This window comes from Zootoca vivipara, chromosome 10 (assembly GCF_965207765.1).
Source record: "Zootoca vivipara chromosome 10, rZooViv2.hap1.1, whole genome shotgun sequence".
NCBI lineage: Eukaryota > Metazoa > Chordata > Lepidosauria > Squamata > Lacertidae > Zootoca > Zootoca vivipara.
Window position 1 is genome coordinate 5,617,100 of NC_142593.1, and position 144,179 is coordinate 5,761,278.

The 144,179-nt window shown below is 43.3% G+C and overlaps 1 protein-coding gene across 2 annotated transcripts; it reads right to left on the reverse strand.

The window, feature by feature from the left end:
- Positions 1 to 10,620: 10,620 nt before the first annotated feature.
- Positions 10,621 to 93,401, reverse strand: LOC118076675 (transducin-like enhancer protein 1). Of its 2 annotated transcripts, none has more exons than XM_035099516.3 (20): positions 92,135 to 93,401; positions 91,034 to 91,134; positions 88,241 to 88,304; positions 87,807 to 87,851; positions 70,427 to 70,489; positions 68,580 to 68,684; positions 55,804 to 56,008; positions 55,005 to 55,021; positions 40,651 to 40,767; positions 35,781 to 35,834; positions 35,215 to 35,367; positions 34,129 to 34,273; positions 32,938 to 33,128; positions 29,743 to 29,819; positions 23,924 to 24,173; positions 21,535 to 21,782; positions 13,599 to 13,746; positions 12,792 to 12,942; positions 11,777 to 11,853; positions 10,621 to 11,257 (listed from the first exon to the last, which is right to left on the reverse strand). In XM_035099516.3, exons 1-20 carry the CDS (start codon positions 92,156 to 92,158, stop codon positions 11,150 to 11,152), a joined length of 2,343 nt encoding a protein of 780 aa, XP_034955407.1. In that variant the 5' UTR covers positions 92,159 to 93,401; the 3' UTR covers positions 10,621 to 11,149. The 2 variants fall into 2 exon arrangements, with proteins under 2 accessions (XP_034955407.1, XP_034955408.1); XM_035099517.3 differs by having other exon boundaries at positions 68,610 to 68,684; positions 92,135 to 93,389.
- Positions 93,402 to 144,179: the final 50,778 nt, after the last annotated feature.

The following is a 144,179-nucleotide window of genomic DNA, read 5'->3' on the forward strand; positions in this document are numbered from 1 at the left end:
AATAAAACCCACTGAAACTAAATGGGACTTACTGCCGAGTAGAAATGTATAAAATTCCCCTGTGAGATTTCCCCTGTGAGATTACCCCTGGTTCAATTGTTTGGAACTCATCGGTATTAAATGTAGGAACAATTGGGCTTCCAAGAATGTGTCCTGCTAGCCTCCTAGACACAGACACACATGCTGGCCAAGCCATGTATGATCATCAGTTGTCTGAAGGGAGCTTGTACATATATGTGCATGCATGTAGAGCTCCATCCACAGGAACACAAACCCAAGCCTTCAGACTCACACCAATCATATGTCAGCATCTAGAACAGGCATCCCCAAACTGCGGCCCTCCAGATGTTTTGGCCTACAACTCCCATGATCCCTAGCTAACAGGACCAGTGGCCAGGGATTATGGGAATTGTAGTCCAAAACATCTGGAGGGCCGAAGTTTGGGGATGCCTGATCTAGAAGGTAGGTGTGGGGCATTTTCGAAAGCCAAGTCATGTATTCAATACCCTTGGGTACCAAACCACTGAACAGGGAGGGCTTCTGTTAATCTTTGCTTTGGAATTTATGTTTTCAAGCAATTGATGCTTCTATGTGGATGTCGTCCTCTGCTCAGTAGCTCTACAAATATTATTGTATACCCATTTCAGCTATTCTCTTCCCTTCTCGCTGTCACATGTGCCATTAATCTGCATGATGTAGCATTGTTAATAGGACAAATAGAAGCTAGTGATTAGTTATGTCCCATGTGAAAGTGTGACAGCACACTGTTAACAGTTCTCTCTCTGAAAAGTAAGATTTCCAATAGTCTGAGGTGATTTTGGAATTGCTCAGTTCCATGGCGCACACTATTTTAAATGACTTGTTGTTGTTGTTGTTGTTGTTGTTGTTGTTGTTGTTGTTAGCACCTCAGCCCAGGACTAATTGCAGCCATCAGCAGCCATTAACACCCATCTACAGGTTTACCACTCCCATCAGCCCATCTCCCATTCCCACCCACCCCCACCACCCTCTGTATATATATAGGGTCTGACACTTCTGTTTCTAGTGTATCTGAAGAAGTGTGCATGCACATGAAAGCTCATACCAAAATATAAACTTAGTTGGTCTTTAAGGTGCTACTGAAGGATTTTTTTTATTTTGCTAACAAAATGTGGGTTACTTTTACTAATTTATTTTCACTTCTTTGTTAAGATGGTTTTGTGTTCACTATGAATGTCTGTCCGCCTGAATATGTTGACCTCTTATTCAGAGATGATGCACTCTACTTCATAACTCACCTGAGTTAAGATGGTTATAGACTAAATGCCGGAGACCAATATACATTTTAACCGCACTACTTGTGTGTCCAGTGGGGAGCTGCTGAGATAAGCATTCATTCTCCCCATCTTTACTTTCTATGTAAAAAAATAGAAAAGAAACCAACCCACAATTGCCTCTTTGAAATCAATTCTGGTTCTTCTCATTCTGTTGATCCGCCAACATCATCCTGATCATTCAGAAACAGATGCTTTCACTTCATCATGCAGCACAGATCACGACAGGAAAAGAGGAACAGAGAAGGGAGAGCAGTCTCTTGGCTATGAAGATGCCAAGCTGTTTACAAACTTTTTTAAAAATGTAATAAAAGCACAAGGGTACTTGCGACTATCCTTTCAAGAAGTTTTATGCTCAAGTCCCCAAACAACTGTTCTCTGCCATTTCCGAGATGTGAGGCAGTCTCTATCTCTAACACTTAAAAGCTTTCCAAAGGAGGGTGGCTACCAGCCTAGCTAATAATTTGTACCTTCCTGCAACCGCACATAATACAGCCTTTATTCAGTAAATAGCAAAGCCGTTTCACACCAAGCCAAAGGTCAGCTTTTGCTGTATTAATAGCTGCTCTGGGAGGGTCAGTGTTGTGCTATCCTACATTTTTTCCAGGGCCTGGAGATGCAATTTCCTACAATCTGCAGGCAATTTCCCACCAATTTTCTCGGGGAGCTAATAGGCTGTGACAGGAGATGGAGCTAGCAAGCAGCAGGCGGCTTCAGAAAAGACAAATTGCATCTCTGCCACCTAACTGGGCAATCTAGATCGACAGAGTTTATAGCTTTGTAGTGTTATTGGGCCCCATGCTAACACCAAATCATTCAAGCTGCTATCTGAATTTCATATTCTTCTTCCATCTGAATTTGCTATCACCACATATCACCCCCCGTTACAAAATAGATTGTATACGATTAGTGGTTTAACTGCCTTTCAAATAGCTTTCTAGATATCGTTCAGATTCAAAACAGAAAAATGCATAGACTTGAATCTGGATATCACAGTCATGTTTTCCTTTTGAATCTGTTTTTCAGAGGAGGCAGCCCATGTCATCCCAGAGGATTTGCAACCATAGGAGGAATTAATTTTCCTGAAGTTTAATGGGAAATGCCATCATTCCAAAAGACTCACTGCACAAACACATACCCATTAAATAGGTCTGGGTATGCATGATTGTGGGAGAGCACAGGACGCAGTTACAGTATATTCCTGCGTATAAGACTACTTTTTAACCCAGGAAAATCTTCTCAAAAGTCAGGGGTCGTCTTATACGCCGGGTCGTATTTCTTATACAGTGAGTATATCCCAAACTCTATATTTTAACTGGAAAAGTTGGGGGTCGTCTTATACGCCAGAATATACGGGTAACTTTCCGAGTACCTCATTTTATTTCATTTTTTTGTGGGAAATTCAAAAAACTATTTTGGAAAGCAACACAACATGGTTGCCATAGGGCTGTGGCTGGTCACAAAATGGCTGATGGGAGCAAGTTAGTCACAAGCAACAAGAACAGAGCAGTGTACGAAAAAGGGACACATTTGATTCCAAAGCTTTCTGCTGCAGAGTTCTGCGTACCCATTTCAAAGAAGGTAAAATATGCCCCAGAAAAGGTATAAATGAACCCTGGAAGACAAGAACATACATATACAGTCACTTTTCTTCACCAACAGAACACCCAGAAGGCAAGTCAATTAATTTCCCTAAACCAACTTTAAATGAACTTACTGCCCCCATCTCCCTCTCTTTTTCATGACTCTCTTGCATAAACTGCAACTGTGTATTCACCAGCAAGCACCATTCCCGCCCCCCGCCTCCCTCTCCCACAACCTTCTCCCTCTCGTTGTTCTATCTGCTCTGTCACCATGGTCCTGTCTTCCTCTTTTCTTGCTTTCCACTTTTTGTGCTCCCCCTGCCTGCCTGCCCACCCATCCACCCTGTTTTCTGCCTTTCCTCGTTTCACATTCCCTATTTCCCCCCCTTCAAACCAAACACACCCAAGCCACTGCCTGTGCTTCTCCCTGCCTCTTCCAACCAGCCCATAGGCCTGCTGCCATCCAGTTGGAAAGGAAGTGGCTGACTGTGCCAAGGGCCTAACAAGGAAATGATGCAAGTGTCGTGAAATGATGCATGTTTAGCAGTGTGTCACCAACGTGAAAAGTTTGGAAAGCTCTGGACTAAACTATGACTAAGGAATAGAGACCCTAAATTCAAGGTAGGAAACTGAAGTCAATTAGGAGGTCCTTCGTGTCCACGTATGCTAAGGAGACAGTGGGAAGCTGTGCTTGATTTCCTTCTCTCCCTGGGATGGGGGGGGGCACCTTGGCAATGCCAAAATAAAGGGAATGCATCAACAAACAGTTCTTATGTTGCGAATTACTGGGCAATTCATGATGGGAATTTAAAATAGCAACTCTATGCACCCTTAAATATGAGAAAACCTTTAACTCTAAAGTTAGCTTTCCTTCCCACCCCACCCCCCCAAAAGAAACAAGTATGGTAAAAGTTAATAGAACTATGAAGATCCCTCTCCATCATCTTCAAACAAGGGCAAAGAAGGTAAAATGAGAATTTCCAATGAAGTAAAATGTTTCCCAGTGGGGGAGACAATATAAAAACATGCCATAAATTCAATCTTAAAGAGCTTAATTGCTTCACTAATGAAAAATGTAAAGTTACCATGAAAGTGTCAAAACAGCCTTTCATTCCAATTCTTAGATTTAAAACCACACGGCACTTAATATACAGTTTCATATTTAGTATTTTTAATGAAGTGCTGCTCTTTCAAAGGATGGAAGAAAGTTAGTTACTTGCACTCAAACACCAATAAGCCGCAATATGTAATTACCATTCTCAATGTAACTGTTCACACACACATGGAGAGAGAGAGAGCAGCTGCAGCAGGAATACAGCTTCCAAAAATCTTGACTTGGAAAATGTTTTGAATTGAAATGATCATGGAGAATGGAAATGCACACCTGGGCCCATTTTCAATTAGACTCACCTGCAGTTTAAAATATTTAAATCAGCAGGTTCTGGCACTTGCCATCCAATAACTCTCTCTCTCTCTCTCTCTCTCTCTCTCTCTCTCTCTCTCTCTCTCTCTCTGTATATATATATATATATTGTTGTTAGCTTTCTATGTAGCTTTCTATGTTAGCTTTCTATGTAGATCAGGAGTCACTGAACTCCACCTTGCATGGTGGAGTTCTATGTGCCTGTATCCAAATGTGCCATGTAAAAGGATCTGCAGTAGACTCAGACACTGTTATGACCCAGAGCCTTGAGTGCTCTCCACTGTGTGTATCAGGAGATGGGCAACCAATGGCCCTCCAGATGTTGTCCTACATATCAGTTCATGATGGCGTGGCCAATGGTGCAGGAGTTGCAGTTGAACAACATTTGTGGGGCCACAGGTTAGCCACCTCTGGTATACATGGACCCCCTGTGTGGCAGGCTTCTCCATTTATCTCAATGGGAGAGGAACCATCATTATCTATTCCTTGCTATATATGCATGAAGCTGTCTGCAAGTGGAAGCCTTTTCAGTTCGGGAATCTAGGGGAAGTTTGGAATCAGGGCAACTGATTAACATCTCTTCTGATTACACAGACAGTGTATTGGCAGCGCCTAACTTTTCTTCAATTGAAGCAAGTGACATAGAGAAATATGCATTTGAAATGGACAAGTAAAATCTTAATGTGCAATTTCTTCAATAATACATGCAGTACATTTGCAAATACTAATTTGACATTAAGGTTACTGTCATATTAAGCAGAAATACATGGCTGATTCATTAGGAGCAAGTAATTGAATGACAGCACTAATATAGAATTCATAAATATTAAAATAGTACATTAATTTTAAACCTAGCTTTGCAGTGAATACTTGGGCCAATAGATAAATTGGATAATTCAGAAAAATTAAGGGGAAGCTTGGAAGTTATCCAAAATATCTTGATGCAGTTAACCAAAAAATAAGAGTTATTAGCTTATCATAATTGCAGCCAATTTTTAAAGTAACAGAGTACTCCGCTGTGGATTGCTGCAAGGAAGTGGAACAAAGCGTGTGAAATGAACAGATGGATTTGATTTTAAACAAATTAAGCCCACTCCCTGGGATGTAACAAGTGATTTTGTAGTTTTCCATGTTATGGGTTAACTTCCCACTGTGACCTTCTCAGACTGCTTGCAAATCCCCCCCCCCTTGTCATTAAGCACAATCCTTGAAGGAGTACAAAGGCTTACTACTTCCCGTTGCAAAGCTACCATCTTCAGCCTCTATGTCTAGAAGGCCTGCTTCCTACAAGATCAAGCTCACATACAGCAAAACGAATATGCCTGTGAACACATAGTTTTCTATACAAGACAGAGTTCAAAGTAGGCTATCCATCTTGTGTAAACTGGCCTTGGGAGCACATCGAAAGCCCAGACACAATCAATTCAGTAATTAAGTTGTGAAACAATCTATTATCTTCAGCCATAGTACATTCTCAAAGAGAGAGAGAGAGAGAGAGAGAAAGAGAGAGAGAGAGAGAGAGAGAGAGAGAGAGAGAGAGAGAGAGAGAGAGAGAGAAAGTTGATCATACCCCTTACTTAGGAAGGTTGATAACAGCTTACTATTTCTATCCCCCAGATAACTTTGGAATTGGGATGGGATACCTCTCCATGTTGGAATACGCATGTTGGGACGCAGGTGGCACTGTGGGTTAAATCACAGAGCCTAGGGCTTGCCGATCAGAAGGTCGGCGGTTCGAATCCCTGCAACGGGGTGAGCTCCCGTTGCTCGGTCCCAGCTCCTGCCAACCTAGCAGTTCAAAAGCACGTCAAAGTGCAAGTAGATAAATAGGTACCACTACAGCGGGAAGGTAAACGGCGTTTCCGTGTGCTGCTCTGGTTCACCAGAAGCGGCTTTGTCATGCTGGCCACATGACGTGGAAGCTGTACGCCGGCTCCCTCGGCCAATAATGCGAGATGAGCGCCGGAACCCTAGAGTCGGTCACGACTGGACCTAATGGTCAGGGGTCCCTTTACCTTTACCTTTACCTCTCCATGTTGGAATTGTAGGATTTTTTGAATAGTCAAGTTACTTTAGAGCCGGTCTAATGTAAATACTGTCTGTTTAAGAGAAACAGGTGCCGGTGTTTCTGTTAATTGCTCACAGGCGTGGGCTCTGCTTTTTGTATATAAGGCTCTGCCAGAAAGCCTTCTGTATCTCTTAGTTAGATCTTTTGGTTTGATTCATCTCTAAGTAGATCACTCTCTCAGTTGTTCTCAGTTTGAGAGATTCCTTAGTTGAATCTTAGTATGAGAGTTTCTTAGTTATAAAGCTAGTTTGCTGTTAATTCTCGGGTAGTTTAATGGGAGTTTTGTGGGAATTTTGTGGGAGGTTTGGAAAGTGGGTAGGTAACATTGCTAAGAGAGAAAGCATTTATCTTTAGTTTAAAGTCTCTTTAGAGTCAGTTTGTTTTTCAGTTAAAGAAACCCAACCGTTTGTATTTTCATCTGCATACTTTTACAAGTGTGCAGCTAGTAAGGGGTTTCATATAAGGGAGATAATTCCCTACGCTCTTGCTGGTGTTTTCTTAGCCAGGTCAACTTCTGACTGTGTATACTCTGCATGAAGCGTACTTTAAAGGGCCGCTGTAAAACTGGGATATATGATTTAGGTTAAGCATAGAAAGAGAGGACACATATTAAAAACAGTTGCCCTAATACAGAGGTAGGGAACATTTATCAGCCTAAAGGCTGCATTCACTCATGGGTAACCTTTCAGGGCCCACTTAGCAATGAGGGGGATGGTCAGGAATATACACCTCTCCATCCAGGCTAGTAAGAGGTATGATATCACAGTTCAAAGATGCATTCCTGCCTGGTAAAATGGCAAGAGGATGGTGATAAGCAGGCCCAGGCAGGGTATGGATGCTTTTAGCCCCAGGACTGGAGCACTATTGGAGATTCTGGTGCCAACATTTAACAAAACATGATTAAAGTAACAGGTCACTGTGCTATGTGTGCATCTCTGTTTCGTGGCCATTGTTTTATTTATTTACAGTATTTCTACCCTAGGTTTTTTATGACACCTCATCAAGGCAGCTAACAATCAATAAAAAGATGCAAATAAAGCAATAAAAACCAAAAGCTACTCAAGTCAGAAACAGCCACAGATTAAAAACAGCACCTATTAAAAGCTCACTGAAATCTAACAGCCTTCCCTGTCCTCTGAAAGGTGAGAATCCAGGCAGACCGCTCAGAGGAGACCGCTCTAAATTCCAATCTCTTGTGTCACCTGCCAAATATCAGACAGTGGAGAACTGTGCAAAGTGGATCATGGTGTCTGGGCATCTTTGTAGAGGTAAAGGAAATTCTTGGTATACTTTGGTCCCAAGCCACTGAGGGTTTTATAGGTCAAGACCAGTACTGTAAATTGTACCTGGAAACAGCTAGGTAACTAGTGTTTATCTACGTGATGCAAAAAAAGCTTGATGCTACCAGCAGTCTCTACACTACAAGGAAAATGGGGGAAGTTTTAGCCTTAAACTGAAAATTGCAGAGGAGAATCAGCCTCCTGGTGTCAACTATTACTGGTTGCTGTAAATCTACTTCAGGAGGGTCAAGCAGCATGTACACAAACTCATCTGAGAATGTGATAGACAGAATATTTTTTATTTTTTTAAAAAAAGATAGCCATATCATTGCATATTATGCTAAGCCTCATAACGGTATCTTTCTGGACCAAGCCATCAAAATAAAATGCTGCTGAAAGATCAGAGCAAGAACATATGGAATTCTGTGACAATTTGTAATGTCACAAGAAACTCCAATTCTGCAACAGAATTATGAATTATGCAAATTGGGCACGCTATATATTCACTTAATCTACCTAAGCACTCACTTACCAGCAGCCATATCCATTCCCAATTTCTGGGGGGGGAAATAGGGTTCTGTATATCTGCATATTCCTGTTTTTATTTATCCCGAGAGCCAGAGACATCACACTTAAAAAACACATGCCGTTGACTCTTTTCTAAGCCTTTAAGCACCTTGGTTTGCAAAACTTTCTGAAAAGCAAAGAAACCATGAAGTCCAAGAACAGTAGGGTGATGGGAGAAAGATTTGTTGTTGTTTAGTCGTGTCCGACTCTTCGTGACCCCATGGACCATAGCACGCCAGGCACTCCTGTCTTCCACTGCCTCCCACAGTTTGGTCAGACTCATGTTCGTAGCTTCGAGAACACTGTCCAACCATCTCATCCTCTGTCGTCCCCTTCTCCTAGTGCCCTCAATCTTTCCCAACATCAGGGTCTTGATACGATACATGACAGGACTTTGAATGGTTAAAAAGCATAATGTCGGAGCCTTATGCCCCAGAACCAAATGCTACAACCACACCTGCTCATTCACCCATGTTCATATAGCTGCGCATCTGATACGTGTTGATAGGTAGGAAACAATACTAAATTTAAAGGCCATCAAATGAGGCTATTGAGAATAGTTAACATTTTACATTCTGAAATCAGAGTTATATCTATTAGGCTACTACCATTCCATACTGCCATAAAATGCATTTGGTAGTATAAGCATATAAATTGAAAAGAAAACTAACGTCTCTTCAGGCACTAGATGCAAGAAAGGAAATGTGTTTCCAAATCAGGGCCGTTTTAAGGGTATCCAGCGCCGTGGTGCAAAAATCCCTCCAGCGCCCCGCCCCATTTCCCTCCCGGTGGGCAGGCTGGAAGGTGGCTCCTCCAGCAGAGAGGAGGCTCCTGGTGCGGCGCAGCATGGCGGAGGGCAGCAACCTGTTGCCGGGAGGCGCCGCGTCCAGCCTCACCTCTTCCTTGGCGCCCTCCAGAAGAACTTGGCGGTGTGGTGCCCTGTGCCACTAGCTCCTATGGGCAAGACGCCCATTCTTGAAAGTTGAGGGAGCCCCAGTGGACCTGTGCGTGGCTCTGTGTGTTATAACAGGAGGAACTGGAACGGGTTTCTCAGCTTACCTGAACGCCCCCCCCACCTCCGGTTTTGTTCCACCCACCTGCCCTGCTGCCAGTGGAGCAGGCTGCCGGGAAGGCTATTCCGCCACAGACTGCTGCTTCTGGCAGCAGGGCAGGAACTATTATTGGCCGTAGCTGATTTCTGAACCAGGAGATCTGAGGTCGTTTTGCTGAGGGACCTGCTGTGCTTGTGGTGGTGCTGGGGACACCTACATACCTACCAATGATGTGAAGGGTGTTGGAGGGGGGGGGGACAAAAGGGACATTGATAGAGTTAAGCGAGGGGATATGTGTGTGGTTGGGGGTAGAGGGGGGAGGAGGCTTGGGAAGGAAGCTGCACGCCCGCCAGCCATACGGTTGATGGGTGCAGCTGGCGGGCATGCAGGAGGGAAAGGGGAGGCCGCTGGCAAAGCTGCGCAGCTCCCCCACTTGGTGGGGTGCCCCTCAGCGCCCAACGCCCAGGCGCGCCAGTAAACCCAAAGGGAAAGATGGCTCTGTTCCAAATGGGAAACTGTGTCTGTAGTTAATCCAATGTTGTGTTGATTTGGTTTCCAGGTGACATTTTTGCATCAATGTTGAGAAGTTGGCCAACGCACCAGAAAGCAAACCAGCAGGCAAATGCCCATGAAAGCTAACCTTAAAAAGCATAAAGAATTCCTTCACTTTCTAAGACTGCTAACCTGTACCACTTTCATAAAAGCAGATAGCCTGCACTTGGAAAATACTGTAATTCTTCCCTAAGCCCTTGACTCTGCTTCTTTCCTTGAAAGCAATGGAATGGCCCAGAAGGAGCAACGTATAGGGCTGCTCTTGTTTTTGTTTTGTTTTTTTTTGCTGCATAGTAGCAAACTGCCATGGGATACGAACCACCAGCTTGTTTACCGTAGCATTTCAATCCTTAAACATTCACTTACAATCGTTTTGAATAAACAATTCCTCAAAATTTAAAATCAGATATTTTCTGAATGTAAAAGTAATTGCTTTTCTATTTTCTGCAGTACAAATGTGAATTCTGAATCCAATCTGTTTGAAGAAAACTACTGTACTTGTAGTAAAATAAGCCTCAGAGCTCAACACAGAGTGTTGTGTCCAACTAAGTTTTACTCAAAGGAGACACACTGAAATTACTGTAATGGACTCAAATTTGTCATGCCTCTGAATTTCAATGGATCTTCTCTTGTTGGGACTAGTATCTGATGCACCCTAGAAAGACCGTATCAAATATTGCAAAAATTCTACTCTAGTTTGTTACAAAATTTAAACCATAAAATGATTTTTTTAAAAAAAATTACTTAAGGGGCATTGGGGTGGAGAGAGAAAAAAGAGACCATTTATTGATACTAAAGCCTTTACTGTATTAAACCAAATATATTTACAATTTATACAAATGTTTGATCTTCAACAAATAATACAAAAACCCATATCCCAAAAGGCAAAACCAGGAAACAAGTTGATCCAATATCACTGCTCTACACAAGACAAGAATGCAGGTGGAATTGCAAGTGCTGAAACATAATCCCGCATATTCAAGCAATGAGCATGATTTTTATGAGGTCATAAAGAGAAAAAAAACCAATCCAAAGGCTTCAACAATCTTCAGCAGACTCTGCTTTTAAAATCCATCAAAACTATGCTACATTAATCCATTTTGCCTTCTTGCTTCACATCGATCCAGGAGCTGGATACTGAAATGCTGCCTTCTGTTTAATACACGTTGAATAGTTTTGTGTGACATTGTGGGAATCAAGTTCTTCCTCTTTTTTCTTTTTTCTTTAATTAAGAAAGGTAAAATCTTTCTATGTCTACACATTAAGAATGTTTTGGCCCAGTTCAACTCATCATGTCTCCAACACAATTTCTCAGTAGATAACTTCATAGACAGTAGCTTTCTTGTCTCCAGAGCCGGTAACTATGTATTTATCATCCACGGAGATATCACAACTAAGTACAGAAGATGACTCTTTGGACTAGAAGAAAAAGAACAGAGTTATAGTATAAATGTACGCAGTATGAGTGCCGGCGTGTCCCTCTTGTTTGTTCTTTTCTAGAACATACCAAGTTCTGGTTTAAAAAGTCACTTGTGTTAAGATACATCACAGAACAGCATAACCCCTTGTCCACTTCCCTCAGCTCTTTGGTGAAAGTGTGAGACACAACTGTGAGTAAGACTGGTAATAATATATAATAATAATAATTTATTATTTATACCCCGCCCATCTGGCTGGGTTTCCCCAGCCACGCTGGGCGGCTTCCAACCGAATATTAAAACAGTACAGCATTAAACATTTAAAACTTCCCTAAACAGGGCCGCCTTCAGTTGTCTTCTAAAAGTAAAATAGTTACTTATTGCCTTGACATCTGCTGGGAGGGCATTCCACAGGACGGGTGCCACTACCAAGAAGGCCCTCTGCCCTCTATCTTTGTTCCTACACCTCACCCACCACCATGAGGTTCAAATCCCTTTCACAATATGCTGTTCTTCTTACCTGGAATATGCTTGCACCATAGGGGGTTCGCCAGGCATTTAGGAGGTTGTCTTTTCCAGTACTTACAAACCATTTGCCTGTAATGTGACCATCAATGAAAACACAGTCAAATAATTGACACCAACAGGCAGACTTGCATATTTATTTATTTTCATATCCTTTTGTATCTAAAAGCACTTTTATCATATGCCTTAAATGTTCCCCATGTTAACAGCTTTGCAGGTGGCGGGAGGGGGTGGGCTGTGAGAGATTGCACAAAGTCACTTTGCAGAAAACCAGTATAGCAGCCTGCTAAATCCAGCGGCCTGTCATTTTGACAAGCATTTGATGCATGGTTAACCAACACAGAGTGCCTGAAATCAGCCGCAGGGCATCCCCGAGCTCTCCTCATCCAGGACAAATCCACCTTTGTGGATTTATATAAATGATTTAACTAAAAAGACATAACCAGCTCAGTAAAGCAATGGGCATCATTCAAAACTCTTGATATTCCAATATTCTATAGCCTCACAACCTAAGCAAACTATGAGCCACCAGCTGCCTATGAAAGCTGCTTTGATGATATTGCCACTTTATAGGCATGAGCCAGCTCTCACTAACCTCCTGGGGGAGCTGGTAATAGGGTGTTGCCTTTATTTTACAGCTGTTCAACAAAATAAATGAAAGCATTCGGGTGCCTTGCCCTAAGACAGGGGTGGCCAACTTCCAAGAGACTGCGATCTACTCGCAGAGTTAAAGACTGGCAGTGATCTACCCCCTTTTAGGGGGTTCAGATCAAAGTTGTTGAGCTTTTTTGAGGAAGGAGAAAGGCCTGTTTCTTGGGGGGGTGCAGGGCAAAGGTTTTGAGCTTTTTTTTAGGGGAGCCAAACTTGTTGGGCTTCTTTGGGGGGGGAGCCATCTACCACAGACGTCCAGTGATCTACCTGTTGGACATGCCTGCCCTAAGGCCCTCAGCTCAGGTGTGATAGGCTTGTAGAAATACTGGTGACTTTGAGCTGCTCTTCTTCCAACTTACCACAATAAGCAAACTTGAGTGACAGCACACAGCTCTCATGCAAATGAAGCTGATATTTGTCTGGCTTATTTACATGCAGCACTTCCACATTGCTGCTCTCCATTCCCACAGCCAGCCATTCACCAGTGGGGCAATAGCCAAGGGAAAAAATCTTTAAAAGAGAGAGAAAGGACCCTTTATTTTTCTTGCAAATATTAGCAAGGAAGGAAGGAAACAAGAGACAATAAACTAAGGCTACAATCATAAACAACTTACCTGGGAGTAAGCCCCATTAAATTCAATAGGACTTATTTCTGACTATGCCATCACAAGTCATTTTGCATCTCTTTTACAACAAGAAATCATTGTTTGAGTCCAAATGGCAGCATTGAAGTTTATTAAATAAAAAAGGTGCATGCTAATTTTGCATTATGTGAAGCAATTGCACACATGCTGTGTGTCACCCTCTCGGTGTTCTGGGGCATTTCCACCTCCTTTGCTTTCACCACTCCATCCCAGGCAAAAATGCCAAACTGCATTCTTAGCAGAGTTCAGTGTTTTAAGATACCGTTTTATTCCAACATTGTCGGATTACCGCAATGGATGCTTCATTAACAATAACAGCTCTGCTCCACAGTAAATGCTTTGGCTGAAAGCAGCCTGAGACTATACCAGAAGCCTATGTGAATAATAAAAGCAGATGTGGTGCTGATAATTTTGCTAGTATTAATACTCTGACTTCGCTCTAAAGTTAATAACCAAGATAAGATGGAAGTTGTTAAGTACACTAGTCAGTGTCTGAAATTTGCAGTAAGGACTACTAGGCACCTGGGATGTGAAGTCATGCTGCTGTAGCTGCCGCCCTTCTCTCAAGTCCCAGGATCTTACAGTGTTGTCCAGGCCTCCCGTCCAGAGCTTGGTACCATCATTAGAAATGTCAATACAGCTGGCTCCATCTGTGTGGCCCTGGAATTGCCTGTTAAAACAAACCGGATTGAATAATGATTTCCTGCCAGAACTCAAGGTAAACACTGTTGTGTTGTTAGTTTTGGACTCTGTATGTGTGTCATCTCCTCCACATCACCTGATGTGTGGCAACCAGCGAGGCTGCTCCCTCCCCAACCTGACATAAAATACCGCACTGTACACAAAACTCTTTTGCAGGTGCCAAAGCACATGGAATGTGCCACTAATCGTCTAAACAGGAACTAAGTGAACATTAGCAGAGATTTTGGAAAAGGTAAGTTGACAGTTTGAAAAACTGTAATGTACTGTAATTCACGATGACGACACCTGGAAATAATAATAATAATAAAAAACCTTAACAGGCTCCTAGGCTAAACTCAAAGCACAGAGGACAAATTGCCTAAACAGAGGCAGCCAGTTATTTATAGGCTTTGTTTAAGCTGTGACTCAAGAACATAAAAAAAAATACTTCAGCTACATAAACAACATGCAGGAAGAGATCCAACAAACCTAATCTTTTTACTTGTGTTGGCTGAGCCTGCAAAATGATGCCCTTGGTAGCAAGCAGGTCGTGAGCAGCCGTCATTATTCAACAATGTTTTACATTTTAAATCTCGGCATTTGGAAATCCCTACTCTTGGTAACAGAGAGTCAAGCTTGAGCCTTCCTTAACCCCTAAACGGGAATGTTCTAAGGCGCCTGCCTGCCTTTTACCACCAGCAATTAGCTTCAGCTTCATGCTTTAAAAGCAAAAGAGGAAGGCGTAGAATGACTACCATGGGACACCCTATGAATCAACATGGCATGTCTGGAGCCATTGGTCTGAAAATTCAAGGAGTTATCAGCTCGTGCTCTCCTTTTATTTTCTCTTGACTTTTACCAACACAGGCAAGGGCAAGAAGTGAACCACAACAAATTGGCAACCAATACTTATTGCTCAGGAAGCCTGGCGAAAACTAAGCTGCTCCAGTCACAAGGTATGCAACAAGAGAGTAAGCAGAAGCTCTTTATTCCAGAAGCCCACATTAGGAAATTACCGCATGCTGCCTCCTTTGCTCAGGGAAATGACAGGTGAGCCAGTCTACCCCAAGCTTTCTCCATGTCTAGTATAGACATGTGGTTGCTTAGAAAGCCCTGTGTGAGCCAGGACCTAAATATGCAGAGTGCTTGAACACTGTGATGTCTTCTGTGAGATGCCCTCCTTTGGAGCTGTAGTTGGGCACCCTCTCAAGAAAGGGGTTGGTTCCCTTTCTTGGCAGTGCCACTTCTAGCTCGGACTTGCTGTGTGGTAACACAAGAGACAGCCTTTTTTATGGTGATGCCCTAGCTTTGGAGCGCTCTACCCTCTTAAGATACAACTGGCACTGTCCTTACTGAGATTCTGATAACAATTGAAGCTATTTGCCCAGACCTTTGTTGCGGTTTAGTGCCAGGATGGGCCTGCCTTTCTTAAATCATAATTGTATTATAGGGATGTGGAATGAAGAAGAGGAGGAGGAGGAGGAGGAGGAGGAGGAGGAGGAGGAGGAGGAGGAGGAGGAGGAGGAGTATCGTAGTAGTACTAGTAGTAGTTTTGAATTGATATCCCGCTTTATCACTACCCAAAGGAGTCTCAAAGCAGCTAACAATCTCCTTTCCCCTCCTCCCCCACAACAAACACCCTGTGAGGTGGGTGGGGCTGAGAGACTTCAAATAAGTGTGACTAGCCCAAGGTCACCCAGCAGCTGCATGTGGAGGAGCGGAGACGCGAACCCGGTTCCCCAGATTACAAGTCTACCGCTCTTAACCACTACACCACACTGGCTCTCGTGTGTGGCCTTGCAGAGATTGGTGAACTATAACTCCCATTCTTCTCAACCAATGGCTATGCTGGACGGGGCTGATGGGTACTGGAGTCCAACAACCTATGGAGGGCAACAGGTTCACCATCTTTGTTATGTTGTGTTCATGAATTTGTGTTTTAAACTGCAACCCTCTCTCTAGAATTGCATTTACAATGAAGAGCAGGCAGAAAGTGTTTTAAAGATCTAAATGTCCCTTTATGTGCTCATGCTTTGGCAGGTTGCTAGGCTGTAGGTTCAGGCTGACAGTATCGGATCTGCTCTGCAGCTATAAGATGGGAATTTTAACTGTGGTGTTTTAGCTGCTCCCATTGATTTATGAATTAGATCTGATGGTTTAGGTTTAGTTTTTATGATACATAACTTACACATGTGGTCCAATGAAAGGCAGGGTAGAATTTTCAAAAGACATCCATTGATACATGCATTAAAGTGCCCAGTTATTCTCTATCTAGAGCTCACCATCCAGCAATTACCTTGGATTATTGTCCAAGAAAGCTCCATGACAGAATACATTCATTAATGCTCATCTATCTTCTCTTGCATGAACTCAGCCAACTAACACAATGTGATTGTGGTCCTATAGTGGCATTAGAGGCCAGTATGAAGGAAGTTAATCACGATCTACGTATGCCACTAACTTGGCCCAGCACTTTCATACCTCTTTCTAGAAAGTACAAGTACTCTATGCGTAAAACTGTTCAAACAACAGGGGATGTGAGCAGAAAGAACTACAAAGCCACTCCTGGAAGTCATTTCAGACATTACTTTTATCTCCATGCATCTTAAAAGTCAATTTTGCAAGGCTTGCATGCCTGACCATTCAAAAGTTAAATATATGGGAGTCTTGAACAGTGTGCTTTTCGCAGCTCTTTTCTCCGTTCTCAAAAGTAACATTTGAGATGGTCAAAGGCCTGGAAATGATGCCTTATGCCTTATGGGGAATGGCTTAGGGAGCTGGGTATGTTTAGCCTGGAGAAGAGAAAGTTAAGGGGTGATATGATAGCCATGTTCAAATATATAAAAGGATGTCATATAGAGGAGGGAGAAAGGTTGTTTTCTGCTGCTCCAGAGAAGCGGACACGGAGCAATGGATTCAAACTACAAGAAAGAAGATTCCACCTAAACATTAGAAAGAACTTCCTGACAGTAAGAGCTGTTCGGCAGTGGAATTTGCTGCCAAGGAGTCATATGTCAGGAATGCTTTGATGGTGTTTCCTGCTCGGCAGGGGGTTGGACTGGATGGCCCTTGTGGTCTCTTCCAACTCTATGATTCTATGATTTATAAAGTGATTGTGTAATGCTGTGGTTTATCCTTCCAGTGAACAAGCCTCACTGTCTGACAACAATGTGCACTTACTGAAAAGGTCCGGTCCACTATGCAATTAGCACAGTAAAGAAAGACTGAAAACCAGTTGGTGCCACAATTGCGGAGAGCAAAGCTAAGACAAACACAGATATCAAGGGAAATGTGCTGCTCTTTAGACACAAGGCAGAATTCCTCTCATGCCCCACTCCATGATACCTCGTGGATCACACACAAGCAGAAATTGCAATTAGGCATATAATCACCATCCAGATAATATAAGCATTTTTTAAATAAAGAAAATGAACTAACACTGAGCATACGACTTAGCAAGAGAGTGCTTCATTGTAGTTTTAGAAGCAAGATATTCAGCTGATCCAGTTTCCAGGAGTCAAGATTTCAGTACCCTGAAAAGCTCTTTGCCCTTTTCCATTACTAGCAAAAAGCAAGGGGGGGGGAATAAGCGGGGGCATGGAAAGCTGCTTGATTTGTATAAAGGCGACAGAGGTGGCAAGTTTTGGATTTACTTGAATTTTGAACTACCTTGCTGTAGAATTTTGACATTTTCTTTAAGTGCCATGTTCACACAGCCCAGTTCATAATTAAGATGACTCATTCATCCTGTAAGTGTCCAGAAATGCTAAGTAGCCAGACTCTGATGCTTTAAATAGCCACTCATTAGTATCAAGACAGGTGCAAATGTCGGCTGTGCTTGCTGAGATTTATTGTGGGCTGCTGCCAATTGAGTTGAGATGTATGAAAAGTCGGTCTTGTGGTCCACCAAACACTGTTGTATTATAAAGCTATTTTGAGCAGTTAAAAGTCACCGCCTTGCCAAGACATTCACATTGAGGTGTACGTACACATTCATTCTTTAATCCTGAAGGCCTGGAAGGAAATTACTTATGTGGACATTATGTTAATCACACTCCCTACCTTCCAAACCTGGAAGTGTTAGAGACTGCAAAAAGAAAAGTCACTTAGCCTCCGGGGGGGGGGGGGCTGGTGAGAGAAGGCTGCCAGAAATATACTAGGAAAAGAACACACAGGATTTGTGAGCTAATTTCTAATTTTTATTTAAGATTTAAGAGCTGCCTTGTGCATTTGTACCTATACTGCCAATAGCTTTGGGATAGCTCAACATTAGTATAAGCATTAAACGGGTGTTGTTGTTTTAAAAAATACTGGTTACTGGCGGCAAAAGGGACTAGATGCCAAGAGACTGAGGCTGCAAACCACAAAGTTTCGGTTAGCTGGCTTCTACCTACAGCAGAAATGCTGAGGCCTTTTTCAAAGATATCCAGCTGGACAATGTAAGACTTATATCCTTGAATTCACACCAGGGGAACTGGAATAGTTTCTGAAAGAGTTCTGAAGTAGAAATCGGGTCCTCCCTAACCAGACCCTGTGTTGTGGGTGGGAGCGATTGGATGGCCACAACACTCTATTGGAGGTCCCTCGATGCTGGTTGCAATCAGACCAATGGGATGCCAGCAAATTTGTATCGAGGGACCTCTATTTAAGCCCGTGCACGTGTCCCTGAGCTTCCTCTTTTGGGCCAGTGCATTGGAACACCCGCTCACCTCTCCCTATATTTAGGGCTTGCACGCATGACCTTGCTATGCCGTCATGTGTCGTCTGTCATTGGGGCATGGCAGGAATCTTCCCAACTTGGCTGATTGGCTGGTGCCATTTGGGTTTCGCCTGCCGCGTAGCAAATCGTCACAACTTGCAAGGTTGCAGATAGGCGATGGGGTGGCAGAACGGTCTGACCATCCCTGTTTGATGGGTATTCCATTAAAGGAATCCAGGGACTCAATGGTTTGGTCAACCAAAGATTTGCACACTGTCATAAAAACTAAACTACAGTTTAATGCTGCACCTGCCAGCAGCACACAGCCAACCAGCTACATGCATTCTTAAGTGATCTGAGCTCTCAAAATGCATCATTTTATTGACTAAAAAAGGGTTAATCTCCTATTGCCAGAGTCAGTACTTTAGTATGTGTTTCCTACCTTATTTAACTGGATTTTAAAAGGAGTCGTTTTAAATTCTCAAGATATTCCATGATTATTATTATTTAAAAAGCAAAACAGAACATCAGGAATGTCTCAGTGATGCAGAGCAGGAATATAGCTAGCTGGTAGGGCTGAAGCTGATGAGTGTTGTGTGTTGCCCTGAGGAATATGGAACATGAAGTGGCATTATGTTCAGGAGGGGAACTAATAATAATAATAATAATAATAATAATAATAATAATAATAATATTTATACCCCGTCCATATGGCTGGTTTTCCCCAGCCACTCTGGGCTTCTTCCAACAAAACATTAAAATACAATAATCTATTAAACATTAAAAGCTTCCCTAAACAGGGCTGCCTTCAGATGTCTCCTAAAAGTCTGGTAGTTGTTTTTCTTTTTGACATCTGGTGGGAGGACGTTCCACAGGGCGGGTGCCACCACCAAGAAGGTATATATTTAATATATACTGTATATTAAAAAGCAGATAACTTAAAAGAGGTCAGATGGGAACATGTCAGGCAGGAACCCAACCTGAAAGAGCCCATTAGAAGACAACAAAAGTGACAAAGGAGCAGCCCATAATTTGAATATAATAGAAATAGGGGAGAAGTAGGGGGGCAGGGAGTACCATAATTTCGCTATAACATTGTCAACTGTCCCTGGTGGAAGCAAATTCAATTGGAAATTATTCAGTCTCTCATTATTTGCAGACATACCAAAGAACATTTTTTGTTCTTCTTTTCCCCTGATGCATGCTATGCCAAAAGCAATTGAGGGCAACCAGATAACCTGAAAATGAGCTATTAATATTCTGGCCATTCAGCATTTTCAGAGGGGTCTGCAGAGCACACCTGCCGTGCTTTGGGGAAGCAAAGATGGCAAGCAGCCAGTTTGGGGTTTTTTGTCTGTTTTTTTTTTTTTGAAAGCTAGAGATGTTGATTTGTGACTACATGTAAATAAACAACATTATCTAAATCCGAGCTAAGTGAGTGACTGCTGGAAACATGGCAGATGTTTCCAAATCTCCCATGAGTTTGTATCCTGAATGTGACTGGTCATGATGCCACCACACACATAACTAGATGTCAGGGATTGTTCTAGCAGTGAGCATTCCCTGACAATCACAGAAGAGAGGCACCCTGGCTCAGGCAGCATCCTAGAGCCCTTACTGCAACCTCAGACAGGATATCAGGGGGAGGGATCAGGGGAAGTGTCCAGCGGAGAGATGCCTCGCCCTTTTAAGTTCATGCCTGACTTAAGACATTCCAAGGTGCGCAGGCGCAAAGGGAGGAGGGCAGGAATCCCACGCTTACTATGCTGGGGGAGGAGCAGACGCCAGGCATTGGGAGAATCTTCGTCAGACTGATCGGACATGTATTCTTGATACTGAATCACATTGTAAATATCAGGCAAAATAAAAGCCTCAAAGACAGAATGGCTGTGGTACTAGTTTCTCAGAAGTAGCCAAACAAGGACCGTGACACTAGGCTTCTTCCATGCTCCAGAAATCTGGAAGAGCGGTTTGTGGAATGTGGGTATAGTGGAGGGGGAAAGGTACTGCACTGCACACTTAGCACTAAAACATAGAAGAATCTAAATTTTGCACCAAGAAAATCTCAATTCTCAAAAATTATGCAATGAAGAAATACTGCATAATTTATTCTACCATTTTTGCTAGTTTGCATAATTATTTGGATAGGCACGTGGAGCATTGAGCCCATTCATCTGCTGTTGAGAATCTTGTTCAGGCATTTTCCAGGCTCCTGGGTTTCAGTGTGCATTATTCACAAACTTTTGAGTATACACCCACAACCACAAGCACTAGAATCTGGTTATGTAAACAAACAAAAGAAAACCAAGGTTCCCTGGAGGCTGAATTCTCCATCCATATCCAAATTGTGCAGCTTGAAGATCCATGCATTTTGTTTCAGACACGTTTACAGCTGAGACAGCAGATGAGCACATGAAGCGGTGAAGTGATTCAGCAAGGAAAATGGCTAAGCACGTGTACAAACTTCTGAGCTAGGTGCAAAGGAAACAAGAAAGGAGGGCAACAGGACCCTTCCTGGCTTGCTAGTTGCCGTACAAAGGGAGATTCAGAAGCACAGCCTCCTGATTGCTGGAAGTAATTAGAATTTTATGTCTGCTGACCTCTGGAGTCATTCAGAGGTCCATCTCTGCCGGCTGCCCTTTCCCCGAACCACTTCTCTGGCTATGTTAAGGCTTCTGTAGCCACAATGGGTGTATTTGGTAGAGTTCTTGGCATTTGATGGCATCGGGACACCTCTAATGCACTAGTTCCTCCCTGAAAGGCTACAACTGCCCTGCCTTCAACTGAAATGGAACAGAATACAAGTGGTTGGTGACAGTGGCGGTGGGATCCAACAGAAGGAATGGGTAGGACAACAGGAACAAAAACAAAACCCAATTTGTCTGCAAACCCAGACAAATTTCATAGATCTCCTAGGAAAATCTTGCTGATTTTCTGCAATGGCCAGCCCACTCTGAACTGCTAATTTAGGCAATTTAGCACTTTCAGTCATGATGGTATAATACTGCCGCATGGTAACTGCACATACAAAAGGGGGGGGGGGAATGGAAGGAAATTGGCTGAAAAGCAGCAACTAACCTGACCAGAGTTTGATTGTGCAGATCCCAGACTGCAATGTTCCCATCGCTACAGCAGGAGAAGCAGACCTTGGAATCAGGGCTGATTGCCAGAGCATAGCAGGCAGGAGCCGAGGACGTCAACTCTGCTTTTATACGCGGAGTTGGAGCTGCCAGGTCCCAAATGGATAGCGTGCTGGCTTCCCCGCCGACAATCAGGGTGCATCCATCGGGGAGCAATTTACATGATCGAATGTAGTTATCTCTGTTCTGTGGACAGACAATGACATTAATATACAGTCTCTGCAATAATGCCAATGACATGTTTTCATCCGATAGCCAGACTTTAAGCACTGCAAGTTCTGAAGCTGAACCTCACTGGCCTGGCATGGACAATCATTCAAAGTTGCATCAGCTTCAGGGCTGAGCACTCTTCCTTTCACCCTGCAAAGGCTTTGGCATGAAGGTCTTGCTTTGTATTAAGTCAGAGCTCCCTGTTATGTCCTAGCCAAGGAACTCTGATTTAATGTTGTCAGCTAACACAAACCAGGGTAATAAGCCAGGAACATATCATCCTTCAGCTCAGAAGGAGAACTCCAGCTTAATACAAAGCAGGATTTTCATGCTGAAGTCGGCATACAATGGGTAGAGGGAATGTCGAAGGAGGAGCACTCAGCACCTACTTCATAAACCATGGTTTATGTAGCTTTACACAAACAGGGCATATAATTTCCAACCCACACAAGTCACTGCCAGTCCTGTCTTCTACTGTTCACATCTAAGCAGAGACAGCAGTTAAGAAAATTCAGTGAATTTCTCTCTTGAAAGCATAACTCTTTATATTGTTTTCAATATGAGCGATGGCAATTCTAGCATCTTATTGCACATTAAGTATAGCAAAAAGAACCCGATCCAAGATAAATGTTTGTTTGTTTTCTAAGAGTGTGGTGCAGTACTAAAGAAATCACTTTGGACAAAATCAGTGCGCCCTCTGTGGTTACGGAGGCTCTCTTTGATAATTAATATCCCAAGTTCCTAAAAATACCTGTTGCTGAAAAGCTTGGGGTGGGGGAATCAAGGAATAGAAAACCCCCTGGCTCCAGCTATCTCAGGTTTTAGTCCATAAATGCAGCAGTTGTCAAGATTCTCATTTTTAGTAGCCACATTAGAGTGATAAAAATTCTGAAGCAGCCAAGAGGATAAAACTAGTAACAAATCATGCAGTGCTAGTAAGGAGAAATCAATTATTTTTGTGTTTCTTTGTGCTACACTTCCCTTAATTCAACAGAGCCAAATTCTGTCATGGCAAGAGACTCTTCTCTTCTGACATTGATATTTGGTGTCAGGTAACATTGTGGCAGCAGAAAAAGACACATCAAGGGGACAATGAGTATAGGACTTGGCTTGAACACCCCCATTAAAAACTACCATCAACATTACTGCTTTCATACAGCTTTATGGAGTCAGATTCAACTCTCTGGTTCTGTTAGCAGAAGCCCATGCAAAGACTCCCACTAGGGCTGTTTTCCCCTTCCCCTGTGCAAACCCCACCCCCCCCCCCATGTCAGGAGAAGCTCCAGAACAGCATGCAAAGAGGAAAAACAGTCTTCAACCATGGAGCCTCCAACACAATAGTGTTCCAAAATGCACCTTGGGAGTAAGGCCTTTTAATCATATATTTATCAACCTTATGAAAGGTTCCTAAAATATCAATGATTAGAGTTAGGTATTTGGTACAAATGCCACATTTGTTAAGCCACTTCATCACCATTTTACATCTGGCAAACAGTTCAGCTTAGATCAGCCTGAGCAATCCTTTAACACAATCAGAGTTAAACTCTGGATTTGCTGACCCATAAGGGTTTCACTTCTTCACTGCCAGCTTTCTGGGGGTACAAAATGGTAAAGGCTGCAAAATGGGTGCCAAAATCAACAAGGGAAAATGAAGCAGCTGTAGAAGGTGGGCACTGGTTCTTGCAAGGCTTGAGAGCAAGATCCCAGTTCTATCTGCCATTGCCATGTAGAAGCAAAGCAGGGACGGCGAACCTTTCTTTGCCTGAAACTGCTTGCTCATCGGGGCAAACTTCAGGGGGCTACCTGGGCAGGGCCAAAGGCCAGAGTGGGTGAAACAATGAATGTAAATTTTATGTTTGTTCAGTAGGCTTGTTTATCCACCCACCCCTACCTCTCTGAGCTCCATCTAAGAAAGCAAGGTTCAAGGTCCAACAGGTATTTGATCCTTGGCAAGGTCCATTGTTTAGCTTTTATTACTTACTGTCTAAAACGTTTAACTTTCATCTTTTACTTAGGGGTCCTTTGAGGGGGTTCAGATGTTAGCTAATGACCTAGTTAAAATTCACCAGGTCCCTATATTTCAACACTGGACTCCCGTTTCTATAGGATAAACTTACCAGACAGTCCAGCTGAGAAACAGGACTCTTGTTGCCAGGCTGGCTGATATCCCAGACTTTGACACATCCCTTCCCACCAGTGTACACGTGCCTTGTTGGGTTGCTGATGGTGACGGCACACACCACTTCCCCGTGATTCAAGGTGTTGATCTGGCGAGCGTGCCGCGGTATCCCTGGTCCAATGAGAGCATCTGGGGGGAAAGGAACTGGCTGCATCTGACCGTCTGCAGTAACGTGAAATGAGTATGCTCTGTTTGGGATGAAAAGAAGGGGGGAGGGGGGAGCCCCAGGTCACATAGCCGGCCTGTTTCAGTTACTAAATCATAACTGTGTATCAGTTCACACTTGCAAGCAGGGTTTATGTTGTGGAACAGCTGCTCTCGCTCAAAGAAAGCTCATCACTCGCCCAATGCCGGTGACGTGGCTTCTTTCCACACAACCGCCACCTGGTTTGGGAAATAACCACGTGGGCACAGTTTTGATGCAATGTTGTATTTGCAAAGTGGAAATGTATTTTTAGTTCCTTGCCTCCCCCAGCAATTCACACATATCAGTTCCTGAGTTGCAAAACGCAAATCAACATGAACAGATGCCTAGGTTTATCTGGAGAAATGCTGCCATGACCTTCCCAAGGTGCGGCATCCGCCTGGCATGCAGAAGATCCCTGGGCTCCACCTCTGGCATATCTAGGTAGGGCTGGGAATGCACCTTGCCTGGAAGCCCTGGAGAGGCTCAGTCAGTCAGTGTAAACAACACTAAGCTAGATAGACCACTGGTTTGAAGCAGTAGAAGGCAGCTTCCCATGCTCTTGTGATCAGATTGAATAATGGCTTCGGTGCTTAAAGATTACTTATCGTGGCCCTACAACATCTCCCCTGCCCCCTGAAAAAAAGGTCCTTGGCCATTCAGTGATTCACAGCAGATGCCAACGCCAGCTGATTTATCGTAAGGCATGGCTATTCAAGGGGGAGAGAGAGGAATCATTCACTTGCTTAGAGGCCCGAAGCACATCCCATGAACCAAGAGAAGTAAAATAGGAAATCAAGTGCTCTCCTCATCCACCTTGTACTTTCACTTACTGCTAGTTTCCCATTTGCTAGAGTCTCTGTAGGGCTTAAAATATTGATTATGCAATTTAGTAAGTCCGCGCTCCCTTTTTTAAAGAAACAGAAGAAACTCAGCCAGGGACTTATCACCATCAACATATAACCGAAATTAGTTTCCCTCTCTCAACACGCTGCCTGAAGACTTCCGAACTACCTGCTCAAGTAAGACACATTGGCCCCATTCAAACCTAACAATTGCAGTTTAATCCATGGCCTATTAGACAGGTGGAGTGGTGATCTATGCACTCCCTCCTCCACAGTGGTACTGAAGCTGGGCACATAAAAGGATGAGAAGAGAGGGAGGGAAGATAGAGTGCCTGAGCACAAATCTCATTCTCAGTCTATGGTGTGTGGGGTCACACTAATAAACTATGGTTCATTAGACCAATATTGTTATATTGGAAGATCAACATGACCACATTCCATTTTCACAGTCCAGATATGCACAAGTTAGGAAGCTGTGATGACACAGATTACTACTTTGCATGGAGGTGAAATTACAAAAGGCTACACCAGAATAAACCACAACTACAACTAGATGGAAAGATGGAAATAAACTGGAAGTTTAGAAGGAAACTCTTTTGGAAAGAAAAGAGGCTACAGCCTCTGGGATCTCTTGCATGAAAAATAATTTGGGAAGCAGTACCTCAAAGAACAAAAGAGCAGTGATATGAGCTGGGGAAAAATGTAAGTGCTTTACTTTTCCATGTTCATAAATAGATGCCAACTGCTAATTCAATGCTAGGCAATCTTGAACAGTTTCAAAGTTTTTAGGTTTGCTTACTAAATAAAAGTAAAATAAACATGCTAAATTAGAGCACTCTCTAAGGCATCAGTAACCTTTCTAATGTTAACTGTACATGTTCCATGCAAACAATACTATGCAAATTAGCCTAATTTGCATTGCAAATTTTTCCAGTTCAAAATTTCTCCAGAAAACCCGTACCACTATACAGAAGGACACCTAACCTTATAGGTCAGCTTACAATTGTCCAAAGCCACTACGACTCTTATCCTATGCATGCTGACTTTTCACCTTTACCTTTTTATGCAAAGTTTCACTGTGTGCAAGTGTGTACAGGATTACTATGTAAAATGGCAAGCGGGAGAAAGGAGACTATATTTTTGAAAAGAAGCTTACAATATGTTTGGATGTTAATGCTATACATCAACACAGCAAGCATGACCCCCATGCTTCTAGCATTTGCATACATCATTAATGCCCAAAGTCAATCTCGGGATTTTAAAGACAAGTAGCCTTTAACAAGGGCCAGGCTATTTTTTAAAAAAAAGTTGTGGGCCTTACATTCTGTTAACATGTTGTCAGGTGGTAGAGAAGAAACAAGAAACAGGTTGTCCAGAGGGAGTTCTTTCAATAGCAGCAGAATGGAAAACTAGAGTGTGTTCCTAAGAGGCTGATTTTTAAAAACAAAAAAAACAAAAACCCAGCAACCAATTCTATTCTAATTGTCCTCAGCTTGTACAAAAATGCTATTTTCAGGAAAGACAGAACGAGCACACAAGGCTTTACAACAAACCCAAACATAAGGCAACACACAACTTGCTCTGGGTATGAAATAATAGAGCACCAGTCAGCTGAGACACGGAAGGAGTTGCAGTTATTTGTTTGGGAGGGGAATGGAAATCTCCCCCCTACTAAGAAGAGGATGCACAGCAAGGACGCTGCATCCCATTTACAAAATAAATTCAATGTGACATCTCGATTTGTGTGCCTGAAAGAAGCAAGCTTTTCAGACTGAAGCCGAAAACTCTCCTGCTGTCACTATGAATCTGTGGCAGACGGTGCATTATCTGTACTCCTACACCAGAAATTTTCAATAGACTTATCTATCACAGATAAGGATATGCCATCAGAAAGTTGCTATGGGTAACTGAAGGCATCCCGCTGCCTTGGGGTGATCAGGCGTAGCGTCAGCCTCGTTTCAAAGGCAAATAATGAAAGGAGATCAGCTCAGCACCTAGGATTTTCAAAGTTTATCTTGTCTATTTATATAGTACGCACAGGCTAAGATGGAAGCTGCGTCCAGCAAAGAGAAAGAGAGAAAGAACGAGAGAGAGAGAGAGAGAGAGAGAGAGGGAGGGAGGGAGGGAGGGAGGGAGGGAGGGAGGGAGGGAGTAGAACTAGGTATTATGGAGTATTGTTTTTAAATAAATAAATTCTAAGAAACATGGGCCAAACAATAACAGCCACTGGGTTATTGAACTGTTCAGGACACCAAAGGTCCTTAGCTTCATATTGCTGTTGGTTTTAGTTGTTTTTTTTAGCAAGCATGCAATTTAAACAATCACAAAAAAATTATCCTGCTCCGTGGAGCCTGGTCCATTAGAACAAGAGGGGCACTGCTCACCCTAAAGCCTCAAAGCCCCAACAATACAGCCCAGTCACTTCTCTGCTCTGTACATTCATATTTGATACAGTATCTCACATTACAAAACACTCTGGACAGGCTTCATCTCCTGTGCTGGCCAATCACATCTCTGGGCAGCACAGCCAATCACAATCACCTCCATGCCCCATTCCTGTCTCCAGGAGTGGAAAATTTCAATGGGAGTACCAGGGAACCCCTCTGAATTTCCATGTTGATTTTGTTTCTTTGGGAATGAACTCTCATCAATCCAAGTCCCTCAGAAACACGCTGGAAGTGCCACAGCATTGGGGCAGAGCTACGGGGAGCTTCCCCACCCAATCAGATGCATGTCTTTGCAAGCCTGTGTTCTATTCAATGCAATCCAAAATCAGGAGCAGGCCTGCCAGATATAAGACTTTTTATTTATTTCCCCCTATTTATCAGTACAGTGGTGCCTCGCAAGACGAATTTAATTCGTTCCACGAGTCAATTCGTTTTGTGAAAAATTCGTCTTGCGAATCGCAGTTTCCCATAGGAATGCATTGAAATTTCTTTTTTTGCCCATAGGAACACATTAATTAAATTTCAGTGCATTCCTATGGGAAACCGTGATTCGCAAGACGAAGTTTTTGCAAAACGAATTTGTCTTGCGAGTCACCATCAGATCACCATCAGATCGCAAAACGCATTCATCTTGCAAAAAATTCGTCTTGCAGGGCATTCGTCTTGCGAGGTACCACTGTATTATGCTTATATCAGGCATGCCCAGAGTCTGTTTTGAGGGCCTAATCTGGCCCTCTGATTGCCCCCACAGGCAGTTCCTTCTCTGGGCTCTAAAAAAAAAGTCAACAACTTTGGGGTAAAATTCTAAAATAAGGTCAACAACTTCAATCCTTAAAAAAAAGCTCAACACCTTTGGTCGGCCCTCTTGCATGCTCACTTCATCAAATCTGGCCCTCTTTGAAAAAAGTTTGGGCACCCCTGGCTTATATCTACTCCACCTTTCCTCCAAGGAGCTGAAAGTAGCATATTTGGGTCTTCTTTCGCCTCATGCTTTCCTCACAGTAGCCCCATTAAGTAGTTTAGGCTGAGAGACAATGACTGGTGCAAGGTCACACAGGGAGTTTTATGGTTGATTTTAACCCTGGTCTCCCAGGTCTCAGTCCACTTCATATCTCCCCATTCCACATTTGGGGTGGTGGGGAATGCACAATACTTCCCCATAGACCTGTTCCCCTGTTAGCAATCCTGTGTGGCACTTTTAAGATGAACCAATTCAGGCTGCAATCCTATGCATACCTATCAGGGAGTGAACTCATGGAATTCAGTGTGGTTTACTTCTAAGAAATGTACAGTGGTACCTCTACTTACAAATAACTCTACTTACGAATGTTTCTACTTATGAATGGAGCTCCGTCCGCCATCTTGGATGCGGTTTAGATAGGATTTTTTCTACTTACGAATTTTTAGATAGGGTTGCCTTCTACTTACAAATTTTTTCTCCCAATGCATTCCTATGGGATTCGACTTACAAATTTTTTCGACTTACAAATGTGTGTTCGGAACACATTAAATTCGTAAGTAGAGGTACCACTGTATAGCTTCTTTGGCATGAACCCACACTAGAAATTGAAAATTTAGTGAAGTACTACAGTATTTCTAAGACTATAATGCCAAAGTGCCCACAGTAGCATTGCAAGGGATGAGGATGGGGAGAAATTCCAACAATCTGGCTATGCCTCTAGGTCTAGTGGGCTGCCACCGCTCTGAATAACCACACAGGCCAGAAAATAAAGAAGTAGAAGCTCTCAAAATCTACATGCAAAAGCCAGAGGTAACATTGTGCTGTAGCCACAAATGGCGTGGAACGCACAGCCATGTTTACATGCAAGTGCAAAGTACAGATTCTCATTTTAATGATTCCTAAAAATTCAATAAATCTTCAGATCATACTAAAATTAGAAACAGGAATTTCTACCTCTATCTTCACAGGATAGGTTTTCAGATTAAAAAACAAATCAAAGCAAGGACATATTTTCTTTATTCCACCCAAGAACTAAATTCCTCCTCAGCAGACTGGTGAGGGCAAAGTTCTACTAGGAAAAGAGAAGCACATCTTGCCAATTGCTTCTAACATGTCAACGAAATGGCATGAACTAGTAATAAAAACAGTATAAAAATGCTATTGGTGATTGCATTTTGAAAATCCTTATCAGCAGCTAGCTGCAACCTTTCTGGAAAACTCCACATACCTTCCCCTGTGGAACTGTCATGTGTTGACAAAAGGTAAACAGAATGAGCTCTGGCTGATTTAGACTTAGTTATGCTGTCAGACATTACTTACGGTTTTCCTCCAGGGATTCCAGTCAGATTTGGAGGCATGCCGGGTACTCTCATATGAGGAGGAGGATCAAATCCAACCTGATAATGAGCAAATAGATGTCTCAGAACTCGATGACCATTTAGAAAAACACACTTTACCCATTGGCTGCACCAGAACAAAAAGCATTTGCATCCCATAGCCACTGAGCATGCTCAGCCTTCACTGGGCTGTTCTGCAAATCTCCTGCCCCTCCTCCTGTTTTTTGTTTTTGTTTTGTGCAAACTTGCTTATACTTCTCCCTTCTGCATGGCTGCTGCCATTTTGGCTCCATAAGCAATGGCTCTCACAGCATGAAGCTCAAGAAAGACAGACATTGATTTTATATCTCATGTGAATGTAACAATGTTCAAAACCCAAGCAAACCAAACATGTGGGCCTGTTTATTATTGGCCCAGGCAAATAGGTGCTAAATTATATTCATGCATGCCTCATTTTGTGGTAGACAAATCATGCATATAACAAAGTACATCAAAGCCTTGATCAACTTTACTGTATTGATTTTATCTGCAATAAATATCAACACTTTTGAATTTATAATTCCTTTGTAGTGATGATGAGAATATGGATTTTTGTTATAAACAAATCAATTTAATAAATGATATTGTGCACTACAAAAAGTGTGTGTGTTCAAAGGTTATAGACAAGACATGTTTTTGAAGGCCTTGAAAAACCACAGATTGGCTTCATTTGGACATAATAGGAGATCTGTAGTGAGTTTGGAACATTTGTGCTTTCCCTTCTTACTCTGGTGTGGCATGGGGTGTTTGGAACCTTTCTCTTTTTCTCGACTTAACTGTAGTTTGCTATGCCATCCAAACCTTGACCAACAGTGGTTGATGGCCAGTTGAAGCAAGCCAACGACTAGTTAAAGTTTATGACAGAGGACACCAATCAAATGCCTGTGGGTGCCATTGTGCGCAAGACGACTTCCAGAGGTGTCCCAGACTCTATTATTATTAATAATATTACTTTTATTACTACTACCCTGTTTCTCATATTTTAAGACATACCCATAAAATAAGCCATAGCAGGATTTTTAAGCATTCAAGGAATATAAGCCATACCCCGAAAATAAGACATAGTGATAGGCGCAGCAGCAATGCCGGCCGCGCCAGGAGGAGGAGGAAAAAAATAAGACATCCCTTGAAAATAAGCCACAGTGTGTTTTTTGGAGGAAAAAATAAATATAAGACATGTCTTATAATATGAGAAACACGGTATTACTACCACTACTAAAAATGAGTCTCTAACCCTCATAGAAAGCAGGTTATGGGGCAAAATGTGCAGGTACCTTCTAAGTGATTTCTGTGAAAGGAGAGTGGTATATCAGGTCCTCCCTCACAAGTGTTGCAGTGGGAATCAGGCGCTGTGTTGTGGCTGGGAACAATTGGGCTAGTGGGACGCCAGTCAAAGCGATCGAGGGACCACTACTAAAACTGATGTGCGTGTCCCTGAGCTTCCTCTTTCGGGCTCAGTATACATCGGAACACCCACCCACCTCTCCCTATTTTTATTTTCTATTTTCCCCACTTGGCAGATTGGCTGGTGCCATTTGGGTTTTGGCTGCCACGTAGCAAACCATCACAACTTGTAAGGTTGCAGATAGGCTCTGGTTCAGGTGGATAGGGGTGGCAGGATACCTAGCCATCCCTATGCGTTGGGTATTCCTTTAAGAAGGAATCCACGGACTCATGGTTGGTCTCCCCGTGCGGGGTTGTGCCCTGAGCCTGAGTTCAGGGCTGATCTGGGTGGAGGCCTGGCAGACCCCCCTCTTTGCCTCCGTCCCAGATGTTCACCCTAGGCTGACTTATGGTTCGTGCCCAGAGTCAGGGCTGCAGGTCGAACCAGAGCCTATGCAACCACTCACTTGATTTGTAATCAATAAAGTTGTGGCCTAAATTCTGCCAAAAACCAAACCAAAAATTTGAGTCCTGTCCGAATTTATTACTATGGCTGGTTAAAAGGTCTCCACATGCAAATCTGCATTGTATACTTTTCCTGGAACTGAGGGGTGTTCTCTGTTATTATCAGGCGGCGGCGGCATCAGTGTGCATGTAAGTGAGAAATCAGCTGACACACAGCGGGCTTACCATGGTAAACCTAAGGTTGCCGGGGGATAATTGTCTCTCTAATTTTGTGTTATACCATGCTCCATGGGAGCCATTTCGTGTTATGCCACACCCTCTATATGGTAGCAATTTTCTGGCTGTTGCCTCCAGCACACTCTCAAAATTCAAAATGCACCCATTAGTTCAAAAGGGTTGGCATTCCCTGGTTTACGAAGTCCACTTGTTTCAACTAACCACAATCAAGACTAACCACAGTTTAAGGCTTGGATGATAGCTGAGGAAGCAGAATCTTTCCATCTCTGTGTCATGGCTGTGATGGAGGAGCCCAGGAGGGAGCTCTTGAGCCAAAGATTTGCACACTCTCATAAAAACTAAACTACAGTTTAATGCTGCACCTGAACGTAGCCACAATTTCACGCAAATCTCACCACATGATGAAATTGATTTGGAAGACTAGGGTCTAAAAAAGCTGAGACAATATGTGATGGATGTGTGCTTCTATGATATATCACTTCCATTACAGAGCAGTCTACAAGGAGGAGGACCCCCTATTTCAGGGATGGGGAAGCTGTTGCCTTCCATGTATTTGTTGGACTACAACTCCCATCATCTCCGATGGCTGGAGCTAATGGGAGCTGAACAACTTCTGGAGGGCCACAGCTTTCCCATCTTTGCTCTATTTAAATGATACAAAAACAGAAAAATAAAATCCCGTATGCAACAAAAGGAACGTCAGATGCTCACTAAGTGTATATATCTTCTTCCCCCAGAGAATAATCAAGTGCTCAGCAAACCAAGGAAACAATTTTATGGTTTCAAGCTACCTTTTAATGGAGCAAAGCAATGAAGTCTGCTTTCAAAAACTAGGCAGCATGCATAAATAGGACACATACACCCTTCACTTTTTTAAATAAGGGGGGAGGTAGTTTCAGCTACTCCTGCCATGTACCGTAGCTTCATGAGCCACACAGCAGAGCAGTAAAGTCTCTGGTGCTGTTATATCCCAGGAGCTTGACAATGCCAAATGAAGCATACAGGTTTCTCTCTGTGAGCCCTAATCCCAACCCAGTTCAGTTTGCAAGCCTACCATAGGGGATCGGCCATAGGCAACCACAGCAGCTGCAGCTGCAGCAGCACTCATTTGCGGGGACATGTTGTGTAGACTGGCATAGGCTGCTCCTGGGCTGGTCAGCTCTCCATTCATGGCAGCATGTGGTACCATTCCAAATGGAGCAGGGTACGGTCCGGGAACAGCAAGAGGTGTCCTCAAGCCAGCAGCTGCAGAACAATAAGAAAACATATTGATCCTCAGGACAGTTTCTTCACAGAAAGCAACAAGCACCCTGGAATTCCATATGGGTGCTTCTCCCACAAAACCCAAACTATTCTGTCCACAGCGCTAGCTATAATCCAAACTGTGCTTAACATCATCTCCAGATTGCAGCTGTGTAGACCAGCACCTGCATATTTATGGATTCCAGAAACATGGGAACAGAGGGGGCTGTGGCTCTCACCCCAAGGTTGGCCAGGGTGGTGGTGCCTAAGCAGTGTCCCCAGCAGTGATGGGGGGGGGAGGAGATGGCTGCTCTAGTAAAAGGGGACTGACAGGTAGAAGTGAGGGGAGGGTACAGCCTCCTTCCTCTCCGAAGCAAATAATACGCTTTAGAGTGTTCCATAGTTGAATTCCGTTAAGTGCTCTATAATTTTAACTTTGATCAATTACTAGTTCTCAAAAAAATTATTATAGAGCTGTGCATATGATTGTGATAAACCCCTTTCAACAATACTGAATGTGATAGCTTTTTAACATTTGCCCATTAAAGAAGCAGGTGTAAAGAGGCACATGAAAACGTAGATAACATTTATCACATCCTGACTGCCTGGATCACTCTCACTCACACTCCCCACACCCTATGAGAAACACCTTCTGGAGGTCGCTGGGCATATTTCTTTGGAGACTGGGCATAATTTATAACATTTGGTGCTGCAACCGACTGCAGTTAGCACGCAGATGCACACAGTGTGCCATTCTGTGTTTGTCATCAACAAACATTAGCTGCCAGTCTCAAATATGGGATAATAGATTCAGAAAAGAACTAGCATTTGGCAAAATGATCAGAAATTCAAACTATGTTAGCATTTCAGAAGGCAGCAGCATGCAAACACATCAGAAACACAGAGAGGGACACAAGGTGACTGCTAGCTATTAACACATCACTCTTCTTGATAATGATTGAGTATTCATGAAGGAAACAACATCAAAAGAGGTTTGTGTTACCTGCTTGGTTGACCAGAGGGTCCATTGATGGAGGTTTGCCAAGCCCTGGACGAAGGCCGGGAGTGGCACTGGTTCCTGGGGTTGGCACATCACTTCGTGGGGTTGGTGTGCTGGACTTCAGAACCGGCGTGCTGCCCTTTTCATGCTGGTATCAAGAAACGTTGCTTTTTATCCAGGCCATGTTACACAATTGATCACAACAGCCACTGAGATGCTGAGTGCTAACTGCCTAATTCTCTAGACTCATTTTCCTAAATTCCAAGGCACATTAGCAGCATTTATGTTAGATATGAAAATGAGAGCTTTTAAATTAGGATTTAAACATCAGAGAGAGAGAGAAAAGACCAATTTAAATCATTGATATAAATCAAGATTACCATTTGAAAATTCACATTCCCTGCACTAACTGGTTGCTATAACAATAAAAAGCATAATGGTTTGCAACTAAATAGAAGTTGGGGCCCAAAAGTTATATATAAATAAAACATAAGAGATATAAATAAATAAACCACATCATAGCATTTAGAAAATCTAGGAGAATAGTCACAAAAAAATCTAAAAAGAAATCAATGCTGCTTTGGTCGAGAGTCAAAATATTCATACATTTGGTTAATTGATCAGTTGAAATAATTGAAAGGTATTAAATTAGTTAACAACATCACCCATGTACAGTAGGCTCAATGGATGACGCTAATGACAGAAGATCACACTGCTTAGATCCTAATGCCTAAAATGTGTGTCTAAATATTGAATACTTTCTCAGATTAATCCAAAGGTCCTAAAGACAAATGTGTGTTTGGCAATCTGTTGAGAACTGCAGCCTAGAAAATTTAACTGTTTTGACTTTCAACAAATTAATTTGACAGAATTGCAATCCATATCTCAGTGAACCCGAAAGGGCAAAATTCTCACTGATCTTGGGAGAGCTGGATTTAAACAAGTGTTTGATTAGAAGGCACTTCATTTATTAGTTGCACGACCACCTTATGTTTTCTGACATGCACCATTTACACGTGAAGTTGACATAAATAATTCTTAGGCATCCAAATATACAACAGTGGTCAAGGCCAGAGGGATAACACTCACCAAACCGATTTCTTTGGATTTCATAGAAGTAGAACTTCCGGATGAGGCAGTAGATGCTGGGCTGCTAGAGGCATCTTTCTTCAAGAGGCGGTTCTTGTCTATGCCGTTCTCACGTGGCGAATGAGCAGGACTTGCCCGTGGAGATGAAGGGTCCTGAATGGTTTGCAGGCAGGGCAAAGGCAATAGCAAGCACTGAATTAAAAAGTTCCCAATACAGGGCTGCCTTTAGGTGTCTTCCAAAATTTGTACAGTTATTTAGCTCCTTGACATCTGATGGGAGCGTGTTCTCCAGGGAGGGCACCCCTACTGAGAAGGCCCTCAGATTAAGAACTCCAAACCATCCATGACTTGTGGTGAAAGTATTCTGGCCTCTGCATGGAAAATCACTACTGTTGTCCCCCACTTCCCTGTGCCTATCCAAAAGACCAGCAACCACAGGGAGGACTAGCTCAGATATTCAACCAGAGATAAGCAAAAGTAATCCACGACTTTCAGAAACATAGTACAGTGCCTTGAAAAAAACCCACCACTTCCAATTATATGCATTCCAGTGCAAAGCAATTTACCTCATTGGACACATCCACAACTAAGTTGTCGTCGCTTTTGTCCCCATCACTGTCCTAAATTTAAAAACAAAATATTTGGTTTTGCTCAGTACTCTTGACTACAGTATGTCTATTCACTTTAGCTGCAAAAGCCAAACATAAACGCAGATCAAATATAGACAGATATATAGATATAGACAGTGGTTTTTTTTCCTTAAAGTAATGTTTAGGGGTACTCTCATTTTCCTACTCCTATTGAAATACTGCCCCCCAATGAAGCCAAACTTAGATTCACAAAATGATTAGGGGTATGCGTCCCACTGCGTCCGCCCGCCCCAGAAAAAAAAGCACTGGATATAGATAGAGAGAAATAAGTGCATCTAGCATCTTCATTGTAGAGTTTCTGCTGTTTGCTGAGGGTGCCCCTCTTTAGCCAGCTTCTTTTGTTCTGCTAATTTCTGTCATTGGTGGTGCTGCTACTGGGGGCTACATGGTTTGCATTGACCCATGCATTGACCCATGACTTCATCAGGTAGGGCTTTTCACAAATGGGGAACCACCAACGAGAAGGCTCTGTCATGGGTAGAGATGGGAAGGCCTGGGGGGAAAAACCGGGAAAAATGGGGGGCGGGGACCAGGGTTTTCCCGGGCTTTTCCAAATCAGGTCCTTCCTGCAAGAGAGGGCACATGTTGCGGTGGATCCCAGCAGACCAGGTCTAGGTGTTGGGGTGGGATAACTGGAGCAGCCACAACACCCTATTGGTGGTCCATCTGATGGGATGCAATTGGGCTGAGGGCTTGCCAATCAAAGAAACAGATGGACCAGTATTTAAACGCTGCACTCACCGTAGAGATCCTCTTTCTCTGGTTGAGCTGCACCGGAACACCCGCCCACCGCTCCCTACTTTTAGGGCTTTCGCTTGACCTTGCTATGCTGTCATGTGTCGTCTGTCGTTGGGACAGGGGTATGGCAGGAATTTCTCCCATTTGGCTGATTGGCTGGTGCCATTTGGGTTTCGCCTGCCGCGTAGCAAATCGTCACAACTTGTAAGGTTGGCAGATAGGCTCTGGTTCATGCTAATAGGGGGGGTATGATCCCTTACCACCCTATATTTATATATTCGGGTATTCCTCTTAAGGGAATCCATGGACCGATGGCTGGTATTCCCCCAAGCGGGGTTGCCCTAATCCAGTGTTCTGGGAACATGTGAGGGAATCAGGGCCCGGCTGGCGCGCGCCAGTTGGGTAACCCCGTCCCAGGTGTGTACCTGGCTGCTGACTTAAGGAGTAAGTGCTACCCTAGGTAGCTAGTCGAACCAACCACTCATTTGATTTGTAATCAATAAAGCTGTGGCCTAAATTCTGCCAAAACCAAAAATACAAGTCATGTCTGAATTTATTTCTAGGCCTGGGATAGAGGGTTTCCACCCACAAAGCCCTCCCCCCCAGGGGAAATTTTGGGGAAAATGGTTTTTTTGGGGAAAGGGGGGAACCTGGTACCCTGCCCCAGTTTTTCCGTTTTCCCCCCAGGCCTTTCTATCTCCACCCCTGACAGATCCTTCTCTTTGGTGGTTCCCCATTTGTGAAAAGCCCCACCAGATGAAGATTATCTGTCTTTCACCTTGTTTTTAAAATGTATTTATTAGATTTTGCTAAAAGATACAAACAGTAGGCATAAATGTAATGGATCATTTTTTAAAAAAGAAAGTATAATAAATCAATATCACTGATGTGTGGACATGGTCATTATAATAAGGTAATATATAGAAAGCAATATAGTTAAGCAAGATCTGTGAATGTTAACCATAAGTTAATATGCATTTCTTTTTAAAAAGGTACTAAATATCACCAAAGTTGTCCGTTTCATTTCCTGTTCCAAATGCTTTCATCTTATATGTTAACTTTTTCCACTGGGGCACTGGACCACATTTCTTGATACCACATAGTGTCTCCCTCATTACTGACTTCCAAGAGAAATTTAAAAATATTCTGTTTACCCAAGCACTTCATGACCATATGTTACTATTCCTGGCAACCTTGAAATCATTGGCTGATAAATGGTGTTATGTATTGGTTTAAATTGTGTACATGAATATCAATGTTAAGTTCTGTAACTACCTTTCCCGCTCCAGGAGGATTCAGACGGGTGTGGTGACAGTTGCTGCTATTGGTTAACTTGCTAGTACAATTTGGATCTCTACTCTGATTGGGTCCCGCCAAAATATGAATGTATCCTTTCCCCAACTCCTGTTCCTGAGAGTATAAAAGGAGCTCGTCCTTTCCCTCCACCCCAGTTCAGTTCCTACTGCAATGAAGAAGATTGTTCTCGTTAGACTTGACTCTTAGCATATCCTTGCTAGCATGCTGAATCACACAAAAGCTGACATCTGCACCCACGACATAACAAATGTGTTTTTTAAAACGTTTTCAAAGAATGTATTAATCTGTTGTTATAATATTATATGACATCAATGTTTGTTGTCATTGGCTTCTTTGGGAAGATTATAAACTGAATTGCTATTAATAATCATTATTGTTCTGGGATGCTTTTATGTGGAATGATTTCACTTCTTTTCATAACTGTATCAACTGTTTTATTTGTTTTTAGTTGTTTGAGTACATGATTGCAACCTTTCCTGGGACCTTATGGTGAATGACAGCTAAGGAATGAATGAATGAATGAATGAATGAATGAATGAATGAATGAATGAATCATATTCTGTACAAAACTGACTTGCTTTGTCCTATCCCACCTTAAATAAAAAAGACATCTGACAAAGGTGCTACCGTGTTTCCCCCTTTTTAAGGCGTAGTCATAAAATAAGCCATAGCAGCATTTCTAAGCATTTGAGAAATATAAACCATACCCCGAAAATAAGCCATAGTGATAGGCGCTGTGCGGAAGAGAGCACTGAGCTCCCCGAGTCAGCAGCAGCAACGCCGGCCGCAGCAGTGTTTGCTGAGTCCTTTCTTGCTTTTGGGACTTGGTTACTGTGCTGGCTTGGGATGGTGTGTGTGCAATTGCTGTTGCTGCTTCGTGTTTTTCAGCTGGATTCTCTGGGTTCTAAGCACTTTCCCCCGTTTGTTTGCGAAGCAGCACTCGGCTGCAGCCCCTGCCTCTCCCGGCGGCTGCAGGAGGCTGCATTTGATCGCTATCTCCTTTTCCATTTCTTTTGTCTTTGAGCACCCGGCCCCGCCCCCTCTCCCCTTCGTGGAATGAAGAACGGAGTTTTAGCAGCATTTCCTCATTATAAAAAAAAGGTCAGGAACTTTTACTTTAACCTCAAAAATGGGATATTTCCTCTCTCTAAAAACAACTCTGACCTGAACACCAATAAAACGGGGGTAGATCACCTCCAGTTTATAAATCCGCAAGTAGATCGCAGTCTCCTGGAAGTTGGGCTCTATACTTTGGCTGATTGCAAGCCTTTGCATCTTTAAAAAACAAAAACCATGCGCCTCTCAGTCTTAATTTTCCTTTAATTCATCCCCCTATACCCTCCTCCAACCATTGCCTCCTTCCATTCCTTACCCCCCTCCCTCTCTCCCCACTTCCCTCACTCCTGTGCAATCTCATTTAGTCAAATACTTGCTTTTTCTGTTGTGTTGTCTATTTTATATTTAATATTATTACCCTTTATGATGTTATTTTTTCCCTTGCGATAATTATTTTTTATCTTTAACTAACTTTCCTTTCCATATTTTTCCATATATAACTCAACACTTTCCCATTCCTTCTTAACTCTTTGGATAGAGTGCCCCCCCATTATTGTTGTTAATTTTACAATTCCTGGATTTTTTATGGAACCGAACAGCTCGGGTGCTTCAGAATGTGCCTTCTGTTGCTACAGGGCTATGGGGCTTCACTATTTGACCCCCCCCCCCAGGTTGGGATTTTTAAAGTAGTTCTGTGGGTCCCAGGGCGCAGAATCACCCCCGATCCTTTCCTTTGTCTAAACAGACCTCTTCCCCCCTGACTTTGGAAGGCTGTGCTTCAAGGGTGATACCAGGGGTTTTTTAAGACCTGCGCCTCTTAAGGATTGTTACGGTCCATAACTTCCATTGCTTTCTAAAGGGTTGGGGGTTTAAAGCACTGCCACCCCCACCCCACCCTGCAGGCACTCGGAACTGGCAGCGCCAACAACGCGCCCAGCAGCGCGCAGAAGAGAGCACTGAGCGTCCTGAGCCAGTGGGTCCCAGTTGTACCAGCACTTTTTTTAAAAAAAGACACCCCCTGAAAATAAGCCACTGTGGTGTTTTTTTAGGGAAAAAAGTTATAAGACGGTGTCTTAAAAAAGGGGAAACACGGTAGATAATCTGATATACAAGGTGGCACCTGATTCCCACTCTCCCATGGAGTTTCTTGCTTTTGCTCTTCACCTGTAGGTTATACCAGTCTGCTGTTTCTACTCTGGGAATCTCTCAGATGGTCTCTCATCCATATACAACATACGCTGCCAGACAGGCTTAGGTTTGGCAGCAGAACTACACTTCAGGCATTATCTAGGCTAAAGATATCCTATTGTTAGTATGGTTATCAAGGATCACAGAAGCAAGATCATTCATTAACAAGAAAAAGCCCAGTTCAGACATAATGGCAGCCTTAATGACAGCACTCTTGGAATGAGGAGAGCTGCAGGTATCCTGGCAACCTGACAGAATTCAAAGAAAAGGTGCTGAGAGAACCAGAAGGTGGTGAGGAAAGGAAGGAAAAGAACCACTATTCATAACTAATAAGATCAAATTCGTGACATCCCTTTCTATGAAGCAAAAGTTAGGCTGCCAGTGTTCACTTTTTCACATACATGACCATATGGAGCCCAGCTATGAGTTCCTCCATACATGCACAGTATCTGAAAGTAAGTTAATCATCGTTGAAAGATTTACTTACATAGTGGCTCGAGTCCTTATCATCCACCTTTCTTTTTTTCATGTCATTGGAATAGTCTGGTCCATTCCTCCGTTTATCTGTGCTCCGCAGGCTATCCGGAACCAAGAGTGAGTTACTCTGTAAACACAAACACAAGGTCGAGCTTGAAATGGGCACGATACCCTTGCATTCATTTCCAGATAGCATTTTACAATTAAAAGACATTAATTACATTTCCAGATAGTACTTTACAGACACAAAATCCTTAAAAGCATATTCTGATACCCACAAAGCAGCTGTTTTAGGAAATAGGTTTGTGAATCAAATAACTTGTTATTATATATAAAGGTAAAGGGACCCCTGACCATTAGTTATTACCGTATATATAGTCTTATTCAAATGCTTTTCATGGGGAGAATTTCAGGGGCTATTTGCTCATGAAAAGTATTTCAGCCAAACATAAAGCATTTGTGCTTCTGAAAAGGAGTTTGTCTTAATCTCCTCTTAATTTACAGTCTGCCTTAAAACTTGCATTGCTAATTGTTGATATATTACTCCCCCTTTAAGTGAAAGCCTGTGGAAAGGAGCAGACAGCAGGAGTGCTGGCTCTGTTTAGATCTCAGTTGACCAGTTAAGAGTGGCTCCAGTCTGAGGGTCACCAGCCGTTTTGGTGCGCATTTGAAAACTGAAGTTTTCAAGCCTAATTTGGGCAGGGCAGGTGGAAGAGAAATTTGTAGATACCTGTGGGTGCCATGTTGGTGACTCCTTTTCTAGATAAATAGACATTTGATATGTCTGCATCTCTCTGTACTCGACAAAAAGATTTATGGATGAAACTGGTATAACAGATAGGTAGCCGTGTTGGTCTGAGTCGAAGCAAAATAAAAAAATTCCATTCAGTAGCACTGTATCTGAAGAAGTGTGCATGCACACGAAAGCTCATACCAAAATATAAACTTAGTTGGTCTTTAAGGTGCTACTGAAGGAATTTTTTTATTTTGGTATAACAGAGTTGGGGAACATGTGAACCTCCAGAGGACCTTCAGCTCCCATCACACTGAGCTAGTATGGCCAATAGTCAAGGATCACACTGAGCTAGTATGGCCAATAGTCAAGGATGCTAGGACCTTGCCTACAAAGGTCCGTATAGTTAAAGCTATGGTTTTCCCAGTAGTGATGTATGGAAGTGAGAGCTGGACCATAAAGAAGGCTGATCGCCGAAGAATTGATGCTTTTGAATTATGGTGCTGGAGGAGACTCAAGTCCCATGGACTGCAAGAAGATCAAACCTATCCATTCTGAAGGGAATCAGCCCTGAGTGCTCACTGGAAGGACAGATCGTGAAGCTGAGGCTCCAATACTTTGGCCACCTCATGAGAAGAGAAGAATCCTTGGAAAAGACCCTGATGTTGGGAAAGATGGAGGGCACAAGGAGAAGGGGACGACAGAGGACGAGATGGTTGGACAGTGTTCTCGAAGCTACGAACATGAGTTTGACCAAACTGCGAGAGGCAGTGCAAGACAAGAGTGCCTGGCGTGCTCTGGTCCATGGGGTCACGAAGAGTTGGACACGACTAAACGACTAAACAACAACAACAAAGGAGATGTAGTTCACCAGGATCTAGAGGTCCACAGGAGGCAGTGGTTATTATTAAATTTGTCTACCACCCTTCATCTGAAGACTACAGGGCAGTTCACAACATGTTCCCACCTTTCAACTATCAAGCCATACAAGAATATAAGATGTCCTTCAGATTCATGAATCTCTCCTGTTTTATACTTTACTCCGATATTGCTATGTTTTAGATATGCTGTACGCCAATCAGGAACTTTTTGTATTAGCAGCTTATAAATTATTGTAAGCAAATAAACAAACGTAAGCTTTAATATGCTTGTGTGTCATCCTACTCAGAGCAGACACAGAGAAATTAATGGACTCGAGTCCAATTATTTCAGTGCGTCTGCTCTGAGTATGACTAATGTTGGATATCACCCATAAGAATCATAAACTGAAGAAACACAAACCAGTACAAAGTGAAATGACCTTACTGCCTAACAGATAAAACACACAAATGGTTGGTCTCAGCCAATTTACTGCTTAGCACTTCTTTAAAAAAACAAAAACAAAAAAAAACCCCACTTCCAACATAAAAATCAGAATGTGAAAGGAAGGCCAAAATACAAGAGCAAGAACTAATTGTGTCCACAATCTACAGGCTACTTTCTTTTTTGATAATGCTAAGTACAAACTGTTGACCCAAAGGGGAAGAGAGGCATTTTAGATATTTCTGGGTCACATGATAATTTGACATGCCTACAATTCTCATCTTCCCTGCAGCAAAAGCATTAAACATGTCACAATGGGTTCTTTTAAGTTCAGGATTAGCATATGCAAGAAGGGCAATTTGTTCAATGGTGTGTTAATGCCATGAACAATGCTGAATGAATGGTTGGTGGAGGGGGTGGGGGAGAAGAGGGCTCTTTTCACAAAGACCTGACAAGCCTCATTTCTGAAAGTCATCTTTACAAGGAAGCATAATGCTAACACACTTTAACAAAAGGTATACACAAAATATCTACCAGCACCTCTACTTCAAAGAAAACTGTTATTCACATATTAATAATTACACCTGGAAGCAAAATAAAAAGGTATTATTACTAAGAGCTGCTCCCCACCCCACCCCCAGGACAACCACCCTAGGAGCTTTCTAGTCCTCATACACCAATTCTTAACAGCAAGGAGAAAAGAAAACAAGACAAACAAGGGCACCTAAAGCAATCTGAACTTTCTTCAGCACTCCAAGAATTACACTTTAAAAGTAAGCTTCAGCCCCTTTTATTTCTGACTATTCAAGCTCAACACACATTAGGGATCTTACATAAAGCATATGGGAGGGTCTAATGAAATCAAGTAAAAAGCAGCTCACAGGCATGTCTTTACCGCAGTGTTCTGTGGCTGAAAAGGCAGGTTTGTTGGATCACTGAACTCATTAGCTTGAAATATACAAGGTTGGGTTTTTGTTTTCTACCCCCTGGGTGACTCAAGAAAACTAGGAAGGCTCAAGGGAGAAACTGGGAGCAAATAGTAAGTTCCCATTTTAATACTAAGACACAAACATCCAGACATATACTTTACGGAACGTTGCTAACAGACAGGTATGTTTGTTTGCGTATGAGAGAGAGGGGGGGATATAAGAACCAAATATGTAGAGATCCATATTTCATCAATATTCACTGTCCCAAGACAGTATCTCAATATATTCCACCCAGCCTTCACTATTACAACTCTACCAGTTCCAGCCCCCCTAAAATTTCATTCTCTGTTAAAATATCAATTCTTATTTGCAGACGGTTATGCTTTGAACATCTTCCCCAAAATGTTTTCCTGCTGCCACCGCTGGTTTCTTAGTTTAAACCTCAGGTCTTTTCCCAAGTCTTCCATGAAGCATGTGGCTGAAATGGGCATTCTAATCACAAAGACTTGAAACCAATACTGTACCAAGTATGTTGAGGTGCATTTGCCCATCTCTGCTCTGGCTAAAACTGGAAATAAGTGGTCCCTTCTTTTTGGGCAATTTGTAAACTACCACCCTAAACCCAACAGGTGACACTAAATTCATGTTGAGCCTAGAAAGCCAAGATCCTGCTGTCCTTGGGAGTCATTTGTGCTGACCTCAGAGGCTGGACAGTGTTCTTGAAGCTACCAACATGAGTTTGACCAAACTGTGGGAGGCAGTGGAAGACAGGAGTGCCTGGCGTCCTGGCGTGCTATGGTCCATGGGGTCAAGAAGAGTCAGACACGACTAAACAACAACAACAACAAAGGCATGTGGAGTGTTGAAACAGCCCAGTCTACACTGGAAGGGGTCCTGAGGGCACATGAGGGGCCCAAAATCCTCTTGGGAGGCCTGGGCCATTTGAGACATTTGCAAGCATCATGGATGGAAAACCCTTGACAGACCTCCTAATCTAGCAAAACATCTTGCATTATAAAAGAAGTTACCCATTATCAAAGGGGACAAAGGGTGCAACCCCCTGCAATGCAGGAATCTTCACCTGGGGTTGCATGACATTACAACATTCATGCCAGAATTTTGCCTTGGGTAATATGGAATTTGATCAGACAAAGACTCTGAAAAGGACTGTGGCGTTTGCCCCCTCATTATGTAGATGTACTGGGGAAGAGAGAGAAAGGGTTAATAGGCTGAGTTAGTTAGGTTGGTTTCTTGTGGGCATAGGAGTCAGACTGAGTTAGAGACAGAGAGAGTGAACTGGATTACAGTGTTTCCAAGGATTTAAAACTTGTTTGCATTCACAATAAACTGGAATCTTTGTTAATACGTTACAACCTGACTGAGTCTGAATATATTACCAGGGAAACCTGGTTGGTGGCAGTGGAAGAGATAAGTCGTGGTGGTGCAAGGTCATTAGTCCGTGGAACAACCGGGGGCTCTGTGCGAACGCCACGACGACTTTCCAGAGAAAAAAGTTGTAGCTCATTGGAAAGTTTTATATTGGCAGGACCTCAGGCTCAATTCCTTGATGCTCCAATGACAGTGTTAACCATACTGAGCTAGATGGATCAGTGGTCTGATTCAGTCTAAGGCAGGCATCCTCAAACTTCGGCCCTCCAGATGTTTTGGACTACAATTCCTATAATCCCTGACCACTGGTCCTGTTAGCTAGGGATCATGGGAGTTGTAGGCCAAAACATCTGGAGGGCCGCAGTTTGGGGATGCCTGGTCTAAGGCATATTCCTATTTATGTTATAACAGGACCCCAATGACTTGTCCACTGATACAGCTCTGATTTTTTTCACTGCTACATAGAAAACAAAACACTCTCAAAATGGCTGGCACTTTCTATTGATCTACAGTGCTTACCTTATGGAATTTTGAAAGCACATTAATTTTTAATATCATGCATTGCAATTTGTAATACTAAGTATGGTTTGAAATCAATTTGGCTTTGGTTACAAGACCATTCTCATAATCAGCATTTGCACCAGCACTATCTGTTGTAATGTTATCATAGCAATGCTGCTATAATTCCATAGGTAGTACAATACTGTGATTGAAAAGGCAGAGGGAAGAGACCAGAAGTTTCCCTTCAAATCGAGTGTTATAGCAGTGTACTGACAGGTGGGACCAAGGATAAAGCTTTTTCTGAGGTGCTGCTCCACATATGGAATATTCTGCCTAGAACTATTTGCTTGCCACCTGTTCCACTGACTGATGCCAAGTGTTTTTATTTTCCCTGAGTATTTGATGTGTACTTATTGTCACTGCTTCCCTTTTAATCTGCATTTTACACTTTATGTTGGGAGTGTGTTTTGAGATTTCTAATGCTTAGTGAGGAAGGGCCATAGCACAGTGGCAGAGCAGATGCTTTGCATGCAGAAGGTCCCAGTTGAATTCCCCAGCATCTCCAGATAGATAGACTCAGAGAGAACCATTGACATTTGCCACCATTCAGTGCAGAGAGCACTGAGCAATTCACTTATTCTCAAGTAGTTTTACTATTTGTAAACTGCCTTGGGTGAGCAATAGGAAAAGCAGGATATGAAGGCTTTAAGTCTCTCTCTCTCTCTCTCTCTCTCTCTCTCTCTCTCTCTCTCTCTCTCTCTCTCTCTCTCTGTGTGTGTGTGTAATAATAACAATACCTTTATTGTCAATGTACAACCTGTGTACAATGAAATTAACCAAGCCCCCCCACCCACAAATACTCAATCTCATTGCACTCTGTGTGCTTGTCGCACAGCATACCAACCCTGAAATTTAGTCACACTATATTATTTTCCATTCAGCAGCCTAACAGCCCACGGATAGAAACTGTTTTTTAGCCTGTTGGTACAACTGATTATACTTCTATATCTCCTGCCTGAGATCAAAGAGGTGCTGCCCGGGGAATTTTTCTTGCTCTCCAAAGGCAATAATCCCTTGTGATGTCATCTAGTGGGCTCAGGGGACAGCACATGATATTATGTGCTGTGTTCAACACCCTCTGTATAGTAAAGATTGGCAGCAACTCGAAAATATGTCAAAATGCAAGTAGATAAATAGGTACCACTACAGCGGGAAGGTAAACAGTGTTTCCTTGTGTTGCTCTGGTTCACCAGAAGCAGCTTTGTCATGCTGGCCACATGACCTGGAAGCTGTACGCTGGCTCCCTCGGCCAGTAAAGCGAGATGAGCGCTGCAACCCCAGAGTCGGTCACAACTGGACCTAATGGTCAGGGGTCCCTTTACCTTTTATGGATGTGGGTGACGCTGTGGGATAAACCACAGGGCCTAGGGCTTGCCGATCAGAAGGTCGGCAGTTCAAATCCCCGCGATGGGGTGAGTTCCCCTTGCTTAGTCCCAGCTCCTGCCAACCTAGCAGTTCGAAAGCACCTCAAAGTGCAAGTAGATAAAAAGGTACCGCTACAGCGGGAAGGTAAGGACCCAGGTGGCGCTGTGGTTAAACCACTGAGCCTAGGGCTTGCTGATCAGAAGGTCGGCGGTTCGAATCCCTGTGACGGGGTGAGCTCCCGTTGCTTGGTCCCAGCTCCTGCCAACCTAGCAGTTCGAAAGCACGTCAAAATGCAAGTAGATAAATAGGAACCGCTACAGCGGGAAGGTAAACGGCGTTTCCATGTGCTGCTCTGGTTTGCCAGAAGCGGCTTTGTCATGCTGGCCACATGACCTGGAAGCTATACGCCGGCTCCCTCGGCCAATAATGCGAGATGAGCGCGCAACCCCAGAGTCAGTCATGACTGGACCTAATGGTCAGGGGTCCCTTTACCTTTTTACAGCGGGAAGGTAAACAGTGCTTCCGTGCGCTGCTCTGGTTCGCCAGAAGCAGCTTTGTCATGCTTGCTATATGACCTGGAAGCTGTACGCCGACTCTCTCAGCCAATAACACGAGATGAGCGCCACAACCCCAGAGTCGGTCACAACTGGACCTAATGGTCAGGGGTCCCTTTACCTTGTATGCCTGCTGATCTTGTGTAGCCCCCTCCAGAGGCAATTTTCAAGGTGCTCAATCCTACACATGGTGGCAGCTGCAGACAATCAGTTGGCTATGAGCAGGCAGTAGACATGTGGGTGTTCTGAGCAGCTGCCATGCTGTTCTTGGTACTCCACCTCAAGCTTGCTTGCTAGCTAGCTAGCTAGCTAGCTAGCTAGCTAGCTAGCTAGCTTGCTTGCTTGCTTGCTTATTTATTTATTTATTTATTTATTTATTTTTATTATTATTATTATTATTATTATTATTATTATTATTATTATTATTATTATTATACTGCCCTATACCTGGAGGGGAAGCAAGTTTCACAAACACACCCCAGGTTTGTACGGAAACCTGAGGTACCAAGAAGTCAAAATCCAGACCTTTTTCAGCAGCATCACCCAATTCTATCTTTTGAGATTAGGTTGTGTGCTATCAAGTAATCTTGCTACTGAGTCACAATGGATCGTGACTCAGTAGGATGTGAGATCATTCTGAAAAACAGACAATAAATCAACTCACACAGCAGTGAGCTAGCAATGGGGATGGGGAGAAACAAGGGGGGCATACCCAAATATTACTTCTGACAGGCTCAGTGATAATGTTCATTCAGAAGAAAGGAAATGTGTTTGCTAATTTTTCTATCTTTTTTATTGTGGTATGAATCTTATCTTGGAGGCAGAGTGGCAAAAATCTTCAGCTCCACTCAAGTTGCTAGTGGTTTGCAACACATTGAAGCAAGCAATGAGAATTTGTTGTTTAGTCGTTTTTGCAGAAGTGTCTAAAGTTTAAAAAATTTGAATAATCAAAGCAGTATAATAGTTTCATTGAGTTATGTAACGTAAATTGATTGCATTTCTGTCAAATAATTGTTACCACCTCGCTAAGAGAAATATGAAACCAGTTTGTTTCATCTTAATTTCAGTAGACTAGACATTTTAATTGAGGATAATCCCAGCTTTCATGGTCAGAACCCAATTTATCAGGGATTAAGAACATGAAGTCTACATTATTTATCCAGATTGGCCTAAGTGATTAAATTGATTTTATGAGTAATTCCACCACCACTCCAATTTTTTGGTGCTGTTACTTAAAGATTCCCTTCTACCAGTACTATAAATTCAAAGTGTAGCTTCTCCTTTGGTCCTATTTTGTTGAACGGGAATTACAATTAGTTTCAAGGGGCCTTACACATTAAGTTAGTCCTATTGCAAACAAGATGAATAATTTAATTACATCAAAACTCTTATTCTTTCAAGGAGCTCAGGGGGTGGCCTTTGACCTCATTTTAACTGTGATGTGTTTTAGGGTGAAAAGAACTTGCCCCAAACTTCCCATGTGAGCTTCATGGATTTGAATACAGTATGGGATTTCCGCACCCAAACCCATAAAAGAGATTGCGATATCATACTGGCACTCAAGGTTGCTAAGGCCCCTGTAGCTCTTCTGTCATTAAATTAAAATAGTTAGAACAGTGGGGGAAACTAAGAGGAAAATCTACACAAGGGAAAGCAGTCCCACAACACTGTACTTTGTTCAGATGGATTTGCTTAGCTATACTCCCTTCTCTCCATATTCTCCGCTTGAGACCCTTTCTGGCCTGGGGGCCCAAATGAAGGTGTCTGAAGTATGGAAGGGAGTCAGACTGTAAATAAATTTATAAGAATGTGCATGTGTGCACACCCACGCTTGACTATAATTATGCTAAATATTAAGTAGAGGAAAATGTATGCTGATGAATGCCGGGATGGCAAAATGTTTGCACCCAGAATAACCAATATTTACTCGTCATGAAATTCTAGCTCCTCTCTTTTCTCAAAGAGGAGCTCAAAATTGCCCCACGAATGCTTCTGTAAGAGTTAACAGTCTTTCAATAGCTGCTAGTATTTGATTATTTATGAATGATAGATGAAGGGGTGTTAATAAAGGTGGACACTGTTGCTTCAGCAAGTCATTCTTCAGCTTTAAGCACAGCAATTGTGCAAGGGGGGGGGTTGCTATTGTGTTGCACGCACAGAGAACTGAATACTAGGCCTCTAGTGACCAAGATGGATCCAGGATCACTTCCAGACCACACTCCCAGGGAGAATGTGACCCCATCCAAAGCAGACAAATGACCAATTATCTGGATTTGAGGATTCAGAGTTTCTTGGCCCTCATCCAGCCCACCACCGAGTCCAAACAGTGGTCCAGGGCTTGCACAACTCCTCCCAGTTCAGATGGACATCGCCAGTGTACTGATCTAAGAATACTTGCAATTGTTGCACAACAGCTCCCTCAATCACCTTCCCTAGAAAGGGGGCATTTGCAATGAGGCTGTAGTTCAGTTGCATAATTTTGGTATTAGAGATAGTGCCTAACATACAACCATCTTAAGGTTTCATTCCAGAGAGAGGTTTGGCAGCCTTCTTCACAATGGATCCTGGAGAGGGTGAAAGAAAAGTTGGTCTCTTTTTGGTGTCAGGCTGGCACTTAAGAGTAGTTGCTAAAGTAGGGTAGTTTATTGCCGGATTGTGTCTGCATTTGGACATAGCCATGGTAAGATATTTTGGTTTTGTGCTGCCCCTGGGATTGAGCTAAAGGAGGGTTTAGGAGTTCCTGAGAGGAGACACTCTTTTCTTCTAGTTCCATTAGAAGCTTATCAAGGAGGCCCTAAACAGGTGGGCACTGGATGAGGAGGTCTCATGTTCCAACATCTGAGCCAAAGAATCCTTGGGTAGTACATCGCTTGACATGACACAGGCTGAGAGTCTGCCATATAGGCAGCCATGAAAGAGATTACGAATAGGGTTAATCTTTTTATCCCCCCTGAATTTGATCTCTAAGCTCATCCAGTCCTGGCAGAGTAGGAGCTTATGCCTGAAGCCTTAAGGGCTGTAGCTGAGGCTACAACATCTCTCTTCAATGTCTTTTCTAACTTGCAGTCAATGTGGCATTTATTAGCTGCAGCAGTAAGGCACGCTGCAGCATTAGACAAAGCCATAACCACAGTATCTTCCCTGGGAGAAGAAAACAAGTCTTCTCTCTCATTAGAGAACGGGTTGAAGCTTAAGAGAGAGATTCTGTTTACATTCGGAGACTTAATTGGCTCCTGCCACTCATTGTTGAGTGCGTATTCCAAGACAGCTTGTGGCAGCACCAACAGATTCTTGGCATAAAGTAGACTTGATGTAGGATAAGGTGCTATTGTAGTCAACCCTGTTTTGAAGTGGAAAAGAGGAAATAGTCAGGCCTGCTAGGGCTGCCATATTTTGAAGAGCAAAAAAGGACACATTTGCCAACTTCTATTTTAAACTATGGATCACTATGACGACTCTACCCATGAAAAAGAGGACGAGCTTCTCCCACCCCCACCCCCGATTTCCTGAACTACATCCCCCTTCAGGATAGCTAATGGTCAGAGATGATGTAAAGTCCAAATATCTGTAGACTAAAGGCTGGAGAAGGCCATGCTAGAGAGCATACCCTTCCAAGGATAGTGGGGCAATAGTAGAATCCCCACTTCTACCTCTGGGGCCCCAGCATAAAATGAACCCTCTAGGCCAGGCTTCCTCAACCTCGGCCCTCCAGATGTTTTTGGCCTCCAACTCCCATGATCCCTAGCTAGCAGGACCAGTGGTCAGGGGTGATGGGAATTGTAGTCTCAAAACATCTGGAGGGCCGAGGTTGAGGAAGCCTGCTCTAGGCTAAAGTCCGCATTTATTTAATGAGTTTGTAAGCTGCTTTTAAAGCAAAAAAATTCTTGCCAAAGTTGTTTACAAGCCACTTAAACATAAAAAAATTCAATTTAAACCCACCAAGAAGGCCCTCTGCCTTGTTCCCTGTAACCTTACTTCTCGCAGCAAGGGAACCGCCAGAAGGCCCTTGGAGCTGTACCTCAGTGTCAGGCAGAACGATGGAGTTGGAGATGCTCCTTCAGGTATACTGGGCCAAGGCTGTTTAGGTGAAAGTTCCCAACTCCTCCTTGCAGCTGCTCCAGGGGAAGGGAGAGGCTGTGTGAGCCGCCCTAGGGCTCACTGCAGCTCATTCTCATTGTGCTAAACTATGTCTTGGTATGATGTACAGTAGCTGGTCCTGTTGTAGGGGATGTTTATTAGGATTCCCTTCAATACACCCAGAAATGTAGTTCCTAGCCAGATAGGAAAAACTACTGCCCCCTAGAATATTTACTTGCAACTAAATCAGGAAAGGGACCCAGGTGGCGCTGTGGGTTAAACCACTGAGCCTAGGGCTTGCTGATCAGAAGGTCGGCGGTTCAAATCCCTGTGACGGGGTGAGCTCCCGTTGCTTGGTCCCAGCTCCTGCCAACCTAGCAGTTCGAAAGCACGTCAAAATGCAAGTAGATAAATAGGAACCGCTACAGCGGTAAGGTAAACGGCATTTCCATGTGTGCTGCTCTGGTTTGCCAGAAGCGGCTTTGTCATGCTGGCCACATGACCCGGAAGCTGTACGCCGGCTCCCTCGGCCAATAAAGCGAGATGAGTGCCGCAACCCCAGAGTCGGTCACGACTGGACCTAATGGTCGGGGTCCCTTTACCTTTAAATCAGGAAAACCCACGTCCTCTCTTTTTCAGGAACAGCTCCAAAAGTGTGATGGCAGGAAAAGTAAAAGCAGCATACTTACAGTGGAATAAAATGTCTCTCATGCAGAGATCAACACCAAGGTAGTATTTGAGGTATTATTAAAGAATACAGGGTACATTTGCTTGACATTCTCCAATTAAGCAGAGTTTGTGTGTTTTTTGCTCACACTTGTGAGCTGAATCCTTTTTTTTTTTACTGCTGAAGCAAACTGTGAAGGCTACATGCCCATTCCAATATACTTTTTTAAATGGCAAGAAATAATGTACTTGCTATATTTGGTTGAATTCAAAAAAGTGTCCGTCCACGTGGGGGTGGGGGAACTGTGTTACACCCTGTGCTGGAGGTCTGTAGAAGAGAAGAAACTAAACCCAAGATTTAGTTTCTTCTGCCTGCGCAAACTCTCATGGAAGCATAGAACTTCTAAGTAACCAACTTATATAGGACAGTGCAAGCTCCTCCACTAGAGCTTCGTTCAGCAGTTGCTAATGGTGCTAGCAAATATTTCTCTGACTTCTTTAACAGACTGTTCTGGGAAAGAACAGTCCTTTGGAGTTAGCTTTTCAGAGGAAAGAAGAAACAGCAGGGGGAATGGAGAAACTGGACCAAATCATTCACCCTGCCTGCTGGTGGGGGCTCAGAATCCAGGCTATGGAAAGATTAAGAAGTGGCCCCTTCATAAACAGTGAAGAGGTTTTAAACTTTGAAGAAGCTAGTGTAAGTGGAAGAAGAAAAAGTAAAAGGACTGGAATTAGATCATAAGCCTCTATGACAGGGATCAGCAAACTTTTTCAGGAGGGGACCGGTCCACTGTCCCTCAGACCTTGGGGGGGCAGATCCACCCTCTCCCAAAGGCACCCCCTCCCCCCAAAAGGACACGCCCCGCCCCCACTCACGCCGCCAATGCCGCCTCGTCTTCAGCAGCAAAGGCGTCGTCCTCTGTCTCGGCAGGGCACAGAGCCCATGCCGCTGGCCTGGGTGGCAGAGGCAGCAGGCCTTAGTTTGCCGACCCCTGCTCTATGACATGCAGTGCCCCCAAATAAAGGTAGGTTGGAAGTTGGAGAAGGGTTCTTACATCAGTGTTGTGTCTGAGCAGCTGAAACATACAAGTAGACTAGAGGACAGTGCAATGTAACACTGAGGGTGATAAGTAAAATAAGAAGGTGCTATAAAAGATTTAAAAAATTAACCAAAAACGAGCAGCAGTTTATTTCAACTGCAAATGAAACACAGCACCCTCTACAACTTCACAGGGGAGGGCGTGCTTCTGGGATTGTCACATGAGAGCATGTGACAATGCTCTTCCCACCCACCCCGCCTCTTGCACACAGTCTCTTGCACTCTTGATCTAGCCCTACTGCGGTATTGTGGGCAACATATCTGCTCTTCCACCTTTGGCCAAGGCTTTGAAGCAAATTGCCTGAATCTTTAAAGGTAAAGGTAAAGGACCCCTGACAGTTAAGTCCAGTCACAAATGACTCTGAGGTTGCGGCGCTCATCTTGCTTTACTAGCCGAGGGAGCTGGCGTTTGTCTGCAGTTTTTCCGGGTCATGTGGCCAGCATGACTAAGCCACTTCTGGCAAAACCAGAGCAGCACACGGAAATGCCATTTACCTTCCTACTGGAGCACTACCTATTTATCTACCTGCACTTTTTGGTGTGCTTTTGAACTGCTAGGTTGGCAGGAGCTGGGACAGAGCCACAGGTGCTCACCCCGTCACAGGGATTCGACCCGCCGACCTTCCGATCGGCAAGCCCAAGAAGCTCAGTTAGATGGCTCAATAGCACATGGGAAGGTTAAAGCAACCCAGTTATATTTCTTGGGGAATGTAACGAACTAAAGATGACCTCACAACTTTGGCTGATATCCCAAATGAATTCTCAAGACTTCCAATCGTCCAGAGGAAAGTCATAAGCAACCCCAACAGAATTTGTACTTCTAAAACCCTAATGCACTTTTGAAGTTCCTGCGCTCTAGTGTGGAATAAACTGGAAAAATATGAGAGGGGATGAGAAAGACATTCATTTCACAACTTACAAACCAGTTTCGATTGTGTGGAAACCCTGGAAAATCCAGTTTCAAGGGACATCCCAAAATCAAATAAAAAATTATTTTAAAAAATGCTATCTAATGGCACTGATTCTAGTATAGATATGCTGCACAACAGACATATTGTCTAAATTAGGCGTATACATGGCCAAAGAATCATGGTGGCCCCCGATACCAACAAAAAAGTTCTCTGATGAACCATGTGAGGGTGAGTAACTGGTTTTTAAAAGATATAGAACACTTTTTTGAAAAGCCTAAGAGTGACACTAGCAATACATTCCAAGTACAAAACAGATTAGATGTGGAAATGTCTGATATACTAATCACAAAAGGAAAGGCAGATTAGATATGAAACATCTGATATGCTAATCAGATACTTAAGACATGTATATGAAGACAAAGTTAGAAAAACTACAAATCCCTGGTATGGCTAATGTGCAAGTTTTTAATCTCACCTGTTTTCACAAGTACACAGATATGTAATGCAATTAATGCAGGCTTGAGCAGTTGCTATCCAAAACCAGATTAGTTTGTAGGGATATTATAGCAGCTACAAAAGCCGTTCAATAGAAATATTATTTTTATTTTTATTCTTCCAACAAAGCCCTGCAGTATTCATACCGCAGACACTATGCCCATTATCTAAGCTAGGAGAGAAGTAGCAAGTAAGGCCTACAGGGAAGAAAATGTGAATATCTGGCTATCAACTACTGTAGCAACTGAAAAATGTTAAGGTTAGCAGGAATATTGGTACTTACTGTGCCCGCATCTCTGTCTGTTCCCGTAGTAACCAAGAAATGCACAGACATGCCCGTTCAGACACAGAGGCAAGAACAGAAATAAAAAAGGGGGGAAAATTAGAACACAAGCCGCGAACAGTTTTCAAATGGCTTTTATTTATATAAGTCATTGCACATTCCTAATACAGTGATTTCCTGAAAATTACATTTTGTAAACATGATTTACAGTTTAACCATACACAAAGCCTAGTTCTTTCCATGACAGAATAAATTACTTTTTTCCTTTTTTCAAAAATTATTCAAGTGCAATTTTGCCCCAATATTTAAAGGTGTCCTAAACAAAACCTACAAAACAGTTTTAATGCTCTCAAACTTTCATTTCAACACATTCCCCTCAAAATTTGACTCGTCATTTGCCCACCCTCCCCAGAACTCTTTCCGTTAAAGATCACTTTCTTAAATCAAAAAAAGAAAGAAAGAGATAAATTACCCATTTATTCTGTTTTAACAATTTTCCACAATATTGTGCGGACCACTGAGGTTACAACTAAGCATGTGTCAGGATGTCAAAATGTCCTGCACTTCATCAAAGCAAGGGATCCTTAGCGATCTCCCAGCTTAAAAGACTGAAAAACTTCAAGCTGAGTTTTGCTTCAGTGGTATAAATGCAGAATGCCATTCTTAAACGTTTGGCAACCAGTTTGCTCTTGGGCTTTCGCTCAACATAAGCGCAATTTCTTTAGAGATGCCTGCAATTTGCAGCAAGGTGCAAATATACACTTGGCAATGTCCTAATCGGGCTTTCCATGCCTCTCACCTCTGTGGTGGTCTGCATCATGGTGCTTCTTGTCATCTTTTATTGCCAAGTGAGACTGCCCACCTAGAGCACTGGAGAGGGCAAGGAGGCCAGCGCTGCTCCCGAGCGGAGGAATTCCAGGAGGCTGAAGTCCTGATGGGTGAGGGGTTAGAGGCACTGGGGGTCCATGGCCGTGTGAGAGGTGTTGAGCCTGCAACTGCTGTTGCTGTTATTTGTGGGGTATTTCCAGGCAGGAGCAGCGGCAACGTCGACCATTTGGAGGGATGAAAGAAAGGGAGAACTGGTTAGCCAACTGTACTCATTGCCACTTCCAGTTTTCAAAGTCCACACTACTTCAACCGGCTCCAAATAATCACCCCATACCAGGTTTCACAACTGCTAGAGTATTTCCTCAGATATCGATCCTCCTTTGTGTTACAGAACTGAGCTCTGTAATTTAATCTACAGCCTGACTAACAGGAGATTTGTGCAGTCTAGACTCTTGAAGACATCTGGCACCTCTCCAAATCCACCCCCCCCCCCCCCGTATTAACAGAATTAGTGCAGGCAAAACTATACAGTTTGCACACATTCCTCCTATTCAGCCCCAAAAAGCTAATTTCTACTACTACTGTGTTGCATGATTACTTTTTTTAAAAGTGATGACTTGGAAGGTCTAATCTAAAATAAGGCTCCACCGCAACTTCCACTAGGAGTATTTCCTGTGCAAAACAGATCAGTTGGAAGTGTTACCTTCCAAATGCATTTTGGCACCGAGCATTTATAGATGTTCCCTATTGCTGCTCTTCCTCCCACCCACTTAAAAACTCACTCCTACATTAAAGACTTGACAGGACAGATGGTTGGTCTGAATGAAAAGTTCACTTTGATTACTGTTATCCTCAGCACGTTACATCTGAGATTTACTTGGAAATATTCTAAACCTTGCAGCTTAGTCTACTTGAAGGCCGATCCAAATGCTCTCATTTCTAAAATGTGATAAAATTACTTATGTTTGTAAGTTCTCTCATGCAAACAGAAAAACTCCCCCAAGCTGAGAACACTACCAGGTCCTGTGTTGGACACATCCTGTGGCACCAACATACCAATTTCCACCTACCCCCGTCATTTCAGGTTAGTAGTTACAATTTGATTTAAAAAGCAAAATAGTTACAACAGTCTGTTATATGTCTAAACAGGGGTACTGTATCAAGTTTAAGAGGAACTTGAACCTGGAGAATAGAGAAGAAATATATTCTATGTACCTTAGATCAAGAATTTCAGATGAACAGGCCTAATTAGCAGTTTTAGTTATCATTTAAAGTTTGAAGATGGGGCATTTGGACAGCTAATGAAATTTAGGACTTAAGAGAGCTCAGTTTATAAAAAACACTGAGCAATCCAAGACTCATTAGGTGGCTTTGGACAAGTCATGAGCTCAGCTAAAGTCCCCCCATCATTAAAAAGCTAGCCAAGGGTTATTGCAAGGACAAATACTGTAAAGCATTTCATATTACAACTGCTGTAAAAAGGATATTTACAACAATATTTCTCAATGAGAATCCTAAATGCATTCTAACAAGGCACAGCATGCTAAACACTAGATATACTAGCATACATGTTTTAACAAGCCCATTTCATAACCCATAGTCTGTAGTTGGCTGGATTCGAAATTGGCCAGGGTTTGTGAACTTGCAGAAGCAAGAGTTGCCCACACAAAGAGACTCATAGCAGCTCAAACAAGCACCAGATTTAAGGCAGTGGCAAAATGTCTGGGACTTTTAGGTTGGTTGCCTAAAAAAAAGCACAACAACTTTTGACTTTTAATTCTAGAAATATGGGAATCCTACTCACATGGGCGCCAAGCCAAGGGGATGCAAAAGAATAAATAAATAAGGAATTATTGTGAAAATAATATTTAAGGGAGTGTGCCAAATTTTGTCCTCACTCAAAAAGCCATTACCAAGTCCACCCCTGCGCTCATGCACACTAATCCATGGTTTATTATTATGTGTAAGTGAACTAATGTTTCACCAATGGCAACGTTCATTTAGCCTTTTTTTAATAAAAAAACGCACAATAGATTTTTCTCTTTTCATTAAGAGAAAATATGTGTAAGAACATAGGAAACTGCCTTTTACTGGAGTTGGATTTGCCCATTTAGCTTAATATTGCCCACTCTGGCTAGCAACAGCTCTCCAGGGTCTATCCATCACCTATCATTTGATCCTTTTCCATTGGAGATTCTAGAGGCTGGACAAGAAACCTCCTGAATGCAAAACATGTTCTCTAACAATGAGCTCCGTCTCTCTTCTCCCCACTCCCCGCCCCTCCAGCATTCCATCTTAAAAACTGGGTCCATTTTTTCTCATTATCAAGGATGTTAATAGGTAGCGCTCTTCTTCTCCCATTTAGTCTTCAAATTTAACATTGTGCCTACAGCAACTGCAATGCTGCAAGTTCATCATTAAATAGAAAGATGTCAGTAATGAAAAGGGGAGTGGAATGATGCCTTAAATGAGGTACACGCTTGTCAAGAAGCAAAGCACAACCATGGCTAAGGACTACATTACTTCCTCGCGTGATTTTTCTTTTTTTGGCAGTGCTAGTCTTATGTACACCAGGCATGGCCAAACTTGGGCCCTCCAGATGTTTTGGGACCACAACTCCCAACATCCCTGACCGCTGGTCCTGTTAGCCAAAAGTCAGTCAATTAAGACTCGCGTGATTAAGTGACATTTTAAAAAATAAAATTAAATTTGGCCTTACACTTAATTCATATATGCAACTACAGACTTGTCAGGTTTGAGTTAGGGCGTGGCAAGTGGGAAGGGCAAGGAAGTGGAACTGCAAAATTATCCCGCACATTTCAGTCTCCTGGTCCCTCCTCTAGAGTCATTGCTGCAGGTAAAACAACAGGTGGGGTGCAGATTTGCTTTTCCCAAGAGCCCAATTCCAGGCAAGGAGCAAAGATAGTCTCTGTGGGGATAATGCCTTCCTTTAAATTTTCAAGCTTAACAGTACCTATATTCCGGCGTATAAGACGACTGGGCGTATAAGACGACCCCCGACTTTTGAGAAGATTTTCCTGGGTTAAAAAGTAGTCTTATACGCAGGAATATACAGTAATTTAGTCAAGTTACCTTTAAGATACATTTCAGAGATCACCAGCTACAACTGCTAAAGTGAAATGCAATTTTAGCCACGACATGCTTCCAACCAGGAAAACCAGAGGGATCACATAACCTAGACTGTTAATGGGTCTCTCTCTGTGGCTGTCACCATTGACAGACAACAGACACAGCCTAAAGGGCCTCAGTATACCAGTTCATTTGGCTAAAATTAAGAAACAGTAACTAAGTTAAACATGCATAACTAAATGTTTGCTTTTCGCTGCATTGGAACCAGAATGACCCGTAGGGCAGGGCAGGGCTTAAGTCTTCAGGGGATCTCCGCCCCCCACACACACACACCTTAAAATTCTCTTCTGTGGGAAAAGGATAGAAAAACCAAGGAAGGGAACCAGCACTTCACCGTATATGTTGTAAAGGATGTTTAGCAAACCAGATTTACAAAACTTACAACAAATGCATCTGAAACTTTCATTTCTTGGAAAAAGGGTTGGAACAGGGAATAGGAACACAGTACCATATGTTTGAAAACAAATTAGGAAATACTTGGGAATGAGAGTGGAATGGAAACTCTGGTGCAAAATGCATGGCAGGCTGTTTAGCTGCCTGGATGAATTTCTCATGTGTCTGTACTCCCGTCCAAAAATCTGCCTGGTAAAGTACTTCACACTTTTTCTTTAAAAAAAAAACTCACTCACATCATCCATCATGAGGTACAGCTTTATCTGTGATGTGATAAACATAGGTCCACATTTAAAGGGGGATAAGGGGTAACAGCAGAGTATCCCCCCCAAAACACACTAAATTCAGGTTTTTTGCATACTTCAGAAAGGTAGTTCCCCCAGAAGACATTATATATTTTGTTCTGAGTCTCCGCCAATGGAAGCATCACTATATACACTAAAGATTTACTCTCTTGTTGCATATATCCCCTAACACAGGCACGTCCAACAGGTAGATCGTGATCTACCAGTAGATCACTGGACGTCTGTGGTAGATCACTGGTAGATCACTGGCTCCCCCCAAAGAAGCTCAACAACTTTGGCTCCCCTAAAAATGTTCAACATTTTAGCCCTTCACACACACCCCAAAAGAGGGCTTTCCTCCCGCCTCAGAAAATCTCAACAACTTTGACCTGAACCCCCCCAAAAGGGGGTAGATCACTGCCAGTTTTTAACTCTGTGAGTAAATCTCAGTCTCTTCTGAGTCGGCCACCCTTGCCCTAAGAGAAGCTTGTTATTCCATCTTCCCATACCCTCAACCAACCCCACCCAAACCCTAATACAGCACTCGACATTACACAGTACAGACAATTCCAAAAATTATGCAAGGCTAAGCTGTTCTAGAATTACACTTTTGAATTCACTTCTCTTTGCGCCCATATTTCTATTTTTCAACAAAAACATGCATCCCAGTTATTTATAGGCTTTCTAAAGATTAACTACATGCTCATAATAAAACCCTCAAGAGGTTAACCTCATCCCCTTAAGCTTCACACACTACAATCTCAGAGATAGCTGGCAACCACAGCCAAGCAGAGGAAAAATAATCCAGCATCTTGCTAATCCTTTAGTCAATCACCTCATGCAATGATGGAAAGCCCTTTGGAGGCTGACAACTCAATCTGTCTCGCAAGTGCTGTCAGTCCAAGAGATACATTTCACAGAACCATTAGCAGCACACCTCAGAAAAGAGGAGGAGGGAGGAAACCCAACACCTCTCAAGTATTAAATTCTTTCAGAACAAGCTAAACTAAAAACACTCTCATAGGCTGCCTATTTCTTGTGAGTGTTGCATGCTGCACTCTTAGGTATGTTTCTATAATTCATCAAGGTGGCAGTATTTTTTAAAGACAATTTTTCCCCAATCTGAACCAATCTTGTAAAGTGATTTTATTTGCTACCAGTGTCATTCAGATTTCCTGGCATGCACAACTTTTAATTTTCCAGCCTGTTGCTTAACTATCTTCTTCCAATCCCTTCAAATTATACCAAGATAATCCGTTTAAGACCTTCATGCCGTAATCTAGATTCTCTTCACTACAAGGCCAAAGAAACAAAACTACACCATGTTTAAATACAGAAAATAAGCATCGTTGTCAAGTTCTCCCTCTTTTTAAGGGAAATTCCCTTATGCTGAATAGGCTTCCTCGCAAGAAAAGGGAAAACTTGACAGCTACTTCAATTGGAGGGAGTTGCACTGTGTTGCCCCACCCCCCACCCGTTCTTTCACACGTTCAAAAATGAATGCCTGAAGAGGACTATTGCATTGTACTATTCGGACAGGACCAATACCCAGAGACAGATGTCTGGTTTACAGGTTCTCTTTTGTAGAGAGCTCCTTTTGTTCCTTTCCTTGAGTATCTCTCCTCCCCACAACACACATTATATATGCCCGTCGCTCTGACCCAGCCTGCTTTTTCATTTCAAAAGTTTGTTTCCCACTAACACCCCACACACACACACACACACTCTTCTCACTTCTTGTTGCTCAATTAATGTGCCCAAGTGGGAAGGCAAATGCAGTCTTGCCTCTAGCAGGTCCTTCTCAATTAAGGAGGCAAAGGACAGAATTTACAGTGATATGGCACCAGTATCTCATGTGAAGGAGCAAAATAAAAAAATCTTTCAGTAGCACCTTAAAGACCAACTAAGTTTTAATTTTGGTATGAGCTTTCGTGTGCATGCATTATTTTGGTATGAGCTTTCGTGCGTGCATGTATCTGACGAAGTGTGCATGCACACGAAAGCTCATACCAAAATAAAAACTTAGTTGGTCTTTAAGGTGCTACTGAAAGAATTTTTTTTATTTTGCTTCGACTCGGACCAACACGGCTACCTACCTGTAACTAGAATCATGTGAAGGAGCACAGCCTATTTCTTAAGTCCAGAAGCATAAAGTTTGCAGACTCTATGCATAGTAAACTCTTTACAGAACACTTATTACCGTGTTTCCCCTTTTTTAAGACACCGTCTTATAACTTTTTTCCCTCAAAAAAACACAGGGTGGCTTACTTTCAGTGGGATGTCTTATTTTTATTGCATCAGTATGGTACGGTACAGCAATCTACATTTATTCAATTAAAATTAAGTCATCTTCTTCTGGAGCATACAACAATCAACATTTATTCAATTATAGTTAAGTCGTCTTCTTCTGGAACATCATCATAACACTCCAAACCCGGAATTCCATCCTTCATTTCTTGCAATTCCAGTTCCTTTAGAACCATTGGCCCCAATCTTTCATGTTGAGCGATAGAGCTCTCAGTAAATGAGCACCTCTTATCCAGGTAACCTGCTCGGAGTGCATTGGCAACAACACTTTCAGTGATTTTATCCCATGAATTCTTCACCCAATTCACGACCTCTTGCAGGTTAGGTTTCACAAAGTTTCCACGCTGATTTCTTGTCATTCTATTTTCAATGTAGTCGTTGATTTCCATACGCAAATGGTCTTTGAATGGCTTGTTTATTGCAATATCAAGAGTCTGCAGATAGGCAGTCATTCCTGCAGGAATCATTATTTGATCTATTCTTCTCTCTGCAAGGAACTTCTTCATGTCTTTAGCGCGGTGAGTGCTGGCTGAATCCCAGACTAGCAGACCTCTTTGACCACCTCGCGTAACAAGTGGCAGCATTAAATCAAGCCACCTCCTTATAACTGCTTGTGTGCACCAGGCTTTTTCGGATTCCAGAACATAAATGCCAGAAACACGTTCAATCTTATCTTTCTTGCCCTTAGCGATGATAACAGGTGTGGCTTTCTTTCCATCCAGACGAATTGCCAAAATACAGGTAACTCGAGAACTTTCATGACCAGTGGAGGGAACGTAGATTGAGGAGGCACCCCTCTGTTCAATTGTTGTTTGGGCTCCTTGGCCCATAAACACTGCAGTTTCATCCATAGCAATCATGTTGCAAAGTTGGTATTTAGAAAAGTCGATGCCATCAACAAAGGACTTGAATGCAAGTGCTCGCTTAACAACTTCAGCATCTTCCAACCTAAACAGTGTTGTTGATTTTCTGAGAGACAGTTCATATCGCTGAAGGAAGCCATCCAGCCAGTGTTGTGATGCTTTGAATTCAGGGGATACTTCAAATTGTGATGCCATTGCTAGGGCAAATGCTTGAATATCAGCCCTGCGCACAACCAAAGCCTTTGCTCTCCTTTCAGCGATCCACTCACTGATCATGTCTTCCAGCTCAGGAACTGAAGGTTGCCGACCTGCACCACACTTACGCTTCTTAGCATTTCCTATGACCACCTGTAGACTGAGGTTATCGTATTCTGCCCGCCATTTTTGGACCATTCGGATATCCAAATTCTTCTCCTTGCAGAAAGCTGTAAGATTCTTGCCCTGGGAGTCCTCCACAATTCCTTTCTTGTACTCAACTGTATAGCTCCTTCTTTTTGCAGCCATATTGTCTGGGGGTTGTTTCTGGCTGGTTATGGGGGGATAGAGAAAAATGTTAAATGGCTGCTTTTAGGTGTCCAGAAATGGCTAAAAAGATTAAATTTTGGCACCTCAGGACAGGGGACTCAAGAGCATATTGCAATTTTAAGTTTGGCACAATTAAAGTGGATTAAAGAGCTGAGTTGTCCTAGTGCAACAAAACCACTTTGTTGTTTTTATTGGAACTTTGTGTTGTTTGGAAACTTGAAATCCACTGAGAACTGTGGGATGAACAAATTGTCAATGGAAAAACCTGCAAACACCCTCCACAAGCAAGTTGGAATGAATGCTTGCTCAATGAAGTCTGGATGATAAAGACTAAAAGCTTTGAGTTTGAATGCCAACAAACAGGTCATATGGAAAAGCCCTTGGTTGTTTTTTAAAATAAATGGAAGAGGGAGGGGAGGAGAGAAGCTTCCCTGTCCTCCTCCATAAAGATCTGTTTCCTCGGCAGATTTTTAAGGAATCACCCCTCCTTCAGCCACAAACACCAGTGGCTGGGCAGGGATAAGCAGGAGGAAATCTGCCTTCAGGCAAAGCTGCCTTGATAAACGCAAGGAGGGAGAGGGAAAAAAACTTCTCTGTCCTCCATAAGGATCGTTTCCTCGGCAGATTTTTAAGGAATCACCCCTCCTTCAGCCACAAACACCAGTGGCTGGGCAGGGATAAGCAGGAGGAAATCTGCCTTCAGGCAAAGCTGCCTTGATAAACGCAAGGAGGGAGAGGGAAAAAAACTTCTCTGTCCTCCATAAGGATCGTTTCCTCGGCAGATTTTTAAGGAATCACCCCTCCTTCAGCCACAAACACCAGTGGCTGGGCAGGGATAAGCAGGAGGAAATCTGCCTTCAGGCAAAGCTGCCTTGATAAACGCAAGGAGGGAGAGGGAAAAAAACTTCTCTGTCCTCCATAAGGATCGTTTCCTCGGCAGATTTTTAAGGAATCACCCCTCCTTCAGCCACAAACACCAGTGGCTGGGCAGGGATAAGCAGGAGGAAATCTGCCTTCAGGCAAAGCTGCCTTGATAAACGCAAGGAGGGAGAGGGAAAAAAACTTCCCTGTCCTCCATAAGGATCGTTTCCTCGGCAGATTTTTAAGGAATCACCCCTCCTTCAGCCACAAATCAGCTGGGCAAGGAGGAGCAGGAGCAAAGCGATCCTTGGGGCAATGCTACCTTAAAAAAACGGGAGGAGGGAAAGAAGGAGAGAAGCTTCAAAAGCGCCAAGTTCTCAACAGGGGTTCCTTACAGTTTTTATCTCCTATATTTATCTCCTTGCACGCGACAGTGCTTCTCGCTCCTTCAGTCGTCTTTGTCGGCAAGTTTCCTCTGAGTCCCGGTGGCGGCAGGGCTCGGGCAAGAGGAGTCTTTTTTTTTTCCCCACCTCTCGCTCTCTGGCTCCCTGCACGCTAGAAGCAGGCTGCAGAACTCCGGCAAGAGGCGCCTTTTTCTCCCGCGCCTCTCGCTGGTTTGCTGCTCCCGGCAGGAACAGGAAGTGGCGTCTTTTTTTCCTCGCCTCTCCCTTTTGTTCTCCCCGCGAGTCAGGAGCAGGCGGGGCAGAACTCCGGCAAGAGGCGTCTCCCTCCCCCCCACGCCTCTACCGGTAGCTGCTTTGCTGGCGATGGGGACAATGGCGGCACTATGGCTTACTTTCAGGGTACGTCTTATTTCTCCTACTTCTAAAAAAACCCTGCCATGTCTTACTTTCTGACTACGTCTTAAAAAAGGGGAAACACGGTAGGGATATAGGTAACTTTCCACCCAAGCTCCTTCCCCTCTGCTGCTTCTACTTTCACAGAACAGAAATCTCTTTAACACTGTTAAGCCACTGGCTACTTGATTGTGCTTCTAAATGTTGGAGAATGCACCAGCCTATTTGCATTTTAAAAAGAAGTCTTTCATGATCTTTCACACTCACAATAGACGCCTAAACCGTTAAATTACTATTTCTTTTATTAGCTTGAAAGAAACTGCAGTTTAAGAGCATCCCCCCCTATTGTTTTTTTACACTAAGTTGGGTCTCTGAACAATACTGACAGCTGCTATCAAACTGGGCCACATTTACTTTCAGTGCAGCTGCTGCTTGTAGGAGCAGACAGGCTCCTGATGCCTCCTCCCCTCTGGGGAGACAGGCTGACACAGTGCATGTTCAATGAAGAGGAGCAAAGGTCCACTGAATTGTCATCCCAATTTTATGCTACTCCAAATTTCCAGAGTGCACACAATCCCTTTCAAACAAATCAAGCATATGTCAGAGCATGAAACTTATTGTGCAGCATAAGATAATTATTGATGTATACAAATGTGGCAAAAGGAGAGATGATCTCTTCTTGGACCAACTTGGTGGAAGCATGAAGGGGAAAAAATAGTGAGCTTTCCAGTGTGTGTGTGTGTGTGTGTGTGTGTGTGTGTACACACGCGTACACACAGACAACTGTTCTTCAGGCTATAATAGAATTGTCAGATCAGCTATGCAAGAAGCTGAGATTGGGGGAAAGGGTGGAATGTGGGAGTTTGACGAGCTAGATAGGGATGCATGTAGTATTTATGAATACTCACTGAGAACTGAAGTATATTTCTGCTGGCAGTGACATGTTAATACCTCAAGGCTGCAATCCTATATACACTTACTAGGGAGTAAGCCACACAGAAATCGGCAGAGTTTTTTCCAAGTAAACATGCGCACAGAATTGCACTGCACATCAAGCAAAATTACAGCAGCTGAAGGACTTAGGAAAAGAGCAAATGTCCTAGATTAAAACTATGTTAGCATATTAAGCTAAGGGATGGTAGACAGAGTCCTTTAAAAACACACTGTCAAGAAATGTTTATGCTGGAGCTGCAAAGCAGGGACTCAGTGCAGAGTGCGACTTGTATTCAATTGAATGGAGTTTGTAAAAAAAAATGAGCTTGGGTCAGAGCTGGGCACTTCATAGCAAAAAACAAAACAAAAACCCAGCCAGACATGCCACAAAAGCTTCATGTTCCAATGTCAAAAGGTGATGATGATGATGATGATGATGATGATGATGATGATGATGATGAAAGAAATGTATTTGCACTGTGCTGTGTCTGCTACAAAGCTCAGAAAGTATACCTGAAACCACTATTTAAAATATGCCTATTAACCAGAGGTGTTTGTTAAATCAATGTACACACACACACACACACACACACACAGAGAGAGAGAGAGAGAGAGAGAGAGAGAGAGAGAGAGAGAGAGAGAGAGAGAGAGAGAGAGAGAGAGAGAGAGAGACTAGGTACATGAACTTTTGAGCTAAACTTTCAAATTAAGAATTTATTAGACAAGCAGAGGCTGTTAAGACACCAGACAAATAGAGACTTAATTATTTTTTTAAGTAGTTGATTGGATGGGAGGGGGGGGAGAAACAAGGATTCAGTTCAAAAGGGGGGTATGTTTATGCAAAGCTAATCTGTCAAGTGTAATAAAGCAGCTTGAATAAAATTTAAGCTGAAAATCCACTGACACTCCCCATTGCAGGGAGGAATAGCTATTAAAAGGAAATGAAGGTCACCCTCCCCGTTTATTTCACCTAATTGACTGCCAATAGCTTACCACAGGCAAAGCAACAGCAGATCTACAATTGAGAAACTGATAAAAGGAGAGTTTTCAAGCTGAGACTCATTCTTTTAATCCTCCCTCCCTCTTATGTTTTTTTTTCCCATCTCCAGTTGGGATGTAATTTTAAGCACAGATGGATTAACTGGTTCCATTGTCTGCAGACGTCATTGGACTATGGCACTGTTAATCTATACAGCAGCATGTCTAATTATCATTACAAAGTGTCTGAGGGAACTCTAAAGACCAGCAGGGCATCTTCTCACAAGCAATTAACATAAATTGATAAATGAATAATTTGAATCTGCTCAAGCACTCGCGTATGAATAAAATCAGAAGAAGGAGGACCACCTCTTGTTTCTGCTCCTTTCGCTTACTGTAGAAGGGCAGTAAAGATTAGTGATGTTTCTAGAGTATGGCAGCAGGGCTTAGGAAATGAACGCATGGCTCATGAACTTCAATAATGCAAAATAGGTTACAGAGCAATCCTAATCCTCAGAGTTGCTGCTCAGTGGACAAGTCTGCTATGGACCCGCCACCCGCTTTCAGGATTTAGAGCTCCTTTAGAGCTCCAGCAGTGGGGTGAGGGGGACATGGCGGAGGCAGGAAACAAAAAGCTCCACACTGGCAAAGAACAAAACGCATGGGGAAAAGCCCCCAAGCAACAGTAGGGGAAAGATGGAGAAAACTGGCACACTGACTGGCTCCTCAGATCTGTGTAAACTAATATAAATATATACAGTGGTACCTCTACTTACGAATAACTCTACTTACGAATGTTTCTACTTATGAATGGAGCTCCGTCCGCCATCTTGGATGCAGTTTAGATAGGATTTTTTCCACTTACGAATTTTTAGATAAAGTTGCTTCTACTTTTAGATAAGGTTGCATTCCTATGGGATTTGACTTACAATTTTTTCGACTTACAAATGTGTGTTCGGAACGCATTAAATTCATAAGTAGAGGTACCACTGTAGTTTGACTTTTGTCACTTGTTTAGTTCCTTGTTTGGATGATATCCAAACATAACTATTGTATCTGTGAAATAAAGATCCATTTATCTATCTATCTATCAGACTAATGGACTAATGAACTAGCATGACTTCGGAAGGTGGTAGATCACTGCCAGTTTTTGATATTGGGTTGTAGATCATACCCTACTCGGACATGCCTGGTTTAGTTAATTCCCCCTTCAGTTGATTTCAATAGAGGGAATTTTACAAAAGGTTGTCTTCCCGGGTTAAAAAAGGGGAAAGTGTCACCCACTCTTCATCTCCTGCCTCAACCAGTACAAGTCTGCAGTGCGTTGAAAATGGTGGGCCATGTCACTCCCCACTCTGAAAACTCAGACACATACACTATGACCAAACCTTAGTATATTGGATGGAGACTCAGAAGAGAAAGCTTTTGCAGCCTATTAATTCCCATACTCCAAACTAGACAGAGCAATAGCACAAATCTAGAAATATAGGGTGCAATACATAGGCCCAAGCAATATTATCAGATTTTTAAAAGAGGCAGGTGCCAGGACAAATAATGCTGAATAACTAGCGTTAAGTATCAAAATTATTACAAATCAAACATTTAACACATCAAAAACTACCAATGCAATAAGAAAGGAAAGCTGGTTATACACACTGTAGGAGGTAGACCTGGTAGGCCACGTACCCCGATGATGGCATTCAGCTCAGCCATGGTCACTTGTTTGGCACGTTCTACTGCTTGAGCAACTTGTTGTTGATGCTGGAAAGACAAACATATCATTCCCATTGTTAGAACCAACCTAACTGAACTAAGCTGGAACCAAGTGACATTTTATCAAGGGGCAGAGGATTTCCAAGCCACTCGCAAGCTACTATATATAGGCCAGGGGTGGCCAACTCCCAAGAGACTGTGATCTACTCACAGAGTTAAAAACTGGCGGCGATCTACCCCCTTTTGGGGGGTTCAGGTCAAAATGGTTGAGCTTTTTTCAGGAAAGAGGAAGGCCCGTTTTTAGGGGTTCAGGTCAAAGTTGTAGGGCTTTTTTAGGGGAGAGAAAAGCCCCATTTCTTTGGGGTGCAGGGCAAAAATGTTGAGCTTTTTCAGGGGAGCCAAAGTTGTTGAGCTTCTTTGGGGGAGGGGAGCCAGTGATCTACCACAGACATCCAGTGATCTACTGGTAGATCATGATCTACAAGTTGGACATGCCTGATATAGGCATTCTGTGTGGAAAGGATGAAGCTTGAAAAGGCAAGCACATGTCTTTTGATTTTTCTTAAAATCACGGAGGTTTCTTATTACAACTCTTCAATAAGTGAGACCGACAGCTTTCATATACCCTCTGTTCACCATAAATAAATAAATGGTCAAGAAGCCAAATTCACATGTCACAATAAGCCTAGGTTCCTGGTTTTTCAGGAACAAGTGATGCTTTACTGCCTGCTGCAGGGTATCACTCTTGCTTCACAAGCCAGGAAACTGCAATTAAGCTTGGCCTCATCAGGCAACAAAAACCACGTTTAAGGTTGGCAAGCAATCCTGGCTTGTTAGGGCGCAACAAGCCAGCATCCTATATCCAGATGTTCCAGAGAGGCACACTTAATTGCAGCTTCCTGGTTAGTTTCTCCCATTCATGCCAGAGAAGGAGTAAAGTGGGAGTAATCAAGCAGCATAATGCTCATTCCCAAATACACCACAATAAGCTAGCAAACCCAGGCTTATTGTGACATGCAAACTCAGCCAAGGAGAGGAAGAACCTTACAGCCAACTTTGATCAACTCTTCCAGGATGCTACATCTTTAATCACATACACATTATAATTATGTGGTTTCGGAAATATTTGGTGACAATATGGATGTAATCTACAAGCTGTATTCAGGAACAGCAGCAACAACTGCTTGCTCAACAACAGAGCCTGCAGCACTAGACTAGTGTCCAGAGCCCCAGAATAACCATTACATTCCTACCCACCAATCAAGTATGTAAAGAGAATTGGATTGAACAATTCCAGCCTCTATGCTGTCCACTATGTCAGATGGCACAACCCTACGTGCAAAGTAAAAAGTGTTTTTTCATGGCAATTCAACAAACTTTCCAGCAACATGGTCATACCTCTTTTGTGTCTCCATTATAATTATGCATGAATATGGTATCAGAATTCTCTTTCTATAATAATAATAATTAGACTTTTCTAGGAACTGTATTTCACAAATGCCACTCCAATTGTATAGTGTCCTATCATTAAATGCCAACATTTTTATTTACACAGAAATTAACAAATGGTTAGCTGCCTTAGAAAGAATAATTTTGTGACTGAATTATTTAGTTGGTGTGCCTCCTCTCATCTGCCATTCCAAATTAACAGGGGGCTTGCATTCTTCAGCTACAACAGATGTTCCTCACTCTTGTGAATTTTGATAAAATTAACATCTTGAAAACTAGCTAATTCAAAAACAAAGATGCAACATAATTTCACTTTTTAATAGCTGGACAATTTTACTTACTTCTTGAGACAAAAATGGGATGACTTGTGCACAGATTGTATTCAATCTCTTGGCAATTTCTGTCTATAGAGAAAAGTAAATATTTAGATTAAAACATGCCATTATACATTAGTTCATTTACAAAAACCATATTAAGTACAAATATTAGGAACATTTAAAGTAGGGCAGCATTAGGTGGAGTCTAGAGTGCATGTGATTAATCAGAGCAGGTTTCAGTCTGTTGAGGGACATCTGTTGATGCCTCCACTACCTCATACTGTATCTACATATATTAGAGCACAAATCTGTTCTTCGTAAGTAGCTCATTAGCAAGTAAAGCATTGGTTAAAATCCAGCATGAGCTAAACCCCTTTAGACTGACAAATCTATTGTTCTTCCACGTTATTGGCCACACAGAATAGGATATGAAAACATTTGCCACAATAGCATCTTCAAAATACTAGGGTGGTGGTTGAGGCAACCATTTGATCAAAGTCTAAATAACTTAAGGAAAGAACAGTATTTTAGTAGCAAGTATCTTTATCAATTAAGCACTATTCTCCAATAAACTCTTATCCATAGGAGGGGTTTCCTTATCAAGCACCATCATGACCTAGGAGGTACTAGATTAGACTTTAGATTAACATGGAAAGAAGCCAGTCTAAGTGGAAGGGTCAGTTCTATAACTCAAGTTATATAAAGCATCCGCTTTATACACAGAAAGTTCCAGGCACAATCCCCAACATGTCCAGAGAGTGCTGAGAATGTCCCTTGCCCCTACATCCTAGAAAACGACAGCCAGGCAGTGGTGATTTCTGAGCTAGATGGAGCTCAGAAATTGGCATGACACTCGGAAGAATGCTACTGCACAGGGTGGGCAACCTGTGGACTTCTAGATATTATTTAGCTTGATATTATTAACTAGATATTGTTTAAAAACCTGAAGGACCATAGACTAGCACAACAGCCCGTAGTCCCGATTTCTCTGGTACATCACAGATTGTCTGCAAGGCCTCTGCAGAGGCCCCGAGGCTGATGAAATACATCAGGTAGCTGGACTGCAATTCCGCTGCAGTGTTGGCTTCCAGAAGTACGTCAGCGGCCTTGGTGGGGACCTAGAGGAAGCGGGAGGCCTCACAGGGCATCTCATTGTCAGCAGGTCTGTTTAGTGGAATACTCTTCTCATTCCTATGCTACTGTCTTCATCTGCAGTGTTCAATTAGCATACAGTCATATCTCATGTTGCGTTAGGTTCATGTTGTGTCTTTTCGGCTTGCGAACCCGGCAAACCCGGAAGTGTATACAGTACTTCCGAGTTTTGCCGCACATGTGTGCGCAGAAGCATTCTACATGCTTCGCACATGCGCAGAAGCGCTCTATCACGCTGTGTGCATGCGCAAAAGCGGTGCTCTAGTTACAGACTTTCCAGGGTGTGAACGGCATCCCAGAATGGATCGAGCCCGTAACTAGAGGTACCACTGTACTTAAAAGGAAACTTTTAAGCGTCCTATCCTCTGCCTACCATCTGAAGGGTGCTAGTTCATTTAACTTCGCCAGAAAGCCAAACTACTTCAGACTTTAATTTGACACACAACCCACAAGCTCACATCAATTAAAACAAAAACAAAAAACACCATGTTCTACAAATGCTCTGAAGTCAGAATCCGACTTTTACAAAAGAACAATAAAAAGGATGGAGCAAACCAAAACCAGTCAGCCAATCAAAATCTAAGCCATATTTCAGAGATGTGCTATAAAATATATATGGTATTAAATCTCTGGGAGGCCTGTCACAGACTCTAAAGTTCATGTAGTATTCATGACTTCTGAGCTGTCACCAGTTTGACACAGCTTATCGTTTGATTTCTGATCTGCAAATATAGAGGACAGTTAAAACAATGAGGGATTAAAGAAGCAAGGCCTCGCAGCTACATCAACACTAATTGCCCATGTTCTCGCTGGCTCCCTAGCAAAGCAGATTGCAGAGGTCGGTGCTGCACATGAAAGCCCTTGCTCGCATTTGTATGGCAGCAGCTTTCTGCTGAGCAGCTCAAGTGCCCTTAATTGTTTATGTTCTTAATGCAAGGCCTCTTGAATGCATTCATTTTTAATAGCAGGCTTGAGTGTGGGGCCTATCAAAGAGTACACAAAAACTCCAGTCATTAGACCTTGCTATCAGGAATGATGGCCTTTTGATTTATTTGCAAATGACAGGTTTGCCAGGCCCCCAGACTCAAGTGCTGCCCTCTTTTTTGAAGCATCGGGAAAATCAACATGAAGGAATTCAGCTGCATTGTGCAATATGCAGTTAAGACTGCAGTCGTTTTTTGTCACTTGTGAGCCTGTGTCTGCAAGTTCTTCTTATTAAATGAAAAGTGTTTTGACCTAAAATGTAGCTAACTGCGAGTACCAGTACTTGTCTTATGTCAAATGTTAGTTCTTGAGTGCCTCTCCCACCCACCTACCCACACAACTTGGAACAGCTTTTAAATAAGCTCAAAAATGGCCATTATTGAATTTGCACCCAATTTTTCCTACACACTCTGCAGCAGGAAACAAAGACATTTAACCAGATTAGTAGTTATTGAAATGCGTGATACCCTTTTTAAACAAACCCTTCCCTAAATTTCTAAGTTTCTATAGGTCACTGGTTTTTCGTTAGGTAAAGGGACCCCTGACCATTAGGTCCAGTCGCAACGACTCTGGGGTTGCGGAGCTCATCTCACTTTATTGGCCGAGGAAGCCGGCGTACAGCTTCTGGGTCATGTGGCCAGCATGACAAAGCCTCTTCTGGCGAACCAGAGCAGCGCACGGAAATTCCGTTTACCTTCCTGCCAGAGCGGTACCTATTTATCTACTTGCACTTTGACGTGCTTTCGAACTGCTAGGTTGGCAGGACTAGGGACCAAGCAACGGGGGTGCACTGCACAAACAGGCCAAGGAGCCTTCTTTTTAATGCACCCCAGTTTAAAATGTTTCCCCCACATGCACACAAAATAGCCCATGTGAAAGAGCATGACCTTCTAAACCTAGGTGAGGAACCCCTTTTAGCCCATGGGCTGCATGGGCAACCTCGTGGGAGCTGCACAGCAGTGGTAAGTGGGGCCAAAATGCAAACATGGCAGAGCATTCGATATGACATTTAGTTCTGTACAGTCTGTTACACTCCAGCCATGCAAAAAAAAAAAAATATGCAAGAAGTTTCTATGAACATACCTCCAGACTCCTACCAGGCAAAGGAAGAAACATGATCACAGTTCAAGGATATACTCCAGCCAGGCCACGGCCTGTGGGAGAGTTCCAAGCAGGGCCGGTGTGTCCATTTAGGCGGACTAGGTCATTGCCTAGGGCGCAAAAATGGAGGGGGCGCTGCCGAGCCTGCCCCGCAAAACCCCCACGCCACAGGTGGGAGGGCGTCAAGCTCCCCCCCTTGGCCCGCGCTCCTCCCGCCAATGGAGGGGACACAGGGGCATCAGCGGTGTGTTTGCATGCGTCATGACGCATGCGCCCGGGGGGCGCCAGAAGGTTTTTTGTCTAGGGCGCAAAAAGCCCTAGCACCGCTCCTGGTTCCAAGGACCCAGCAGAAAAGTTTGGAGGGCCATGTTTGAACACCAGACCAACTCTCTGCCTTCTGTGCTAGCGGGGAGCTCAAAACAAACACACTCAACAGTGGTACTTCATTCTGCTACTTGCACAGACCAAGCATGATCTTGCGTGTGAAGATGTTCGGCAAAATGTGATTCCTGTTTGACAACAGATTCTTAATTCTTGAAAAATGAATTGCAGACGTTCTTCGTAACCAATGATCCCTGTAGTACATTAGCAGCAACAAACAATAAATCCAAGACAAACAGCTGAGACGTCTCACCCTCCATTCTGGGGGGTTTTAATGCCAAAATCAGGATGTTTTCCTATCGCAAACAGCTTCTCATCAAACACACACTCCAATCTCCATAATTTTATCATTGTAAACTCTCAGTGAAGGAGGACTTTCTTTGCCTATACAGCCAAGCCCTAAAGTGAGAAAAAGAAGTCCAAAGGAAACAGGCTGCACTTCCTGAAACCTAGGAGACATTCTGCCTGGACAGGAAATGGAGGGATGCAGGGAGACCTGGATTCTCTCACTGTCATAAAATGCAACTCAATTATGGTGATTAAACAGCTCACCATTAAAAGCTCTTTTACCTCCAGCTGGTTTTCCTGATGTAAGCAGCGAAATACGTTTTTAGAAGACAAGAGAGAGTAGGGACACAATAAAACTTATTCTCTCGGCCAGAACAGGCATGTGGGTGACAGAATCTAGTCCCATTCACCCAACCTCACTCATGAATTTATGTTTTCCTCTCTTCTCAAGGTGATAAAAGCTATCTTGAAGTTTTAACTTAAATGAGTGGTGTGCAGATTTCAAGTTTCCAAATGTTTCGGAAGTCAGACAGACTTCTGGAATGGATTCCATTCCACTTCCCAGGTATGACTGTACACCCTGATCTACCTTCCACCCACCTTAAAATCATCGAACTCTCATCCCCAGCCTTATAAAAGTATGAAATTTCTAAAACAACTTAATAAAATCTTTCTTGCATAATTACAATGCAACATCTGACAGCCACTTCTCATGAGGCTAAAAAAACATTTTCTTCATGTACTTCCTCCTCCTCGAACACAGCACTTTGCTTGTAATTGCTCAACTACCTTGGAGAGAACTTCAGATCAGCATGGCTGTTAGCTATTTATAAACAACAGCGTGCATAGCACATTTTGCAAATATTTTCTCACACATCCCTTTGGGTTGTTTTTCACACCCACTGGCAAAGGTGTGCAAAAGTCACAGAATCCTAGAATTGTAGACTTGGAAGGCAGAGGCATCAGCAGCGCGCGCGCGCACACACACACACACACGGGTGACTTAATTCCCCCTATATATATATATATATCTGGGGCACAACATGGCACCTCTGTATGCTGAAATCATTTGAAAACAAACCTAAACTTGGGAACTTGGGAAACAATTTCCAAGAGGTCAGTCTAGTTGTGGGATCTGTTGCACAATCTTTTATCTGCAAAACCCAAACTGGAGTTTGCCTTGGATAAGAAGACGTACTGGCCCATGGTGATTACATATCAAATTGCTCATTTAGGACCAATTTACATTTACACATGAAAGTAGGGAGGGGAAGAACTGAAGCAGGCAGCATTGTGGGGGTGGCACACAAATAAGCAATGTACTGAAAGTATGTGGGAGTAAGTTTTGCAAATCATCTGAGTGGAAGCAACCACTGAAGAAACACACAAGTCACACTTCCTGTTACCTCTGGATCTTTCAAGTTCAAAGCTGCCTCAAAACTTCATAACATTTTCCTTCCACATTCTGGAACATCAGCAAAAGCACCAAATGCAAAGAGAGAGAGAATTTAATAACATCTAGTCTAATTGCCAAGCCAACATCTATGCTGGCTTGGTCATGTACACAGAATGGAAGATGGCAGAATCCCCAAGGACATGCTCTACAGGGAGCTGGCTTCAAGCTGCCCATTGGCAGACCAACTCTGTATTACAAAGATGTCTGCAAACATGATGTGAAGCTTGGCAACATCAACCCTGCCATGTGGGAATCCCTGGCCAACGACCGCAGTGCCTAGAGACAGGTCATGCAGCCACAGCAGTGGCCAGAGGAGGAATGCAGAGAGAAGAAATGCCATGGCACACCAGCCACAACCGGACACCCTCTTCCCCAGCTGCAACAAAACATGTCTCTCCCATACTGGTGTCTACAACAGGTGCTGCAACCTTCCAACAATTTGACTTCACCTCCAAAGGCACGTTCCTCCATTGTCTCCCAAGAAAGACAGATGCAAACCAAGAACCAAGTCGTACTATTATTATTTCACTTCTGCTCCACAGCTATTGTGCCTTACTTAATTTTATAATATTAATCAACTGCAGCCATTTACTGTATTAGGTCTTACTCACGGGGATATGCTCATCAACTAGTTTCTCCTGCTCCAATGAACATTTTATCTGACTCACCAAACTTCTGGTAGACTTCAGACCATCCTTGAACAAACAAAAACAAAAACAAAACACCCCACCTAGCTCTTGCCACAAGGCTAAACCTCATCTGCCTATCCAGGAAGCAGTCTTTTAACTCCTATAAGAATCTTTATATCTCCAAACAAATCCAGCTGCTAAACAGTGCATCTGCTGAAAACAGAAGCCCTATGTACAGGGTACAGTGGAGCAGTCCTAAATCACACCTCTGACACTAGGTGGTTTAAAAAAACAACCCACCCAACAATCAACCATGCATAGTATGCAATGGCCTATAGAGAGAGCCTAATGGGGCCTCCCACTGCCGCCACCGCGCGATTTCTATTCTCATCCTGAAGCAAAGTTCTTAACCCGAGGCACTATTTCTGGGTTACCGGAGTCTGTAACCTGAAGTGTTTGTAACCTGAAGCATCTGTAACCCGAGGTACCACTGTAATGCACAGTTGTTAAAGATCTCTTGGCATAAGGGCAGGGCTAAAAGTGCCACCTCATTCTGGGCTGTTCTCGATTGTGCCTTGCATGCAAGTAATGTATAGCTGGAGGTACATCTTAGAAAACACTTAGAAGAAAAGCTATGAGAAAAAAAAGGCAATAGAGCACATTCAGAAACATTTTAGCAATGCCTAATAATGACAATTAGAACCCCAATGTTCACCAACATAACAGTTAATTTTTTTACTAGAAGTACATATAAAAGCAATCATTTTAAAAATACAGTATGACCCCCCCTAGGGTAATGGGTAAAGAAATCATCATTAAAAAGGACACTATTATCACCTATTTGAAATGATACATTCAGGCCTGCCACAGAACCAGCAACCAAGTGGACTTAATGCTCTGCTTGTGCTATAGAAGACCCAGCAAAATAGACATGAAAACTCCATCTGAATGAACAAAATGTTCTCCTTGCCATTTACACTGTGTAACAGTAATCCACCAGGGAATAAAGGTCAAGGCTGCACTTTTGGTCATTACTGAATCATTTGAGATGATCTGTGGTGAGGAAAATCGAAGGCTGCGAGTATGCAGCAAATGGCTTGACCTCAGACCAATTTTAGTCTCCATCTGTCTAACAGACATGAGGATAAAAGCTCTTTATAGGGTGTTCTTGGACTTTTTTTTCCTTTTAAAAAAGCATTGCAAGCCAGGATTCAGCCTGATAGAACATTAATAAGGAAATGGGAGCCTTTTGTGCAATCGGAACACACTTAAGATTGCTATTATTTATTATCTGAAAGACTCCCATTTTTCAAAGTCTCTTTTCTTAACTTAAAAAAAAATGTTGAGACACAATGATTTGGATCAAAAGATACCAAGTGAGGAGTGTTTCCAGTTGCTGGGTTGGGAGAGGAATAAATAGCCAATTCCTGTTTATGCAAGTTCCCAATAAGACTGGCTATAGAAGGCAAGGGAGAGGCTTGAAGGCAAGACAGGAAGCAGTAGCAACCTCCCACTGCAAACGGGCATGCCTTACTCTCATGCAGTGTGCTCACTTGATTCAAGCCATTCTGTTATAGGTTTCCTAGGTTCAGAAGTATCTTCAGGTCAAACAAAAGCAGTCAACATGTGCACAGCCAAAGAGTTATAGTCACAGTGAAATGCTGGTCATATCTATAGCCCATTTACTTTTCAAGACCTGTAGGCAAACTTGTTTCATAGTTAGAAATTAAGTATTCAGGCATTTGAACTTGCTAGTTCCCTAAATATCCTGCCATATGCAACCATTACTTAATCCCCCCTCCCTCCAATACACATGCATTATTAGCCTCCTTTAAGGAAAAAAAAATCCTGCTAAAATATGCTAGTCTCTTATTTTGGCAGTGACAGCAACACATTAAGAGGCAATGTGCCATTTCAAGAAGTTTAAGCCCCCACAGTATATCAATGTCAAACAACAGCATGTCAAACTAAGATTCAATTCAGGTAAGTGCCACTGCCAAATGTTCTTGTTCCCAGACGTGCTTTAAGATTATTTTTATTGCTTAAAATTTAATTTGTTCCAACTCACGTCTCCATGACAACATTGGCTGGCCCTGCAAATCATTTGGGTAATTGGATATCTTATCTCTCTATTGCTCTCAAATCGAATGATTCTGCTAGAATTGTAACAGCCAATCAAGTTTACAGGCCTCCTGAGTAATAGACTTAGAAAAGTGGCCACATTCATCTCCCATTTACAGCCATATTAACCATTACACACACAAAAGCCATAGAAGGTGGCCTTCAACTACATTTCAAGTTGTCAATGCTGTCACCATTAATATTATCATCAACAGAAAGGGGTGGGAAAACTTACTCCAAACAGATTAAACTCAACTGATAAACAGGAATACATATCCATTTCAAATGAGCTTTGATCAGGTGCTGTCTAGATATATTTGCAACAGCAGCACATCACTTCAAACTTCCCCACCCTCCTTACATCCAACATAATGCATCCAACGTACTGGTAATAACTGCATTCACAAAACAGGATGGCAAAAAAGCATTATCGGCTCCCACCCAGCATAGAAATTCAGATCACCATGTTTTGACTAGCATGTGCCTTTCTGCTGTCTGGGTAGCATTAATGTGAGTGGATGCCAAACTCAAAAAAGGATACCCATTGTATTATGCTCCACTTTGTCCTTGTTCATTATTCTGATCCAGTTAAAACCAGAGCAATTTGATTGAGTGGATTTAATTTTCCTAACTGGCTTGTGGGTGGTACTGTTAATTGTTCACCTATTCATTTACAGTGGAACCTTGGTTTACGAACGCCTCGGTTTACGAATTTTTGGTTTACAAATGATTGTAACCCAGATGTAAGTAACCCAAGCTCTCCGAGGCCTACGGAGGCCTCCGCGAAGCCCCGGCCTCCGCGAAGCCATCCAAGGCTCCGTGGCTGTGCTCCACGAAGGCCCGGGCTTGGATCCGGACCTCTGCAAAGGCCCGGGCTTCAATCCAAACCTGCGCAAAGCCATCCAAGGCTCCATGGCTGCGCTGCAGTACCGGATGCCTTTGGATCACTCCGCGAAGGCCCCAACAAGACAAACCCCAAGACAAACCCCAACATCTGATCCGTGGGGCCTACGGAGACCCCGCAAATGGCCTCTGCAAGTGCCCCAACAAGACAAACCCCAAGACAAACAGCGACAAACCCCAACATCCAAGAGGCCTCCACAACTGCCCCAAGCCAAGCCTTGACATCCACAGGATGCCCAGCAGGTCGCATCCCAGCCCCAAAGTTAGGTAAGGAACACTTACCTAGCGAATACAAAGAGCTGTGAAGCTAAGAAACAAAGATGAACCCGGGCCGAAAAGCCCTTTACCAACCCTTGCCCCACCCACAGCTGTAGAAAGATGGGTGGCACCTTGCCAGGTAATCCCACCTACCCTGTGGGGGGGTGGAATGGAAAATTTTGGGATTCTGCAAGGGATTTTGGGATTTGTTTATGTGAGTCTGCCCTGTGCCTTACTTTATAGTACAGGACATTGATTATTGCCTTCATTTTATGGATCAATGGCCTCATTAGACAGTAAAATTTGTGTTAAATTGCTGTTTTAGGGGGCGTTTTTCATCATCTGGAACGGATTAATCCAGTTTCCATTACTTTCAATGGGAAAGTTCGCTTCAGTTTAAGTACGCTTCAGTTTAAGTTCAGACTTCCGGAACCAATTGTGTTTGTAAACCGAGGTAGCACTGTATTTTCAAGCCATGAGCGTTCTACTCTTTGTGAGGGCTAAATTACACCAGATTAGTTTCCAAAGTAAGTTTCACTTCCATACAGGAAACTGTGTGGGTAAAGTCACGTGTCAAACGCAGACATGCACATGCCTCTTTGGTAACCTCAACAGGCCAGCCGGGGATTCCCAACATTTGTCCCATGACTTACACATGCAATTCTCTCCCCTGGGCAGGCATATGAAGCAAGTCTAAGTTCATTTATCTTCACACATGGTACCCCTTCTTCCTTTCTCCCAAGTAAGCTTCTAAGTCAGGCATCCCCAAACTTCGGCCCTCCAGATGTTTTGGACTACAATTCCCATCATCCCTGACCACTGGTCCCGTTAGCTAGGGGTCATGGGAGTTGTAGGCCAAAACATCTGGAGGGCCGCAGTTTGGGGATGCCTGTTCTAAGTGTAATTTTCTATATATTCATGACTGGTACTGATGTACAATAGTACTATTCCCCCACATTTCATTCATTAATATACTACTTTTCATATAAGACTGCAAAGCCAAAGAAAAACAAAATTAAATACAGCACATAAAAAAAATCCATAAAGTTGGTTTCCACTCACTCAGTACCCACATGAATTCCACATCTATTACTGCCACCCTCCTACACCAGTCCCCACAAAACACTCTCAACAGTTACTGGTCCCAACAATTCCCTAGGCATGTATACAAAAGACCACAGCACAACATTAGCAGCCTGGATGCTCTGAGATTGAAACCAAATTTAATTTGGGACTCCACCAACGCCAATGAAAGTCTAACATGGTCACCCATTCACACTGGGGTTAGTGTTGACTGCAGAGGAACTAAATTACCACCCTAGTTGTCAAATAAGAATTTGCAGCTCCTACAGAGAAGTGATAATCGGTCAGCCCCTTTTTAAAGGGTTACATGCTCTTACCCTAGCACAGCATCACACACCCCACACTCTGCCAAAATGCAGTAATAAAGGGGATAGGTCCCTTGCCCTCAAGCACCCCAAAACCATAGCTCAGCAATGTTTGTAACATTTGTTAAAGGTATTGGTGGGCGGCCATTAAACTGTGCTCTGCCCTTCAGCCTATCCGCTATGCTACAATATTATATAAAGAATTTAATTGAAGGTTTCGTTCCCTTCTGACCCTGTTCACACCCCCAGTCATATTCGATTCCTCTGACGGAAGAGAACCGATGTCCATTAAAACCTTATGACACAATGTTAGTCGGGTTGCACAAGAAATAATAGTTTTTCGGCTATAGTTCGAAAATACATTCTTCCATTGATAAGATAATTAGTTTACTTAAAATGGTAATCTAAGTGCCAATACATAGTGACTCGGTCAGTTATGACACTCTACTGAATGTGTGAAGTGCTTGTACTTAACAATTCTGAAACTGGAGTAATATATAGTATTATGAAGGCACTGCCTTATGTCTGATCTGCAAATATCACTTCTTGTTGAAAGAACAAACATCTATGAAGTTACCCTAAGTCTACTACCATATGCATATAGCTGCTTGCATGAAAACTGTGCTAAAAATCAGTGAGGTTTACTTTTGAGTAAACATGCATTTGACCGGGCTGCATGTTACAGGTGCATGTATGGCTAAGAGGAGCAACGTCAATACATGGGTAACTCGGGGAGCCTATTCACAGAACCACCGTGGGCTTTTCTTCTTTTTAAAAAAAGTGTGTGGCATTTTGCTCTTGTCAATGTGAAACTGAACTTGTCACCACAAACAGATTGGTGACAGTGCTCACTGAAGCTCATTCACACAACCAGCTTATTTCAGGCCATTTCAAAGAAAGCCAAATAAGCTAAAGAAGTCCTTGTAATAGCTGGGAGGGGTATATGTCTTACCCCCACATCTTCTAGGCTTAACTGAATGCCATCTTGACCAGGCAGCAAACAAAGACCCCTTGTGCTTTGCTCCCTTTCTACTCAACTGAAAGCTACCTTTGTGTTTCCACTCACTAATCCATAGAAGCCTTTCACATGGCACAAAACAGAGGTTGCAGCATTTTGTTCCCTAAATCAATTTTCTTCTCAGCCATCCACTAGATGTTCCAGCACAGAGAAAGAACAGTCCTTCCCTTCTAATTCAAAAATCCATACTGCCATTGCCCTTGCAAACTGCTAAACAAGCAGTATTGGCAATTCACTTGTGTTCAGTAATATATTTACTGCAAATCCCAATGGCTTGCCTCCTAATGCAGTTTTCTATTGTGTCTGTTCTTGTCAATACACTGACTGGTCACCTTACTCCATAAGCTGCTTTGACCGACTGTTTACCCAAGATATCAAAAGGCTGAAAACGGAACAAAAAACAATCCAGTGCGGCTTGATTTTCTGTGCAATAATTTTTTTTTTTTTTTACGCCTTACAACATAAGACCGGCCACTTAGCCAGAGGTTTGTGTCACTGCTCCAGAAGCATGGCCCGTGGCAGTTCAGCCATGTCCTACTTTTTATCATTTACCAATCAGTCTTAACTGTTTAGATTGCCCCAATTAACCACAGTAAGACTGCAGGTAAGAACTCTTTACATACTGCCAGGCAAACCCATTGCTGAGGTTACAAAAGGCACATCCAACTGTCACACATTTCAAGAGAAGGTTGCCCCTTAGAGCCAACTCTCCTGTGCCTGCCCCCCCCCCTCAGAATGTATGCAGTGGATTGTTTAATAGAAGAGATTCACTTTTCAAGATCTCCTGCTGTTTGACAAGTCCTGATAAGGACTGAGCAGCTGAAGAGTGGTGGTGCTGGGAATTTTAGTTTGCAGAGAAATAACAGTTGAGGGCCAAGATTTTAACCCTTGCTCTTTTTTCAACATTCCTCTGCACCACCTTTCCCCACCAATGGAGTTCCCAGATGTGCATTTCCCCCCTGAATCCTTGCTCTGTGGCCAAATGCCTGTCTAAATCCCTGAGCCAAACTAGACTGGGATGTGCTGTTCAGCACACCAGTGGTAAAAAAAAATATATATGTTCAGCTTAATTCCACAAAGATAGAGAATCAATGCATTCAGCAGAAATTCAGACCACATTTTATGACAGCAATTCAAATGCAGCAGCCAAAGGAAGGAGAAATTATCTTTAAATATGTTCTAATTATACCCTGAGTCTGGATCCTCATGATTGATCCTCTTCCCTACAAAACAAATTTCCTGCATGTAGAAAACCAGATATATTTACTGATATTTAGTTTACTAGGAAGGTGAGCCTTCCTCCCTTATCTCAGCGAGAACTAGGTGAACACTACTATGCCTCTTAAGAAAGGTGTAGAGAACCAAGGAAGTCTCTTGAATGAAAGGTAGGGAAGTGCAACTAAGATATTCAATGGAAGGTGAGAGGTGGGGGGGGCAGATTTTGGCATTGCAGAAAGTGCCACTGAAGTTTGAGAAATCAAGGTCCTCCACTGCTTAAATTGTCACTCTGTTTAACCCACTATTGTCAACATCCACTACTGATGATTTAATGAGCAATCAGGAAGATATTTTTTTGCAGGAAGAGTCTTGCATACAGAGCACTTTATGAGTGCTTCCTTAAATGAAGGAGAAGAATAGTGCTGTTAGCAGTATGAGTTGCAATTATTTGGAAGTGAGAAGGCAACAAGCCAGACAGAAAGGGGGGGAGAAAACATAGAAGGGCAGAGTGACAAGCTTGCCTGAAGGCAGGTCAGAAAGATCATAGCAATCTACCCAAAGCAGACAAAGGCCCACCTGTCAGTTTTAGGATGGCTGGAACTCAAACACTGTAGTAGTTTATATAGTCTGTCAGTGGGTTCAGCAGTGATCAATCTTTCTTTGGCCGACTGCCACTGAACAAAGGCTAATCTTACACCTAAACAATTTGGGTTTTAACACACAAGAAGGTTTACCTTCTGGTTTACTCTGAAGGCCAACAGACATGATTGGCGAGAATGACACACAGAGAATGCTTCCTGTGTGGCTGATAATATCCAAGAAACTCTGCGACTTGGCACCAACTTTACCACAGTAACCACTGCTAACCCTGACTGCTATGATGAGCGACTCTTTTAAAAATGGATTATTGGCATGAAACTCATACATTTTACAGCTTGTTTCCTAGAAGGATCTACATCAGGTTTCGATGGAGTACAAGCTTAGTATTTCCAAATGCTTGCTAGGGAGAAACCTAGTTGCTGCATATGAAGAAGTGTGCAGTTAACCGCAAAACACTAATAGTCAGCCAGGTGGTTAGCCCTAATATCAAAACATGCCATCTTCCAGGGAAACACTCTTTTTGCTATCTTCGTACCAGCTAAAGATTCTGATTAATGGAAGGAGAGCTCAGGATCGAAGGCTATGTGGGGATGGAAGATGTTTCATGGTGTTAAGTATAGGCTGAAGTGCAGTGTCAGTTTAACTTTACCAGGCAAAATATGCCTGAATGAAGCATCTTTTAAAGACCTCTTAAATATAGATTGAGGCTGCATTCCTATACACCAGGCATCCCCAAACTGCGGCCCTCCAGATGTTTTGGCCTACAACTCCCATGATCCCTAGCTAACAGGACCAGTGGTCGGGGAGGATGGGAATTGTAGTCCAAAACATCTGGAGGGCCGAAGTTTGGGGATGCCTGCTATACACCCTGACTGAGAAACAAGTCCCACTGAAAGCAAGAGAGGGGGCATTTCTGAGTAACAGGTAGAGGACTGACTTCTCTAACCCACCTTAAACAGTTTACTACATGTTTGTAAGAACAGGAACTAGCTACATACCGTGTGTATACAGAAACCCCAGCATTGCCCCTTGAAATGAGCAACATGGAAGGACCATTAAAGAATCACACAGTGAGGATGTAATAGTGGCTGCCCAGATCAGCTCCCCATGACTTCTAAGAGGGGACATGGCAGACGTTGGGCAACAGGATACAGGCCACTAGCCTCCCCACTTTTATTGAGTTTATAAAATCCATCAATTATATGGGTGCTACTGTCTGCAGTTTTCGGTCCTGCAGAAATCTCTGCTAAAGAGGAGGGGAGACAATGTACACATATTCCTCCTTCCTTCCTGCTGCTGTTCCTGCTTCGTCCTCCCTGAAAGTCTGTTCTAGGTGGCTGAGGAAGGCTCTGGTACAGCATGGAAGGGGTTTAAGGGGGGGGGGATAACAGAATATTGCTTCCCCTCTTCTTCCATTTGCAGAGGCATACATTGGAACAAAGCTATTCCTCAAGCAGAATGACGACACCGAAATCCCTCCTGGGAGAACACTGACAACACTGAAAAGCAACTACAAATGTATGCAATAACTTTTCTCCTTGAATTGACAGTCTGGATAACTGTCTATCCGTTTTTTGCAAATGCACCGCAGTGTTTTACTATATTCAAGCTTTGTTGATACAGGAAGGCATGGAGAAAGATATATCTGGACCATATAAAAACACACTAGATGCAGGCCCTATTAACATTAGAGCTTAGTGAAAAACTTTCCCCATCACTGCATTTTTCAGTGTGTTTTTTTTAAAAAAGATGTTGTCAGAAGTGACAACTTTTGTGTCCCCTGATGATGCCTTGCTAAGCATTTGGTTATAAGCCATAAAGCAGGAATAATTTCAGCCTGTCAGGAGTCTAGCTAATGCCCAGTTTCCCCCTAGAGAGAATTCCTGTCAAACGTAATGAGAGCTCTGAAGGCCCTCTCTACAACATAATGAGCACTTAGGCCATGCTGGTGATCAGCCAGCAAAAAGCATCAATTTGAGCCTTGCTACACCCCAGGGGCTACACATCACCAGTTTTAATAAGAATTATGATTACTCTCCACCAAATGCCCGAGAACATACTGTCCATGTTTTAAGATCAGGGAGTTTCCTCCACACTTTTCAAAATTTTAAGATGATGATTTGGACAGTAGAACTTCTCGTTTTTCAGAAGCGATTGCTTAGCTGGGGCATGGATTGGTTTCAATCTGGGAAACTGAAACATTGGTTTCTTTATTGGTTTATCTACCACTGGATACAATGCAAGCAGTTCTACAAAAGGCTTAAAACATTTTCTTGCCAATTTGCAAGCCATTTGTAGGCAATTTATACTGTAGCCTAAAATATAGTCTCTGCCACAGGTAATACCATCCTGCCTATAAGATGCATGCTAAAATAGAAGAAAACAAAACTATTATAGTAAATATACACATTAAGGCTAAAGCAGAGGCCTCACATCCAGGGCTCTTTAATTTAGGAGATTTAATCTTTAAAAAGTGAAGTTACTTTTCAATCCATTGCTCCAAATTACACATTTTCTTCTGCTCCACCAGAAGATAATTTAATGTCAGTCACAATATTAGATTAAAGTACTACCAATTAAGCTCACAAAGCCCATGATTTGTAACAAGCTCGCTGCATTTAGACCTCTGTTAAATGAAAGGTGCCAGCAAATAGCAGCTTAGACATTTTGTTTTTCCAAGAGAAACTTTAGTATCTGTATCAACACAAGAAGAGTAGCTTCAACAGAAATACAGGCAACAAAATAAAAAAGAGTGTCCAGGAAAGGCGTGTTGTTGCTTTTCCCTAAAATTCAGCAATACAGCCAAATACTGAATGCTGCCAGAGGCTTTTTGTGAATGAATACTTTGAATGCAAACATGTATTACTGAATGCACTTTCTATAGCTAAAAAAGCATCTGCCTTTGACACACTGATAACTTTGCATTACCAAATACGATGTTGTTACATCCAATGGATTTTACAGACCAAAAAAAAAAATCAAATCAAAGAGTTCAGAGTTACAAAAGCAGAATTCAGCACTGAAACACACTTGCTTAATGGAAGCCTTTGAATATACTGAAGATGTGAAGCCTGAACTAATCAATTTCTTTGCTGTGCCCTAGCCGGTCAGCCATGCTCTTTAATTTAATGAAACAAGAGTTTTAGATGAAATAGCACATATACATCAAGAAAGAATCGTATTGTTGCACTTTGAAATGTGTCCAACTGTGCAACTTCATCTAATGATAATTTTTTTAAGAGGCCATCGATTTCTAAGAGACTTATTGTACCAGCATCTTGATGAAAAAGTGGATGTCAGCATATCTACAGAATACTTACACCCTGCCATTAATGCTTTCTTTGGCAGACAATAACTACTCAATTGAAGGTCCTTTGGGCTGAGCAATCATTTAGCTTTTCTTCTCTTATGAGGTTCTTAGTGCCTTGTTCCACTTCAATACTCTTTTTATTCACCATTATAGTGGCCATAAGTGTGAATTTTATGGGAACTTGCAAACTCAGTCATAACCGAGAGCTTTCCAAGTCACTAATCTTTTCATGCTTTTAAATTGCTAGGATTTGAGCAACCATCAACATATGTGCTTGGACATAAGAGACTGGTTAGGCAGACCCAAGATTATAACATGCAGTTTTCTCCTAGAAATTGGTTTCCTTGAAAGCACTTAACTTGAAATATTTCTGAAGACTCTTTTAGAATGGAGTAGCAATCATAACTCATTCGTATTAATGCCAACCCTCATGTGGCCAACTGGTAGTATATAGAAAAGCTATGTATTTCACTTACACCATTGCCTTCTCCCATCTTTGAGTTCATCTACATACACTATGGCTTTTTTTAAACTACAAACATTCTGCATCACAGCACTCTAGCAGTTTTGCAATTATTTATCATATCAATTTCTTACCTGTTTGTGCATTTCAATATTTAACCCATATGACATTTCATAGTACTATAAAAGAGGAAAAAAATGTGTTAAAACCATGCAAAAGGTAGCAATGCTCTTACAAAGCTGATGGAGTAGACTTGTTCAATCTACTGCTCCAAAAGGCAATAGATAAAATTGTAAGCAAGCAGGCTTTGACTTAACATTAGGAGAAACTTCCAAACAGGAAGAGCTGCTCAACCGTGGGACTGTCTACCTCTGTAGATCATAGGCCCTCCCCTTGGCTCCTTTAAAGAGAGGAGACTGCCTGGGATGCTGTAGTTTCATTCTGCACTGCAGATCCTTCACTGAGCATGGGGCTAGGCTAGGCTGGGTGACCTCCTAGGGGCATTCCAATGCTATTATTTCTGTGTTTTATCAAAACAAATAAGGAGACAAGATTGTATTGTATTTACCATCACGTAGTGCCTTTGCATTTCTGTCTTTTCACTTGCCAGCTTCTCACATTCCAACTTAAGGCTAGGAAGAGAATAATATACATTTGAAATAAAAAAAACCACACCATGACACAGGTATTTTTAAGTATGTCAATTCAAGTATTTGCCATTGCTTGCATTCTGAGAAGAAAGTTGTTTGGAGAGCTGTCATAATATATCACAGTGTAAATACAGAGAAACTGTAGCATACTGCTTTAATATGGAAGATCAAGCTCAAATATGCAAAGTACATAATATCAACTCAGAACAAATTAAACACACATTTACTCAGATGATGTATAGAAGCCATGGTTCCAATAGGGATCCATGATCGTTAAGAGGCTGCAGTGAAGTACAATTCCTGATTTCCTGCCAATGTTAATATTCAGAAAGATAGTACATCTCTCCCAAAGATAAAACACTAGAGTTCAGAATAATTATAGCAGTTTACATCTTTACATGTTCTTTCTAAGCAATGACTTTAAAACAGCAAAAACTACCTGAAATTATATACCGGTACTATTTATACTATGCTACTTCAATATTAGTACATTTCTACCTAGCATTGCACTATAAAGTTAGCTGTTTAAAAAACTAAGCAAGAAATGAATCAGTATGAATTTGCATAATCGAATAGCACCTAACTGCAGCCCTTCAGATGTTTTGGCCTACAACTCCCATGATCCCTAGCTAACAGGACCAGTGGTCGGGAAAGATGGGAATTGTAGTCCAAAACATCTGGAGGGCCGAAGTTTGGGGATGCCTGACCTAAATGATAGTTAGGTACCAGCCCTTTTCAAAATTAACATCAGTTAAATCCCATGCATGCTCTTCTCCTATAAGGTGGACCATAGTGTGATTTAAGTGATGCCATTAAGAGATTACAGCATCACATGTATGCTTAACTATACCAGTAGTTGATGCCTTTCAGCTGAAAGTAAAGCCACAATAGGATTCTGTGCACATTTACTGTGGAGAGGTTGGGCTACCCAGCTGCAATCTTATTTGTAAGCAAGTCCCAGTGAATGCCACTGAATTTCCTCTGAAGTAAGCATACACAGGATCAGGCTGTCATGCATAAAACTCTAACATGCAATGAACCCCAAATGGAAATTTACTTCTCCCATGTTTGGGACTACAATGAAAGTGTGTTAATTCAAAATGTAAGTCTATAGGCCATCAAGATAAATCCTTTAGAAACTCAAACTCTTTTGCTGCTTCTCTCTCTCTCTCAGGGTATTTGCAGTGGCGTGCTAGAATACCTGATCAGCTTATACTATCTTAAAACTTTGCTGTCTCATAATACTACTTATCTGAATTGGCTTGATCTTTTGAGTTAGAAGAGTTAAAACTGTGTACACCTGAACCTCAAGCTAAATAACATGATCTCAGTATGTGTGTGTTTGTTTTGTTACAAACTAAGATACCGTCTTTCCCCTTTTTTAAGACACCGTCTTATAACTTTTTTTCCTCAAAAAAACACAGGGTGGCTTACTTTCGGTGGGATGTCTTATTTTTTTTATTACCGGTACAGTTTTTACAGCTCAGGGCGCTGGCTCAGGGCGCTGCTCGGTTCTCTTGAGTGCTCGGCGCTGCAGCAGCCACTGGTTCCGGGTGGCGGGGCAGCAGGCATCCTAGGCCGGGCCAGGCAGAGGCCGCTGGCTCAGGCGCTCCGCCTGCCGCTGCAGGGCGCTCCAAGCTCCTTGGCCAGGCCAGGCAAGGAAGAAGCAGTGAGCCCAGCGGTGGCGACAAGCACAGAAGCGGCAGGGCGGCGATGGACGAGAAGGCGGAGCGCGGGGATGCAGCCAGCAAGGCGGGAGCGCGATCAGCTGTTAAGCGGAGCTCTTGGAGCACCACTTCAGAGCTGATCGCGCTCCTGCAGTGCCAGCTGCATGGAGTGACTCTGTGAGTGGAGGTGCCTGTGGGGGTTGGTTTCCGCGGAGCGGAAGTATGGCTTATTTTGGGGGTATGTCTTATATTTCTCAAATGCTTAAAAACCCTGCCATGGCTTACTTTCTGACTACGTATTAAAAAAGGGGAAACAGGGTAGTACACTAACAAACCAAGTCTAGGACATGTTTGCTTGGAAAAGCCCTACTGATTTCATTAGGACTTGCATACAGTAGACTTACCTCACTTTTATGCATGTCAATACCCTATCTGCTGTTTTGGCTTTGCATATTTACTAAGAAGTGAGTCTCACTGCACTTAGTGGGAGTTACTTCTAAGTGAACTTGCATATGATGAAATTATTAGTGGCCTGGGTTCAAACACCATTTTGTCAAGGCAGGGGAAAAGGAACCCTTTACTAGCAGCGGTGACAAGTTCCTAGTACCCAAATGCCTGTTTCCCAAACAACAGAAGTTTCAATCGATGTTTCAATCATTTAGTAGTGGAATGCAGGAATATGACGACAGGAATACACTGGCTGACCCAATGTCAACTCAGTCTCTTTCAAAACTTTCCAGAGCAAATATTGACAGTTCCTGTGTAGTTCTGAAAGCACATTCTGGGGGAGGGTGGGTTAAGTTCACCTGAACCAAGAGCCTATGCAAATTTGGGGGGGGGGGTCCTGACCATTGTTTTTAAGTGAGTGACAGCCTTAAACTGACTCCACACGCCACCACCTGGGCACAACTACAAAGTACATTTTGAAGAAGCAAAACACACCCCACTGAACAAGCATGCTTAGGGAGCAGCTGGAAATCCCCAAAACAGACGTGGCCTACAGAGTACAGGAAGGCAGGAATGAACTGACCAGGCCACACGTACCTGTGATACTGAGCTTGAAGGAACTGGAACTCCTCTTTGATTCGGTCTAGAGATTCTGGGATGGTGAACTTAAAAGGCTGTCCTGCAGCCTGGTGTGGCGTCTGGAGGAAGAGCGAGAAAACAAAGAGTTAGGAGGAATCTGTGCAGATAAGAGGCAAAGTCATCTCTACAACTAAAGTCCAACTACAGAGCACAATGCAAGGAGACTGTGCCTGGGGGGCACATGACACTTAAAAAGCAGCATGGGCTTTCAAGCAGCGCTGGGGAAACTGGGCCTTGCAGATGTTGTTGGAATCCAAGACCCACCATCAGCCCAGGGATGAGACAAGTGGGCGTCCAGCAACCTCTGGAGGGCCACAGGTGAGTTACCTGGCACAGAAACGTCCTCTTGGAGATTCACAAGTATTTCTCCATGGTCACATGCCTGGTGCTTCTTCCCCACCTTTTAAAAACCTGCTCGTCAAGGGTGCCAACTTGAATAATCTATTAGGGGTCCTGGTAAGCCCCTCCCCAATCGATTACATGACATACCATTTGAATGGCAATGTCCAACAACTTGGGGGCTCAAATGTTTTATTGGGGGACCCATAAAGACCCATCTGCTCCGACCTAGGCTGCTTGCTCTTTCTTTTTAAAAAGAGTTTTGTAAAATGCTCTGGGAGATCCTCAAGAGGCAAGAAGATGCTGTCTCCCGGAACCATCATCTCAGGAGACACTTCAGGGGCGTCTAGATTTCATTGGCAAAGGCTTTTCTTTTCAGTGCTGGTGGGGAGAAGCGCCGGCTGCCCATCTCTTATCTAGCCACGCAGTTGGGCTGGAAAGCGGAGATCGTCCCGAGCGGCAGCCCCCCCCCCACTTCCCCGCCATTGTCGGCTGGTAGACAAGCAAGTCCCACAATAAACAAAGGAGTCGGCGCTCCTCGGCGGGCCGAGGGAGCGAGACGCGAGCCCGCCAAGTTCCTCCGGCGGGACGAAAAGAGTTTGCAGGCGGCCGAGAGGGGCCCGTCCCTCGGAAGCGGCCGTGCACGCACTTTGCCCGGACGGGGGGCGAGCGACCCCGGGGTGGGAGACACACACAAGCGGGGGAGAGAGGACCACTTACGGGATGCCGGCTTTGCGGAAACATGACTCGGGCTGCTGCTGCTGCCGCCGCGGCTTTGCTCCTTCGCAGCTCAATCGCCGACTCGGCCGTCGAAGTTTAAATCCCGAGGGGAAAAGCACACAAAAGGCAGCCGGCGGGAGAGGAGCGGGACCGGGAGCCCCTACTCGGCCTCGCGGCTCAACTGCACCAACATCCTCCCGCCGCCGCCGCGCTCCAGCCTTAGCCCAGCCGCTTCCTTTGTTGTGAGCTTGGGGGGGGGGGAGAGAAATGTCAACCGGGGAAGGGAAGCCCTGGCCGGGCAAAGGGGTCGCTTCTCGTCGCAGTCGCCCGTGCTACTCCTCCGACGGGGTTCCCTCCTCGCCCGCCCCCCAGCAAAAAACAAATCTCCTCTTTCCCTCCTTCTCGCACGGCTTCAAACTTGCGAGGTGCACTTGTAAGACCCCAAACTCCCCGCCGGCGGCGGCGGCTCCTCCGATCTCTTTCCAACTCGAAAATCCAAGGAAGTCAAGGGCGCAGTCCGACGGAAGGGCTCGGTCGCCACAGCCGAGAGGAGTCCCGCTACAAAAGGCCACGCGGCTCCCGGCGCCAGGAGGGAGACTGGAGGCCGGGTCACGCACGGGACACGGGGAAGGAAAATAGGGGGGGGAGGGTTGCGGTGCTGGATCGTGTGCGCAAAGCAAACCGACTTAAGGAAGCGGGGGATCCACCCGCTCTCCTCCGCGCCCGGAGAGTGGCAAAGGGAAAACCGCCCCCCGCCCCCACCAGCCCCGCTTCAGCCTCGCTTCCCTCTCCCCGCAGCCGGGCGCCGCAAACGGGACAAAAATGAAGGGACGGCCCCCCGCTTGCAGAAGCCGCCGCGCTGCCTCCGTAGGCCCGCCGCGCATCGGACGGCGCAAAGCAGCCTCCGCACTAGAGGAAAGGACGGGGCGGCGGCAGCATCCCAGCTCGCCTTGCCGCGCGGCCTCTTCTCTCCCCTCGGCCGCCTTTCTCGCTGCCTCGCTCAATCTCGGGCCAAAGTTCTCCCCAGGATCCCTCGAAGAAGAAACATCCAGGCGGAGAAGGCGATCTCCTTCCTCCTCCTCCTCCTCGCCGCCGTCCCGCCGCAAATAATCACAAGGATTTCTCTTCCATGGAGACAAGATCGGCGCGTAATAAGGAAACTCCGCGGGACACGCAGCCCAGCTCGGCGGCGGGATCGCAATAAACGGGACACAAAGTATCCGCCCGCGCTGGTTACATTAACACGCGGTTTCACACTCCTCGAGCTAACCAGCCCCTTGGCCCCGCCCCGAGGAATGGGGAGGAGGGGCAGGCGCCCAATCGCCTGCTCAGGAACCAACGTGGGGCCGTGACATCAGGCCAATGGGAAGCCGGCGCTGGCAGGCCTCGCCTTCCCCCTTCTCACTCTTCCCCCCCCGCCCCACGCCTTTGCTAGGAAGGCTTCCTCGCGGAGCTGCAGGACCCCTCAGAGCGAGCCAATGGGAGGCAGTGGAACAGGCAGACAGGCAGGGAAAATGGGAAGGTCGGGGAGAAGGAGAGTGGAGAGGCTGAGCTGTCAATCAAAGTAACGTGGGGCTTTTGAGAGAGACCGGGGGGGGGAGGCGGCGGGGAGGAATAGGCTAGGCGCTCTCTCTCTCTCTTTCTTTTATTATTATTATTCCTTTACCTTGCCCCGCTCTCTCCAGAAATCTGTGAAAATAACACAGAGAGATAAATAATGCATCCATACTACAGGACAGGCGGTAGCTGGAGTCAGATAGATGCTGCCCTGTTTAAGCTAATGGAGGAACGAGGACCATGATGTTGCCTTGGAGGGCGGCGTGTTCATAGCGATCTGTATCAAAGTTTCCTCAGAACAACAACTCCTCTCCAGGGCTTCAGAAAAATGTAGCCTCCTCTAACAGCGGTTTTTATCTTTAATTTGTCAGAAGGCTCTCCGTGTGTGTTTACTGAAGTACCTACGCGGCCATAAAGATTAACGAGCCACTTTTTGATACCTTAAGTGTATTTAGCCAATATTAAGACTTAACAGTTGGTCAAACATTTATTTTTTATTTATTTATTTTACCTGATCAACGGCCTTTGAATTTAGGCCTATCTGTTTAGGTGATAATAAAATAAATAAATAAAAGCACTCGACACAAGGCCACGCCATTCTTTGCAAGCTCCCTATAGAGCCCAGGGTTGCCCTACTTTTGAGAACACCAAAGGCATGTTTGACCTCTGATGTCCTCGCTATCTCCTGCAGGCATATTGAAAGTTTTGTTCGTGGGATAAAGAGGAATTTAGGCAGCGGCTAACCCACCAGTAATGAGTTTAAAGAGACTTGTTGTTGATAGGATAGGCTCGAAATCCCCTGTTTGGGTTAAAAAAAACTGCAGTGCAAGCAAAAGAGCTGTGGATTTAGTTACTAAATGCAACATAGTGGCATTCTGTCCACAGTGTTTCATAGAACGAAGGCCTAAGAGCCTAGGTACCCCCTCTTCTCCCCCCCCCCAAGCTTTTTTTTTTAAAGCCCAATCACTTTCAGCATGACAGTTCAGTGTGTACATTTAAAAATACAGTACAGCCTGAGAGTCCAGCCCTACCGCTGTTAATTTGGCCACAGTAACAACTCTTTTCTTATGACTAAACCTAGCAATAAATTACACTCAACTTCAGGTAGACATATAAGGTGCCCTTTGTGGAAGGAGAATGCTGCGCCAGAGCTTATTTATATACCGCTTTTGGGGCAAAAGGCGCCCAAAGCAGTGAAAAACACATTAATATAAAAGAAATATACAATAAATCAATCAAAACCATACAAAATACCTATAAATCACACGGGATATGTGTTAGGAACTCCAGCAAACCCTGGAGCAAGAAACAGAAAAAGCATCAATTAAGGCACCCCTATCTCTCTCTCTCTCTCTCACACACACACACACACACATGCACGCACACACACACACACACACACACAAACAGAAACACCCCTAGGGTGCACACACTCCTCCTCCCTCTTTCATACAGAGAGCAGGTTCCACTAACTACCAGTAACATGTTCTCACCCTAAAGCAGAAACCACTTCTGTGTCGTACTGCAGCCAGCCAGCTAGCCAACAAAACACTCATTAACTCCACATTACAAAAACCAGAGCTTGAGGGGTGGTGGTGGTGGGAATAAACACAAATCTACAAGCCTAGCAGTTCTTTCCTTTCTCCCATGAGTGTGCGGGGGGGGGGGGACGGACAGGATCCACAAGAACACATAATTGAATGTGAAACCACGGTTCTTAGCATCTCCACCAACAAATAATTAACTTTTCATACAACTAATTACAGGTAGGTAGCCGTGTTGGTCTGGCGTAGTCGAAACAAAATAAAATAAAATTCTTCCAGTAGCACCTTAGAGACCAACTATAAGTTTGTCATTGGAATGAGCTTTCATGTGCATGCAGGTGTTTTTCAGCTAAGCAAGAAAGGGAGGCACCATGTCAGCTGGGTGTTTTATAGCTCAATGGGCCCAGTCCCCAAAAGTGCCAAAGTCAAGAAGTCACGGGTGATAGGTTGCCTCAAACGCCTAATAGTAAATATATCAGTTTATAGATCAAATTCTTCATAAGCATAAGTGGCCAAATCCACAGTGTGCTCCTGGGTCAGAATTTCTTCATATACTAATTTTGCAAGGCAATGCTATGCATGTTTACTCAGGAGTAAAATGCATGGCATTCCCTGTAATTGTGCAGTGAACTGCAGTCTCGGAAATTGATAAGAGAGCCTCACTTGTCATACTTAGCAAAAATGACACCGTTTCTGATCGGGAGGCTTATAATCTAATTATGCCCACTTGTTGATTTTTGTGTCTGCTGCAACGTCCAACACTTATGTTTCTAAGCCTCTGCTAAAGCAGTATTTGCTCTTGCATTCAGCTCACTTCCACAATTAATAATTCTGAGATCTTATCTAAACAGGAAAAAATGTGGTATGATTAAAGGCTACACTGACTTAATGATGCCCATGTTATACTGGGCACTATGGAGTGGTCTTTCTTATTATTTTTAACTACAGTAGCTAAGTTCTCAACAGAGGGTACGAAAAGAGAGCCCTATTAACAAAACAAAACAAATGTGGAGAGAATCTTTCTGTGTGTTGCATCGTTGCCAGTGAAGACCCATCCATCTGTAGGCTAGATCCTGCAAATAACTGAACACTTTAAGACCAAGTTCAAAGTTCCTAACCAGGCTGTTAACATGAGCATGTTTTGAGTCCTATAAAAGGTTACCATGACTGTCAACACAGTACATGGGCTGAAGTTCATAGCAGTATGAATTCTGGAATGTCCATGCAGCCAGCCCTATCATTTGGCAGAGTGAGACAGCTGCCTCAGGCACCAAATGCTGGAGTGGGGCACTGCTGCCACTGTCCCGACCACATTCCTTTTGAGCCCCCTCTGGCTTCCCTTCTGCTAAAGCACAAAGCAGTGTGTCGTGTCCACTAAGCTAGCCTGCTGATCTTATGGTGGAGGATGGTGTCTCCTCACCACTGCTGAAGATTTAGGTGCTAATCCAGTTGAGAGGAGGGTGCTGTATCTTGTCCTTTGGCTCAGGCAGCAAAATATATTGGGCCATTCTAAATTGTTAATGGCTTGCTGTTATGCCAGCCAAATTTCATCCCCTTTGTAGAAGGGCACGGCCATTTTTTCTTCAGCCCTTTGTGCCTTTTTGGGTGACACAACTGTCAGTGAAAAGGCTTGGCCTGCAGGTGAAACACCAGGTGCGGAGTTTTGGATCCTGGCCTGTATATTTACAACAACCATGCTTACTATATTGCACAAATAACACAAAGCTTAATCAATTTTCATACCTGTCACAGCTTGCAACTGTGATTTTCAAGTTGCAATGTGGGTTCTTCGGAAGCTGATCAAGAGAGATTACAACAGGACAATAGACAAGCTTCTCTGAAAGCTTGCCTACCACTACAGATTTTTCTCTTCGGGGGGAACTGTTGGGTTTGTTCCAGGGCACACTAGCAGTTCAAAAAAGACCAGGTTGAGTCCCAGTAGGGTCAATGATTAGCACATGTTGTGAGCTGACTGGAACACGTGCCAGGATTTTCTACTACACAGATATCACAGAGTCACAGAATTGTGAGTTTGAAGGGACCATGAGGGTCATCTAGTCCAACCCCCTGCAATGCAGGAATCTTTTGCTTGAACCCATAACCCTGAGATTAGGGATCTTTTGCTTTACCAAAAGAAGTCGCCGTGGAAAGGTGTGTAGCATTCAGATGCCTGGGAATGAAAGAGGGAAGTTGTATATATTACAGCAATGAGAACTTTTGTTATTGAATGGCAAATAAATGTAACAGATTAAGTAAATAATTATTAGCACAGTGGAAATTAAATAATACAATTACGTTGATTCTGGTATCTTAACTGATGCTCCGCTATGGGATGAGTCCCCTTTATAAAAGGGAACAGACACACATAAGGATGTTCTTGAGACCACAATCCGTACATGGGGGGGGGGGGGTAAGGTCCCCATGAGATGAATGGTGTCCACTTCCAGGAAGATCTGTATAGGTTTGCACTGTGATATGTGTATGTGGTAGCCACACACCAAGAAAACAAAGTTAGTGCAGGGTTATGATAGCTAAGTTTAAGTCAGGCTTTATGTTTAACCTGCTGGTACAAGTTTGTGAATATGACCTAAAGAGATAATTCAAATAATGTATTTTGCAACACGAACAAGACTCTTTCCCCTTCTCAGACTTGCTGCAAAGATGCTGAATAGCTTTATGTAATCTTATTGATCGAAGTTAATTTTTGCAGGGCATGTTTTAACACATGCTGAAAGCACACGTTGTTCATGTTGCTTTGAACAAGTGTTTTTGAGCCACCTGAGATTTTGACTTTGATACCAGGGAACATTTCTTCAGTCTCTGCTATTGAAATGACAGCGGGAGATCAGTGGGATATTTAATGCAATAAATGCTGGCTCATTTGCATATTTAACTATTTTTCTTGTACGTTTGATGGTGGGCTCATAAAAATCTGCTCATTATTACGCTGATTCACAAATTAAATTGAAGAGAGCTTCACCGTGGCCTTTTGAGTTGCTTAAGGCACACACACACACACACACACACACACACACACACACACCTGCCAGGGGCATTTGAGTCTTTATCTATTAATGAATTCAGACAATATGTATATATTTACCATTGGTGAGCAATATGTTCAGTTCCTAGGCACAGATATTTCCTGTGGAGCTAGTTCGTGCATATAATTCAGCACGTACCAAACTGGCCAGCCATGATTTACATATATCCCAGTCCCATGGAATATCGGTTTGGAGTCTTATACTAGGAGCCACAGAGCTCATTGGATGACCTTGGCCCAGTGGCTGCCTAATGTACATCACAGGGATGTTGTGAGGATAGCATGGAGAAAGGGGGAAGAACCATGTCTGCCACCTTGAGAGCTCCTTGGAGGGAAGTTAGATATAACTAAAAGAAATAAATATATGGTGCAGAATGCAGCAAGTAGACTGCAGCGGGTAATTTATGGTGCTCAGGATGTGATACATATACTAAAACATCTACCTCCCAGATGGAAGTCACAATTATTTGTATGCAGTTCTGGGAAATGTGTTTTATGTGATGGGCCAATGGCCGTAATAAATATCATTCATTCAAACATCTACCTGCATTTCACTGGACCATTTCAAGTATCTGTTATTAATATACAAAGCCTTGAACAACTTGGGTCCAAGTTACCCTAAGGACTGCCTGAAAATTCGTATCACAGCTTGATCACTGATATCATCTGAAGGAACATTTTTTTGTGATTCCCCTGTGTTGCAGGGGCTCAACTATCCTCAACTGGGACTTGAACATTTCGTGTGGAAATATTCTCCCAGCAGATATTTAGCAGCTATCCTCAGTGTTAACCTTCAGACATCTCTTGTAAAAAATTTTTTAAATGCACACAGGTCTATTCGTATCTTTGGTTTCCTTTCTTTAAATGAGGCAGCCACTCTTGAAATTATTTTATGTTGTGGGCAGTGTATAAATACTTTTCTAAATTGATAAATATAATGCACATGCCCAATAATGTGACCCCAATTCACATTATTAACACCATTTTGTGATCTTGTGAAAAAGACTATGTGCCCTTGAAGGTGAGCCTGTTCCTCCATGATAAAGAAAAGTACAGTAGCATTATCAAGAAGCATACCCAAAGATTATGACCTAAAAATGCAATGCTAACCATGCCTACTCAGAAGCAAGTCCAATTGAATTCAGTGAGGGTTAAAGGTAAAGGGACCCCTGACCATTAGGTCCAGTTGTGACCGACTCTGGGGTTGCGGCACTCATCTCTCTTTATTGGCCGAGGGAGCCTGAGTACAGCTTCCAGGTCATGTGGCCAGCATGACAAAGCCGCTTCTGGCAAACCAGAGCAGCGCACGGAAGCGCTGTTTACCTTCCCGCTGTAGCGATACCGTACCTATTTATCTACTTGCACTTTGACGTGCTTTCGAACTGCTAGGCTGGCAGGAGCTGGGACTGAGCAATGGGAGCTCCCCCTGTTGCGGGGACTCAAACCGCCGACCTTCTGATTGGCAAGCCCTAGGCTCTGTGGTTTAACCCACAGTGCCACCCGCTGTGAGGGTTGTGCCCCAAGAAACTTAATAGTGTCAATCAGTCTATGCTAAAATATTATGTTAACCAAATTATTACATAACAATCCTATTTCTATCCAGTTTCCATAAGTTGAAATCTTACAGTCACTAGAGCCAATTGCCAATTCAGCTTATAAACTAATTATAGTCACTAAACTTTGCCTTGCTAATTAAAAGCACCATCAGAAGTTCATACTGCAAATAGAGTAACTTGCACCCACAAACTGGAATACATGAATACATGCATACACCCTCTGTCATACCAGACTAATGACTTCTCATTACCTTCAGGGGAAAAATAACTGAGCTGCTGTATGGGAAGAAGCAATGTCATGTGATCTTTACCTACTCCATTCAAATTGCTAGGTGCAACCCTTTACAATCTGTTTTGTAATAGTCTTTCTAAGAACCTGTTTGAAAAAGCCTAACAATTGCAGCAAATTCTTACTCCCAGATATATCCTAACAGCCTTTTTTATAGATACTAGTCTCAAGCAACATAATTAACTATTTTCTTTTTCTTTAGACACTTCTCCTATATTCTTGCTAAAGACGCATTTTACCATGTTGTAACTATTATTCAAAAAGTTTAAGAAACAACAACACCTTACTCTCAGTAGACTACAACTTACAAACACAATTCTATAAGACAGTCAAATATCACTCCCAGATGATGACATAATGCTCCCCTATCCATATTTACAGCTACATTACTGGTGAAAGAGGCTATGTTAAGAATAGAAGAATTATTCTGCTTTTAAAAAACACTTTTACTCTTCAATGTAATTCATAACAGGATATCCATGATTACATAAAAGATACCGATGAAGACCAAAGATCAAAATATGGTTGAGAAGTTATAATAATTAATACGCTAAAAATTTCTATTGCTTTCAAATAGTGTATGTGTAAATAAATTCTTGCTGCAGGATAATTTATTGTTGATCCCAGCTCTGAATCCCTGTCCAAATCTCTTAGTACATTATCTGTTCAAGTAACAGAAAAACATGTTTCCACCAGGCCATCCATAGTAAATAGCCATGGTCAATTGTTCTGCATTCTAGCAATTCTAAACCCAAATAAAAAGGTTGCTCCATTTTTATAAGGACACAAATACCTCCTGACGTAGCAAGATCATGCCTTGCCTGGACTGATTCTGTGGTGCCTAATGGAGAACACTAATGAAGAACATAATTTGAAACTTAATAGGGTTTAAGGTCATAGCTTCCCCTTGATTCCCATACTATGATAATTATAGTACATTTCCTCCTCACACAGAACTTCAAAAGGCACAGAGACACCAGCAGCTTCAGCCTTCTCTGGGCAGTAAATGAACAGCACACGGAGATGACACCCAGCACTGAGTGGCTTCCCGTTACTTCTGTTTTCTCCTTTCATGCCTACTTTTCTATCCTAAGAATGTTACTACTATCTAATTTACAGGGGAGGGGTGGAAACCTAATGGATTAATTGCACAGTAAAGTACACATACCATCTCAGGACTATTTAATTGCTCATCTTCTAACATTGTGTATGCCATCAAATGCCAACAGTGCCCTTCAGCTCTCTATATTGGACAAACAGGCCAAACCCTACGCCAGAGGATAAATGGACATAAATCTGACATCAGGAACTGCAAGACAGAGAAAGCAGTAGGAGAACACTTCAATCTCCCAGGACATTCTATACAAGATCTCAAAGCAACTGTTTTATTACAGAAAAATTTCAGAAACAGACTGGAAAGAGAAGTTGATGAATTGCAACTCATTAGCAAGCTTAAAACCATGGAGCCACCTGGAATGAACAGAGACATAGGATTCTTATCTCATTATACATGATAAAGCTATTTTTAGCCAGCTCACCCCTTGCTTTTTCCCATAAGACCAATTGCAGTCCTTAACAGTCGTCCACAGGTTTACCACACCTATCAGCCAACCACCCATTCCCACCACCCTTCTGAGTAATACCCCTCCCCACCCTCTCACTATATATAAGCATCTGGTGACTTCTGTTTCAGTGTATCTGAAGAAGTGTGCATGCACACGAAAGCTCATACCAATGACAAGCTTAGTTGGTCTCTAAGGTGCTACTGGAAGGAATTTTTTTTATTTAGTAAAGTACACAGTGAGAGTACTCAGGCAATTTTGGAGGCAAAGGGATGAACGCATAATCTCTTCTCAGGACGCCACCTCCAAGTGAGGTTTGGAGGGTGGTGACAAGGAAGAAGATATTTTCAGTGGTCCCCCCCCCCATATTTATGGAATGCTCTCTCCAGCAAGGTCCACCTGGTGCTGACATTAACACCCTTGTGACACCAGCAATTATTAAGTTTAATTGTGATACAGTGACTAGCCCAATATCACCCAGTGAGTTTCATGGTGGAGTGGATTTGAACCAGATTTCCCGAGTTTGGACACTAACTAGTTGGCTCATAACTTGATGTGGCCCTATTCAGAGGACTGGCTCACCTATCCTTTGCTGTACATTGCTTTATGTATTTCTTCCTTGCCTTCTTGTTTGGTGTTGTTGTATTTACTCTGAACACATCACATCAGAACCTGTTCCAGGTTCTACAACGGTTTCAGTCAGGCCATATGGCAGGCCAAGGCCTAGCGGGATTTGAGCATGAGATACATACCAGAAGAGTAACAGTTGTGGGAAGAAGCTACATGCTACTTGGTAACAATTCATTCAAGCAGATTCCTTCATCTTTCCATTTTAGCAACATTGCAGGGTTAAGACAGCCACTGCTGTCTCAATGAAGCCCTTGTGTTTGATCTCAAAAAGGGAGGGAGGGGGAATCCTCACATGCAAAGGGGGGAAAACAGTAGCAGAGATCACGAGCACTTAAAACAAAAATAAGATCAGCTCCCAAGAATCTCTTCTGGTTTCATGCAATATGGTAAAATGAGAGATTGCAGGAAACCAACAGAATTAATTTGGGAACACTGGAAGAAAAATGACCAGGTTTTATGAAAATGACACATTGACTGGGCCAGTATGCTTTTTTTCTTTTAGACCAACAATTTCTTTGTTGAGGCATAGATCAAAAGAACCATCATGTGTTTTCGTTTTGTTCTAAGCCAAACTGGAAAATTGCATCCAGATGTTTAATAGGCATTCTGTTGCCTCCTCCTTCTCGGTGTCTTTTTTTTTTTGCATTGATTAGATATGTTGGTGCTGTTTACTTACAAGTGTAGCTGGATCATTAGCTAATGCAAAAAATGTTTGCAGTGAGTTGCTAATTAGGTCTTTTGGAAGCACTCCATGCTCGTGAACAATTTGTACAGTGGGCTGGATGGGGGGGGGAATAGTTCCAGCACTTGAGACATTGCTTTGCTCTCTGTGTCTGGGGGCATAGGTCTGTCTCTTTTCCCAGTCTTTCTTTGCCCACAGGGATTGATGTTTGATCCCAATAGGTTGAAGTGCAAATAAATTAGGGAAGAGACCACACACACACACACACATACACACACTTCTGTAACATTACGGTAAAATTTAACATGTGCTGTATTCTTGACAAGGAAAATGTGGTAAACTTTGAACCATAATATTATCACATTCACATAATTTTTGGAGCATACTTTAGAGACAGATGGGGAAGTCATTTATGATAAATTAGTGTACTTGAATTCATTACTGTAATGCTTATAATTAAAATAGCTCCCTTACAACTTCAATACCTTTGCATGGTGCTTAGATACAAAGAAAGGATGAAAAAGCTTTTTGAAAGACACTTTATAGATAGAAGGGGTAAAAAAGATAAGGGAACAGAGAAAGGCTCTGGAAACTACTGTGCTTTCCCATTTTTAATGTATTATGCCAGGTAAGATCTTGGAAAGGTGTCAGAGATATTACCCATTACAGTATTGTCAAAGAAATTGTTTTAGACTCCTTGGCTCCAACCTGATAACCTTTTAGGGGCAGCATCAACTTTCTAAGATTCTTGACATTGTGAATGAGCTGCATAATGAAGACCACCTGCCAGCCCATCACTTTCTTTTGCTGGCACATGCCAGTGGTAAAATGTGCAACTTCTGCCTTTAGTAAAGCAATTTTTACTAACATCTTGCAACATTTACTTATTTCCACCCTAGACACCTTTCTGTTTCCCTTACCAGTTTGTTTTGTTTTGCATCTGGTCTGGAAAACTACACATGGGAGTTCAAATGACTACTTACAGATATATGTGGATTTTTTAAAGTGGTCCTAATAAAGGGATTAACAAAGACATTATTACTGTTACTTTTGATTCCCCTGCAATTATTGGAAGGCCTGAGATGCCTGGATTGTTTTATGCATCATCATGGAATGCATGCATGTATGAGGGGTCATGTCACAAACATGGAAGCAACTTCTCCGAGCTCACAGAAGTCTTGGGTGGAGGAATGGGGGTAGCAAAGGCAAACACACACCCTTAAAGCACCCTGAAGGTATCAGGGTGACAAAGATTGCCCACTTGCACCATTTGTGGCCACTCACTGCCTTGGATGGAGATGGAGGACTTTGTTACAGGCGAGGAGGGGCAGGGCGTGGGGTGGCATCTAGTTGACTCCATTAGCAAAAAGCTTCGGAGCATGACCCTGTACGTAAGTGACTGACTTCCTTGTAATTTGGACTAGGTGCAATGGATAAAAGTATGATGCATAATGGATCAGGAAAGGGCAGGAATGGAAACACCAGGGAGGAAGGGTGGGGAGTCAACTTATAAATATTCTTTAAAATTTGTATTAAATTTGAAGTTAAATGGTCAAGAATCTTTGATATTGAATGGAAACTCATTGGCAAAGAACACATGCATGTGAGCACGTGGGACCTTCCTTGTTCTTCCATCCCTGCAGTCACCAGAACCTGTGAACAAAGCTCATGCACATACAATTTGTAAGCAGGACAAGTAGGCATGATCCCATTCATGGCTGGTTTCGGTGGGTTGGCATCACTGGGCCATCTGCTGAGACGTACCTTGAACCAGAGGACCCACAGCTGATTGTTTGCAGTCTCCTCTTCCTGCTCATGAGTCACAAAGAGAGACTGTGAGGAAACAGAGCATTCTCTTCCACTGGCTTGCACAATCTTTCCAGATGGTGGTGCAGACTGGCCCAGAGATGGGACAGTGGGGGCAAACAAATGGGATGCTGGTAAGGAGGTGGGACCACTGAAATCATCTTGCTCAACCCCTTCCCACAAAGAAGGAACTTGAGGCTAGCACTGATCCCATTCCTCCCTTCATTAGTGAATGGGGTATTACAGTTCATTGAGGAACTGTATGTACAAATACCATTCCTACAGATTATACCTGTAGTCGCAAACATTTTCTTGGGGTTCAGATTTATTATATCAGTTCCTCCGGCCTTTTACTCTCTTGTAATCAATTTCACAATTAAGGATGGCAATATTTAACATGGATGGAGCACTTTTGAGTGTTCAATATGTGTCATATGCAAGATCTCAGTTTGGTAGGTTAGTATTATTATTCCTGTATTGCAAATAATAATAATAATAATAATAATAATAATAATAATAATAATAATTTTTTATTTATACCCCACCCTCCCCAGCCAAGGCCGAGCTCAGGGCGGCTAACACTAGATATAAAACAACTGATTAAAATGCAACTTAAGAACAAGATTAAATACATTAATCTACCTAGCAGCTCAGCCAAGGAGATAATGGATACGCCTATGATCCTAACTCCACTTACCTGGTACTAAGTTCCAACAAATTCCATAGAACTTACTTCTGAGTAGACATGGCTAGAATTGTACTATGAGACTTGAACCAGAGACCTCTTGGTTGACTGCTTATTCTCATGCAAGTTTGCTCAGAAGGAAGCCCCAGTGAGCTGAATGCAGCTTATTGTCAGGTAAGTAGGTAAGACTGAACCATTATGCTACACTCAGAGTTGAAGAGTGGGGGCTGGGCCGGGGAAACGGTACAAATTGCCAGGGCCTGGTGTTCCAGAAGGGGGCCTGGGGTCCAACCATCTCGCATACGTTTAATGTAATTCTTAACCACGTATATATTTCATGTTCAAGGCATACACCCTTCTGAATAACAGCTTGCGAACCTGTGCTGTGAACTGAGAATTGCTGACTCTATACGAACATTTACTTTCACGCTTTGACAGTGTGACGGAGCAGTCTCGTCTTATTATGCAGTCACACTTGTGCATTTTCATAAGAATACAACAAAGTTGTTGTGTGAATACAACAAAGTTGTTGTGTGATACACACTGTGTTGTGTTATGTACAAGTTTTAATGTTTAAATCATGGGTAGGCAAGCTAAGGCCCGGGGGCCAGATCCAGCCCAAACGCCTTCTAAATCCGGCCCGTGGACGGTCCGGGAATCAGTGTGTTTTTTACATGAGTAGAATTTGCCCTTTTATTTAAAATGCATCTCTGGGTTATTTGTGGGGCACAGGAATTCGTTCATCCCCCCCCCAAAAAATAGTCTGCCCCCCCACAAGGTCTGAGAGATAGTGGACCGGCCCCCTGCTGAAAAGTTTGTTGACCCCTGGTTTAAAGTGTATGGTTAGTTCAACAATGGCCGTGTGGGTGCGTATATTACTGATATTAGTCATTAGGATCTTAATATTCTCAACAGGTGCAGACATTAACATAAAATTTTATTAACATAAAAATGAGATCACACATTTATTTTATACCCTGTATAAAGATGTTTTGCTGGTTTGTCCTTGCGGGGAGTGGGGCTGGCTTTTAAGTTATGGATATATAAGTAGCAGCTGCGTATGATAATAAGGAAAGCATCTATTCTTAAAAAAATCTGGCATTTCACCACAATTGGCTTTACTCTAGGATTCTTTTAAATAGTCTAGCTGTTTAGTTTGGCAGAAGAAACTTTTGCAAATGCTCCTTTTTTGAAAATTTGCCCTGTTTTCATCATATTTCTCTAGTTTCTTCTAGCAGAACCACTTCATCTTCATCACATTTGAATGCCAGAACTTCCTAACTGGTAATAAACTTTTCCCTCGCAGCTCACGGCTGAGTTTTTCAGGGGGGAAACCCACAATGTTTCCCATATTTGTCATTATCTAATTGCAGATATTAGACAACTACAAGGACTAAATCCAACAAAACATCTGCTCCACCCCCTCCCCCCTGTTTTCAACAGCCTATATATAAGGAACATGCAACATTTGGGGCAAAATTAGATTGTCCAAAAGTGCTACCGTATGTTCTCTGTGTTGTTGTCATTTTTGCTCTCCCTCAGTTGTCTAAACCAAGGACACAGTTCTGGGATTAAGATGGAGCTGTATTATAGCCATCCATGGTATGAACGACATCATAAAGACCATTACACTCATAGAGTGTAGTGGCGTTTGCGGACGAGCCTGAGAGAAATCTGGGAGGGGGTGGGCTGTGAGTTAGGCTGAGTCACGGGGCATGTCTAGAGTGTGATTGACAGCCACTTCTAACTTAATGACCACGTTGCTTTCGGTTTCCTCAGTCTTTTGAAAAGCTTGCGAATTTCCCGCCCGCCTGCCGCTGCGTTTAGGCTTTAGTCAACACTGCTTGCCCGACTAGCGGGGGTTGCCTGTATTCAGGGGCCCAGTAGGAATTTTGCCACTTGGCTGATTGGCTTTTGCCATTTGGTTTTTGCCTACTGTCAAGCAACTTGTCACAACTTGTTAGGTTGGCCGTTAGGCTTTGGTTAAAATGGTATAGGAGGGGCATGGCATAAAATGCCTACCCCCCATTACTTGCTCCTCATAGAAGTATTCCGTTAAAGGAATCCTGGGGCTCAGGGACTCTAGTCCATCATCCGTCCATAGGCAAGGATGGTGTGTCCATTACAGAGCCGAGCCTTGGGGAACACTCCTTGGGGGAAGGAGAGTGCCGTGAACCGTACCTCCAATCCCTTGGGGTGTTTACTTGACTTACCAACCATTAGGTAAGTCGTAGCTGGTCCTGACCCAAATGGTTAGATGGAATTCGTCCTGCCCAACTGGGCAGATGGTATGGTCCTGACCCAATGGTCAGATGGAAATGGTCCTGTCCCTTAGAGTGGACAGAAGGATTAACCAAAGCCTAAGCCAACACTCAGAATTAAATTGTATTTTAAATAAATTTGTGGCCAAAAATAATGCCCAAAAACCAAACCTAAAATATTGTGTCAGTTGTGAGTTATTGGGATTTCTTGGGGCTTTGTCACACAAGTGCTACAAAATCTCCAGAGAATTCCAGCTTTCTGTATTGGGTTCGAGCAAACCCACAAAGGTGAGATCAACGGCCCTGTGGCTTAGGAGAAATACGTGGCCTAAGAGGATCAACAGCTCCCCCATTTCTCCAATGTGCTGGCAAAGTATGTGCCACTTTGCATAAAATAGGATTTTATTTTTTTATTTTTTTATTTTTTTTAAAAAAGCCTCAAAGACCCCCAAGAATTTAGCAGCAACCCGCTCTCCCACTAATCCATGGACACAGCACTGGAGCACAAGTCTGAGAATGCTTTGGTGTTTTCCCTGTTGGTTGATTGGTGCGGAGTCTTATACACAAACAAACTCAAACTATAATGTTTTTTAAAATACCTGCATATTGTTTTCACTGTGCGGGGAAAGAAATGTCTTGTTTTAAGGCACTGCTGGCGAGTGTCCCTGGTATAATTATCGTGGGTGGAGTGCAGGAGTCTGAATAGCAGGGAGATCAAAGGAAGATGAAATTACATTTGCATTCACTGCCTCCCTTTGCAAATGTCAATACACATCTTTTATGAAGCAAATTTGGGAAAGTGAATCATGTACGTGTTTCAAATACACCAGCCGAACCACCAGGTAGGTCATAGATCAAAGGGGCTCAACTGATATTAAAGGTCAAATTGCATAAATTGGGGGGGGGGAGGCTGTGCAGTTATATATTTAAGAATTACACAAGATTACCTTTCTCGGTGTTGTTTCAATCTTGGGACATAAGAAACTGTCTTATAGCAGTTCAGATTAATTATCCATTTAGGCCTCTATTGTTTACTCTGACCAGCAGACACTCTCCCAGTCTCAAGCAGATGTCTTGCTAGCTGCTTGCCTTTAGCTCTCCTTCAAAGCTTTGTACATGAAAGAAATGCTTTGGAGGGTCGGTGGGTGGCAGAGATCCTTAATTTGCAAAGCATTTAGGCTGCAACCCCTCTTATAAACCCCACTGAAATCAACTGGACTTCTGACATGGTTAGGATTGCAACCTTAATTTATGCATGTTACTCAAAAAAAATTTATACAAAGCAAGTCAAGGCCAACAACACCATAAAAGCCTTGCTGCACTATTCAGACACCAATGTCTGCTTTGGTTTGTCCTCTGTCTCCCCTTGTGTTGCCTGAAGCAGGTCACTTCAACCTACTGCTGCTGACCTTGAGACCAAAATTATATGGGGATAACATAGGTACCAATAACTGATCCCGTTAGGGGTAGCAGCTATGGAATTTCATGAGGTTTAGTCAAGTGGTATGCTACTTATTTTCATTCCATTCAAACACACTAAAGAAAAGCAACTGCAGAAAATTACATTGGGAGGTTTTCTAGTTTTATTCCAGTAATCCAAACACCATCTATTAACTACCAACCAACTGAATCATCCTCTATTATGCTGCCATTGAAGAATGTTAATTAAATTATACATGAGAAGAGGCCAAACAACCACACTCACCAAGCCAATATTTATGTGGAATAAGTACATCTTGGTCCATTGGATTGCCAAATATGCTATGTTTTCTGGGTGATCGTGCTCTGCAGCAATTAAGAATAATCAGACAAAATACAACACACCTGGGAGGTGAGACGGTGCCTTTTTGTTGTCTGAATCCTGGCTGATCTACTGCAAATCACCTGGAGATCTGCCAGTAGATCCTGATCTACCTCTTGCCCTCCCTTGCCTTTAGGGGATCACCTGCTCCCACACCAACCTGGCTGTACATACTGCTGATGCGTTCTGTTGGCACCATCACAGGTAAGGCAGGTGGAGACCAGGGAGAATGCTTTGGTACGCCATCTGTGGAACCTCTTCCTCAGGGAAGTGTTTCTGCCACAGACTCTTTTTTGCTCCCAGGCCTTTAAAATATTTAAAGTCCTTTGTGATGTTTGCCTCCTGCTGTTGCTACCTTTGTTTTATGCTGTTTGATTTGTTATTATTGCTGATTGTCTTATATATATTTTAATATGCTGCACACCACTCTAGAACCAATGATGAAGGGGGTACAGATTGTTTTGTAATGGAACGCATATAGAAATATGCATACTGCAATAACGGTATGGTGTATGTATACAGTGCTTTCTTCTGGGGGTACGCATACCCCTAAACATTTTGTGAATCCAAGTTTGGCCTCATTGAGGGGCAGTATTTCAATATGAGGGACCCAGGTGGCGCTGTGGGTTAAACCACTGAGCCTAGGGCTTGCTGATCAGAAGGTCGGCGGTTCGAATCCCTGTGATGGGGTGAGCTCCCATTGCTCGGTCCCAGCTCCTGCCCACCTAGCAGTTTGAAAGCACGTCAAAGTGCAAGTAGATAAATAGGTACCGCTCTGGCGGGAAGGTAAATGGCGTTTCCGTGTGCTGCTCTGGTTCACCAGAAGCGGCTTTGTCATGCTGGCCACATGACCTGGAAGCTATACGCCGGCTCCCTCGGCCAATAATGCGAGATGAGCGCGCAACCCCAGAGTCGGTCACGACTGGACCTAATGGTCAGGGGTCCCTTTACCTTTACCTTTATTTCAATATGAGTAGAAAAATGAGAGTAAGCACTGTTTGTGTGTGTCTGTGATGATATGATATGATATGAGGGTAAATGACACTTAAAGTGTGATGCATTTTCTACTGGCGAAACACATTCCGGGGGGGGGGGTGTTTCTGCAAACTGTGTGTAGAATTTCACATATGCGGAAAAGCACAAAAAAGTGCTTTGTGTGGAGAGAAAATGCATATGATTTGCAGTGGCCATAAATGGACTGTTTGTGGTTTCTGTGAAACAAATGGGGTTGAAACAAGCATGTCTGGCTTTAGACCACAAACTGCATAGAATGAATTCATGTTGTCAGGCTACTTTTTTCTGCAACTCCCCCCGGTCTTGCATGCTGAGCCTTTACCACAAAGTTAAGGCACGTCCAGACAACTTCCTGTCCTCTCAGTTCAGCAACTTAGTGGTAAACCAGAAACATAGAAAGCCATCAATGTGTGAAATTCAAGTATCTTGTAAAAAACAACAACAACCACCCCACTATTCCAGAGCTACACCAGCTATGTGAAAGGCCCAACCATCACTGATCCCCACAACCTAGGTTGTAGACAACCAAGGTTAACCAACAGGGTGCCCTCCGGATGTTGCTGGAATCCCATTCCCATGCAGGCTGGGGTTGAAGGGTATAGGGCGGCATATAAATGCAATTAAAAAATGGGAGGGGGAATGAATGGCGCTATAGTCCACCACATCTGGAGTGCACCAAGTTGGTTACCCCTGTTGCAGTATAGGTAGGAATAGCAGCACGAAGTCACTGGTACATGAGAAACATGGAGTAGTGTGGACAAGGGCCACATCTTTCTAAGCCCCAGGTTGAGCCAGAATGGGGAGCTGCTGGCCCTCCAGTTGTTGCTGGACTGAACACAATGGCCATGATTGCCGGGGCAGATGGGAACTGGAGTCCAACAGCATCTGTAGGTCATAAGTTTACCCCTGACTTAGATCAACCAGTTGCCTTTGCTTGTGTCATAGAATCATAGAATCTTAGAGTTGGAAGGGACACCAAGGGTCATCTAGTGTAAGGTTACCAGACGTCCCCGTTTCCCGGGGACAGTCCCCGGATTTACAAATCAGTCCCCATACAAAATCCATTGAAGTTGAAAAGTGTCCCCAGATTCATTGAAAAAAACCTGGTAGCCTTAATCTAGTGCATGCGGCGCTGGCAAAGACGACGCGAGAAAGACAGGATGGTTTTGTGGAAGGCGACCCTGGGCAAACCCAAGTGCTTCCTTTTATTGACAGGCATTCTGACAGTTAATAATTATCCCGTTAGCGTAACTTTCCACCAATGACAGCAATCTGACTCCATAGAAGGCAATGCTTCCTGTGCACGTCACTTTCGGCAACACCCCAAAACTTTCCCGCATGGTCTCCATTGCATACGTGCTGTTTCTCACACACTCTGTCCATGCTCCTGTCACATGCCTACTCTCCAAATACCCCTCCTTGACAAACTCACGACCCTCTCAGTAGTTTTCCAGGACCCCATTGTTCTCGCCCGACTTGCCTCTCCTTGACCAGTCCCGACTCGTCATATCCTGCTTCCTCTTGTCCTGCCTTGCTCTGCCCTGTTCTACCTCGCTCTGCCATGACCTGCTGCCCTGTAATGTCCCATTAATCCCTCCTGTTGATTCGTGTTTCCTATCTTGACATTTAGCATGACTTCCCAGCGCTACACTATTATGGTTTATTCCTGCGCTTTGCATGCCGATGTCACCCTGAAATCGCTGCTACAAGTGCAGCCCCCCAGAATCTCAGCTAAAGCACCCATGACAGATGACCACCCAACCTCTGCTTAAAAACCTCCAAGTACAAGAATTGCTTCCTTGTAGCCTCTTCCTATGCCATTGCAATGACACTGGTCATTGTACAACCAGTGGCGTAGCTACTAGCTAGGGGTGTGTGGACCTGGTAGATTCCCATGGATGGCATTTACATTTGGGGCACAGCATGCTGGGCACAGAGCTCAAGGTGGCACGAAAACCCAGACACCCCAAGAGCCCAGCGTGCTGCTGACAAAAGCAGCATGGGGCTGGGCTTGTGGCACACCCTAGCTGCTGCATACCCCTACAGCCATCCCCTGGTGGCTGAGAAAGATGCAACAGGCATGCGCCAGCCCCACAAGTGGTGTTGGGCTCACAGGGTGCTCAAGCGACTGAGTCCCTCCCAGCTGGAGGGTGCCCAAGGAGGAACACTGGGGCTTGGGCACCCTGCAGGCCCAGCACTGCTCGAAAAAGCAACGCAGGGCCAGCACGCACCTTCTGCGCCCCCTCAGCCCCCCCCTCTAGCTGGAGGGTTCCTGAGAAGAATGCAGTTGCTCTGGTGGCACACCCTGCTCCCATGGCATGCCCAGCCCTCATGACCAAGGCCATAGCGGGGCAAGCTATACTGCTGTGTATAACCACTGGGGACACTGGTGGAGGAACGGGAGAGCAGAGGGAGCGGACTGCTCCTGGAACCACTATTCCGGTAGGGTGTCATCGCGGCGCCCCCCGGACACGCACCACACATCCCCATGTGCCGGGTGCCATGCCCCCACAGGCGTGCATCATGCTCCCATAATGTGTGCCACGCCCCCGCAGGCGCCGTGCCACGCCCCCGGGTGCCACCCTCGCCCACACCTCCTCTCCGCCCCCGGTAGCAGAGCATGCAGCTTCGCAGCTTCACTACTGACTGCGGGGGGGGGGGGGAGGTTGGCGGTTTACAATCCCCACTGGGGATTTGGTGGAGAAAACACGTGACAATGATGTTTTCTGGGCTTTGTGTAGTTCTGGGCTTCTAGGCAACACTACAATTGTTGGGTTACTTTCCCCCAAGCTAACCATTTTTCAGGTGCCTGACCAAGGATGGCCAGGTTTGAAGGGATCAACAGGCTAGTGGCCAGAGGTTTGGCACCAGAGGCACCAGCTTGTGAGGGAGATGGGGGGGATTGTCACATCAGGACGTCAGAAGATCTAGGAACTTGGTGGCAGCATGGCTTCAATGGCCAGTGTGGTGTAGTGGTTAAGAGTGGTGGACTCATGAACTGGGTTCGTGTCTCCACTCCTCCACATGCAGCTACTGGGTGACCTTGGGCTAGTCACACCTCTCTGAAGTCTCTCAGCCCCACTCACCTCACAGAGTGTTTGTTGTGGGGGAGGAAGGGAAAGGAGAATGTTAGCCGCTTTGAGACTCCTTAGGGTAGTGATAAAGCAGGATATCAAATCCAAACTCCTCCTCTTCCTCTTCCTCCTCCTCCTCCTCCTGTTGCTGCCCCCACCTCCCAGGGGCTGCTCCCTCCTTTCCCTCCATGGCCGGAGAAGGAGTTGGCCACTGAAGCTACACTGTGCTATGCTTAGGTTGGCGTTTGGCCCTGATTTTATGGGAAATTGGGGGGTCCACCCCCCAAATAGTGTGGGGGCCTGAAAAGGCTGGGCTTCCAGGAGTTGGTGCCCAGGTCGGCACTTTCCTTCTCACTCTGGATCCTTCATGCTTCCAATGGTGCTGAGCAGGTTTCACCCCCATTTTAATATTGTACAGTGCCCTGGAGCAACGCTACACTGGGTAAAGTTAACCTGGCAACTAGACCCAGACCCCAATTCTAAAAAAGCAAAACCAATCATTCTTGCATATATTCAAGCAGGCTAATGGACACAAATAAATAATGCTCAGTTGTACCAAGAAATAGCGATGGGCAAGAATTTCAGAAATTTGGAGGGGTGAGGGGCTGGAAACAACCTTTCTCCACATACCCCAAGTTGTGATGGAGGGAGAAAAAACAGCAGCTTCAAAAACAGCCCTTTCCTAAGTTCCTCAGTGTGGCTGACGAATGTTTTAGAGCCCGCTTGGCATCTGCATGGCTGATGTAAAGTCTGGGCAGTGTAGGAGTCTTTAATTCCTCCTGACTCACTGACTTCCATTTTTTAGTGATTTAACCAGTGCCGGCCCATGACATATTTCTGCATGAAGAAGAACCCAAATGCACCCTGTTATGTACTGAGGGACCAGCGCTAGAAAAAGTATTGGGGCACCATTAATCCCTGCCTCCTATTTTCCCAGCATGATACTAGTCAACGCCACTGCATGCTCACTGATTTAATTGTGGCTCGAATGAAACAAACTAAATTTATGCATGGATATTTATTTATATTAGATGCTATAAGCCCCTTTTCGTATGGGGGAAAAAACTGAAGGTAGCATATAGACAATAAAAAACCAATAAAATAAAATTACTGTTTCAAGTGGTCACCCATTTGTGCTTTAATACTCCTAACACCCTTCAACTGAGGAAATAGACATAATGGTGGAAACTGTGTTTCCTTCATAATCCTAATGTGTGGCTGGGATCATTTAAAGGGGTGGACTAGCAGGCAGGGGGAGGGTTCAGAATCCTCCTCCATCTGCTATTATTCATTCATTTTACAATATTTATACCGTACCCATTAGCCAAAAATGCTCTCATAGAGTGGATTAAAAAGTTTAATGGTGATCGCTGCCTTCAGCCCACAATCTAAAAAGACATAGCACACGAGGAAAAAGGAATGGGAGGGAGGAGGGGGAAAGTAACATGTTAAGTTCCAGCCAGTGGCTGTCTTGCCCTTAATAAAGAGCAGGCCCTCCCCAAAGTGCACCCCCTCCTATCAGACCCAGGGATGGAGCCAGTGACCATGGCCAGACCAGGAGGACAGGGCAGCTCCTCCCACTCTGGGGGAAGGGGTTACCCATCATGCATGATGTTGGGGCAGAGCTGCTCCTTCACATGTTGTGATCATGCCTGGGTCCCATCCATACCTACATTCAAAGCACTACCATACCACTTTAATAGTCACGAAGAATCCTGTGAGCTGTAGTTTGACAAGGGTGCTGGGAACTGCGGTTGTGTGAGGACAGCACCCTCAATAAACTTCAATTCCCAGGATTTAAGTGTTTGGTGTGGATGTTCCTGTGTTGCATTCTTCCATAGAGTTATCTTCTGTATACATTTGGGATCTTTCCCCTCCCCCTTTCTTTTTGGCTCAGGTATAGCTTTTATTATTACAGTATTATTATTAAACCAAAACCCACATTTTATTTCTAGAATTCTGTGATGACAATCCTGACATAGCTCTTCCTAATCCCCTTATTTTCTTTTTATAGATGATGAATATTATTCTGCTTTATTGGTCTTAAACCAACACACAGTTCTTTTGTCACAAGCTGTAAAACCAACAGTGTGATGCTCTTTATCTTTCAACCTTGGACTTTCACCCTACATGTCATTCGGTTTTTACAGTTTGTGTGAAATGTACACTCATTTGGCAACAGAGTGGTAATTCATGCTACCCTCCCTGCAAACAATTGCTCATCTGTAACTTTTCAGCAACCCATTTTGCGGGCAAACATGATTGTATAAAACATGTCTGATGCAAGGAAACGCCCAAAATCCTGTCCCCGTCAGGGAAATTCTGAATTGTATTTCTTTTGATATGTTTTGCTTCCACAAAGGTATATTTGACCTCTAAGGATGCATTACGAGAGCTGGCAATCCTTTCCTCAGGTCTGGCTGTTGGGGCTATAAACCAGTGTTGCCCAAACAAAATTATGTTGACTCAACACAAGCATACCTGCTTGGTCTGCAGTATAACATAGAAAGTTTCTCTCTCCCTTTGGTACAATAACTGCAAAAGAAATTGCTCCATGGGAAAGAAAGAAATGCTATGCTGGTGAATTCTTATTTCCACTATCATGGCTCCTGCTGTTCCCATTGGAATGGTTCTGCTCTGTCCTATCAGCCATTTAGAGAATCAATTTAGAAATGAAAGAAAATAGGGTGAGTAGGAGAAAAAAAAGGTTCCTTGGCCTTCCAGATTCCACATATTTACTGTGTTTCGCTGTAACCCCCCCCCCAGCTATTTACACTGATCCAATATATACACACAAACATATATATTGTCTTGTTGTTTAGGTAGCCTAATTTTCGTTGTCTATGCTCTGGTAACCTCTAAGTTAGATTACTGCAATGTGTTATAAGCCAACTTTTAAAAATAAACAACAAAAAACTCGGTCTGAAACCATCACATCTGTTGTATAGTGCCTTAGCTCCCTAAAGATAGATACTATTTTCCTGCCCACGGAAGAAGGTGGGGAGAATCCACAGGTTGTCCCCCCCCCTTGGTGATGGCTCTTTTCTTTTTGATTGGATCCTGGTCAATCAACCTGCTGTTAATATTAATTCTGGGTCCAGCCTGTCAGTGGCATTGAGGGAGAAACCATGAGAAACTTGCAGCTTCTTGCTAAGCACATTTAGTGCCTTGGTTCTTCAGCATACCTGCCAAGATACTCTCTGAAAAATAAGGGACCGGGCCGAAAGTAGCATACCGGAAGTTGAGCTGCCGCCATTTTGGAACTGGGCGGAGCATACGCAGAAGTGACTTTTGATGCTGCTGTGCCCAGTTCCAAAATGGCCACCGCACCAGAAGTCGCGCTGCAGCCATTTTGAAACTGGGCAGAGCAGCATCAAAAGTCACTTCTGAGCATGCTCCGCCCAGTTCCAAAATGGCCGCCGTGCCAGAATAAACCGGGAAAAAGCAAAAATCCGTTTTTTTTGGCTGGGGACAGCTGGAGAAACGGGGGTTTCCCGGGGAATACGGGAGACTTGGCAGCTATGTTCTTCAGTTGCCTATTTTCTCTGCAACACAGTATATGTGGGGCTGCCAATTAGTTTCTGGGACCAATTCAAAGTGCTGGTTTTGACCTATAAAGCCTTAGATGACTCAGGACAGCAATACTTTAAAGACCACCTTTCTCCATTTGAACTGACCCGGACCATGCAATAATCACCTGAGGCCCATGAGAGATCTGGAGGGTGGCAACACAAGAATGGGCCTTTCACTCCCCACTTGTGGAATGCTCTCCCCAGAGAGGCTTGCCTGGTGCCATCACTAGGTATATTTAGGTGCCAGGAAAAGCTTTCTGCTATAACCAGGCCTTTAGCCTTTAACTATCTGTGGCCTTTTAAAAGTGGATTGGTTGGGGTTTTTTTTAAAGTATTTCTCTTTTCTCTTGGTTTTAATGTATTTATGTGGAGTTTATTGTCTGTCTCTTTGTAAATCGCTTTGGGTTGCCCTGGGCAAAATAAAGCAACTAACAAATCTAATGAACAATAAATAATAATACCACTTCACTGGTTTCTGCCTGTGAAACAGTCTATAAATTAATTAACTGAATATATTTCTGAAATGAATTCAATCCAGACTAAGGATGCAATTCTTGGCTGGGAGTAAGCCCTACTGAATTCAGTAAGACTTACTTCTGAGTAGTCATGGTTAGGTGGCTCATGCTGTAAGTTAGGCTATATCTGCACCATAAATTGAAGGCAGTACAACTTTAAAGAGGCACAACTTTCCCCAAAGCATCATGGGAGCTGTAGTTTGTAATAGATTCCCTATTCCCCTCACAGAGCTTCAATCCCCAGACTTCCCTGGGAAGAGGGGTTGACTATTAAACCACAATGGAAATTGTAGCTCTGTAAGGAGAATAAGCAAACCCTGGCAAATCTTGAATGCATAATAAACTAGAGTTCCCAGGATTCTTGGGGGGAAGCAATGATTGTTTAAAGTGGTATGATACTTACTACAGTGGTACCTCTACTTACCAATTTAATGCGTTCCGAACACACATTTGTAAGTCCGAAAAAATTGTAAGACGAATCCCATAGGGAGAAAAAAATCGTAAGTAGAAGCAACCCTATCTAAAAATTCGTAAGTAGAAAAAATCCTATCTAAACCGCATCCAAGATGGCGGACGGAGCTCCATTCGTAAGTAGAAACATTTGTAAGTAGAGGTACCACTGTACTTTAAAGTTATATTGCAGGTGGGCCTTAGCTGAACTTGGTTCACACTGAAATATATTTTCATGCCTTAAGCATCACTGATTTTAATGGGAACTAAGTGCAGCTAACTTGATCTGGATCTGACCCAATGAATAACGATGATGACACACAACATTGTTTGCCTCGGTGGACCTAATGGTCAGGGGTCCCTTTAGCTTTAGCTTTACCTATAGCATAGTCCACCCTGCCTGGCTGATACATGTATAAGTTTCCTAAATCTGTTCTCAGCAAACTGCTGGGCTGCTGCCCCAAAGCAGGTGCCCTTCTCACTTCTTGTCCCTGAATAAGCGTACAGTATTGAAAATGTCACTCTAACAGTGCAATCCTAAAAAGTGGGGAGTGAAAAGTCTGCAGGCAGCTTAACAAACTTATCCAAAGTTGTGCTGGTCACTTGCCAGAGCATGGAAGTGAGGGTGGAGCCCTTTCTTCTGTGTTTGTAATCTTTGATTGTTGTTCTTCTTTCCCTCGCATTGGGAACAATGGGAGGGAAATATAAGGGTTGGACGCTGGCTCCAAGCCTGGCTGCATAAATTTCCCATGGGACTGAGGCGTGTCAGGGAACCAGGAAGATTCTGATCTGAAGGATCCTCCTCTGACAAACACACACGCTCCCCCCCCCCAAAAAAAACCTGCCCCTGACATGCCCCCTCTTCAGCCCTATCAACATGAGAGTCGCACAGGTCTGGAAGTTGCCACGGCAGCAGAGAGGGAAATCCCATTTCAGACCTCCCTCTCTGACCTTGGAGGGGGAGATCCAGTGTATCCTTTAGCCCAGGGCCATAGGCTTTCAGCCCAAATGTCTGCTACTGAACCATATAATTACAATGAACTTAAGGCTCCCATTATATAAGCCCCATAAGGCTCTATTATGTATTTGTGAGGGCACCAGTGTCATATGCATCTGAAGAAGTGTGCATGCACACGAAAGCTCATACCGAGAACAAACTTAGTTGGTCTCTAAGGTGCTACTGGACTTAGTTTTTAAAAAATATTTCATTTTTTTTAGTTTTTTAAAAATATTTCATATGCACACGTCCTATTCTTCTATACAATGAGCAGCTCTGAGACAACATGCTGACATCTGCACAGAACTGCTCATAGCTTTATGCTTTTCTTTAAAAAATTATATAGGCTGAAAGATTCATGTATGTGTGTGTGTGTGTTTTAATTTAAAGGAACGCTCAAAGGAATTTTCATTGTTTATTCATGGCTCCCTGCCCTTTACTGGGTCTTTTGATAGCTTTCTTGAGTAAAATTACCAGTAAGTCACTGAAAACTGGCAAATATTAAGGACATTTTAAATGCCATAATTATACACATGAGGGAAATCATTAGTATGTGAAATGAGCTGTTTTCTTTTAAAACGTCTTCCATTGCTATGCTGCATCGAGATTGCCAGATGGCAGCTATTTGGCCTGACCTTCAGGTGTTGTTGTTTTTTCCTTCCATGTGTGTGATTGTATTTTCAAATATTTCATTCCTTTCTAAAGCAAAAAATGAGGAAGAAAACAATATGGAAGTAGGCAGAGGGGAAGAGGTCCTTGAAAAAAGGCTGCAATGAATGTGTGCCCTGGCCTTTGCATTTTAAAAGGCAGTTTGATTGTCAAAGCAAAACTATACTTACATAGAGATATGGGCTGTATAAATACTACATAAAGGTAAAGGGGCCCCTGACCATCAGGTCCAGTCGTGTCTGACTCTGGGGTTGTGGCACTCATCTCACTTTACTGGCCGAGGGAGCTGACGTTTGTCCGCAGACATTTTTTCCGGGTCATGTGGCCAGCATGACAAAGCCGCTTCTGGCGAACCAGAGCTGCGCACGGAAACGCCGTTTACCTTCCCTCCCTATTTATCTACTTGCACTTTGATGTGCTTTCGAACTGCTAGGTTGGCAGGAGCAGGGACCAAGCAACAGGAGCTCACCCCATTGCAGGGATTCGAACCGCCGACCTTCTGATCTGCAAGCCCTAGACTCTGTGGTTTAACCCACAGCGCCACATGGGTCCCTATAAATACTACATACTGAAATATACTCGGAGTCGAGAGTGAATTTCATGCTCTTTATTCAGCTCATAGTCATCAAGGAGAAGAGAAGACGAATGGCTCTTTTCCCAAAACCATCTGCTTATATACATTATTTACACAATGGGCCTTGCGTGATTGGCTACTACAGGGCTACACCTGTGGGCCAATTATATTGTGGATTGACTTCTGCCTGCAGCCTGATTGGCTGCTCCTACAGGCCAATCAGGTAGCAGATTCACTTCTGCCAGCCGCCTGATTGGCTGCTCCAGCAGGCCAATCAGGTTGCGGATTCACTTCCACCTGGAGTTGGATTGGGTAGCTCCCGCTGATTCTGAATCCTATTGTTCTAGGATTCAGCTCAGTACATAACACATACAATATAGTTAAAGCATACCCCAAGAACCCTGAGAATTGCAGTAAAGTCCTCACCGAGCTAGAAATCTCAGCACCCTTGACAAACTACAGTTCTCGGGATTCTTTCAGAGGGAAATGTGCTGAAAATGCGCTTTAAATGTATGGAGTGTCTGCATCCGTGGATTCACTTCAAATACAGAAGCACTGAAAGACCTAGCCAATCTGTTACAGACCAATACCAACCATCCTAGACAGTGATAATCTTTTTCACTTGCAGTGTCTGGCTAAACTCCTACACGGGAGTTGCTGCTGAAATTTCGCTTAAAAGCAAAATGTGAAGCAAATGTTTTGGTCTGTAATCCAGTGAAACTTTTGTGGAATGATGGGCGTATTTTCAGCCTTCTCCCTTCTCTAAAAAAGGAGTCCCAGCAAGACTGGCAATATTTATCAGAGGAGGAATTACTAATCTGTTGCTGGTTTGCCACATGCAAAAGTTGAGGCTCCCCACCAAGCAAAATATATGTGGAATTTTGAGAGCAGACAAAGAGGCATGTACATTCAATGCGTTTACTTTTTGAAACATGTAAATGGAAATGCCTCAACTATTTAAGAATTTTTATACACTATTTTATTTTAAAAAAAACCCTCTTAAGGTACATAAAGTGGTATAATAATTATTAATGATATACAGATAAAATTAGCAGAATTTCCTGATGGGTATACACAATGAAACTTTATATCTGGTTGAACTTCTTGCAATTAAAAAAAGAGAAGGTTTTAGTGGGGATCTAGAACAGTAGATTAGAGGGTGGCGCTGTGGGTTAAACCACAGAGCCTAGGGTTTGCCAATCAGAAGGTCAGCGGTTCAATTCCCCGCACCTCATGAGAAGAGAAGACTCCCTGGAAAAGACCCTGATGTTGGGAAAGATAGAGGGCACAAGGAGAAGGGGACAACAGAGGACGAGATGGTTGGACAGTGTTCTCTAAGCTACGAACATGAGTTTGACCAAACTGCGGGAGGCAGTGGAAGACGGGAGTGCCTGGCGTGCTCTGGTTCATGGGGTCACGAAGAGTCGGACACGACTAAACGACTAAACAACAACAAGATGTCAAGGGATACCAACAGTGAAATAGGAAAATCAGCAGCCAGCACAGATATTTGAGCAGGGCTGTAATATTCTAGCAGGACCGCATTCTGCACTGCTTGCCGTTTCTAGGAAAGTTCCATGGCATTGGACACTGTGATCTGAACTGCAACATCTATAGCAGCAGCAGCAGCAGCAGCAGCAACAACAACAACAACAACAACAACAACAACAACAACAACAACAACAACATTTATACCCTGCCCATCTGGCTGGGTTTCCCCAGCCAGTCTGGGTGGCTCCTTCCCTAAACAGGGCTACCATCAGATGTTTTCTGGAAGTCAGGTAGTTGTTTATTTCCTTGACATTTGGTGGGAAGGTGTTCCACAGGGCGGGTGCCACTACTGAGAAGGCCTTCTGCCTGGTTCCCTGTCACCTCACTTCTCGCAGTGAGGGAACCGCCAGAAGGCCCTCGGTGCTGGACCTCAGTGTCCAGGCAGAACGATGCAGGGGGAGATCCTTCTTCAGGAATACTGGGCCGAGGCCGTTTAGGGGTTTAATGGTGAGCACCAACACTTTGAATTGTGCTCAGAAACCACAGTTTGCCAGGTTTGGATAACACAACAAGCTTAGTTAATCAAAAGCAGAAGCAAAAGTATCTATAACAATTCCTTGGTTTATCATGCTCTCAAAACAGTGCCAATATCTTAAGGGAAAAGAGGATTTTTTCTAGCTGTTGGAAAGGATATTTGAATAGATGTTTAAGCAGAGTGTGACATGCCTAGTGTCAGAATACACTGGTTCTAAATTATGAATCATATATTTGCACTATAGCAACTTCCAGTTTAACATGACACATTTCTGAGTCAGTGAAAAGGTCCTCTGCTCCTTTCTTTTTTGGCTAGCAGTCACCTCATTATATTACCCGTATTATTTGAAGACCAGGCCACAAATGCCCTCATTAAGATGTTCTTTGTCATTGTAGCAACATATGTTTAATCATTTGTGACCACTTGTGTGACTGCTGATTTATTTATGAAAAGGTTGACATATCCTGAAGGTGCTGTTAACGGATTATTCACACACACGCATACCAGCAGCCTGATATTCATTCTTATCCGCTTGTCATTCATCATTCTATTTCAAAATTTCAGTGACCCCGCATGGTGAATTGTAACACATGGAGAATGGTGGTTCTGAGGGCATTTAAATGTGAGTGTTTAAATGGGTGGTGTGTATTTCTTGGTTGGCACTGATATCGCGTTGCCATAAGGCTTGCAGGGTGACACATTGCATTGCCCTTGTGAATAGAGCAAGAATCAATCGTGCAAAATATTATGTCGACAGCTAACGTTGAAGAAGTGATCACATTGTCACTTTTAGATGTGTCTTGATTGCTGAATTTATTACAGCCAGAGGGCCACATTCCCTTCTGGGCAAATGGCAGGCAAGACCAGCGGCAAAAATGGGCAGAGCAGTAAATGCAAATATTACTTTTGTACAGTAGGCTAGTTTCTTCATACTCCCATGGCCCTCTCTGTGTTTCACCCAGGCAAGTCAGGAGCAATATCAGAGTTCAAGGGCATTCCAGCCAAGCAAGGAAGGTACAAAGCCCCATGCAGAGTCTCGGGGGCCACACAGAGATGCTAGGAGGGCCGTATGGACAGAGGTGTCTTTCCTGTAGAGCTTAGTGGCATGTTGCACGACAGCGCTGCCCTCTCAGGGGTGCCCCAGTGAGTGGGGGAGCTGCGCAGCTTTGCTGTTAGCCTCCCCTGTGCATGGCAGGAGCACAAGAGGGGAGCCCTGAAGAGGTGGGTGGGAACGGTTTCGACAGGGAAGCTGGAACCTCACCCAGCAGCTCCCTGTCAAAGCTCTCCACCAGCAAGCGAGGACCCCACCTCTCCCTTTTCGGTGCGGCGGCAGAAGGGAACTCCAAAGCGTTTGCAAAGACTCCTCCTCCTCCTCACCCAGGAGCAGAAAGAGCTGCTTCGGCTGCTGCCCCTGCGACTCAATCCATGCTCTTTTCTGGAGACCAAGCTGAACTCTGACTGAAAGAATTATTATAATTTGGAAGAAAGAACGTAATCTTAGATTTGGGAACTGCAATAATTAGTGAACTAATAAGGAACTCAAGAAGGGGGAATGAGGAAGTCCGAAATGTTTAGATTAGAAATTGAAAAAATATGATTATGTCTTTTTTATTATTTTTGTGGGTTTTTTCTTTCTATTTTTTCTTCACTCTTTTATATAAAATGATAGAGAACTATCTATAGATAAGATAGCTAAGATGTAACCTTATGATGTTTAGTTAAGATTTTGGAAATGTTATGAGCTAACTATAAAAGGAGGGTAAGAAGGGAAAGTGAAGAATATTGAAGAATATTGAAGAAATAAGATGTGATGATATTGTTTTATACTTTTGTATTTTCCTTTTTTGTATTTTTTGTCTTTTCTTCTCTTTTTTCTTTATGTAAAATCCAATAAAAATCATTTTAAAAAAGAGAGAGAAAGGCTTCTGTAGAAGCATCTTAGGTTGTCCCCCAAGTTGGTAAGGCTAATCTGATGTCAACACAAAACCGACCCTTCTCTGTTATCAATCCGGACTTATGGAATGCTCTTTTAATAGAGATTCAGCAGGTGTCTTCAATATTAATTCTTAAACATTTGCTGAAAACCTTTCTATGCCACCAGGTTTATGCATATAGTTAAAGGAGGGAGGGGGTTGTGGTATTTAATATTTTTAAAATATATAAATAAAAACCTAACCCTCACTTACCTGGGACTAAAGCCCACTGAACCGAACAGCAATTAGTTCTGCATGGACATGGTTAGCACTATGCTATTAGCCCATTAGAAATGCATAGTAATTCCATACAATCAACAATCAAATGATATAGAGAATGCACCCTACCCAAGAAAAATGTTGCACATGTATTGACTACCTGAAAAAGGTCCCTTGCTTGATCTCTTGCTTTGAGTCATAGTGGAAATGGGGCAAAAGGGTATATGTATCAGGGATAATTGAAGATGTACCGGTATGTTTTTTTTCTTAATGTATCCATGCTGGGTGGTTTCCACTCATACTCCTACATACTCTATGCATGACATTAAAGGGGGGAAATAGCTGAATAGGAGTTGCAACTTCCAAATCTACCTTCACATCCCTCCTATTGTACACGTTTTGAATGAGCAAGTTAGAAGAAGTAGTGAACTCAGTGCTGGAGTAAAGGGGAAATCTAAAATTGGGGCCTGGCTCTGCACACCCTCAGGCCTGAGTGAATCAGAGTTATTCTATGATAAGCAAGAGATATTTTTATTATCCTGCTTCGTTTTTTGATGCATGTGTTGATTGAAATATCAACAACCTGCCAAATACTGACAACTTGGCCAAGGCAACTTTGTTTAACTAATTGGCCAGTATGTTTCCCAATATGTGTGTTAGGGACTTAATTAGGATGCATTTAATAAGTGTTTGTATGTGTTGCATGGGACTGTGGCTATCCACTGAAGTTTTATTTACTGGCAACATATGGCAATCCAGTAAACTATTGCCAAAATGACATTAACTTTACAGAAGTGTATTTTCCCCCCCAGAACTTTCTTAACATTCTTCCAGAATATAACATGTTTTACAAGTCTTGTCCTATTCACCACCCTTAAAATTCTGAGATGAAAGTTACATGGAGATACAGTGGCTTACTGAAGGCCATCCAGTTAGCTTCATAGCTGAGCAGTGAAAGGACAAAAACAACAACCCTAATGGACAGAAGAAGCTCAGAAGAAGAGGAGCCCTGCTGGATCACACCAAAGATCAACTGAGTCCAGCATCCTGTTCTCACAGTGGCCAACCAGATGCCTGTGGGAAGTCTGTAAGCAGCCACAGGAGCACAATGGCTCTCTCCACTGGTGGTCCCCACCAATTGATCTTCAGAGACATACTGCTTTGGCTGACTCAGGGTCCTACCTCCCCCCATGGCTATCTGTTCCTCCCTCCCTTTGTTGTGCCTCATCCCTGTAACTACCCCATAGCTGCCAAATACCCCGTTTTCCCCGGGAAACGCCCGTTTTTACTTACCTTTTCCCGGTGGTCCCCCGTATCACTTCGCCTCCCATTTTTCTCCGTTATTTTCTCCTGCCGGCGGCCATTTTTTTCTTTCCGATTTGCCCTTCTATGGGCACCAAAAATGGCCACCGCCGGCTTCAAAAGTCGCACCTACGCATGTCTGGAAGTGCATAGACACAAATTCCAGTGTCAGCGACGGCCATTTTTGGTGCCCATAGATGGGCGGAGCAACACCGGAAGTTGCGTCGACGCACTTCCTGACATGCGTACAAGTGACTTTCGAAGCCGGCGGCGGCCATTTTTGGTGCCCATAGAAGGGCAAAGCGACACCGGAAGTTACATCAACGCAACTTTCGGTGTCACACGGCTGCCGGTCCCGGATTCTGCAGTCCGGGACTTGGAAGGTAAGGACCACCCCCCCAATTGTGAAAGCCCCATATTCTGTTTGTTTTTGCCTGTGGCCTACTTGGCAATGGCGAAGCCTACTCATTTTTCCCTGCTGGGCAATGTTGCGGCCTACTCAGTTTTCCCTGTCCCAACCCACCCTCCCACTGCTTTGGCTGACTCAGGGTCCTCCCCCCCCATGGCTATGTGTTTTCCCCCTCCCTTTGTGTGCCTCATCCCTGTGCCCCCCCCCCATTGTGAAAGGCCCTATTCTGTTTGTTTTTGCCTGTGGCCTACTGAATGGTGTGGCCTACTCAGTTTTCCCTGCTTAGCAATGCTGCGGCCTATTGAAAAAGCTGGGCCTTGTTGCTGCAAAAGGACTGTTTTCAATTGGTTGCTGTGGAATTTTGTGATGTCATCGGGTGGCGTAGGGTGCGATCTGCCTTTCTATTGGATGCTGATGGAGTCTACAGAGCTTCTGGTGGTGACGACTAATTTGGGCACCACTTTTTTGTGTTTAATCATTATTTTAGGTGTGAAAGGTGTGGTTTTTTGGAAATTTTTAAATGCCAGGTCCCTCTCTGATGGGCATGGAATGTTGTGGCCAAATTTGTTACATTACGGTTCAGCAGTTACGGAGAAAGGCTGTGACCTCCGCGTGTGCAATGCCCACATTTATATATATATATAGAAAGGTGGCTTTGTTCAGCGTACTTTCAACCAATTTAACTGCTGTTCTGGACTGAGCCAGCAGGACTCTACAGGAATCCTGAAGAGACATGCAAAAAATATGCAAAGCCTAAATTTCCCTGGGGCTTACTTGCACACATTTCAACACCTCAAGAAGCTCTGGGTAAAACGAAGGTCTTTGCCTGAGATCTTGGAGAGGTGCTGTAAGTCAGAGCAAGCATTACAGGGCTGGATGGACCAGCAGTCTCAGCCATAAGAATGTGCTTCTGCGGCTCATTGAGAGAACAAAAGCCACAGCCAGTCCTCAAATGTGTGCTTTTAAATGCTTTTTTTCACAGAGCTTTCATTTCACGTCAAATGGTATCTTACTATCATGCAGACAGAATAGAGTCCAGGTGGTTGTGATATGCACCTTTGTGCTGTTGTGTGATGAACAAACTACAGAAGGAATGTACAACAATGAGACTAATGGTTAACACAGGGCATGCTTGACTGAAGGTTTTCTTCCTCACTAACAGCATCAAAAGCCAACACTATAAATGAGCCGAGGGGAAAGGACTAGACAGGTTCATAGAAGATATGAATCTTACCTTCCAAGTCCCGGCCTGCAGAATCCGGGACCGGCAGCCGTGTGACACCAGAAGTTGTGTCGACGTAACTTCCGGTGTCGTTTTGCCCTTCTATGGGCACAAAAAATGGCCGCCGCTGGCTTCGAAAGTCGCTTGTATGCATGTCAGGAAGTGCGCCGACACAACTTCCGGTATCGCTCCGCCCATCTATGGGCACAAAAAATGGCCGCCGCCAACACCGGAAGTCGCGTCTATGCACTTCCGGACATGCGTAGATGCGACTTTTGAAGCCGGCGGCAGCCATTTTTGGTGCCCATAGAAGGGCAAATCGGGAAAAATGGCCGGCGGCAGAAAATAACGAAGATAAATGGGAGACGAAGTGATACGGGGGACCACCGGGAAAAGGTAAGTAAAAATGGGGGTTTCCCGGGGAAAACGGGGTACTTGGCAGCTATGATATGAATACGATTGGCATCTTCATGCTTTGCACATCCCCTGTACTTTGAATTGGAGTGTAGGAGGTTCTGGCAAGGAAGAATACAATTTGACTGACCACATTTGGCAATAAAAGTGCGGAGATAAATGGAAGATTTGACCCAGTAAGAGTTCTTTTCTTGTTCTTGTATCTAATGTACAAACAGCATTCTTATTCTAACAAGGTTGTTGACTTTAAAATGGAACATTTTAAAGCTGATACTTAGAAAAAATTATGCAACATAAACTTTGCTAATTCAGAGCTAAAAGGAGCAAATGAGATCAGCGACAAATGTTGCAATGCATCCTCTCTTCTTCCTAAGAGGAGTCCTTCTGGTTGCGGTGCCAGCCAGTCAACCGAGCCTTCTCCCAGGATATTCCATTCCACCTCACCCCATCCTGGTTTTCTATTCAAAGTGGCACTCAGCATTTCAGAGCTCCATTGGACTGCTTGAAGGAGGGTTCCTCTTTTAGGGGGCTCTGTGGAATGGAAATTGGGGTACTGTGCTATGGTGGGGCTGAGTCCAGAGAGTAGCACCACAAGAGTGTTTTTTGGCCCCCTGGTGATTATCCTATGAGGTGCTTCAGGGTACTATTTTATTATGAACTTAAAGTTATACTAGAAATCATTTAGAGTTCTACCTAAAACCAAACTTAATTCACGCTCAGTTCACCCAGCAATTATGGGAACTACTTTCAGGTGTGGTTCAGAGATTTTTGAACTAATTCAGTGAACTTCATTAACTGCACAAGAGAAAATAAAGAAAACAAGAACAAAGCAGGAATAAAAATAAAAGCACCCACTAAAAGTAATTTCTGGAATAGTGACAAGGTTTTTCCATTTCAGATCAAAGCACTTAAGGTGGAAAAGCCTTCCTAAAATAGCTGGTCCTCAGTGCACAGCAAAAAGTCTTCATTGAGGGGGCAAGGTTACCCTCCCTTGGGACAGAGCTGCATAGTCTGGGCACAGCCCTGAGAAGGCCTCTCTCCCTAGCTTATTTCCACAATCGAACATGTTGTGAGTCACACCCAGGAGGACCTCCAAAGCTCGCTATTGTTGTTGTTGTTGTTTAGTCATTTAGTCGTGTCCGACTCTTCGTGACCCCATGGACCAGAGCACGCCAGGCACTCCTGTCTTCCACTGCCTCCCGCAGTTTGGTCAAACTCATGTTGGTAGCTTCGAGAACACTGTCCAACCATCTCGTCCTCTGTCGTCCCCTTCTCCTCAATCTTTCCCAAGATCAGGGTCTTTTCCATGGAGTCTTCTCTTCTCATGAGGTGGCCAAAGTATTGCAGCCTCAGCGTCAGGATGTGTCCTTCCAGTGAGTACTCAGGGCTGATTTCCTTAATAATGGATAGGTTTGATCTTCTTGCAGTCCATGGGACTCTCAAGAGTCTCCTCCAGCACCATAATTCAAAAGCATCAATTCTTCGGCGACCAGCCTTCTTTATGGTCCAGCTCTCACTTCCATACATCTCTACTGGGAAAACCATAGCTTTAACTATACGGACCTTTGTAGGCAAGGTGATGTCTCTGCTTTTTAAGATGCTGTCTAGGTTTGTCATTGCTTTTCTCCCAAGAAGCAGGTGTCTTTTAATTTCGTGACTGCTGTCACCATCTGCAGTGATCATGGAACCCAAGAAAGTAAAATCTCTCTCTGCCTCAATTTCTTCCCCTTCTATTTGCCAGGAGGTGATGGGACCAGTGGCCATGATCTTAGTTGTTGTTTTTTTATGTTGAGCTTCAGACCATATTTTGCGCTCTCCTCTTTCACCCTCATTAAAAGGTTCTTTAATTTCTCCTCACTTTTTGCCATCAAAGTTGTGACATCTGCAAAACTTTGATGGCAGAAAGTGAGGAGGAATTAAAGAACCTTGACCAGTGCTTTTTCCTGGGGGTACTCAGGGGTATGCAGTACCAGCACCCTTTTTTCTAGAAGAAAAGCACTGAGTATAGCAATGTTGTGCTATGATTATATGCTAGAGATTTCTGATTAATGAACATTTTCTAGTTTAAGGTATAAAAAGGTAAAGGTAAAGGGACCCCTGACCATTAGGTCCAGTCGTGACCGACTCTGGGGTTGCGTGCTCATCTCGCATTATTGGCCAAGGGAGCCGGCGTACAGCTTCCAGGTCATGTGGCCAGCATGACAAAGCCACTTCTGGCAAACCAGAGCAGCACATGGAAACACCGTTTACCTTCCCGCTGTAGCGGTTCCTATTTATCTACTTGCATTTTGACGTGCTTTCGAACTGATAGGTTGGCAGGAGCTGGGACCAAGCAACGGGAGCTCACCCCATCACAGGGATTCGAATCGCTGACCTTCTGATTTGCCCTGGGCTCAGTGGTTTAACCACAGCGCCACCTGGGTCCCTAGTTTAAGGTATAGAATTGGTTATAAGATTAACTGCACAATGCATTTCTTTTAAATACAAAGGAATAGTGAATACCTATCAAGGACTCTGGAAGGGACAGTCTGGTGTTTTATGATGCTGCTGAACATTGTAAGTCTATAAATTCATGGACATGAAGTTCATTTCTAGAATCCATGCGATGTGCAAGAAACACATGGTGTCCAGTTTGATTATCTGAAGGACCTGCAGCAAAGCTGTCAAAATCGTATTGTGAATTCCTCGGGACAGGGACACCACCTCCACCCGAAGTTATTTTGTGAAGGACTATTAATTTAAATTTATGGTGCTGTGTGTGTATATACGTAAGAATGACACACACACACTTTTCTTGCTTATACCTTGATGATTTAATGTAACAGTAACTTATCATACATTTTGCTTCTACAAGGATAGTAGTTGCCCATCTTATTATGTTGTAATTTCAATTAGGCTATATTTATTCATGCAATGTTAATTAGAAAACATGCATTTTCAATTACCATTGTGGAACTGAAATTATTTGCAGTGCTTAAGTATAACAGTGGGATTTCAAGCAGAAAGTTATCACATCGGGATAATGAAATGACAATTAGCACTTAAATACTGTGTTGCAATTGTTGGGAACAGTTATCCATCCATAAGATCCCTAGTAAAGCTACGTAGACAAGCACAAATCTAATCTTAAGCAAGTAAGCTGTACAGTATTTTCAGTGAGACAGGTTTATGTCTATAAAACAGGTGATTTTGTGGGAATTATAGCATAGATTGGGGCTGGAGAAGCTGTGGCCCTCCATATGCTGTTGGACTCTTCCAGCTCCAGCCAGCATTACTTGTAGTCAGGGCTGAGGGGAGTTGTAGTCCAATGACAACTGGAGGGTTGTCATCCCAATAGATGTACTTAAGGGTGATATGTAACCAAAAACACATCCTGAAAAGTAACAGAAGCTTTTTGGGGTGTGTGTGACGGGGGGGAGAGAGGGGGTGATTTGCTGGTCTGATACAGATGCTATGGAATGTTCACTTTCCAACAAAGTTGTTAATTTCACCATGCATAATTGCACATAATATATTTGGGATACTTTTAATACCATAATCCTACATCATTTTTACTGAATCCCCTATGGAGGGAGGCTTGGTTTATCTTTCCTGTCTTAAGATATTTCACTGTTTCTTTCTTTTCTTTTCTTTTAAAAATACTTTTTATTATTTTTCAAAATAACAAAAAAATAAAACACAAACAACAAAATACAAAAACACCAAAAAAACCCACAAAAAAATTCTTAAACTTTCTAACATTATTTTACATCGTATGGGGACTTTCCACAGTCCCCACCTTCTAAGCTTCATTGTCTTTCCTCAACTTTAGCAGCTTCATCTTGACTTACTTAACTCTAACACTAATTACTTTTCTATCATCACACGAATTCTAATACATACTGAAAACCTAAATATACTTCCCTAAGGTAATTTATATATTGCAAAAGTTTTCCAAATACTTTATAAATTTCTTCCAATCTTCTTCAATCTTCTCCTCCTCTTGGTCGCGGAGTCTCCCAGTCATCTTGGCGAGTTCCATGTATTCCAACATCTTCAGAGAGCCAGTGTGGTGTAGTGGTTAAGAGCGATAGACTCGTAATCTGGGGAACCGGGTTCGCATCTCCGCTCCTCCACCTGCAGCTGCTGGGTGACCTTGGGCTAGTCACACTTCTCTGAAGTCTCTCAGCCCCACTCACCTTACAGAGTGTTTGTTGTGGGGGAGGAAGGGAAAGGAGAATGATAGCCACTTTGAGACTCTTTAGGGTAGTGATAAAGCAGGATATCAAATCCAAACTCCTATTCTTCTTCTTCATCATCATCATCTGCCAATCTTTGATAGTAGGTATCTCTTGCGTCCTCCATTATTTAGCTATTAACAATCTACCTGTTGTTGTGGCATACATACCTGTAAAGAATGTACAATCTTTTATACAAATTTCTTCTCCAACAATTCCCAGCAAAAAGGCCTCTGGTTTTTTTTAAACAAAAGTGAACTTCAAAACTTTTTATTTAATTCATTATAAATCTTTTCCCAGAAGTCTTTTAGCTTGGGGCAAGTCCACCACATGTGGTAAAAGGTACCTTCCTTCTCCTTGCACTTCCAACATTTATTATCAGACGCATAGTGCATTTTTGCTAACTTGGTTAAATACCACCTATACATCATTTTCATCATATTACCACTGACAAAGCAATTCTCCTAGTTCCCCTGTTCACAAATCACCTAGATCTCACAATAACTTCCCATACCAATGTGATCACCAGCAAAAAACGCACCACTAGTGTGAGTAGTAACGGAGCAACCCATGTAATCTTATGTGAATGTGCTACAGTCGTACCCTGGATGTCGAACAGAATCCGTTCCGGAAGCCTGTTCGACTCCCAAAACATTTCAAAAACCAAATTGCAGCTTCTGATTGGCTGCAGGAAGCTCCTTCAGCAAATCAGAAGCTGCGGAAGCCCCGTCAGACGTTCGCGTTCCAAAAGAGCGTTTGCAAACCAGAACAATCACTTCCGGGATCCACGGCATTCGGGATCCAAGGTACAACTGTACTGTTGTAATGCGTCATAAATCACAAGAAAGGCAGATGTTCAGTTGCAGTTGTAGAAGTGGTAGGAACAAATGAATCAGACCCTGGGCTTATCAAAATTATAAAGAATTATATCATAATATCCATACTGTTCTGCAGAAGCTATTCTGCATGATTCAGAGAAAAGTGGAGCACTTTTAATTAAGTCCCATTGACTTAAATGACAGAGGTTTAAACACAAAATCAATCGGAGCTTAGAGTATTTAAGCTTGATGGGATTGTGTCCTCTGGTTCCTTCCCCACCCCCCACCCCCATTTGTATCAAGTGTATATGACAATTTCCAGGCAAAGCAGCAATAGTGTGCTTTATATGTGAATGCCAGCTCATTTGATACAGCAGTAATCTTGATTTATAATCCATCAAGTTATTATTAGGCATGAGATGAAACATAAAGCCATGGATAATCAAAAATCTGAACTGACATTCTGACATTGATTACAGCAGCAACAAACAGCCTTTTGAAGAGGATTACACTGAGCACAGGCATTCTCTTCTCTTTCAGCCAGTCTGTTAACTAATTTTGCACCATGCTCTACTGTTAGGCAACTGGATACTGGGAGCAGGGTGGGGACTGGGATTGGAATCAGAATGGAGAACTAGGTCAGATCCTATAGGAGTGTACAGGTGAAACTTGCAGGCACGGTGCTAGGGCTTTTTGCGCCCTAGGCTAAATCACCTTCTGGCGCCGCCACCCCCGGCACATGCGTCATGACGCACGCGTCATGACACGTGCACTACGCCGCTGATGCCGCTGCGTCCCCTCCATAGGCGGGAGGGCGCTGAGCTCTCATTTCGGCTCAAGCGCCTCCCACCTATGGAGGGGACACTGTGATCTTTTCAGTGGTGGCAGTGGCGGCAGCAACAGCACCCATAGCTGAAGGCTTCAGCTACGGGCGCTGCCGCCGCCACCGCTCGCTCATTGCTCATTGCAGGCTCAACAGCGCCAAGGCCTAGTTTGCCTAAATGGAGGCGCCGGCCCTGGAGACTTGGGAAGCAGGCTGTATACACTGAGGAGAGGGAAGTCAATTATAGGGTCAGAGTCAGTATGAGGAGTCAGAAGATGCTGGAATAGTAATGTAAGGTGGCAGCAAGCAGAATGTTGAGCAAGGAAACAAAAGCTGGAAGATTAGGAGGAAAGCAAGCAGAGGGGAGGACCAAGGACAGATGGGCAAGCTGACCAGCATCTAAAAAGAGAAACAGTAGAGTCACTCAATCAAAACTAGAATTTCTGTTGACCCAGACAAAATGAGCCAGGCCTGATCTGGAAGCCCAGTGCATTTCCAAACACAATTTGAAGTGTTGGTACTGAACTTTAAAGCCCTAAACAGCCTCGGCCCACTATACCTGAAAGAGCATCTCCACCCTCATCGTTTAGCCCAGACACTGAGGTCCAGCTCAGAGGGCCTTCTGTCGGTTCCCTCACTGCAAGAAGTGAAGTTACAGGGAACCAGGCAGAGGGCCTTCTCGGTAGTGGTGCCCTCCCTGTGGAATGCCTTCCCATGAGATGTCAAGGAGATAAAGAACTACACAACTTTTAGAATACATCTGTTTTCAGGAAAGTATTTAATGTTTGACATTTTATTATGTTTTTATGTGTTGTAACTGCATTGGTACCTCGACTTACGAACGACTCGGCAACCGAATTTTTCGACTTGCAAGTGGGGCAAATGGCCGCACGCTTACAAATTTCTCAACATCTGAACGGAAACCGCAGCGGTTTTAGATAGGGTTTTTTCGACTTACGAATTTTTAGATGGGGTTGCTTCGACTTGCGAATTTTTCCGTTTCCAATGCATTCCTATGGGAAATCGCGTTTCCAATGGCACTTTTCGACTTATGAATTTTTCAACCTACAAAGGTGCCTTCGGAACGGATTAAATTCGTAAGTCAAAGCACCACTGTGTGTACATTTTTCATGTTGTAAGCTGACTTGAGCATGGTTTTAACTATGGGAATGTGGCATACAAATAAAATGATGTATGTATGTTTCTTAAATACAGACATTGAATGGTCTCTAAAATGGATGGCTCCATTTTCAGCTCAATATACGGTAGCATTGGGGCCACCATGGATTTAGCATTAAATACTTTTAGAAATGGCACTGCCGAATTCACTGCAGATAAAGTTTAAGATCTCTTGAGTAGAAGTAGAGGTTATCCATCTATATAATTTATCTATATATCACCAATTTCAAAAGTGTGTCTGATTAAACGGCACTTTAAGCCAATCAAAGTTTTCTACCTATTCAGCTTCAACCTACCCAAAGACTACATGCATTTTGGATCTTTTCCAAAATGGACCTCTTTTAATTTTAGCATAATTAATCACAAAATGTTGGTCTTTAAATTTTCTCAAAAGCCATTACAGTCTATCTTGTATAACAGAGAGGAGTGTTGTATCCTCAGTGCTCATGTAAGCTAGAATTTTACGATTTTGTATTTAGAAATTGTTCAATGGTATGATTTACATGGAAATTAAAGAGAAAGGCCTAACATATCTTGATCTTGGAATTATATCATTTTTAGAGTTGTCCTTATAATGATGATCATTATATAAGACTCCCATCCTTTTAGGCAATTAATCTTTTAAAAATTGACCAAAATTGAACCCTATCACTGCACACTGAATCAGAATACTTTTGCAGTGCCATATTCTCACCAGGCACCTTGCCATTTGGCAGAAGACTAAACAAATCCTGGACTTTCCTTCCAATAACACAGTGGAATGCTTACAAGATCCCGAATACTGCATTAAAATAATGCCCTACCATTTTAAGGCTATAAATAACAAACATGAAAGTACAAGAAGAGTTGTATCCAATGTTAATCACACTCAGAGTAGAAGCACTTAAGTTAGTCATTTCCAATTTTTTCAGTGAGTCTATTTTGAGGATGACTAATACTGAATACAAGCTTATGATGTGTGCTGATCTCATAATTTCCCTCCAACATTCTCCCAAAGTCCCTATACATTTTGGGACAGCATTTCTTTAGAACCCATGTAGGGCAAATGTAAATATTAAGTGTTAGGTCAATTCTATGAGGTTACTCCAGAAGCAAGATTAAACAAATTGTTAACCTTTACATCTTATGTCATGAACATAACCTGCCATATATATTCTCTACTGTATCATTTCCATTCTTTTTTGTCAGCTGTGATAAGATGTAAATAAATAAATCAGGACCTCAGTTTAAGATATACACAGGTAATCCTAGAGTACTGCATGAAAATTACATTATGACCCCCTAAAATTCACAAGTCCAAGGGGCCTCTGCTGTTTAGAATCTGCCACTTTTATGACACTGCAGAAAAAACAACAGGATCTTCTCTCATTTAGAATTCCCAGACTCTTATCTGAAACCAGAGGATTTATGGCATCCTATCTACATTGGTCTTGTTTATATTGGAACCCAGATATAAAAAGTTACCAGGAAGGAATTTTTATCTGTTAGTGATGTCCTCCTCGGGCATACTTCCTTATTTCCCCCGAGACTTAGATCTTTCCCCCACAAACCATTGATTCTCAGCCACTGCTCCCCTCGTCCTGCCTGGTTTATCTTTCAGTCACATTCTCCCCCATCTCTATCCTTTGAATGTGATTTACTAGGAACTCTAAACATGTTGCTTGTTTTTGATCTAGCAACTAACTGTGATGATCAGATTGGCCATTGCCTCCCCAATGCCTTGCATGTGTCCTTCCCTGAATCAGTGTAGAGGAAATAAGAAGTAGAAACGGGGCACCAATGAAAGTAGAAGCCAAAGAAAACAGAGGCAAAACCTCAACAGATGCCGGCAGTGGAGAAGTTCATTGAAAAATAAAATATAGTTGCTCAACTTGTTTCAGCAAATCTCTTTCCTCAGGAGCAAAATGTCCCACCTTTCTATTCCACTTGTTGAAGTCACACACTCAAACCTTTGTGGTTACAGTGCATGTTTACCTTGTAACACTTGCCTTATAAGGGGCAGAAGTTTTCAACCTTTTTGAGCCCATGGCTCCCTTGACCAACTACATTCTTTCTGTGGCTCCCCTGTGGGGAAATGCACTTTGAGCCTCAGAAGCCCTGTTATGTGTCCCCCCCCCGCCTGCAGAGCTGGCAGCCCCTCACCCCTTTTCAAACATCCTCCCTTGTGGAGTGTTCCCTCAGCCTCCTCTCCTCTCCCCTCTCTTTGTTTTTTTTAAAAAATCTATTAATTAATTTTTCCAATTAAAACACAATTATATCACATCAATTATTTCCATTATTTCAAATTATACAAATACATATCAATTAAACCAAATGTTATGCCGAATCATAAAAATTTTTTGGCTTCCCATGCTTCAAAATCTGAGGATTCTAGATAGCTGTCTGCACTGCCGTCTTTATTCTAATGTCCAAATCTTCAAACTCGCAATCCATAATAGTCCCAATCTTTTCCGACAGTCACTCAAAGTCCATAATAATCTCAATCTTTTCCAACAATCCCTCTAGATGTTTTCTTTCTTTCGATTTTGCCACAGCTGCTGAGATAAACATCAAACGAGATTTAACACATATTCATTCTCCTGTGTGAATTTTATCCAGTCCGACCTCCCCTCCTCTCCCCTCTCTTTGTGAGTCCTCCAGGCAGACGCTGGAGTTGCCCTGGTCTCTGAGCCACCCCCCAAAAGAGATGCTTCCTCATGCCACCCCACAGGGGCCTGGGAAGATGATGCCCCCAGCCTCAGTGGCCCAACTGAGACTGGCTGAAGGTGAACGTGATGTCACTATCTTACTCACCTTGGGAGGCTGCAGTGGCGTCAGTGGGCCTTCATGTTGGAACGGCTCCCGTCCAACACTGGCACTTACCTCCCAGACAGGCACTGCACACAACAAGCACAAGAAAGGCCAGCACAGCACCTGCCTGCCTCACACTTGCCTGTCCATTCCCAACGGCAAGAGCTGGTGGACTGGCTGGCTGGGCTCCCTCACCCACTTGCTTGCTTACTCCAAGGACCCCCTGGCCAGCCCCAGAGGCACCATTCATTCGCCTGGGGAGCTTGTAGTCAGGGCTGCTGCAACACACAGCTGTGCAAGTCTTTGGGAGGCGGAGATGCAAGAGGGCATCAGAGGAGGGAGGGAAGGAAAGGGGGACGGAGGCTAGTCCTGCCTGTGGCACCCATGACCATCCTTCAAGGCACCCCAGGGTGTCACAGCACACTGGCTGAAAACCCCTGCCTTAGAGGATTGGGCACAGAATCAGTGCCCAAATTATCTATTTCTCTTTCAGTTCCTCCCTTGAGGCTAGGGATGGTGGACCTATGGCTAGGAATGAAAATATACAGTATATCGATTTCAAGCTCTCGTTTTCTAATTTTGCCAGCCTTAAATTCAGTTCTCCACAATTCTATATGTGTTTGGTATTTTATTTTTTTCTAAAGAACAACTCATGAAAATTCATCTCAGCATCTCAGTGTGATAGCCCCCCCCCAGCTGTACACATTTTTTGCATAAATATTTCTCTAATACAATGCATTTTTGTATGTTATTTTCATAATTACATAATTACATTTTTATAAATATTTTCCCCTAATATACACATTTTTGAACACAGTATTCAGTTGGAGAACTGCATCTTAAATTCGGGGGGGGGGATGAGAATGTTGAACTGGGTTTCAGTTCAGTATTGTTTCAGAAATGTAAATTGGATAAAAACCAAATTCTTCTCCCATGCCTACCTTTGATCTTCCAGATGCTGTTGGATCTCAAGTCCCATCAGTCCCAGCCAGCATGGTTTTTAGTCAGGATGATGGGAGTGGTAGTTCTACAACATCTGTTCAAGGCCTTAGGGCAGGCATTCCCAAACTTTGGTCCTCCAGATGTTTTGAACTACAGTTCCCATCTTCCCCGTCCACTGGTCCTGTTAGCTAGGGATCATGGGAGTTGTAGGCCAAAAAATCTGGAGGGCTGCAGTTTGGGGATGCCTGCCTTAGGGGCTATGGCCTGGGGAGGAAGCATGGACTGGAGAGAATCTTGAGGGCTAGAAAGAGAAGACTGGGGGGGGGCGCACATTTGGCCCCAAAGCCTGAGATTCCCACCGCCGGTTAGGTGGTAATGTCTATTACTTCACTTACTTCCAACATGTAGGAAGCTGACCTGCTCCTTCTAGTGGCCTCCCTGCTTATTCTGTTGAATGTGACCCTGGATTTTTTCTCCAAAGTTTTACCCTGATGATACCACTGAGAATTGAGGAGTGTAACTTGGAGCGGCCGCCAAGACCATATAACACCAGTCCTGAAAGACCTACATTGGTTTCCAGTACGTTTCTGAGCACAATTCAAAGTGTTGGTGCTGACCTTTAAAGCCTTAAATGACCTTGGTCCAGTATACCTGAAGGAGCGTCTCCACCCCCATCGTTCTGCCCGGACACTGAGATCTAGCACCGAGGGCCTTCTGGCGGTTCCCTCGTTGCGAGAAGCCAAGTTACAGGGAACCAGGCAGAGGGCCTTCTCGGTAGTGGCACCCACCCTGTGGAACACCCTCCCACCAGAGGTCAAAGAGAACAACAATTACCAGACCTTTAGAAGGCATCTCAAGGCAGCCCTGTTTAGGGAAGCTTTTAATGTTTGATGGATTTCTGTATTTTAATATTTTGTTGGAAGCCACCCAGAGTGGCTGGGGGAACCCAGCCAGATGGGCGGGGTATAAATAATAAATTATTATTATTATTATTATTGTTGTTGTTGTTGTTGTTGTTGTTATTCAGCCCCCATTTGTGAGCTTTGCGTATTAACTTCACAGTCAAAACAGAACCTTAGTACACATAACTGTATTTTCAAGCTTCCCAATTGTGTGGAGATCCCCACACAGAGATCATTGTATATGAACAGGCTCCCTTCCAAATTCCAAACAAATTTGTGGAGGTGAGGAGTAGGGACAGCACACATGATCCACTCCATGAACTCAAAGAACATCTGAAAGAGGTTAATGACAGTATTTCCCCATGTTTAAGTATGTTAATCTATCCATAGCCTGACACAAGGAAATCTGCTCATAAATTAATGCCTTCATGGTTTTGAGATTGCACTGAGCACAACTAATCATGACATATTGTAACTGGAACAGTTTTCTTTTTGGAGTAGGCTAGTGGTCTCATAGTTGGTGGGTTTTATGAAACACGATTCCGTTTTATTGGTTTAGCTTGGCTAGATCTTGAATATATACAGAAACAGGATGCAGTTTAATTTTTTTGGTGAGCATTTTGCTATGTAGGGGCTTTCATTTAAAAGCTGCTTAAAGAACAAAACAAAAACAAAGTGCCTTTCTAATACATGGGCAGGAGCCAAAAACATAATCTCCCAAATGTGTTTTCCTCTTTAGAAAGTCAACAGAGTGTTTTGTATGGTCTGAAGTCAAGAACATGTTTATGCATTAGTATATATAGCAGTAATGAAGAGAACTGACGGAAACATTGGGGCCCTATGGACCTCCAAGACGTTCCAAGTCTTGGCAAATAATGCACAGATTCAAGACCTCCACTATGTACACAGAATTATATTGTATATACTACTGGTTTCAGACTTTCTTTATTCACTCTTACAATATGTAATCAAAACCACAGTACCCACACACGAGAGGGTGTTATGGACAGGCTCAGGGTAACCCCAAGCTATAGACAAAAAATATGTGGAAAAAAGAACGGAAGGGTAAAATCCCCACCTCCCAAAAGGCCACATAATAACTCAATGATACAGATGGTAGTGTCCAACTTCCACATTCCATTAGCACAAGGATTTTTGCTTGTGCAACAGAAGTCCCCCCCCCACTCCCTTTCCCATTCTCTCCCCAAATCTGTTTTGAAGGCCTGCCGTAAGATAGTTACTTATCTGAAAACCATATTCAGAATGGTTTGAGTCCATCACTGAGTCCTTTTAAAGCAAAGACGAATGTTCCAGGGGAAATCCGTTCATTGATTTAGGGAGATGCTGACTGTAACTCACTGGTGAAGCCCATACAGTACTTTAAATGCAGAAGTTCCAGGTTCAATCCCTGGCATTTCCAGCTAAAATGTGGATCGGCTATGCTGCCAGTCAGACTGAGAGCAGGCAATCCTCTGCTAAAGGGACAAATTGACCTGGTGTAACAAGGGAGCTTCCTATTTACTTCTTAATTTGCATAACAATAATAGGAAGTGGGAATAGGAAGGGGATAGGGAAAGGAATCAGAACAGGAAGGAAGGCTTGTATCCAAAGGAGTGCTGATTCAGTTGTTCCATTATTAGCGCAAGGATTTCTGCTTGTGCAATGGAACTTCCCCCATTTCTTGTCCAGTGCCCCTCTAAATTTGTTCTGGATTCCCCCCCCAAGTGCTCCCAAGCAGATTTGGGGGGGTGCAGAACATGAGGGGGAGAAGAGGGGGCCTTCTCACAAGGGTAAGTTCTTGCATTGGTTGCCACCCTTGTGCATTGATGTGCACCCTTGCTTCACATCAATGTTTTGGGGAAAATGCAGTGCACTTTCAGCATGTCTTAAATATTATCAAAGGAACAAGAATGAGAGAACTTTGTGGAACCTACACGCTTTCTATGACACAGTGAAGGGGGGGGGGGGAGAAGGTCAATGTGGATTTTCAGGGTTGTTAAGATTTAGCCTGCTTGAATTATTTTGTGCTTGTGGAAGTTAAGCAGATGAGAAACACATTAAATAAGATGATAGAATATAGATTATATTGCGCCCCCTCCCTTGCACCGTTGCACCTACCCCAACTCTTTCCTAAGCTTTAGCTCAATGAATGAATTCTCACCCCCTTCTCCCTCCCTCCCTTTCAATTTGTTAAGATGCTGGAATCTGCTTTGTGAGATTTATGAAGGAACTTGAAGCGATTAGTTTCACAGTGCATGAAAATTCCTCAGGTTCAGAGGGATGTCCAATCTGTTACACCATGAGCTGTTGACTGGATGAGAACATGAGCAGCTCGGAGCCATAAGGAGATTGTGTTGAGTTATTAAACACTTGTGGCAAAGCTGCTTATTGTTAATTCCCCAATGTCCTGCCGAAGTGGTTGGATAAGATCATATCGGATTAGATCAAAGAGCCTGGGAACCGGCCTTTCGAGCAGATTCGTTTAATCAATAAAGAGGGGAGAGAGAGAGAGGAGCAGCAGTACCAGGATCACAGGAGATTAGGATAAGGAAAATACGAAACAACAGATTTCTCCCCCTCCTATTTTTTTTTTTTTTAAAATAATGTAATTCTGCATGGTAACGAGTAGCGCTTTCCCTTTCTTTCTCCCTCCCTGCCATTTAAAAAACCTTAAATTCCTGTAACTGTATCAGCACAAAGAGAAGAATAGATGACTCCCTTTGAAACTTCATTATAGAGCAGCCAGTTTAGAACCAAGCATTTCCTAATACAGTAATACTTCATAAGTCAAGACACTGTAAAAGTACTATTAAAGCAATCAGAGCTCTCAAATAGCTGCTGTGAGGCGAAGGGGTGGGGAGGCTCCTATCAAGAAGCAGCTTTTGCCTAAATGATTCCCTTAAGGAAAAAAACAGTTCTGCACAAAATTCTCCCCTTATATTTGGGAGCGGGAGGTAGGTGGGTGAATAATCTTGATTTTAGCCAAGTTTATTGAGAAACTTCTGCTACGAATTCCAAAAGGACTGATTTCTAAGTTAGTAGAACTATACTCCCAGGGTTGTACAGTAATTAAAAGGACTAACAAAATTCATTGATATACAAGGAATATGTCTATTACTGGTTGTTAGATTATAATGCTGGGTGCAATTCATGTCCCAGAGTGTCTGTAGTTGTAAAGTCCTACATAGACATAATATCATTTTTAAGAGGGACTTTAAAACCAATTTCCATAGGCAAGTACAACACTAATCATAATAAAATGGAAAATAATGAGAAAAGGCCAAATATTATTAGTCTTCTTACTGTTGCTGGGAAAATTCTCTTTGATTCACAGTAGGATTTGGCCCCAAATGAATTAGCAATGCAGGTGCCTGAAGAAAAATGATTGGCCATAATAGTATTATAAAAATTACACCTGATTTTAACAATATATAATTTATACCCAGAATTAAATATGGATATATATCTATAAATCCATTCTATAAAACTTAATTTTCCATCCAGATATGCTGATTACCTCAGGCCTTGCATACCTTCGCTGACAGTTAATTACTACGGAACACTTTAACGCTATTTTCCAAATCAGCAGGCATGCATAAAATGACTGCAATCTAATTTGACATATTATTAGTGATGATTATTGTCATAGATAAATTAGATTGAACAGAAAATAACCTTCATCCTTAGCATGTTTTAGCTCTCAGAATTAATGTGATTTGGTGAACACACATAAATAAAAGTCTGATGAGTCCCCGCTGACTGTGAGGCCGGCTGGTGCTGAAGTGTATCAATTTCATGCAGATGATGAATTCCTTAAGCATTCAATGATAATCATGCTTGATTTGACAAGACTTTCTCATGCTATTTTAGGGCCTTAATTTTCTGTGAAGTTCTGTCAAGTGCTCATCAAGCACCCACTTATCTCCCTATCTTAACCTGGCAACCAATCACAAGGTTGCCTAACAGTGCCGCTACCAAGTACCAAGGTATTAATATTCTGGTCATGTGACTGTCCAAGGAGAGAAGCCAATCAATGGCTGATTAACATTCAGGTCATGTGACTCCCAAGGAGAGTAAATGAGTTACACAGTAAGACATCAAACAAATTTTCATCTTGAAAGAGTGATTGCTTTTTCTGCTGCTGTGATGTTTGTCAAATTCACTCTAGCCTTGTCCAATTAAGCTCCATGAGATGAATTAATAATGAAGAGATGTAAGCATTCTGCCAGCGTGATATCCGTGCCGAGAACCACAGCGAGGAGACTGAGGGAGGGGAGGGGGAAGGAAAATGGATTGGGAAAAGCCCACATCTGGATAGCTAGAATAATTGCTTTCCAAATGTTGAGGCTGTTTTGTAGTATTTAGTTTGCATTGCACTTCAACTTGGAGGGACTCTTTGGGGAGCATTCAGACAACCAAGTTTCCTTTTCCAAGGATGACTTTTGCATTCACCAACCTGTGGAAATTCAGTGGACAGGAATGACAAAAATGGTTGATAGGCATCACAAAGTATTTCCTGCTCCTCCAC

Bases quoted from the DNA above. Each gene is read 5' to 3' on its own strand.
- LOC118076675 (XM_035099516.3), bottom strand. From the start codon at position 92,158: ATGTTTCCGCAAAGCCGGCATCCC. The intron at 91,135-92,134 runs GTAAGTGGTCCT...CTCTTCCTCCAG, and splicing joins TTCCGCAAAGCCGGCATCCC to ACGCCACACCAGGCTGCAGG. The intron at 35,835-40,650 runs GTAAGTAAATCT...TTTTAAATTTAG, and splicing joins ATAAGGACTCGAGCCACTAT to GACAGTGATGGGGACAAAAG.